Source organism: Mastacembelus armatus, chromosome 20, assembly GCF_900324485.2.
Source record: "Mastacembelus armatus chromosome 20, fMasArm1.2, whole genome shotgun sequence".
Lineage (NCBI taxonomy): Eukaryota > Metazoa > Chordata > Actinopteri > Synbranchiformes > Mastacembelidae > Mastacembelus > Mastacembelus armatus.
This window is the reverse complement of record NC_046652.1, coordinates 13,998,661-14,142,839: the sequence shown is the minus strand read 5'-3', so window position 1 is coordinate 14,142,839 and position 144,179 is coordinate 13,998,661. Positions and strand designations below refer to the sequence as shown.

Here is a 144,179-nt window from a genome sequence, read left to right as displayed (position 1 = left end):
ACAGCTTGCCAGTAATAAAAGCACTGGGACTACTTGTACTCTGTTTCATCAAAATAACCGTTTCTCATAACTGTAACTGTTTCATCATGGCCTCAGAATTACTCCACCCAATCGGATGCAGTATTGAGGATTTGTCCAACAGATGTCTTTATTTTTGAGTGTCAGATACTCCAAAGCAGTGAAAAAATGAAAAGATTCAGTGACTTTCAGTGCTGCAGAAAGTGTCTATTCACATTGATCATGTGAGTAAACAATCTTTGCTTTAAAATTATACCCCCTCCTATGACTGATAATTAGAGTTGCAGCTTGTAAAATTGGAAACTCAAAATTTACACTGCCACAAATCAGAATACCCACTCTAGTGATGATTACATTCATTATTTGTGATCCTTGTGTACCCATTTGAACATCTTAAACTACTAAGTGCATCTTTAAAAATGAAACCTGCTGAATGACAACAATCAATAGTATAGAGTATGCACACGGTGGGTGACTGGCGAAGGAGACATCACGTGGACTCATGAGAGAAAGGGTAGAAGCTGGAACAAAAGCATATTTATCTTCATAAAGAACTGTACTCATTCATTCTAATCAAAACCCTCTTGACTGTTGGAATCTCATACAGACAGACGTGTTGTCCATACAGACGTCGGACTGTGCTTCTAATGCTGTACGGCTACTGCTAACTCTAATCCCAGAATCTGAATTGAGAAGCTTGTATGCCTTTTTTAAAGTTTGATGCTTTGTGAATGAATTCATTCTAACTGCAACGATAACATTGTTTAAAACCTGCAATTCTTTTATGTGCTATGATGGCCTTGCTGATCCACTGAACAGCTGCACCTAAGCGCTTTTAGTTTTGACTAGATTTCAGCTATGGTGGAAACAAACTCTGCCCTTCTGAGTGTGGCCTTCAAATTAGAGTCTACGAGTTAACAAATGCATGAATGCAGTTCATAGGTATTTCTATTAGACAATAGCTTGCATTTAACTTTGTGAAGTTTATGGACAGAACTTTCATGCTTAAATATGACATGACCAACACAATAAGGAAACTGTTTCTCCTTTTTTGCTTTTGAAAAACTATAAATTGTGACCCAGACCCTACCTTCTTACAGTCCCAAGGTTTTGTGGAAATCCTACTCAGAGTCAAGTCACATCAGGTTGTGTCAAAATATTTCATCTTTCTTTGTGAGGCAATAGCAAAAGCATTTTGTTTGAAATAAACTGAGGGGGAACTGCAACAGATTATGAGCATTGTTATGCCACTCACAAAAGCAAAAGCAATTAAAAGAAAAAGACAAAAAAATAAAAAAATGTGTGTGTGTGTGTGTATATATATTCCTTTTACTCAATGTGATGTACCAATCAGAAATTGATAAACACCAAAGCCATTTTGCACCAGAGATGTCCCCAAAGTGCAAAACATATTCGATCTGAATAGAAAGCTTACTCTTTGTAATACCTCAAACTCAACAAGAGGCTGAACAAACAGCAATAAGTCAAATCCCTGTCAGGAACTTTCCTTCTAGCTTTCACCTTTTACTGTGATGGATTGTAGCAATTGAGTTATGATCTGTCAGAGCCAAGAAATTTAGATTTTTCCTAAGCTGCATCAGGCCATGCCCTGCTGTCACTGTCTGCGTGAAATATTGATGGCAATTATCTCAAATGCTGGTGGCCACAGTGAGATGGTAGATGTCTAAGTGATTTGGATGACAACTTATTACATAATGTACTGTAGTCTGTTTTAAAGTGGTAAGCTCCAGAACTGCAGCATGGTGGATGAGTGGTTAGCACTATTGCCTCACAGCAAGAAGGTCTTGGGTTCGCAACACGGCCTTTGCATGTTCTCCCTGTGCTTGTGTGGGTTTTCTCCAGGTACTCTGGTTTCCTCCCACAGTCCAAAAACATGTATGTCAGGTTGATTGGTGACTCTAAATTGCCCATAGGAGTGAGTGTGAGTGTGTGAGGTTGTTTGTCTCTATGTGGCCCTGTGATGGACTGGGGACCTGTCCAGGGTGGACCCCTGGTGTACACAGCTATTCTTTTACTGATAAGAAATGTTTACATAAGCTTATCCTAATTGGAAGCAAAATACTACTGCTATTATTACCTCTACTACTAATACAACTACTACTACTACTAATAATAATAATAATGATAATAATTTCAATAATAAATAATGTCTAAGGTTTTGAACATTACAATAGAAAGTGGTCTTAAATTGGGTGTTTATGAAACACTAACATGAACCAGGTAATTTTGCATTTTGTGAGCTCTTTCACTTGTATTGACTTGCACTTGTTTCACTTTGACATGTGTCCAGTTCATATTAAGACAAATTTGATTTTTATAGCTCAGTATCACTAATTTGTGTCAGGGGGTTTTACAATCCATGGAATATACAACATGCTCTTTCCTTAGACCTACCCACCAGTTATCTATACCTGCTTATTCCTGTTAAGGGTCACAGGGATCTGATGGAGTCTATCCCAGCTCTCTTCAGGTGAAAGGCAGGGGTACACTTTCCTTAGACCTTCGTAGATTATTTTATCTTGTGTTTGTAATTGAGTTGTCAGTCAAACAACTCTTGCACCTATAATTGTCCAAAATACACCTACAAGCAGAGATGTGTTACATTACAAAACACTAGGTCTCTGCCATAAATACACATGGCAGACGCATTTACCACCTACAAGTGGAAGCAATGTCTGGGCAGAATACTAACTTCACCAAGAAATTAAAATGTTCAAAATTATTAAAACATTATTAACTTATTTGTTGTGTTTTATTCTTTGCTGTATTTATAAGGTATGTTTCGATGAAACTTACTTTCAAAGAATGCTAATACTTTTCTATATTGTCCCATATTTGACTTGTCTTTACAAGTAGAAGCTGTAAATGGGCATGTCGATTCTGCTTTCTCCCTCATCCCCATGCCTTTAACTGAGAGTCATGAAACCATCAACAAATTACACTTACCAAACACACATGTGCTCATTCACATACAAAAATCTTTTTTTTAATTTCACACTTACATTATTTAAAACACAACTGCTTACCTAACTCTTATCCTAACTTTAAACTAACCTAAACTCAAACAAAGTCGTCACCTTAAAATTTTATTGTTTACAAGTCCCCACAATGTCAGTGTGTAAATATGTTGTTGGTGTGAGTTAAACTAAAGTACACACACAAACACGCCTGTGTGGCCACACACACAAACATGCCCACAGGCTGGAGGTCAAAACAAAGTAGCAACACCAGAGGAAAAGATTAGAATGACAAAGGCGAATGGCAGAGTTGGGAGAGCTGTGGAGAGGAGAAGATGAAGAAGCTAAATAATGGTTTTCTTGTGGATAAAATATAACCTCTACCGAAAGAGGTAAGAGCAGTGGAAAGAAGTAACCATAACATTTTAGAGGCAGGATGGTGAAAGAAATGGATTTCAGAAAGTAAAATACCTCTAAACTACCTTTATTTCATTGTTATTATTTGATTTGATTTTATATTTTATGGAGAAAAAGAAGGTATGTGTTGAAGGTATGAAGAGTGCTCTTTGAACAGGTTATATATATAATGTAATTTTCTGTCAACATATTTCATAATATTTTCTAAATGGTCACTATTTTGTGTAAACATTTCAAGATAACTGATCATTTGAATTTGAGTCATCATAGATGGATATCAGACTGTTGGATTTGTGATAGGTGAGGTTTATATTCATGCCAGCAATTATTTTGTCACAGTGATTTTCACATATTTTTAAGTGGGATTCGTCATTTCAAACAGAAGCTGTGAATATGCAGGTTTAATAGCAGACTGACACTCCATGCTAAGAGGATCTGGTGCCTTTCATCATCATAAGGCCCGTATTGCAGCGTGCATTTAGAGAACATTAATGAATTGGTGCCTGCACAAAAAGCAAGGCAATATTTATTACTAACTGGGGATCTCATAACATTTAAAGCAAAACCAAAATAAACACAGGAGTCTTCAGAACATTGAAGCTCCCTTATATTCAGAAAATGGACATCTTCCATCTATTGCAGAAAACAGGTTAAAAGAAGGTCAGTCCTCTATTTTATGCATGTCTCAATCAGTAATAAGGTTATTATCTCCCTCACATGATCTAGGAAGTAATGATCATTCAAATGCTCCACTGTCAATTGAGAAGGGTTGTTACTGGCTGCAAGTCTTCTGCCAGTGGAGGACAGGAGAATAGGACAAGTGAAGATAAGAAGGGGACAAAAGGCTGCAGTTTGAAAAATAAATAAATAAATGAAAGACACTGAGACTATGTCTTTACTTCAGTATACAGTAGATGAATCTGGAGCTTTTAAATAGGCTATAATACATTACCTATATGGATTGGGAAAAGGTATTGGCTTGGATAAAAAAATGACCCAATTACAGGGTGTTTTTGTTACAGTAACTAACATGCGGTTATGGTTGTGCAGTGGTCTTGGGCTGAACACCACTCTTTTGAGGGAAAGTCCTGAATTTGACCTGTCTGTCCAGTCTAACCTAACTAGAGCCAGTAGGTGAAATTTTGGTGGTATAATTATGGTGTCACAATATCCGATTTGACTGAAAAAGTCATTGCATGGTATTTATTTATCATATTTTCTTCCAAAGACAAACACTTCATATGCAGGGGTAAGAAAGTTCTTTAGGGCCCGACACATGTTGCATTTAAAAAAGTGTGGAAAATGCCAAACGTACTGCATCTCCTTCTTTCGCATAAACACTTGGGAGCTTGCACTCATTTCTAAGCAACCATGGGATGTGCACTGGATATATAAGGGATAAAGGATTAACATTCTAATCTTTTTTTTTTTCTTTTAAGCCTAGCAATGAAATGTTACAACCAAAAGTTAAATAGTTACCTTAAGCTGCAACAAATAGTTAGCTGCAATTCGTACTTACCAGATTCTCCCTCTACAGACACAGTTGTGACCAAACATATGACCTCAAGTAACTGTCAGACATGACATGTTTTAGGTGGGAGAGGGACACATTTAAGCCACTAAAAAATTGTCAACAAACAGAGCCAAAGTTAAGGATTTAACATTATTGTAATCAAGCATCAAATCTATGACACTATGCATGCGCAGTGGGAATACATGCCATACAATATGTCAGCTCCTCCCTTACTGGGGCAGGGTGATTGCATTGGGAGCCACTGTCTGTCAGGATACAAAAATAAGGTCAACTGCTATTTAGCAACGCAGCGTTCCTCGAGTGCCAGTAAAACAGATCCTTCTGCCCTTGCTGCTGACCTTGTCTTTTTTAATGAAATGTAGTGACCATGTGGCACTCTGCAGCCTTTTAAACAGCCCTGAACCTGCCTCCATGAGAGCAGTGCTGACTGTGATTCCTGCCCACTGGTCTGTGATACTAAACTGTATCATGGAGTGGCCCACACAATGAGCTTTCATGACTAATGCTCATTAACAACCAGGTCAAGCTGATTGGGAAGATGCCATTGATTGTAAAATATTACCTAAATAAGAGTGATTCTGTTAGGAAGGAAAGGGTGCTGATGAACACACATATTTCTATTCTTCTCCTGCAGTAACCAGTCTAATCAGACAGTGTTAAAGGTTACCAAAACATTGCTGCCTGCACTTGCATAATAACACTGATGAGAGATTGATAATAACATAATAACACACTGAATTCTCCCTCCCCCTGCCCTCATGTTCTTCTTCCTCTCTCTCACAATGTGGCATATAAACACACACCTTTTTCACTCAGATCAAGGCAAACGTTGCTGCTGCAAATATGAGCATCCTTTCAGAGAATAAGCACTAGGAAAAGGAAATCATACTGAGTCACCTGTGATGAATCAATGCAGGTGCAGATTAGAGGAAGCAGTCTGATGCTACCATCTAAATAGGGTTCAAGAGAATTCTTTGGTCTACAGAACCTTTTTTTTTTCTTTTAGTTAGAACAGATTCTGAATCTGGCCCCAACTTAACACTGCATTCCTAGGGGTGTTTTGTTTCCAGTACGATAAATACACAGAAATACAGTCCAGTAAGTCAATTTGAAGGAATGGATTTGTAAGTTTCAAGCTTCTTACACATCAAAACACAGCCCAGTGGTTCCTAATACTCACAGACAGGGTTTTACAACTCTGTACAGTTATCATGGCAGCAGCTGAACTTCTCCCACTGTGGTGACGTTCCCTACTGTGTAACATACTCTACCCATTCAAATGAACCAAATGAAACGTGTGTTTTAATGTGTTTATTGGTGAGCTTTAAAGAGCTAAGTGCTTAGTTTAAGTTAATTACGTTTTTTTTTTTTTTTTGTTGTTTGTTGTTTTTTGTCCTATGCATCCCTGAATCTACTCTTGATCTACTAATGGATCTCCTGAAATGCCAAATATTTCTTTAAGCTGGCATGATCTTGTGAACAGCACTGGAGAAACTATGAACCTGTGTTTGCTGAATGAAAATGAAAATATAAAAAAATCAATAAATAAAAATAAAAAAATCAGGCCAAATTGGCCAGCTCTGGCATTGAATCACAAGTCAAGCACAAGGAAAGTATTTTAAAGCAATACCTGCAATAACACCAATAACTGTGCTTATTCACATTATTTATTCAAGAAGTTCTTTAACTTATGGTACTTCTAACTTAGGCTTTAGACCTATTTTTTTATGTAGAATGACTAAGCCTGCCCATATTCTTAGGTCAATCCTAGTATCAATCCTGATATCATTTAAGAGTTAAACTGATATATTGAAGGTCTATGATAATGTCCTCAGTTTCAGGGTGAGGCCCCATGATCAGATATCCTTAAGCTCTGACCCCTTTGCCCTTTGAATGATGTAGTTACTTAGAACACACAATCAAATCCATTTTACTATACCAAGCTAAAAGAGTTTAATACCTTATGGGTTATGAATGGTTTCAGAATATAAGTTTTCATTACAAAATTCATTACACAACAAAGCAAATAATTATTATAGGAAAAGAATATTAAGAGTCAATTACTGAATAAATTAATTACCAGTGTCAAATGACAAACTGTTTTCTCCTGCTGTCACCTCTGCCTCTGAGATATGACTATTCCCACAACATGTGCCTCATTTCATTGCAGCATTAGCCTTGAGACAGACCAAAAATATTTGAATGTAATGTAATTTAGCTTACCGTGTCAGTCTACTTGACGGCTGTATCCATCACTGTCAACAAAGGCTACATCAGTGCAGGCCCCAAGGTTTTGCCAAAGGATACTTGAATTGTGAATGTCTCACTCAGGTGTCTGAAATCATTGTGGGAAGGAAGAGATGGGTCTAAGCGAAAGTGGCAGGGAACACCATGCCCTGCTTATTTTGAACATCTTTCTGACTGGGAACTGGAATAATATAGACACAAGTTATAAAATACCAACAGATGTAAAGAAAGAAATAACGTTAAAGTTTGGCCTTATTGTAGGTGCCAGGGGAAACTTTCAAATTTCGGTTTATGCACTGTTGGTGTCAAGGTAAGATAGTAAATTCACATATCATCCTTTCAGTGAACAGTCTCATAGAAGAAAAGGCCTGCTTCTGTTTTCTTTACTATTGATATTTAAGACTTCCTTGTATTCAGAAGGCCATTTTATCATATGTCATTAGCAGGGCTTCATTAGGGTCAGATTTCAGAGGAGATTTCTGAAAGCTGAGTGATGGTTATTCCCCTCACCCCCCAATTTAAGAAAAAAATAAGTAAAAGAGAAAAAAAAATGAGAGAACATCAAAGGCTCTATCGGCCTTTCATCATTTGGAGGTTGGCAATTTCACAAATCAGTCAGAGTTTATTAAAACCATCACACAATTGTGATTCCACATCCTGCCAGTAAACAGATTGTTGGAGGGGATTTTTATTTGAACTTTAAAACAATAATATTCCCTTTTTAATATTAAACAAACAGAGTTTTCTAATGTTCAAATGGAATTTAATTTAATTAATTTTATGAAGCCACCTCATGATTACTCAAATAACTCCCGTCAAAGGGAAGTAGAAAGGGCTCCAAACAATAGATGGATGAGATGATTAAGCATTTCATTTCCATGAGATTAGTATTATCAGGGGATAATACCCCCCATTCAACTTGCCTTGATTATTATAAATCCCTTCATAACCTCAGGGAACATTAGCTCACTGCATATACAGATCTTTTCCACTTCAGGAATTTGAAACAAGTGAGTATGATGCTTTCTGATGTTTTGAAAGTGCATTTGAGATTATTTATAACCCAAAACTGAAACAAATCTTTATAGAATAGTAATCACTCCTGTCACAGATTCCCCTGATTTCTAAGGGTTGAGTATGGCTTACTACATTACAATCAGCTATGAGTTATCGCCCAGAATGGATACACAGGATTTTCTCTTTCATTCTTGAATTTCACTGTAGTTGTCTTCTGACAGAGCTAATCTGAGTGATCCCTTTGAAGAATGTTAATGTGCTCTATGGTGGTTCTTCAGTTTCTGAGACCTTTATCTAATATCCGTGCCACCTTGAACTGGTTCCTTAGCCCACTGCGGGACAGGAGGCAGATTAATGCCACTCCTTTGAAATCTCAGTCACATTGCAGCAGCACCAGCTCAACCATGAAAATAAATCTTGAGTTTTCCATCTGTCACCAAGCTGACTAATGTCTAGATCCAAGATCTAACCTTGATGTTTACCCAAAATGAAAAGAGAAAGGAGAACAAGTGAGAGAAAGATCAATGATGGCAGATATGATCCCTGTGCAATTGTTAATGTTTTCGTTGCCTAAGCCAATGTCAATGTATTCGATAAGACATGTTTCTGAATTTCTGACAACTTTCACTGTTCATTTGGATGCTGCTGTTCCTAGAAAAAAAAAGTGTGATTCTTGGAAATGAAAGGATATTATTAGATTTCCCATTGCCATATTTATGTCTGTTCATTGATGTTGGAAATAAATGTGGTTTGACCATTGGGCTTCTTGACTCAGATTATATTATATTATATTATATTATATTATATTTGTCCTAAAAGATGTATAAAAGACTGATTTTCAGGTGAGAAAAAAGATGTTAGCTTCTACCAGTGATCTGTTTAATGAGAATAATGAGATCAGAATTGGTGTTAGAAATAACTGAATGTAGCAGGAGACATCAAAGTGTAAAAGGCTGAGTAAGAAATGTGATTTTGCCTCCATATGTTTAAGCTCTAAATGTGTCTATATGATTTTTAAATTTATCTCCTTGTTCTGCAGGTGTAGTTTACTTCCAAGCTTACTTCCAAGATGCATGACAATGTCTTACTGCAGAGGGAAAGACAGTTCTTACTTTACTGCTATGGGTGCACATTACAGACCACTAGCAAGCCAGTAGTTGACAGGTTTTATGGATCCATGAGAAGGTTCCCTGCAAACCATGGTAAACTAAAGTTTATTTGTCAATAGAAGAGAATGGCTGTGATGCCAAATAGAGATTTTAAAAGAGCACATTAATGGTCGGCAGATCCTGGAAGGGGTCTACATTGCTTTTAGAGTAGAATGCAAGCATCTACAAACAGTATGATGATGATGACAATAATAATAATAATACATAAAACAAATATAAAAATATAGAGAGATATTTTCATTTATGATATATGATAATTAATGTGTTGCAAGCACATTTATCTGTGAACATGAAAAAGCATTCACAATGTACAGTTGTGCTGTGGAGTATTATGTGGCAAAGGATGTGGCCATTCACACATCCACACATATTTCCCCTGCAAGTAGCACTGCTCTTAATTATTAAAGATGGAGAGCATTGATTTCATGAATTAGCAAACAAAGGCAAGGTTTTAAAAGTAACAGCATTGTAGTGCATGTTTGTTGAGGGATATAACTATTGTAGCGGGTCACATCAAGGTCCTACAATAAATATTCATAACACTATAGCCCCCCGTATAATTATGCAGGGGATCAGTTTTAAATAAATTAAAAAGTCATTCCAAAACCGTTAGCATTGGTTGCATTTTAAGCAAAATTGAGCAATTGGAATCATACATCTGAATCCTCCACTATTTATAGTAACCCTGACTGGTCCTTAATAATTCAAATTTTGCATGTAACACTGTAATAATCACTGTTGTGTGTAAATTCTAATTAGCAGAGACAAAGAAATATCTCTCTCTACTGAATCTCCCCCAGAAAACATCTTGACCTTTATGGCAGGATATTTAGTAACAACGTAACAACAAAAACATGTCAGCACAGACTTGAGTGATGGTACTTCAAGTCTAATTGATTTACAAGACATCAGCAAGCACACTATGACGGCATCAGGAATTCAATGGGTGGTTAAAGCAAGTTTAATAATCCAAATTTCACACATATGACTTTCAGAAGGGATCTCTCAAACTAGCCTGAGGGGCCAGATGGTGAATACTATTTTAGTTTATGAAGAGGGAGAAAAATAAGCTATCCCTAGTTTGCTTTAATTTAATTTGCATATCATCTGAATTGCCTTTAGTTCCATTGTGGAATTTGTTAATGGAGTAGAGCACATTTTGGCCGGTGTTTGCTTCACATCAAATGTATGAAATTACAAGTGCCATTGCAATCATTTTGGAAAATAAAGCAATTTCAAAAATACAGATGAGACCCCTGAGTGTAACATGGATATCATTGTAATAAAATGGGAACAATATTTCTGTTTAACACCATGTGTATAAAGAACTAAAAGAAAAGTTATAATTTATTTTATGTTAATTTTGTGTTTACAGGTTAGATTAAATTATTTCCCATAAAGTTGGCAGAGGTTCTGAGATAAGACAAATAGGAAAACCTTGCTGTTAAAAAATGAAGATACAGTAACCATGAAGAAATGTATATTTTAACACAGATTACTATCTTCTTTCAAAACTTAACCCAGTAGATTTTATTTGTAAACCTAAATTAATCATGTGTTTAGGGTCGTTTCCATGGCAACAAATGTCTGGTATGCTTGGCAGTAGAATACTTAATTGGAGTGTGTGATTGCTGCTATGACAACAAAGGTCTGGTACACATCTTGCTAGAAGGTTGGCTGCATTGGTCTCTATAAGGTAGAGACGAGCAGTGTGTATTGTCATTAACGTCAGAGGACTTTGCTGCATGATGCCACAGGTACACGGAAATTCTACTGTTTGGTACCTGAGACATCGAATAAAAGGAGTTTTGACATTGACATTGACAAATGGCAACTTTAATCATTTACTCTGTTTACTGGCAAAGACAGAGAAGTCACTCTGCCAGCTAAATGAATCCACTTCAAACTGCAAATGGATAGTTGTAAATGTTTGCAATTAATTGTATGTCTGTGTTTCAAGCAATGGTGAAATTTACCTCCCTGCTTAATCTGACAAAATAAACATCTTATTCTTTTAATCTATCCTTATTCTTTAACCCTGCACCTTTGATGGCTTGCTCAGCTGTAGCCTTTTGTTGTGACGCAGCATCATCTTCTACCAGTGTGAAGGTTAAGAACCTGCTCACCTGACCACCGCATATCACTGATTGCAGTGCAATGTGGTATGACTGTGTGAGAATGCATGTCACACTTTGGCTGCACACCAATGGATCAGTTGCCAGAGTGTGAAAACATTTAGAGTTTAAGGGCCTGTTGGGAGACTTAGTGTGCTGGCTTCATTTACTTCTTATTTTGAATGGAAATGAAAGACGGTTTCTAGAGAAAGTGATGACCAGATAGCAAATGCAATTTGATTTGTTGAGTGTGAAATTTATGGATGACTGTCTACATTGTGCTTTTACAACTGACCAGATTGGGTTTGTGGGATTCAACAATATTTTTCTCTCACTTTTCTCTCACAATAATAGAAATGTGAATATCCATATATAATGAGTCTGGTGAAATAAGCCACTAACAAGAAATTATACTGTTAACTGTTTATTCTGTTCTAATGACACAACATCCTTGTTCAAAACTGGGAAAAAGCCATGAGATCACACCATTATTTTCATACTGATAGCTTGTCACTTGGATCTTTTCTTTTTTTTTTATCTCCATCAAATGGTATGACCAAGAAAAAAAGGAAAGGGGGCAAAGTTAATCTGATTGTGACCTGTCCAGGGAGTACCCCTGCCTTTCACCCAAAGAGAGCTGGGATAGGCTCCAGCAGATCCCTGGGACCCTAAATAGGAATAAGCAGGAGCATAATTGATGCATGTAAAATAATCTGATTGTAATGATGTTGTGTGACTAAACTGTACAGTCAACATAATATATTTAGTTCATTCTGCTTATTTTCTCAAACCTAAAATAAGTAAGTCAGTTGACATTTTCAAAGCAACAGAGGGACTTCAGGTTGTTTCGGTTGAACCAATTGAAAATGATTTACAATATATCAAATATGAGGACTTACCACAGTAAAAAAAATTTAACTTTATAATAAAAAGTGTGCCATGCTTTAAATGGGTTTTCTATAGTTGCTTAGCAACAACAAGAGTCATAACCATCACTTCCCATGTTCAACCTATTAGCACTGCCAGCTTAAAAGTGGCACCCTGCAGGCACACCTGTACTGGTAGTGTCTGTTATAGGTCAAAGCTAGATTTAGCAAGGCAATTAATGCAGACTGTGTAAATTCTATTGAAGTAAGAAGATGAAGGGTAAAAGAAAGGTGGGAAGCAGATAGTTGGATGGATACATGGATAGAGATCCTCATTTTCAGCGTGCTCTGTATTACCCTCTTCATAATCATGATGTTCATTCAGGGCCACATTACCAGGGCACACACCCTACAGGCTGTCTGATTTCTCAAAGGGCCTTTGCATATTGAATCAAATCAATTGAAACAGAGCCACCACTATTTAATGGGAAACGTTTCTCCTCCCAACAGGCACAAAGGCTTTGTCATCATTTTAGCGCATCACAGAGTCTTCTATATGACCACAAAACTCATTCAATCACTCAGTCTGAATTGACTAAATATGCAGACAAATGTTATTGCTGATGTGAATATAAAAGCAGATGAAACTGATTATAAAATGGCATTCACAGCAATGGTTTTTAAAAAAGACCCATTTGAGTTAATGGTGTTCTAATGATGCTTTGTGCTTTTAGATGTTTCTGCACTACGCAATTAATAGCAAGGAGAAGTGCATATGAAGCCCTTACTGCAAACAGTCTTTGTTCAACTTTTATTATCTAACTATGGAATATTTGAATAACAGTCCATCATAGTTGGAGTCTATGGAAATAATTTATCGTAGTATACCTTTAGACATCACATCATTTGCTAGTATCCCAATTTTCCCTAAACCTGGGATTTTACATTTCTCAGAATGTGACTCAATCTACACAGTAGCAGCCCCTAAACTAATAGCATGTTTGTAGATTTTCCTCTCCTATTTGCTTTTGACAGTGGTAAAAAATCAACAAATACTACAACATAATAATAAATGCAATATGTCCTCAGTAAATATCATGTAACTGTCCCATATTGTGACTTCTTGTTTTCGTTTTCTTCACAACAGAACAACATAAATCCTGACATATTTATACTCATAGAAATAGAACATTTGCTTATACTTATGCTTTACATATTGTTTATTGCACTGTGCAGTATACGCATACATGTTCACCATTTTGTACAAGTGCCTGAATGCTGAGTATGAAAATCTATGCATTATAGAGTGCACTTAAAATTTCCATAATTTAACAGAAAAACTAGTGCCTGTGTAAGTTCTTGTAACAATCCCACAATGCAATGCTCTATGTTTTATGAATGAGCAGCTCTACAACTGTTTGGGATGATTTGGTGCAAATTAAGGCAGGGTCTGACCAACTTTCCCAAAGGAGTATACATAATAGTTTGGGGGAATCAAAATATTTGAATTCTTTGTAACTTCAATTACAAATGAAAATATATTTTCATATTCATGGCACAAAGAAACATAAAACAAAAATCGCACACCCCTAAAGTGGATTGTGTCATTTCAACTCTCTAACATGAGCTGCTTCAACGTTTATAGTGAGTGACAGCTGCGCACTGAGACATTGTGACTGACATTCCCTGCAAAAATAATGACTGTAACTTGTACAGGGCATTTCTTTTGGTTTGATGCAATATTTTCTCTGCTTGTCTAGAGTCACTGTATGTAGATTTAGTCTCAGATCAGCTAGGACTGGGTGGAGCACACCTCCTCAGTTCAGCAATCTCGTACATCAGCTCCCTCACATAGCAATTTTCCATCCAATGACCAAATTAATTATAAAACGAACCTAAATTTCTTAGTGAGTTGTAATTCAAACATTTGATGCTCATTCTAAAGCAGTTTAATATGTCTGCATTTCTATTGGTATATGAATACAGCATGAATATATATGAATATATTGACACCAAAGACATCACACAAGAACAGTACTGCACACTGTAAAATCACTCATTATAGCATGGCTTTCCACTGGTTGCCTTTTTCACTGAAAATCAGAATAGAACATATTCTAATTCAGTATTGGTTATTTTGGCATTTTGTCAAATACATCCTTTCACAGACCCTGCATCAGGTTGGTCATAGGTAGTATGTAAGGAATCATCCGTAATTCAACAAAAATTAGTTTTCATGATGCAGTTATTTTCTGTATTATTATTATTATTATTATTATTATCAAACTGTGTTAAAAACTAGGCAGCCAGCTGGTGAAAGGTTACCATGGTTACCTTATAGGTAATATAGGTTCTGTGTTCAAATTCCATTCGAACCAGGGGCCTTTCTATGTGGAGTTTGAATGTTCTCTTCTTGTCTGCATTGGTTTTCTCTGTGTAGTTCCTCCTATAGTCTAAATCCATGCAGTTTGGCATTAGGGTGATTGGTGACTAAAATGATTTAAATGTGCGTCTTTGTCTCTGTCAGTGTGAATCTGTGACATGTTTAGACCTGCATTCTCCAATGGTACGTAGCAGCGAATAACAACAATCTGCAGCGTTAACTTTGTTCATGACATGCCTTGTTAATAAGAACAGACATAAACAAAGACGGCATGTGTGGAGCAAGTCATAGCTGGGAAAAGAGGATGTTATGGGCTTCCAATTCTACAGAGCAAACTTGACGTAATTTTGTTTCCAGTTGAAACATCCATCCATCCATCATCTATACCCGCTTATTCCTTAACCAGGGTCACAGGGATCTGCTGGAGCCTATCCCAGCTCTCTCTGGGTGAAAGTCAGGGGTCCACCCTGGACAGGTCACCAGTCCATCACAGTTGAAACATCCTTCACTTGCTCTCCTTCCCACATTTCCTGTTCTCTACTGTACTGGCAAAATGTCAAATAAAAATTATCTTCACAAATAATGACATCATGTTTGGTGTTCCTATAACGTCATCGTAGGAGAAGTCACGCTGTAGGAAAGTGTCTGAAAGTCTCCTGACACTGCCACAATTTCATTGGAGGAAAAAATTTTTATCGCAACAGCCATTAATTGGCTGCAGGTGAACATGCCAAACCAGCGATCAGAGACCACAGAGTTTAGCCTAGGATCATAACAATCTTTTAGGATTTTCAAAATTTGACAACAAAATTGGGGCCTGAATCACACAGTGTATGCCTGGCTTTAGATGGGGTAAAAAAAAAAAAAAAAAAAAAAGAGCATTTCATCTTTTTCAAACAATAGCAATCCAAAAATGTTCTCTGCCTTTGGCCTATAAAGACTAGATTCCATATGACATATGTTACTTGAATCCTATATATGGTAAAAGACATGTTTTCTATCTGAAGTGGTTTCTGTCAGAGTTACACACATGCAAGCAGTCATGTGGTCTCACACACACAGCACACTTCTTCTTCTTGTATTTTTATCACGTTTTGCTATACACCCCGCCAACAAATCTAACACTCTCCTTTAACTGCAGCCTGCCATTTTTCACATCTACTGCTCCCACCCCTTAAACTTACTCTCTTACTCCCAGCACAGAATGAATTACATTTGTTTTGTTTTTGTGTTATTTATTTCTTTATTTGATTTTCACACAGCAGCAAAGGGTGATAAAGAAAATCAAAAGCAAAGAAGTGGCTCTTTCACTGTCTGCCACGAGTTTCTTTCCCCGTCTCCACTGTTGCTTGCTGTGCTCTTAAACACTGGCATCTGTGTCTCTGCAGCAGGGTCATTGGACCAGCTCGGCTGCCACAGTGGCGGTCACAGCAAAACTGTGTGCTCCATGTCAATAATGCCCAAGCTCTGCTTTGAGGCCTCAGGCTGTGGGAGTGAAAGTCTCATCAGACCACACTAGAACCAAAGAAAATCTCAGCAGCTCATGCAAATGCGTTCTGGTTTGGACTCCCTCAGCAGCCATGTGGTTTGTGTTCACAAACAGATTATAATGATTCTGTGTGCTGTCTATACCCAGGTGGTCCCAAAGAATTGAATTACCTGCTGACAAAGTGACAACCGTGGTCACTCAGATGATTTAAGGGGTGGGAGATTGTTGTTTCGATACACCAGTCAGAGGGACAGAGGGGCTGTTTGCCTTCCAGACCTGCTTATGATGCAGAAACATCTCAGAAAAGAGCAAATTGATACAGAGCTACAGTACTCACTGACTACTATTACCCAAACAGGAGAATGATGATGGTGATTATCTGCTGTGCCACATAAACCCAGTGAGGGTCATGCCTGCAGGCCACATCAGTTATTCATTTTCTCATTTTCACTCCGTATCCCTTGGGTGCCAAACTGCGATAGATGCATAACCAAGCTTCACAAGTATGATAGAAGCTGTGGTTAGTCTTGATTTGTACACACTTTGTTTCATGTTGGGCTGTTAGACTGTGTTTTTTTTTTTTTCTAGTTTGCATGATCATTTGCACGGGTGTAGAAAAACAAAGAAAACCAAAACTGCTGCAGTAAATAATATATTTTGCTTTAAACACTGCTTTGTTTCATCTCACTCATAAATAAGTAAAACAAAACAGACATTATGCACTGCTAAAATCACTGTTATTTATTTTTTTAAAATTTGTTGTTCAATTGGTTATATGTATTTTGGAAGGTGTCGACAAATGGTGTTGTTGCAGTGTTAGGAATACAAGATCATAAAATGCCATTTTGAAAATCACTTAATGACAGGCTTGGCATGTAGGTTGGAGAACCTGTTGCTCTTATTGATCAAATAATTACATCACTTCTTCTCAGTCATAAATTAGTTCAAACAGAATTAACAGATGGACAAGTTTACACATGTGATTATAAGCTCTATGATAGTACAGCCGCCTCACCCATGACGAGACTGAGTTAAGCAATCTCTTGGGTGCAGTGGGTGTGCTCAATAATGACATTAGAAATTAGATTTGTTTGTATGTTATCAGTTTAGGTAGGTTTGTCTATTGTTGTAACTTCCATGAAGATTAGATAATATTTTATTACAAACTCATGCAGAAAACCAGTGAATAAAAAAGAGGTTCACATTTATCCATGGCAACAGTCATGGCTGATATACATCTCAAACATAAATAGACCTATATCATATCTCAAGGTAAAGTGTACCAGCAGCTTGCTAAATAATCATTCACACTGGTCTTGACCACCTCTTTGTTTTATTTACATTTTTTAAAATTTAAATTAAAATGTATTAATGTCATTTGTGGCTGTTTTGTGAGAGAAAAAAGATTTTAAAACATGCATTAATGTGCAGGATTGGAGACAAGAGCCAGAACTTGTGTGGAGCAAACCAAGAGGAGACCTCTTGGTTTAACAAATTGTATACACAGCAACTTGTGGCTCCTGTGTTGTGGCATGAGATGACATCTGTCAGTAGGAGATGAATTAATAGAACAGTCCCACAGCACTATTCTCAATTAGAGCCATCCTACTGAGTTCATAGCATCCTTTGCTGCAGTGAAAAGCAATTCCTCATTCTCTCTCTCTCTCTGTCTCTTTTTCTCTCTCTCTGTCTCTCTCTTTCTTTCTCTCTCTCACACACACACACAGGTACAAACAAGTGAACAAAAACTTTCAGAGTGTAAGCACTATCATAGGTCCTCGGGCTAAGAAGCTTTCTGATTTACTTGGGTAATCCCGGCTGTAAGTCCCCTTATGAGTGTCAGTGTGCACTAATACGAGAACAGAGTAAAAATAAAAATAATTATTCTAAATTTCTATTTCATTTGGAGGTAATTAGCAACATATTATATATAAAACATAATACATTTCAACCTCGAAAAGATTCATTTTTATGCCACCAATTGGAAATGAAGTAATATTTAGACTAGATTTATGGGCTTAAACCTAAACAATACCTGATTAACAATTTTGTGCTTACAATATAAATGTCACTGTTAATGCAACAGACAAACTTTTGTAAATGTATTATGTTGCATTTTTTTTTACTTACTTAGAAATTTGAAATTGATATTAAATGAAATAAGTATGCGAGCAAAGTGTGCATGCAAGATCTGAAAGAAACAGTTGTCTTTGCACAGACATGTCCACTCTTTGATGAAATGGGAGCAACGTACTGAACATAAACCTGAAAGTGAAGTATGGATCCCATCACACTAGTCACCCCTAGTCAGGATCGATGTAGGAAAGTGTAGTTCTGAGATTGAACTGAACATAATGTACTACAGCTATGAGCTGCACAACAGGGTGGAAAATGACTTTTTATTAAATTACACAGTTTACAGATTTTTAGAATTTTATAAATTAGTGATGCTGAGCTCACCAAGGGGCAACGATCTCACCCACAAGACTGAAGTATCCTATCTCTCTCAGTAAGAGGTGATAAAATCTCTTCTATTTTATACATTTCCTGGAGATGCATATGTAAATGTAAGACAGGGATTTATCATGTGCGTCATGAACAGTTCACGGTATACTTAAAGAACACAAGCAATGGAGATGGTGGAACAGTCTGCTCATCATTATGCAGTGTAGCTTAATAATGAGTATTATTACAAAGACCAGATGTTCAGCTAGTAATCACTCCTCTAATTTGATTAGAAAATTGTCAATAGAAAGTCCGGTCCTTTAGGGAAGGTAGTTGCAAGTTCTAATTTAGCTGTCTTGTAACCACAGCAGCTTGTAGCATTGAGAAAAATGGCTCATGTAAGCCTGACACATTTTAAAGCAAATTCTGAGCATATGTATTACAGTAGTGTTCTTGTCATCTAAATGGTGTAAAAGTGGTGTCATTTCATCTGTATTCAACATGCAAACCCCTGCTGAAAATAAACATCCGTCACTGTAGATGGTTTGTGACAGTGACTGTCCCACGATCAATTCAAGTGTGTGGCATTTACTGAGTAAAAGACATGCACAATTAAAGCTGGGGCTCCTTGAGATGCTGATCCAACAGTTAATTTTTAACCAATTAAATTAAATTGACTTTGCTCCAGGTTGATTGTCAGTTACACAGCTTACATTGGATCCCCATCAACAGTAAAGACGGTAAAAGACGGAAGGATGTGCTGTAACAGCTAAGGACATGGGTAGTAGGCATGGATCCAAAATGCAGTAGTGAAAAAAAAAAACAGTATGGACACAAAATGAGGTTAAAAAGTCTGGCTCCACACTCACTCATCATCCGTTTATCAAGAGAGAAAGAAAGAGGCATATCTGACAAGCTCTTAGTGGTTAAAGCAATCTTAACAAGCCAGTCTTCAGAAGAATTACAAAACTTGGCTAACATTTCAACATGATGACTTAGAAGCATCTCAATTACATTCCCAAGCTCTGCAAAACAGAATGGCTTTGCAAAGCTTTGCAACTCAGTTTTGCAGCTTGAAGGGATACCAGCAGGGTCTGTTCTGCGTCAGTAAAAAACTGTTCCATGTCCAAGTTTGCTGCTCCCATAGCAGTATCACATAAACTATGTCCGGCTGGAGATGGCTGAGTAGAATTGATAGAGCCAAGGGTATTTATCAGTCAAGATTTATGACCTGCCATCTGTGGATCACATTTCCAAATGAAGATGCTATCATTTGGACAGGAAAGGCTACCTCAAGTCACACTGCAATACAGACTGAGTTAGAGAAGAGAAATGCTACCAATAATCCAAAAAAGGTTTAACATTTTATTGACAGATTATAAATAAGAAAAAAGAAAAGTATAATGTTTGCATTTGTTGCATCACCTGATGAGGGAGGCAGGAAAAACAACCGAATGTGTTTGTGTTTGAGTCATTTAACAGCCAATTAGTCATAAAGCTTAAGCTTTAAACACAGCTCAATGGTAAAAAAAAGTGTTTGCAGCCCTCTCTGCCAGGCTGCATTAAAAGAACTCTCAAACTTCTGAGACTCTTATTTTCATGCCAAAATTGCATTACATCAGGTATAAAAAGACTTATACCCTCCCATAGGAGCAATGTGGTCATTATCAGTGGTGTAATTATCATAACCAGCATGGTTGTCAGTTTTCAGTGGAAATGGTTGTTCTTCTGCATGCAAGAATCTCATTGGGGAGCTTCTGATTCAGTTTCTATTTCAGAGACAGTGTGACATGATTTATACTCCCTCGTCATCTCCATGTGAGGATTACATGTTATGGCTGTCAGACCACATTGCAACTTTGTGGAGAGAAAAGGAGCATGAACAACTCTTAGGTGATGGAGAGAAATAAATCATTTCAACTTGCTCTTTGGTGCAAAAGCAGCTTTGTATAACTGTGAGAAAATGTTGCTGAAACAGCTGGATATATTTAACCAAGCTGTCAAGTTAAGCATAGGCAGACCCCCGAAAAAAATATAATAAAAAAAAAATATTAAAATTTAAAAATAATTCCTTAAAAATGCCAATATGTGTCAAGAAATGCATTTTAAGCCTCAACTCAATTTTCAATTGTTTTTTGTTTCCTTACAGCATATGTCATTTGTTTCCATAGCCATAGCAGAACACATCATGCAATCTACTTTGTCTCTGTCATTTCTTCACAGCACCTGATAGTTGTTTGTCTGTGCCTGGGTAAAGAAACAGCAGTAGTGAAAGAGTCTTAGTAAGACTTGCTGATGTAAGGCATGTAACAGCAGCCACAGGAAAAATAAAAAATCAGAACTACTAGACAGATAGAGGTGATGACAATAATGGTGATTGATCTTATTGCTGCTTGCATTTTTCACCACACAACAGTTTCAAAAGGTTCAATAGAAGCAGGATGCTGACTTTCATTCTGTGTTTGGTTTAAAGCTGTTTGAGAGGGTACAGGTTGTGGTTTGCAGGAAGGCAGTTCTGTTGAACCCTGCCATCGTGTGGCCCTCAGCCAGTTTAATTTGAGTAAACATTGGTGTAATCTGTTGTAATAGCACAACTTCCTCTGTATGAGATCTTTGTACAGAATATTTGCTTTCATTAAAATAGCTGCCATTTTCATCACAGCAGATGCCCCTGCGCTCAGCATACGTGCAAGGTCATAAATCCAGATTACCTACTTCTTGTGTCACTTCTCAGGCCATCTGGTGTGATTAAGTGGGCCATAGAAAAGGATGGCAGTGGCACTGAAAAAAATGTCAGTAAATGTTTTTTTCAAGAATTATTTATTAATTTTTCAGTCTTTGTGTGTACATGTGTGTGTGTCTATTTCTGTCTTTGTGAGTACCATTTTGAACCCTGTCGAACATCTTAGGAGAGACCTGAAAATGGCTGTCAATGGTTTGTACAATAAACTGAGCCCAGAGCTTTTTACCAAACACCATCCTTTTCTCTTTTTCCCTCTGGATCACAGCAGTAAGGGGAAGATTTTAGTGTCACTGTAAGTTTCATTGAAGGGATTATGTCATCTGTCCTGGTTACTGTATTCCTAGTGGGATATTGTAAGTCCATGGGTGTAGTGCTGGTAGGAAATTATTAAGTGGAGATCTGTGGGGGTCTAAGTATTGTGATAACCCATACAACACCCTCCAAAAAGAATCTAATTTAGTGAGTCCAAATTTCTATGGATAGAGCATGATCTGGAGATTTAGAGCCATTTACATTTTCCTCTTTCTTTGTTTTGATCTGCTTCTGACATCAAAATTACATTAAACTTCATGTAGCTGTAGTTTCCTATGACATATATACAACTGCAAATCCAAAATGGTGTTGCTGTTCCCTTTACAGCCAGTAAGTAGTGGAGGTTCCATAATGGCTTATATCATGACAGTATATCCTTTTTACATAACATTCTTGCTTAGTGCAGTTTTAATTTTGGACTCTCAGTTTAGTATAAAGACAGAGGTTAGTATCAGTCAGTCTAGTCAGCTGCATTTGCTATGCCAGGAGATCTTCTGTATCTGCCAGGTTCCACTGAGGTTATGGCACTTTTTCAATGTAGCAAACTGGGAAAGCTACTGAAACCTTAGTAATGCTGGGCCCTGTGATGGAGCATCTCACCTTGCCAGGTGGACATTCTCATTGTCTAGCTGCCTTATCTCTTCAGGGCCATTCCTCCTGAAGATCACTGGGACTGACAGAGTGAGGAGCAGAAGCATTTCCTACAGAAATTTCTAGAGCAAGCAATGGCCTGGGGAGACTGTTGGCAATGCAAATGAGGAAAACAGGAGGCGTCTGGACTAAAGGTTGTTTGGAGTATCCTAAACAGTTTGTCTGAGATTCCAAACCTAGCTTGATAATTAGCATCACTGAGATATATAAAAGATATTTCCATGATAAGCACAGTGAAGGTAGGCGGGTGGACACATTTTCTGTCCATGTTATTGCTACAGTATAATGTGCAGTGATAATGGGAGTGGATCAATGAGACAGACCATTTGTGTGCTATAGCTTTATATTTGACAAGTGGCAAGTCAGGATGGTTATTGTGTGATTGTGACTGATGCAAGACTGCAGTTTGATATGACACAATATCATTTCATAACAGAAGGAAAGAATGTGTCTTAAATAGGTTCTGACAATATGCCCATCTCTGCAATGCATTTTAATATTTCATTTGATGTGGTGATGATGAACTTCCATTGTTGGATTCAGCACAAAACAACCATCCAAAAAAAAAAAAACTAGATTAACATGCCACTCTCTAATTATACCTGCCTTAGGTAAACTAAGTAATGTACCTGCAATAGACTCAGGATCTTCTTTTGAGCTAGATGTGTACAAAGGTCCCCGATATCAAAGCATTTGCATCTTTGATGGTGAATGACGAGCACATGTCAAATATTTGGTAAAAGAGCACTCGTGAATACATGTGTGCTGTGTCTTCTTTTTGGCAGGATTAAAATATTGCTTAACATATTGTATTTCCCACATGTGTCAATGTTGACTTCACTGATTAGTCTAGATCGTTATTGTCCTTCAAGAGCAAAATCATTTCTGCAGCAAAGAAAATAAACTGCATTTAGAGAGGCAGAGGACAGTAAGATACAAATAAAAAAAATTGATAGCACACATTATCTAGCAATGAAATTCAATGTTTTGTATAAAATAAAAATGTAGCTACAATTTTATATGGTTATATTGATATAAAACCCCAGTGAGATTGACCTACCCTAATGTTACCCAGATACTGTTTTTTTGTTTTGTTTTTAATGTGATTTATGTTTCTTTATTTATTAAATTATGTTTCTGAGATGATTGCACAGATTAGTTCTTGTTTATTACCCTCAATACTAAGTAAATCCTACATATTTAAGATTAAGACTAATATATCACCCTCATGTTGCAAAGGCTGTATCAATACAATAGATTCAAAATGATTGTGTTCAGTGGCTAGATTTAATGGCACTGTTTGTGGTAAGACTGATGGAATGGTTAGTGATTACTTCTCAAATTTCTAATTTGTGTGTAATTTGTAGTTGTGAGAGTTAGTAGACAGGGATTTATTTTGGCCAGAGAGGTAAAGGTTATTGCATGATATAATTGTACTATGATAACTTGCTGGCATATTAAAAGAATCTGTATTTAACCATCAATTTAGACTGCACTGCCATTTTCATTAATCGTATTTGCGTCACTAGTTAAAGCAATAATACTTTCAAACTCTGATCACAAATCAGATATTATTTTATCTATATTTTTAGACCAAACATAATCATCAAATTAGTCATATTATTGATTCAGTTTTCATTGGAAATGATTGAAAATATGCACAAACATATGTTTGCTTAGAACTGTGGATGTAGAATGAAGAAAGTAATTTATTTCAGCTTCGCTATTAGCTTGGGAGTTAAAGGCCTCTGCCTCCTGAGGTCAAGATGCTACCCAGTGCCTGTGTTGCATCACAACAGTGCAGGGCTGCTATGGGTAGGCAGTATTGATCAGGCTGAGTGTAAAGGCTCACAACCATGATACAATCATTTTACAGTCTGGATGCTCTCTGAACTGTTTAAAACATGATGTCCAGAGGTCTACATTTCTTATAGATGGGGTTCGGGGTGTTTGATCTGATAACCCTTCTAATGGATTATTGTTATGAAATACTGAAACATTCACTCTTAACATGGCAGTGCACAGTGGCTGCTTCTTCGTATCCAAATATGAGTTCTACTGTCTTATTTGCTACTCTGTTACTATCTGTTGGTCTCAGCTTGTCTGGTAACGTTTTCCAGTAAATACAAGCCTAAAAGCTAATAACTGTGCTCATGACTATCGACAGAATTATTGGATTAGTGTCTCCAGCTTACCTGACATTGAAGTTACCTCTTGAACTAGCTACTGAGAGATCCCCAGGACTGACCCATTGTGTCCCTTTGTTATCCAGACTGCTATAACTACCACTACATCGGGCTCACTTTCACATGCCAACCAGTAAGTAGAACAAGTGAGCTGGTAGCCCATCACTGGCAACATGATGCCGTTATGCTGTGGATTATCCAATGGTTTCACCTCTGCTGCACAAATCAACTTATTTTCTGCACACTGGGCACCTGGTTACATGCTGAGGCTTCTCATGGTCTTTCAATACATTAACTTCCTCACTATGTCGTCATAAAAAACAGCATGTGAATCTGTCCAACTGCCGCCAACTTCCTTAGTCTTTAACACCACAAAGGAATATAATTTGAAACGGGCCTTTAAACATATAAAGCTTCACCCTGAATCAATTCACCTACCTGAAATCAGGTATTATTTAACACAGTCACTTGATTCTTGTGAGATTTGTGAGTTCACAACCTACTGAGTATCCATCTTGTGAGACTTTGTAATTTAGCGAGCTCGCCAGTGGTGCTGACAGATCAGCATCCTGTGAGGAGGCAGTGTCAGTTAAGGCTGTGACCACGGCCTAGGCTGACAAAAGTGAGAAGTGATAGTTTCGAACAACAGTGGCAGCAACAGAAATGTGTTATGTTTGATAACATGCCTTTATGCACATATTTCCCATTAAAAAATGACAAGTCGTAAACTGACGTTCACTGATACCATTGCAACTGTAGCTCGTTAGCGTCCGCAGCTCCTCATTGATTTGTCGTGTTTAATCTTCGCCACACCATGCCACACGTTGCTCTGATTGGTTGAAATTGTTTAGTTTAAGCTGTTTGACTGGCAGATGGCTTATCCAATCACCTGCCAAGTAATTGCTTAAAAGTGCCTGCCCTTTTTAAATGGTGTCTTAGGTGCCCTTCCAGATGGTTCTGTATTACAAACAATGAGGTTCTGTGTAAACAATCTGGTGTGTCAGGTTATGTGTTAATTTCCCACCCAAGTAGACCACACCTACAGGATACAGATAAGCATTCACATCTCATGGGGAAGGGAGGTGGTGCTGCTGCCACTTATAGAAAGGACATCTGTTGTTATTTACTACCCTCACAGGACAAATCTGTTGTCTGATTTTCCTCTCTAGTCTCAACCTCAGTGCTTCTGACCACCTGACTATCACTATGGACACTGATATCCAAATCCCCATCCACAAAGATAAATGCAATATATCCTTCCAAAATCTCAAATACTGTATCTTCCTTCTTCAGCTTTTTCAGCCTGTTTTGCCATTTGTCTCTTCTCCTCTGCCTGATTATCCTATCAATATTGTCAGGTAGTATGAAACACACTTTACATGCCTGAATCAACCTCCCCTGTCAAAAACAAAACAGTTTGATTCACTGACTGAGCTCACCAAATGAAATCTCAACAGGGCCAGAGAAGTGGTTTAATAGTGCATCTCCAAGCCTCTAATGGCTATCCTCAGCAATACAAAGATGCAGTACACCGCCCGTCCCGCCTAGTACTTACATCTCATAGAGTCTGGATCTAGTAACCCCAGGGTTCTCTTTTGCCACATAAGTAAACTACTTAAACCCAGGGATAATACCTCTAATTCCCTCACAGTAAACAAATGCAACACCTTCTTCGCAACACCTTCTTCACTTTACAAGCAAAAATAGACACAATTTAGGGGAGCCCCACCTTCCCTCCCTACTCTCTTCACTACCCCATTCATTCTGTAAAGGACAATTTATTCTCCATAATAGGTAACGCATAACCATGAACACTATACTGTAGCCTGATTTGCACCTCCCTAGAAACAACATCACACACACATATATATATAATTTTTAAAAAAAAACAAAAAACGTTTTTGACAGCCCTGTATTGGACTGGTGACCTGTCCAGGGTGTACCCCTGCCTTTCACCCAAAGAGAGCTGATATAGGCTCCAGCAGATCCCTGGGACCCTAAATAGGAATAAGCAGTTATTGATAATAAATGAATGAATGAATGAATGTTTTTGACACTGCCATGGTCAAAAAATCATTTTAGAGGTTTTGAACCTACCTGACATTACCATTGACAAATGCTTACAGCCCTATAAGTAAAGCACTTGTTCATTCATTCATCTATGGAATTTTGAACTGGAGGTGTAGAGGTTTGGAATTTTCAGAATATTCATAAATCTACTGTTTGGCCAACCAACAACAGTGACTTAACAAACACCACTTAGGGTCAGTGAGAAGCTTATCTCACCAGATTGTCGCTGCCATCCTGCGGCATGTCGTCTGGAGGCCATATTTAGGAGCAGACGTCTACATGCTTGACCTGAGCCAACGAGACACACAAGATGGATTACCTGGTGATACACTCCTGATTCTCTAATCCCAGATCTGTCTCAAAGATTAGCACTGAGGAAATCAACCGCATGCAAGGCTGAGCAGTGACACACCTTAAATGGTGCTCCCACCAACAACATCCTCCCACCCTAATGTTTCTTAATATTTTTTTTTCTTCTTGAACCACACTGAAAGTAGCTCTTAGTAAATAGCTACTGAAGCCATTGGCTTTAAAATATTTATTGAGCTATTTCCAGCTTTCCCAAACACTGCAATCATTAGATAATGATTTTTCCCACAAGCAGGAAAAGAGGAAGTTGTTTGTTGGGCTTTACCAGAACAAAAACACCACTGATATGCTACTCTTAAATATTTGCTTGAGCTGGTCTAACAGTTTGATGTACTCATGGACTAACTTTAATTATAGACTAACTTTATGAAACTTAAAAAATAATATTACTAAGAATTGCTGTTAATTGCCAAATTACATTTTTAAAAGGCACTGATGCAGTAAGTTGTAAAATTTATAACAAACTTGTGTATTTTGACAAGATCATATTACATTCATATGAACTGCCATTAGATCTCTCCTGGCATGAATATGATATTTGGAAACACTGCCTTTCATGTTTTGCAGTATACTGAAAAGGATTTGCAGAGGACTGACTTGCCTATTCTGTCTCATAGTTTTGGCAATGGATATTTATGTATGGTGTGTAATCACAGTTTTATGAATCAACCACAAATCATTTTTATCACTTGTGAAGTTTTGAACAGAAATTGTATAACACATCGGTCTTCATTTTCAGTTGTCAGAGGAAAAAGCTCAGATATATAGATCTAGCTATGGAGGCAGAGCAGTGAGGTTGGAAAGTTAAGGTCCGCCCAGTGAAAGTTGTAGAGCTGTAGAGGGTTTGTTGGAGGGGCAGTCTGTTCTCTCTTGAGTGAACTGGTTACAAATGGGCAGAACCTAAAATACACACTAAGAAATATGGCTGACACTGCAACAAGATCCATTGAATGGACCTGGAAGAGAAGGAAAGTGTGTCAGTGAGGTAAGGTCTGGTTGTTGGCATGTCGTCTTTCTTGACTGTAGAGAGGGCTGTCTCCATCCAGCAGCAGCCCTTGTTCTACCTGCGTTTGGTGAATTTTAGTTCTAGCAATTGTGTGCTGTTGATCAGCAATGTTTGGGGCTAGCAATGTTTGGTGCATAATGCAGGCCTGAGCCTTGTTAGTCTAGTTTCTGCTTCTAGATTAGTTTGTTCTGCTCCTGAGATGAGGTGGACATGCATTTTCACCTAAATTGCCCATAGGAGTGAGTGTGAGTGTGTGAGGTTGTTTGTCTCTATGTGGCCCTATGATGGACTGGTGACCTGTCCAGGGTGGACCCCTGCCTTTCACCCAGAGAGAGCTGGGATAGGCTCCAGCTGATCCCTGGGACCCTAGATAGTTATAAGCAGGTATAGATAATGGATGGATAATGGATGTTATTTACCCTTTCATCCTCACTTCCTTCCAGTGTGGGTGTTGTCGCTGTACACCCAATGTTACTTGCATGCTTTGACTTTTCATTCTGTCATAAATACTTCGACTGCTATAGGAAGGGCACTATCAGTCAAGAAACTTTTGGTCTACTGGTAGGTGCAAATGCATAAGTATTGAAATGATAACAATTAATACCTGCCACTGAATAAAGATACAGTATTTGAAGTGGATGAACTTGCAGAGTACTTGTAAAACATTTCAGTACTTTCAGTGCATTTAATCATTTTGTATTGTTATATATAGACACTACTCTTTGTCACTTCTTGTTTCTGCGTATCCCTTTTGGTAATGGGAATGGGTATCCTGATTAGGAGGCCTGACCGAGCAGGCACTGGGCACACCATAGAGAGAGGCCAATGTGCACTCCACATGAGGCAGGTTAGATTAATATAACCATTTTATAGAGGCAGAGCTAGCCTAGCAATAGTATTCTAATTAGCTGAGTTTGTTATTCATAAAATGTGAACATAGCCACCTATGAGCATATTAATTAGAATATAAAAGCATATGATTATTTTTTTTATTACATTCATGGCAATGGGTCAAACAGCATTCTTCATTATTTATTTATTTGTTTTCTCGTTTGTCTTCAGTCTAACTCTGCTTAATAACATTGTGAGTTTTTGTTTGTATTGGGGTAGCTGATACCACAAAATTTGGTTTTGTTCTAGTTCCAAGCAATTCCAGGTCATATTGATAAGAATGAGGAAAATCAGGATATGAAAATGGATTAACAGGGTTCCGACTGCCCATTTTGAATCTGCAAATGTTTAACTACATCCTTTAACAAGCATACGAAGACAATATATCAATATGGTTCTACTAATACAGTCATTCACAGCAGATTGGAATTAGATTAAAAAAAAAAAAAGTGAAAGTGAAGTGACTTGTGGCCAAGTATGGTGACTCATACTCTGAATTTTAGATAAGATAAGATAAGATAATTCTTTATTGATCCCACAGTGGGGAAATTCAATTGTTAACACAGCTATAGGACAACAGTAAGGTGCAAGAATGAAAAATAAAAAGTGTGCAAAATGTGTGCAGAGATTAAACATTTTACAAATTTACAAATATTTACAAATAAGAATACTGTACATAATATGTCTTAAATAAAAATAAAAATAAACTACACAAGATAAGCTAATAAAAACCTGTTTGTGCACAGCTGAGTTAGTTAGATTGATTGGTTGGATAATCTAACAGCGGTGGCAATGAAACCCCTGTGGTTCCGCTCCTTCCTACACGAAGGGTGTAACAGTCTTCCACTGAAGGAGCTGCTCAGCGCCTCCACTGTCTGATGCAGTGGATGAGAGGTATTATCCATGATGGATGTCAGCTTGGCCAACATCCTCCTCTCACCCACCACCTCCACAGAGTCCAGTGGACAGCCCAGGACAGAAGCGGCCCTCCTGACAAGCTTATTGAGTCTTTTTCTGTCCCGGTCTGTGCTGCCTGCTCCCCAGCAGACCACAGCATAGTGGATAGCATTTGTGCTCTGCATTTAATCCACCCAAAGTGCACACATACATATTGTGAATATACACCCGGAGCAGTGGGCAGCCAATGCTGCGGCATCCGGGGAGCAGTTGGGGATTCAGTGCCTTGCTCAAGGGTATCACCTCAGTTGCGGTATTGAGGGTGGAGACAGCTCTGGCTATTCACTGCCCACCCCACAAATAACTAAAACTCAATAAAACTGGTGATCTATCCATGGTCAGCTGGGAGTGGCTCTAGCCCCCTTCCGACCCTTGATAGGGATATGGTCTATGTATGGGAGATAGACATAAAGGGTTTTCTCTCTTTCAAAGTGTCTAGTCAACATGTCAACAAGTCCTTTATCAGCTGATTTCTGAATGAATCTGTGTCTGTGTCTCTGTTCCTCCTTCATATCTCACGTTTTCTTTAAATCATGATTCATTTGCACTTTCTTTACTCTCTGCATGTTTCACTATCCACTTTTGCCTTTTTTCTCCCTCCCTGCTGCCTCCTCTCACCTCATCACTTCATTATGTCTGAAATACTTACTAATGTGTTAAAAACCTGACAGCGGCACGCAAACCAGCACAATCTTATTTACAGTAGTTGTGACTTAACAAATAAAGGTGGTGTGAACACAGGTTACACAGGCTTTCAAGATGACTTAACTATAAAGTCACAAAGCTGATAAAAATCAATACTTAAAACTGCATTGTGTAATGTAACTTGTCTAAATAGTACTAAGACAAGTCACTATTTGCAATTAAGATTAAGGCTATATCTTATTGAACTCTGATTCACTCTACGATCTATGAAAGCATGTGGGGGTGGTGTATGGATTGTCTTTCCAGTCGTTGTATTGTGCTCGTAGAAGTAAAACTCCAGTCTGATGAAAGGACCTTTGCTTCTCTTGTCATCTGAGATTGTTCTGTCACTTTCTGTCACCATTTCTTTTCTTGCAACCTTCTAGTCTTAGTGTCTAATATAGTTTGAGTGATACAGGATGTGGTGTCTCCACATTATCTTTACTTCAAATGAATGACATCTGACAATATCAGTTTCCACTGAACAGTTTGGTTCAGGCTTCAGGTACCGTTCGGCTTGTCTCCTCTGTAACAAATCCCTTTCAGATATTTAGGTTGCATTGCCGTAGAAAACATTCCTGTCACTTCATATTTCATCAAATGCTCTTGAATCAGCATAATGAGATGCTAGTTCTTAAAGTGTTGTTTTACCATGTGAACTAAATGTGTTTAAGCATCAGAAAGGATGTGAAAAAGTTTGAAAACAATTCTCAGACCTATTAGTCTTAATTTTGTTAATGTGTGTTTTGGAAAAAAGTTTGGGTAGAGCATAACTGGGACTCCTGTGAATGTTACGATAGCTTATGTATTTTGTATTTTTGTAATTCTAAAAAGAGAATTACATATGTGTATCTGTGTGTGTGCATGTGTGTGTGTGAAATCTAACCACAGATGGGACTGTTGATGTGAGCGCTGGTCTTTCATGTGGCAGTTGTATATCTGCCATCCAGCTCTTGGTGATTCGGCTGTTATTAACAAATGTAAAGCCAAATTCATAAAAAAAAAAAAACGACATTTCCTACAAAACGTAAATTTCTAGGTAGAAAATATTGGGACTGCAGTTAGTGCCTGTGGTGACAGTGAAAATCTTTTGTTCCATAAATTTCCTCAAAATCCATCCATAAATATTTCTGGGCCTTTTTTCCCTCCACAGGTCCCTGAAGATCTTTTTTCTCCCTGCTGAAAATTTAAAAAATGTAGGATATCATGTTTAAGGTCTTGGGCAATGCCAGTGCCGAAAACGTTTGGTATTAAGATCAAGATTATGGAATATGATGTACCAAACTGACACTTGTACTACTAAATATTGTTGACTCTTTAATTGTGTTGCTTTGCTTCAATAGAGTATAATTGTAAAGCAAATAGGAAATCAGAAGTGAGAGAAATAAGGGGTGATACACTGGATGTTTTTTTTAAAGTGCCATATAAATAAATTTGACTTGATTTGATAATAAGTGATTTGATAATAACATAATTGTGATTCTTTAACCATAACTTCCTCGAATTCTATTGTAAATCAAAGTTTTATTCTTGCAGGCCCTAATCAGCATGACTGTTTTTAAAGTTGTCTTAACAGATTTTATTTCAATTTATGCTACTGTGTAACTCAAACCTCAAAATACCAATAATTAAGAGAAACAAACATCCAAACAAAAACAAAAGGAACTTCCACAGGAAAACATCTTTCTCTCTGCAACCTAGACGTCTATAAAAGTAATTCTCAACCTGTAAATTAGTCAGTAGTCAACCCTTCAACTAGGTGTAAGTTCATGACATGATCCTGATTTCTGCCTTCAGCCTTTATGTACATTCATCTCAAGCTGGCCATTATCTCACAGTAACCACAGTTCTCCAGGTTGTTAATGATTTGCAGCAATAAATAAAAGAGCTGTTCATATACAGGAGTACAGGGCAGTATATGTTTTGTATGGAGTCACCTTTCCTCTATGTTCATTTCAACAATGTAGAGTCATGTAGTCATAGATATGCACTATTACTGGCTGCCCCATGAGACTGTTGATACAAAAGTTGAAATGAATCCATGTTTCCAGCCCTAACGTCTACTGCAGCATCCTTCTTAATGCATCTGCTGTTAACCATGATCCACCATGCAGTCTCTCATCTTGCTATTATTACAGATGATTCTGTGCCTTGTGGTTGCTGTGCCTGCCTCATATTAAAGTTCTGACTTGGATTTCCTCCACGGATGCAGTGCTCAGAACAAGTATTGATCACATCAATATTTCAAAGGGCAAAATGAGTCACAAGCAACCATAAAATGACAATCGTAAACAAACACATACTATTATTAATAGTATTTAAATTTTCTGAAGTCATTTTATGTTTACTTGGATCTGTCATGACAAAATACCTATACGTTGGAAAAAGATGAATTAATTAGAATGAAGTTGGATCATTTGAGAAGATAAATGGGGTTTAGTGCTATTTGCTGTAGCTGTCACGTATAAGGAAAGTGACTCTCTCTTTGTGCAGATCTTCTAGTAACTTCAACACCATGCCAACAGTTCTCCAGTAGCCCAGATAAATGTAACTATTTTTGAGGTAATGGAGGTATAGATTTATTTATCCTTCCTAATTAACTCTACCTTCTTAATGTTTATGAGCACAAAGCAGTCAGTTTTCATAGTTTTTTTTTCATGTTAACATATATTGAGTAGATCTACTGAAACAAATGTTTTTGTTACAGGTGGGCTAATTTCTAACATATGGGAGCATCATGGGGAAGCACTCTTGGCACAATAGGAGGCTTATGTTGTGCAAAACTGTCTCATAATGTGTGGGTGTCACACTGCGACAGTGTAGCCGGGTACTATATGTGTTATATACTGAATATTCATTGCTTGGATACAATGGATCCCATAAGAATGTGGTTCATAAGCATATCAGTACAAATCCACAACCATCCGTATAACCACGTTAGCAACAACAGACAGTGTGAATTTGAGTTTTTTGGTTTTCTCTGAATTGGATTCAGTGAATGTTTGCATGAAATTGAGTTAGTTGAGGGGAAATTTATCAACTGTTGATGTGTAGTATTTTTCTATTAGCAGTCTATGACATGTATATCCTTATAGTACACAAGGGGTTGCAGCATCCATATTAATGACAAATGTCAGCCCTGCTTTTTGCCAGGTTAAGTTAACTCTGCTCACTATAACATTGCATGTTGTTAACATTTTTGGTAAATTTTTGAAAGCACAGTTTTTATTGACATCACAGTTTTTATTGACATTAACTTTTTTATGTTGGTCTTTTCATGTGTGAATACAGATTTCAGAGCAATCACACAGATAATATGCAGTTAGCGTATATACACACAGATTAAATGGATAAAATGCTATGCCACAGAGGTTAAATCATTTGTTTGGTGTGTGTATTTGACAATATAGAATCAATAATGCATAGAAAAGCAACAAAAAGAAAAGACACTAAAAATGTGACATAACTGGCAAGCAATTTGATTTAGCATGCTCAAAAAGGAGTGGGTTGAAGTATAACCTTATTAAATCCCACCCCTCCCATACAAACAGATATTAACTTTCAACACAGCTTCCTGGTGTCATTATAAAGTATGACAAAATGCTAGAATACAATGCAATACACAATACCAGTGTAATATATAATACAAGATAATATAATTTGATATAATATTTATAATATAACATATCATCATATCATACAATATAACACAGTTTAATATAATACACTAGAATGTTTGTTGCATTAATTCATTACACTAATTATATATAGCTAACAATAAACAAATGCACACCTCGTGCCCTTCCTCTGCCCTGCACCTTGTAAACACATGCTCTTTAGGAAGTGCTTTAAAAAGATGAATGTCTGGACATTTGCTTTAGGTGCCCCTTTAAACCATTTCACAGTTTAACACCACACACAGATATACAGAGACTCTTTTTGCTATTCAGATTTTGTGTTGATTAAAATTCATATGCCCTTTGAGATTATAATCCCCCTGCCTGTAACTGAACATTTTTTGAATATTGGCAGGTAGTAGGTTATTATGTGCCTTGTTTATGCTGCATGAAAATTGACTGAATCCTGAAATTTTAGTAATTTTGATGGTGTGTTAGTGTGATCCCTGTACCCTTTTTTGTAAAATATAAACTGGATTCAGTGAGGTTTTGTGATCGTTTCCCCATATTTCAATACAGTAAATGAAATACGGGAGAACCAATGAATAATAGAGAATGTGGAGAGTTCTTTGATCTAATACCTGTTTAGCTTTATTTTAAGCAGAGTGCTTCTTGACAGTTTATTTTGAACATGTTTGATACGTGATTTTCAGTTGAGTTTATTGTCTATTTTCACCCCTAGTTGTTTTTATTGACATTTTCAATTTGTACCCTGTCTATGTGCTTTATGGTCAAATATCATTATTTCATTTTTATTTAAGTTTTGTGACTTATTGCTATAAAACCAGGATTTCAGTTTAGAAATTTCTTTGTACCAATAGCCATCCGTCCATCTATTATCTATACCTGTGTATTCCTAACCGGGGTCACAGGGATCAGCTGGAGCCTGTCCCAGCTCTCTTTGGGTGAAAGGCAGGGGTCCACCCTGGACAGGTCACCAGTCCATCACAGGGCCACATAGAGACAAACAACCTCACACACTCACACTCACTCCTATGGGCAATTTAGAGTCACCAATCAACCTGACATACAGTGGGTACGGAAAGTATTCAGACCCCTTTAAATTTTTCACTCTTTGTGTCATTGCAGCCATTTGCCAAAATCAAAAAAGTTCATTTTATTTCTCATTAATGTACACTCAGCACCCCATCTTGACAGAAAAAAACAGAAATGTAGAAATTTTTGCAAATTTATTAAAAAAGAAAAACTGAAATATCACATGGTCATAAGTATTCAGACCCTTTGCAGTGACACTCATATTTAACTCACATGCTGTCCATTTCTTCTGATCCTCCTTGAGATGGTTCTGCTCCTTCATTGGAGTCCAGCTGTGTTTAATTAAACTGATTGGACTTGATTAGGAAAGGCACACACCTGTCTATATAAGACCTTACAGCTCACAGTGCATGTCAGAGCAAATGAGAATCATGAGGTCGAAGGAACTGCCCAAGGAGCTCAGAGACAGAATTGTGGCAAGGCACAGATCTGGCCAAGGTTACAAAAGAATTTCTGCAGCACTCAAGGTTCCTAAGAGCACAGTGGCCTCCATAATCCTCAAATGGACAAAGTATGGGACGACCAGAACTCTTCCTAGACCTGGCCGTCCAGCCAAACTGAGCAATCGTGGGAGAAGAGTCTTGGTGAGAGAGGTAAAGAAGAACCCAAAGATCACTGTGGCTGAGCTCCAGAGATGCAGTAGGGAGATGGGAGAAAGTTCCACAAAGTCAACTATCACTGCAGCCCTCCACCAGTCGGGGCTTTATGGCAGAGTGGCCCGACAGAAGCCTCTCCTCAGTGCAAGACACATGAAAGCCCACATAGAGTTTGCCAAAAAACACATGAAGGACTCCCAGACTATGAGAAATAAGATTCTTTGGTCTGATGAGGCCAAGATTTAACCTTTTGGCGTTAATTCTAAGCGGTATGTGTGGAGAAAACCAGGCACTGCTCATCACCTGCCCAATACAATCCCTACAGTGAAACATGGTGGTGGGAGCATCATGTTGTGGGGGTGTTTTTCAGCTGCAGGGACAGGACGACTGGTTGCAATTGAAGGAAAGATGAATGTGGCCAAGTACAGAAATATCCTGGAAGAAAACCTCTTCCAGAGTGCTCAGGACCTCAGACTGGGCCGAAGGTTCACCTTTGAACAGGACAATGACCCTAAGCACACAGCTAAAATAACAAAGGCAGTGGCTTCGGAACAACTCTGTGACCGTTCTTGACTGGCCCAGCCAGAGCCCTGACCTAAACCCAATTGAGCATCTCTGGAGAGACCTGAAAATGGCTGTCCACCAACGTTCACCATCCAACCTGACAGAACTGGAGAGGATCTGCAAGAAAGAATGGCAGAGGATCCCCAAATCCAGGTGTGAAAAACTTGTTGCATCATTCCCAAGAAGACTCATGGCTGTACTAGCTCAAAAGGGTGCTTCTACTCAATACTGAGCACAGGGTCTGAATACTTATGACCATGTGATATTTAAGGTTTTCTTTTTTAATAAATTTGCAAAAATTTCTACATTTCTGTTTTTTTCTGTCAAGATGGGGTGCTGAGTGTACATTAATGAGAAATAAAATGAACTTTTTTGATTTTGGCAAATGGCTGCAATGACACAAAGAGTGAAAAATTTAAAGGGGTCTGAATACTTTCCGTACCCACTGTACATGTTTTTGGACTGTGGGAGGAAACCAGAGTACCTGGAGAAAACCCACACAAGCACAGTGAGAACATGTAACATGTTATCAATGTAACTGGAGGATACAGGAGGCCGCCTCCTGAAGAGGATTTATGTATGGGTTGATAACGCCCATTAAATGACATGAGAACACTCAAACTGCCTCTGGGTCTATATGAGATCTCTATGTATGAACACACACTGTCTATGAAGATGGACAATGTGACAGCGCTGTAGAAGTAAAGCTAAAATCAATCATTAGCTGGTTGGATCATATTATAGGTCTCTTTATTGCAATGAATGGATTTCAAGCCAAACTACAAATCCAAAGTAAGATATTATTAGCTACATATCATAACACTGTTCAGTGTACAAGTACATCTGATCTGTGACTTTAGCTGGTGGCCTATTACTGTAGCTCCACCTTCCATCTTTACTACACGGAATATTGTTGCAAAAAAACACCAAAAAAAGCAAGATGGGAGCCTGCATATTTGCAATATTCTGGCTTCATTTTGCATTGTGACAAACATCCTGGGAGTGCTGCCAGGGGCAGTTACACACATTTGTGGCATGTTTCCAGCATTATCTTGCATCTATACTAACAAGTATACTTTGTGACAAACTGTTATAATTTTGTCATCCGTCAGCAACTGTACCAATACTCATTTAAGCATGACTGCTAGAAAGCTTGTTTTCCACCCACAGTGTCACACAAACATGCTTCATACAGCAGTGCATATCTAATGGTGGAAATGTTAAATTATTCATTCACAGCTACACTCTAGTCTTGGCAGACAGAAAATATAACAGGAGAAAAGGACCTTTTGCCATAAATCAGTGGGAAAGAATGTGGGATGCCATAACAATATGACCTTTAAATCTGTGTAAGTCTCTTAAAATCAACACTGTGGCCCTATTTTAACCACCAAAACTGAGTTACAAGTGCACAGTGGTAGGTCTTGGGCAGACTGACTGTGTGAACCCAGTCACACCTAGAATTACTAGTGATGCTGGTGTAGTAACGTAAAGTGAAAAAGTGCTGGCTGAGGTGGAATATAAGTCTGTGGATATATTGATTAACAAATATGACCCATAACATACCTGATCCCGTCCATATGAAACAGCTATGCCAACAGTGACACATGATGACAACAGCTCATCAAACGGAAAGAAGCTCATCAGGAAATTCTATTATCAGAATCAGATTTAGGCATTGCTGATTTTTTTTTTTTTTTTCTGCAGCCTGAACTGTCCGTTGGAGTCTGTTCCTGTCTTGGTTGGCTGCTGAGCCAAAACACACTCTGATGGATGTACAGAGAACAGACTGAAAGATTCCCCAGTAGACCAGTACAAGCAGCTCTTGGGGCAGGTTGAATTTCCTGAGCTAATGCAGGAAGAGCATCCTCTGCTGTGCCTTCTTGATGATGGTGCTGATGCTGGATGTCCACTTCAGGTCCTGGGAGATTGTGGATCCCAGGAACTTGAGGGTCTCCAGTGCTTATACAGTGCTGGTGAGTAAAGTTAAGGGGGTAGGGTAGGGAGACTCCCACTGAAATCCACTGTCATCTCCACTGCTTTAAGTGTCTTCAGCTCCAGGTTATTGTCACTGCACCACAGGGCCAGCTGTTCAGACTCCCGTTTGTACGAAGACTCATCACTGTTGTCATCTGCAAACTAGAAGGGGGAGTCCTCAGCCTCATTTGCAGTCAGTGATTCAGCCCAAAGAAAGGATTTTTAAATGTTATTTAGTACAGTACCTGAGAGAAGGTTAATACAATTATATATATACAGTTTTTAAAGAAAATCTACAGTGCCCACAATGGTTAGAATCAACAGCTGCAACCAACCTTTTGTTTAACTATTTATTTTCTTCTGACTGGCATAATAAATATAAATCAAACTATGTAACCATGTCTAATTTCTGATTATTGTAATTTGGGCATGATTTTCACTTCCCAGCCCTGACCTGTAAATGAAAATTACTTCCAGTGGATAAGGTGGACAGGGGAACATAAGAAAAAACAGATGATATTTCAAGAATATTACAGCATTATCTCTTATCACAGCTCAAGGACACTTATCAAGGTTGCCATAATATTTAAAAGTAGAATAAGAGCAACCTACAGAGAAATCTTTGACCCTTCAGTTAAGCTGCAGGTTAGGATGGATGTGTATATCCTCAAGCCTTACTTGTCATTGTGCAAGAGGTCCCCAAGGTGATTGTAAGATTGTAAACCAGTAATGGTCTACTTTTCATCTCTACATTGTTTATATCTCACTCTTGACAGCTAAGCAGAAGCAACACTGACTTATGTTTTATTTAATATCACTGGGAATAGTAGGCTAGGACTGCAGTATATCCACAATTTATCATTTTCAATTATTAATTAAAGCAATTCAAGATCATAAATAGAAATAATTTCTAGTTCCAGTTTCTTAAATGTGATGATTTCCTGATTTCTCAAGTGTATGGATTTGCAAAGTAATGAATTTGATTTTTAGACTGTAGGCACTTTTGATTTTCTCTCTCTCTCTCGCTCTCTCTTTAATCCACAAAATACTGTATACAGGCATTGTTTCTGCTAGTAAATGGTTATTCATTCATTGGGTGGTTATTCATTGTAATGGACTAAATACATTTTTTGAAAAACAAACAAAAACCAATCACGAATGGAAGTTTCCATACTTTGGATGGATATAAATGCCCAGACCCACTTCTATAATTGTACCTCTTTATTGCATTAGCAGCTGTTTAATAATTTAGTCTAGGTGGACCAGTTTACCCATTGGTAGTTATAACTCTTGACAATGTGTCTGTATTTGTACAATTTCCCGTTTTTAGTCATCACTCAGAGCACTGAAGCTGGACTACATGGTGCCACTTGATACGAAAGTGAAAAGAAATGTGTCAGTGACTTTTCTTCATTAATTTTATTTTGATAATTGCTCCAGTTTTTACATTCCTAATTATACATGTAGTGTTACCTCTCAATTGTGATTTGCAGTTATTTTCACTTACTCAGTTTAATGTTTTCTACTGTGTATCTGTGCTGAATGTAAATAAGTTGCATGTAAATTTGCTTGTGCAAAACAGATTGGCTCTTCCCTCCCTCCCGCCTACAGTCTTCCTGTTTGTATTGTAAATCAGATACTGTGAATTCATAATCAGTGAGACTATAATGTTTGGTTGGTGAACGCGAAACTTGTGTTTTCCATTACATTAAAGACAACAAAAAACAGTCAGCTGCAGCTTTCATTCACACAAAAGTTAGAAACGGCAAAATAGGTAAGTGTAAGGGTAAGTGTTAAATGGACTGCCAGTTCGTTTTTTTTTTTCTCTTGGTGCAGTTTGTTTCATCTGGTGTTAACAATAATTACATTTGGGTGTGGAACACCGCACCGACACCCACAGAAAAGAGGCGGTCTTGATCCAAATCATCTGACAAAGTTTGGTGCCATGATGAAAGCACCCAATGTTTATTATTCATTACCAATATCCTTAAAAAAGTTTCTTTCTCTACCTACTAGAACCATAAGTCCTAAAATGTAAACTGTACAAATACTAACTCTTCACAAATGTATCAACTACATAAAACTTGCATGAGACAGACTACCCACCTTGAGAGGCTGTATTGTAATGCATTATAATGAGAAAATATTTTTTGAGTAAAGAGCAAAAACAACTGAGAGGCAATTTGTTTTGGTTCAGTAACAATGCTCACAGTAATCTCAACAGAGGGAAGAGAACTATATGGATTGTTAAAGGTGGTGTGTAGCATAACCTTGGTGCTTGTCAACCACACACTGTATAAATTATACGTGTTACAGGAGGCAAGCAAAATCCTGGTGCTATCCTGCTGATATGTGTCTCCCAGTTCCAGCAGAGTCCGCTGCCTCCACCATTTGTCTGTGTCTACAGTAGTTCCTGTGCACACACCCACACGAACCAGCAGCTTGAAATGAGATTCAGTCAAGTGCATAATCCTACAGTTCTGCTTAGCTGTGATTAATTGACCAAATGTCTCTTAGATATGGAGGGTCTACAGAACTGGTTTGCACCACTTAAAACGCACACACACACACACACATTGAATATTTGGTACACCGCAAAAGTGTCCCACCACTTGTCCACAGAGCACATTATAATATCAGTGTATCCTTAAAGGCTCTTCAGCAATTAGCCCACAGGGCAAAATGATTTAGTGATATGTCATTAAATAATCTGGTCAGGGAAATAGACATCATGCAGAGAAATGGACCTTTGAATCGATGCTCAAATAACCTTTAAAGCACTTGGCAGCTTCTTCTTACCTAGAAGCATTTGTGTTTACAGCATTTCACACATAGCAAGGAAGTTATATGGGCTCTCATAAACAAACCATGAGCGAAATTCATGCACTTTCTACAAACATTGTATTGGTTTAAAGATGATGTGGGTGAGTTGGTCTCTTTGGGTCAGCCCTGCAATTGAATGGCAATCAGGGTGTACCCTGCCTCTCGCCCAGTGCTGGCTCCAGACCCCAGACCTGTGACCCTGAATAGCAGTGATTAGCTGTAGATGATGTAAGGAGAGAAATATGTTTTAAGTATGACTGTCAAAGTTACACACACACACACACACACACACACACACACACATGGCTGGTAAACAAGCTCGGACAATTTGCATGAGATGCACACTGTATCTTACAGTTGTACAGTTTTGGCCTGTAATACTGCACAAAGCAAGCTCCCATGTTGTCCACTCCTATTTTGATACAAACTTGAAAAATATCCCTTATATATAAGTAGTGGTTTTCACAGTCATCTGAATAGGGGCACACAAGATAATGGGCATAATGAAGAAATAGCAACAGTGTAATTTATAGCACTTACCTATGCTACAAAAATTTCAGAGGCAGTAAAAAATCCAACCATAACATAATGTAAAATCAGAGTGACATGAAGTGTGATGCTTGTCTCTCTCTCTCTCTCTCTCTATTTGTGCTAACAACACTTCTTTAGAGTTTCAAGGAGAATCTTTTTTAAATACACTAAGCATATCCACTTTAGAGTTTTTGAAACTGTATGCCAATTCTGGATGTAGACCAGGGACACAGTTGTGTTGGCAGGAAGAACTAGGCCTGGATGATAGATGAAACTAGAGGCAGTGTGCTAAGGAGTCTCTGATGTCGTTGAGGCCCCTGCCTCTCCACGTCCACTTCCTTCTGACTCCCATCTCATTTCCCACCTCCTCGTCTCTGATGCTTAATCTGTCTCCTCAGCAAGCAGTCCATCGTTTACAGATCCCCACTTCCCTCTGCTCTTCCCCTCATCTATGACACATCACCCTTTCATTTTTTTATTATTATTATTATTATGATTTTTTGCCTCCTCTTCCACCTAATTGATGGGTGAACACTAACAGGTTGCCCTCCTTCCATCTTTCCATCATGTCCTGGTCCTGAAGGGCCACTTTCCCACCCTCCCATGTTGCCCATCTCCTCATCTCCACTCTCACCCAGCCCTTTCACTGCTCTGTTCATTATTCATTAAGTTTCCTTTGGATCCACAGAGAGAAAAAGCATGACTGAATTTAGAGACAGAAACGGCAGCTGGCTCAAGGGTACCTGAGTGATGTGAATGTGTTTGTGGAAAAGACAGGGAGGGAGAAAGGTAAAAGAGAGTGAGTGGCTGACTAATTGATTGACAGAAACAAAAAGGGAGAGAGAAAGCTCTGCCAAAAATGTGTGTTCAATACAGTGTAATTGTGCTTTAAAACCAGAAAATACAAGGCAGCCAAAATGAGCTAAAATGAACTGACTGAAAAATGTGAAACCCAATCACATCAAATGTATTAATATATCAAACTATCTCTACTTTGTCTCAAGGGTCTTTACAATCAGAACCTGTGCCCTTAGACCCTCCAATAACATAAGGTAACCCTGCCCCCCAAATAAATAAATAAATCAATGGAGGGATCCCTCTTCAAGGACAGGCAGCCATATAAGTAGCCTATGTCTGTACAGAATTCACTGCAGATATGGATTGAGATATATAGAGAACATGATCCAGGATGACGTTGAGCAAATTCCAGATGCTGCCAACACAGCCTACGCATGTGATCCCCTCCACATGAAGACCTGGAAAGGGGAGTTTAGTGCAAACACACAAGGCAAAAACACATAGATCAGAAAAGAACAAAAAATCATACACAAGACAGACCGAAAAAAAAAAATATGAACAAGGACATTGTGAGAGACAAATAAAAGGGACTCTGGACTCCTAAACGATAAAGATCCAGATCAAAAAAACATCTGGGATAAGGGACTGACAGCCAGTGCAGAGTGATAGGACAGTGATAGGATAAAGCCTGAGTTAAAAGTGGGAAGAAGGAGAAGAAGAGACAGAGAAGCACAGAGCTTGGATGCTCATGAGCTCGAGGGAACAAAAGAACAGCGCAGAGAAGTGCAGCAGTTTTCAAAAAGTTCCCAGTAATCTCACTGGCAGTACAGCCTGAATTTATACTGTACATAATGGCTTGGTAATTTAACTGACACTGAGGCCATTCTGCTGGACAGAGAATGACAACACATACAGCACAATCAGGACTATACCACTAACTCTACATTATGGTGTGCAGATGAGTTTTACACTTGAATTTATACTGATGCTATGTTATAATTTAGACAAGTAATCTAGGTAAGAGCCAAATGAGAGCTAGACCAGAAATGCCAAATTTGTTTTCCAATTGGTATATGAGTATAAGACAAACGAATTTCGCACACAAAGGCAATTTAAACTACTTTACATAATGCAAGAAAGAAAACAACATAGAAAAAAAAGATTTAAGAATAAAAATAACACCACTATGGAATTTAAATCCATATAATTTACTATTTATGTTAAAGCTGTTTAATTGAAATTACATTTACAGGGCCTGAGACCCCTTTCAGAGAATCTGGATCAAGGTGTGGTGTCAAAAGGAAATAGCATCTAATGTCATTGATTAGTCAGATAAAATATGCTGTTCTAGCAGCAGAGTGAGGATACTTTGAATTAAGTACATACTTACGCCATTAAGGCTTGAAAGCTTGCAGTTTTTGCCATTTGCTCTAATTTCCTACAGGCCTGCTCAACAGTATGAAACCAAGAACAGTTATAGCTGATTGACCAATTGGCTTAGTACTAAATACATTTGCGCAAATCTTAAAGAGAACAAGCTGGTGTCACTTTGAATTTGATAAAAAAAAATGCTAAAATATGAATTTAAAAGTAAATTCTCAGTAAGGATTTAGTAGACAGTGATATTTATTAAACCAGGTCCGTCTATGCAGCTGATGTTGTATTAATGGAACAAGACAGGATCTAGTAGATAAATTTATTGGGCTGCAGCATGGAAATACCTTTGTGATTACCTGAGTAAATCTGTTTTGAGGGATTTTATCAAATGTTTTGTGGTGCACTTCACCAGGAGTAGTGGGGGTGTTACATACTTATTTGAGAAATACATATTTATTATTTTATTTATGTAATTCAGTTAACTCAGTGAAGGTTTCAATGTCTAATAATCCCTTTGCTGTATATATTAAATAAGCTATCAGAATCAAAAACCGCACTACAAACCTAGCGGGCTCTATAATCACCTGTGACCTGCCAAGTGCTAAGCCCTTAATGTTAAACCTGATCAAAAAAAGTCAAGCGTCGCCAAGTGTCACAGGGGAAAACCTTTAAAACACCACTAATCTTTTGTAAAAGACTGGAAAAGTGTGCAAATGTAAGTTTTGGTGGTTATTTTTCTTTTAAAAATAAATTGGGCAATAAAAGGATAGGTTGATGGTATGTACACCTTTCTCCCACCTTTCACCTATGCAAGCAACAATATATAACAATGGTTCCTCATATGATAGTCGGACCACTTGCTGTGTGTCGTCATTAATACTGATATTGTGCATAAACTAATCATTTATTCCTCAAAGTTCATTGTTATCAGTTTAAGAAACAAATATTTTCTATTTCTATGATATTATTGCAAAGTAATAAGTATTTTGTACATCCACATTCATTCTTATACAGAAGAATGAGACCGACAGATTGACAGTATATTCAAATACTGTCTGTATGTTAGCTTCTGTCAGTAGAAGTCCTCGAGGTCCAGTGTCCTGCTTGTTTTCCAACTATCCCTGCCCTACCCACTGCTGATTACCTGGATCTGGTGTGTTCAGCCAATCAGAAGCTGAAAGGGCAGGAATAGTTGGAAAAGAAGCAGGACCTCGAGGACTGGAGTTAGAGACCCTTGTTCTATGCGATTGCTAAGTAGAGTAGGGTGGAACTGCAGTCCCTGCAGAAAGTAAACAAGCTGGCTGAAATGTCTTTGGATGTTAAAAAAAAAAAAAGCATTGGAATTGTGTCCATTTCAAAGGATAAGACAGACTGTAATTGATGTCTTAGCACAAAAATTGGTGTAGATAAAGATAAATTTAGTTTTATGACACTGCCTAATAACTTGAGACTTTTTTAAAAACATTAAATATCCGATGTCTGTAATTTTTTTTTTTTTATGTCCCAGCATCTAGAAAATAATATAAGATTGTAATCAGATGTAGTGTTTGAACTATAGTGTGTAGTAGCCTATGTCTGCCTTCTCTTTATGCTGTTGTAATTTATTTATTTGAGCAAATCCAAGATTAGCATGATGATTTTTGGTTTAGAAAACAAAGTCAAATTTTAGAAGCTAAGTGATTAGTTGCAATTATATCCATACACTGAACTTCATTGAAATGAGTCAGGGGATCAGACACAGTGACGCCACTTGAGTAAGAAAGTGTTTATATAGATGTATATATGGCTGCAGATACAGCTTTTCATTTCAAAGAGTGCTGCAAAGTGATTTGAAACACGGATCAAAACAAAACGTCATCCTTTATTGAATGCCTCAGTGCATCACTTATGCAACTCTAGGCAACAGCCATCTACTGATGCACCCTGTTGTCTGTAAACAGAACCTATGAGGTGTGCATTTAGTGGGGTGAGTGGTAGCAAGGATCCATGACAACTGGAGAGTTGAGGTCATTTTTATTATCCCCTTGTACTTATCCTGGTTTCTGTGTTTCATATTTTCAAAGATAACGTTTACATAGGAAGGAATATTATTCACACGAAAGAGACAAAATAATAATCTTTCAATTACATGAATATTGATTATTTATTAGAAATGTCTATGTGGAAAACTATTGAAACATTCAAGTCAAACAGACTAAGCAATTTAAATGTTCTACTACTATCTGTTAGTAGCATCCCTATATCCCAAGGCTTTATATGTGCAAGCTTGCAATATAGGTTTGACCTGAAAACATTTTCTAATCCACCCTAATGACCAAAATGGGTATGCAGAATTTTCAGCTAATTAATTCCTCTAAAGATACACATTTCTTTTCTTCTTAGGCAATGCCAGACAAGCAAATAAAATGGGAGAATCTTCAGACTCATGCTAATCTAATGCTCAGATGGTGACCTCACACTTCGAACTCTTCTGAACTCACTCGAGTAATTGGTAGCTGTGCTTTGCTGATAGCACTATTAAAGACTGTGGGATGAAAGTCATACACAGCTCTTCATGACTCAAAAATCTCAACCAGAGAACCTCAAAGACACACTTTTCAATGTCTGATTGTTAGACTATTTACATCTGCATGTTTTTTTTTTTTTTTAACTTCAGAACCAGAATCCAATTTGACATCTTTGTCAGCAAAATAAAAAAGATGTGCAGACATGTTAGGGCTTCATATGTGCTAATTAGGTATAGATCAGCATTGAAATAACCAAGATCAACTGTTTGGGTCCAATTATTTTGTTAAGTCTCTTGTTATTTTTTTAAAGCATAGTTACTGCACAAACACAAATATCCTTTCACCTTAGAAATTAAACTATTTCCCACTAGTCATATAGACAACAAAGTTTACTGTTATATTTCATGTTTTAGTAAGTCATCCCTTATTGTTTCACTCCAGGTGCATACACCCTCATGGCTGCTGTGCACCTGCACTGTTTGCTGCTGTCACAGCACTCCCTCACATTGTTTAAAGATAAAGTTCATCAAGTTTTTTTAGATTTCTTGAACTTCTCTATTCATACTGGTGGCAATGGCTAAATTAAAGACACTAACAAAGTATCTGTTTGTGAAGCAGAGAAGACTGGGAAGTCAAGAAACTGTGGCTTCAGACAGAAAAGCTTCAAACACATACTGTATCTTCAGTTTGCTGCCCGAAAACGTACAAAAAAAAAAAATCTGTGCAGCATTTAGTCTGCAGTTCTTACAGTTCTGAATGTCAATGTGATTTGCTGCCCAAATATTGAGCGGCAGCAACAGTCTCATGCTTTTAAAATGAAACTACATCTTCAAATGAAATAGCTACAAAATATCTTGCTCACTACTTCTAGAGTTTTGTCAGAGGCAAATGAAAGTTGTAGCCTGTACCATCTCCAGAAGGAAATGAACTCTCGCTAACTTTTTAAGGCTGTTAAATTGTAAATTCCCTTTTCCGTGTTACCTTTATATGCAGTTTGCTTCACTGTCATTGATACTGCTCTGTGTCCTACTGGGACAGATTGTAGAAGGTAGACTGTGTGTAAGAAAATTAGATAGAGGTAATGTATCGCTTCCTGATCACTATCTTATATAATCACGTGTTAACAGATAAAGAGAGGGGCTGAGGAGGAGAGGGGGAATAAATGGAGAGAGAGATAAGGGGAAGCACAGGGAGGGCGGTAGGAGCCGAATAACCGAGGACTGATTTGAAAACCGACCAATCGGGCGCCTTCTGCAGCCTGAGCCGCCGCAGTAGCCGGAGAGGATTGGAGGATGCTTCAACCAAGCGATACGCACACACGCACTGGCTTTGCTCGCTCGTCCCGTTGCCCGCACACACGCGCGCGCACACACACACACACATACACAAGAGGGGAGAGGTAGAGTATCGGCTCTCTGCAAGTCGTGCAGTCGAGCTCTGCCCTGGAAAGGATGACAGCGGTAGGGGAGAAAACTGAAAGAGAGACGGAGGTAAAGAGAATATGAGGGGAATATTCAAAGTCCTGCATCTTTCTCGCCTTTAATCAGCTCACATGTTTGTTCAGGAGAGTGCACGCAGACAGGTAAGGCTAAATGAAGTTTGTCTGGCTTTGCGTTGTTATCTGTATAACCTATTAGTCTGTAACTTTTCATTCCCACCCGTCCACATGACTGACTGGCACGGGCGTGTGCCCCGTCTGTGCCGACTTGTGTTTGGTAAAAAAAAAAAAAAAAAAAAAATATATATATATATATATATATCTATACATGTATAGGTGTAAATGTTGAGCTCCTGAGCAAGTGTGCGCACTCGTAGGCAGTGAGTTTCACCGTGTGCGCATTTACAATTGCGCCCAGTGAAATTGGCACCAAGAAAGAAACACACCACACAAGGGGAAGTACAAGAGTGCGCGCACTCTCTCAGACATTTCTCGACTACACTGAGTGTGTTTGGCACTGATGCGCCTCCGTGTTTTTCTCTTTGGGTGTTGCACTCAGCTCCTCGACTGAGTTATGAATGATAGACAGGCTGCTGTAACAGAGTGGGTGTTGGAGGCTGTCCACTTCCTCTGATGGCTGTGCCGCACCAGTGTAGCCAGACTGAAATTTACGCGCACTGCAGGAAGCAGGAGTCCACTCATTGACTGCAGCTTTTAAGTCGAGCATTCTGTCCGCATCGGATCTCATCTGTCTGTAGAGAGAGAAAAACACAGACGCGTTTTGAGTAGATGCCTCATTTTGAAGCGCAATTCTGTGAAATGCTTTGACAGTCGTGTGTGTAGAAACATGCGTGAGCCAAGTGCCAGATGCTTAACTGTCCCCCATTAATGTTGTATTGATTGGCTTATGGTGAGTGCTGGCAGAATAGCATGGATGACAATCTTAAGTACACCTTTTTTTTCTTTTTTTTTGCAAGGTGCTCAATGCTCAGTTTGGAAATGTTTAAGAGAAAGTGCCATGTGGTTCAGAAGCATATTTTTGGGCTACGGTGTGTGGAATAAAAACTGTATCTGTCTTTCCCTAGATAGCTGTATAGTTCACAGCAATTCCTGTTCTGTATTCATCTGCATTTTATGCACTGATGGACACATAAAATGTAAATATTTTCATGTTTGCTCAGAAAAACTTTCCTTATTTTATTTTGTTATTATTTCCCTTAATTGGGTCCTGGGGACCTTTGCATTGGCTCATATTCCATTGAGTTAGAGCTGTATCTGTGTAGTGAGCTGGAGTAGAGCATCCAAGGCATCAGTGTCAAAGGGCCCTCGACTGAACATACATCTATCATGTCAAGCTTCTCTTACTGTGGTAATGTATTTCCATTTAAGCCCACGTTTCAAGTGTGCAGAATGGAAATATGTAGCAGCAGTACTATATGATTACTGACCTAAACTTTGAATTTTCCATCACACCTATTAAAGGAATTGAAAAGTGGAAGCCACAGCACAGAATGTGTTAGCTCTAAAAGCCATCTGACTATCACTTCCATGGCTGTTGTTAACACAAAATGAGGCAGCTGATTGAGTTTCAAAGAAGGCTTGTTGTTGGTGCTTAAATGTGAGATGTAGTGGTCATAAAATTGCTAATTTAATCTGGTAAGTGGAACGGCCTGGAATAGCATGACAACATATGCAAAATACAGCCCACCAGCTGCACTGGTAAAACCTATATTTAAGCTTAAGAAGAGCAGAAATATATGATTACCCAAATAAGGCTGCAGCATTTTATAAATATGTTAATTAATCTGTGTTTAATAAGAATGACAAAGGCCTTGAAATTGCTTAGTCACTCTAACCATGAAAGAGAAGGAAAAATGTATTTACAGTGACGCGAGCCCCCTCACATAGTTGGTGATTTTCACTTGATTAATGGCCTATATGTGAAATTACAGAAATTATGATTGATTAATTTTCTGGATGGTTAATCAAATGATTGTTTCAGCCCTACAGTGAATTGGAGTTGAAAAACACACACAAATACATGCGTACACACTCAGGTAAAAAAAAAAATGAGCACAGCAATCATGATCATTTAACCTGTGGGAAGTCTCTAGTTTCTTCTGGATTCATTGACTTGTAGATTTTAGATGGGGAATACTCTATATAATTCAGCTCCAGCTGAGCAGTGATCCAAGGCAAACTGCATGACCCTACCCTTTAGACAGTATGTATTTACATATTGCTGTATGTGTTTGTGGGTGTTTGACATGAAGCTAATTACACCATTATTAACATCACTGAAGACTGTAAGTGAAGGAAATGTCTTTATCAAACAGACTCCAGTGGTTGATTATCACAGTATGTGTGAAGAAGTCATCATGGTAACTGCAGGTAGGTGTTATTAACTGGAATCAAAAGTGAAAAAAAACCCCTACATTGACTTTTTGTGGCAATTCCAGTGTGAACACCTGTGCAATTATCACTAAATCCAGTGTCTTTTCAGCAGAGCAGAAATATTAAACTGTGTATATTGCTAAGTTCCAATACCATAAAATAATAATTTGTCCAACAAGGCTCAATTTTAATCAATGTCTCAAGTCAACCTTCAGTGTATTGGTTGTTTACCACACTGCTTGCTTAGACTGGAAATGGATGATTTGGGTTTTCTAGGCTTTAACTGGATACCTACTGTAGGTCAGTATCAACTTTACACGACCTGATCATTCAACAAAACCAGTCTATACAATGAAAGTACAGTTGTAAAAACACTGGATGCCTTCTGTGGCTCTGGAAGAGCTTTGTAAAGATTGATAAAATAACCTAGATGGGGTCATCTGGGTTATGTTGCCTTAAAGGCATAAAACATGATCCATATACAGTAGTAATAAAGTGTCAAGGACTCTCTACATATACCTCATGCAAAAATCATCAGAGGTGGCTACAATGAAATGGTCACCAAAAGGTTTTCAATCATATCACTAGCAGACTAGACTTGAAAAAGAACAGTGGATTATAATTCATGCAGCACAGTCAAAAGGCCATTCAAAAGACAAATCACACTTTCCTTTTAGCATTAACAGTTCTGCAAAGCAAATAATAAATGGCCACTCAGTGGGTCTGTCTGCCAAGCAAGAGTGATAATGTAGGGGCAAGAATTAGCATTGTAAAAGCAAGTGTTGATAGGTCTTGTCAGTGATGCCATCTTCTAAATCCATGATGCAAGGTAAAAATAATCCCCCCACTTCTAGTGCAGCACTGTGATGTTGTTGTGCAGCTTAGAGAGATAAATGATGCATGGAATTTTGTCATTAACTTTCTTATTAGACCTGGTACCCTGATGGGAATGTATACAGACTCACAAATAAATTCTCACAATGAGCATTAAACATGCAGGATGTATTGTATTGTATTTGAAATTTATGACAGCAGCAATGGTTGTTCATGTGAAGAAAACAAATGACTCTATCATGAATATACCAAATATCTAGTAGGTTGATTGAGTTAAAAAAACAAAACACCACCGTGTGAAAGTTAATTACTAAAAATCCAAGGGACACCCACATTGTTTTGACATATTTGTTTCTGAAAAATATTTCTATCCACAACCTTTGCAACAAAATTCAAAAAGAAGACAGACTATATCACATAGAAATCTCCTAAATTGCAACTTTAATCTACTCTTGTTGCTGCTTTGTCACTGCATCTCTTCCAGTGAACCAACTTTGATACTGCTGCCTGTGACAGACACTGAATTAGACACCACCAACTGTATCCAGAAAGAAAGAAAAAAAAATCTCTTAGTACAGCTCTGAGAAAATGTCAGAAATTTCTGTCTTGCTGTTTAAAATGTAATCCAATAGTACAAGTTTTCTGCAATCATTTCTGATGTTATTGTAGATGCACTCTTTATGTGTTCAATACGACCTGGTGTCCATTTAAAATGATTCATTTAAGTTTCACGTGGGACTGATTAGAATTTAGAATATCTATGTTGATTGTGTGGCAGGTATTGTCTGCTGCTGTTCATGTCTGCAGTGGTAATGGTATTCAGATATCCTGGTTGTTTCTTGCACTAAATTTCAAAAGCACATGAAACTCTGCAGAAATATATTGTAAATTTTGAGAACTAAAAATGAAAACTCTGGTTGTTGGATGGACCACTATCAAGACAATAAACAGACTGTGTACTTCTAGTGACTGAAATAAGCTGTCACACAAACAGCAATGGCCAGTGATTTTGGAGAAAATCTGCTTCTCCATCTGTTAGGGGAATAGTCAATCAACAACAAAACTTCCTTGATTAAAATCAGTAACACCTGTCTCATCAGTAACATTAGGAGGAGAAAGTAATTCACCTTTTCTTGCCTGTTGTCACCTAGCATTTCCATTTTAAGATTTAAATTTTCAGTGCTTACAGTGGGACACAGAGCAGCCTGCATTACACTGACATTATTGCACTCTGGGTTTTTTCAGCGTGGGTGAGAGCAACATTAGAATGATTTATCTCCTGTTCTCTGTGGCAGTGACAAATGGGCAGCAAAGCATTTCCTTAAAGAACACTCAGCACTATGAAAGAAGTTTAGGGTTGATCATGCCAAAGCATTTTTATGTGGCCATAGAAAGAGAGCCCTGTACTTCTGACCACAGGCAAGGACAATGAATGAGATCATCCTTTACTGTCAAATATAAATTAATTGGCTGGATCATGAAAACCCAGACATCTCGAAGCATTTATTTATTACCTTTTTTTTAAGCTAATTGTATGCACACTAATTTTGAGGTGTAATATAATACTGCTATGGCACACATGCACTGTGGCATTGTTTATGCAATGTCAAAACACCTTGTGAAGACGTCTCTTGCACATCCCAAAGACTTTCAGTGTGGTTAGGCTCAGCAGTCTGTGCTTAATGTGTGAAAACAAGTCCTTGTGTCTCACTGTGTCACATTTTGAGACTGACATGAATCTTCGTCCCAGAATGTGCCCATGCCATCAAGGAAGGAAAATCCATTGATGGTCATTCAGTGCATTCAGGTGGTCAGCTGACTTTATTTTATGGTCACATAACATTGCTGAATCTGGACCCGACCAACTGAAGAAACTCAATAACAATCACTCTAGAGGCTTGTACTAGGGACACTAGGCATGATGGCTGCATCGGTTCATGCTCTTCCCTTCCTGACCAGGTGCACCCATTGCTCTTTAATAGGATCAGTCTGGACTCCTCAGACCACATGACCTTTTTCCATTGCTACAAAGTCCAATCTTTTTGCTTTCAGAAACAAGTAGTTTTCTTATGGCCAGACATGGCTTTAGTTCTTATCCTGTGAGTTCTCATCACATTGCACATTTGGAAATTAAATTAAATTAATTTCACTAACACACACAGCTGTGACTTCTACAGTCATTCAAGATTTTTTGCAACCACAATTTTTTCTGCAAAGTTGAAGGTTCATCAGTATCCTTCAAGGTTTTTTTTTTTTGTTTTTTTTGTATGCTTATTGCAGGTTAATAATGGGGCCTTTCTGAAACACAGCAATATATTTTCCAAAACCCCGAGATACAACATATTAGTTAGGGTAGTTATTCAGCAACAAAAAAGCATTTTTAAATTGGAAATGTCATTCATTTATTAATTAATTGTTTCTTTAAAACTAAAATACATTATATATATATATATACACACTTTAATACCTGCTGCTTAAAGTGTACAGCATAGCTCTTTCTTTTCGTTGGCATTTTCACTTGTGTTAAACTAGGAGTTGTAATTTAGCATGAACATAAAGGTTTTTACTTTTTCAGAGGTACAGTATTATCTTCTTTTGAAGAGTGCCATCCAGCGCTTGTGACTACTTGACAAAATGACAGTAAATTAACACATATAAGTCACTTCACTATATAAGTAGCAGGAAAAGCCAGAGTCAAAAAAAAAAAAAAAAAAAAAAAAAAAAAGAGCAACTTATAGTCTGGAAAATACAGGGGAAAAATCTGTATTATTTACATACTGTATATGGTAGAATAGCTTTTGGTTAAGCCACATTTAACATAATGCAATATATGTGACTTGTGTAACAATATGAAACAAAATCAATAATAAAGGATAACACTAGTGATTTTCTATGTTTTTGTTATTTTCCACACATCCCATGCAAAGACAAAGACCAACATTGAATTGTGTTTTCTTTTTTGGAGGTCAGTGGAGGTCTACACTACAGACAAATCAGCTAAAGTTCTGGGAAAAAATGAAGTCACCAGCATGATCCCTTAGAATGAGCTTAGTAGAAAGTTTGATACTAATTTAGAGAACAAAAACATGCAGGCTTCAAAATGTGACAGCAAAAAAAAAAAGGAAAAACATCTCTGTGAGGTACTGTAAAAGAGAAAGAAACGCTGCTGTTATGGGATATATATGAGAATATTCTCTGTGTGCATATTTGTTCACAGTGTTATGGGAAGAATGTCTTTGAAAACACTAAAATCAGAGCCATTTGATTGCCAATATGCTACATAAATAGTTAATGTACTGTTGGTTTCCATGTCGCATTTGTGAATGTTTACTCATATACTTTCTGTTTTTAAATAGCTCCTAAGGATGTACTGCCATATGTAATCACTGCATGTTTGTAGGATCCTGGGGAGACCAAGTAGTTTATTTTGTTCTGTCCTTAATAGCGTCCGGAAGCAGCCATGTTTTTTTCATCACAGCTGGGAGGTTTTAACTTTCAAATTGCAAGTTTGTGTTTTATTCACCTGGGCACATTTTTTATTATACTTAATCATTAACACTTTTCTATACTCAAACATAAATATTAAACTTAAAAAGATGTGATTTATAAAACAATCTGAAAAATTCACCAACTTACATGGTGTGTAACATATTTCATAGCACAAATTACTCTGATTCACAGTTTTTCTTGTCAAAAATATTGACAAATTTGAATGAAATTAATGGTTTGTGTAAAATAGATGTGAGCATCTGACAATGTTAATCATTTTATTCTTGAAAATGGGAGACTAATTTATACTATATAACATAGCAACAGGCAATATATAGGCAACTTCTAGTGACCATAGTAATTATGAAACAAGCAAAGGAGACAGTGAAGTGGCATGGTATATAAAGAGACAAAGTCCATGTTAGGAGGAAGTTAGAGTGGATGGATGGGTGAGAAATCATTGAAATTTTACACAAGAAACAAGTGTGATTCATGTGATTCAACTATACCTACTTATTCCTTAACCAGGGTCCCAGGGATCAGCTGGAGCCTGTCCCAGCTCTCTTTGGGTGAAAGGCAGGGGTCCACCCTGGACAGGTCCCCAGTCCATCACAGGGCCACATAGAGACAAACAACCTCACACACTCACACTCACTCCTATGGGCAATTTAGAGTCACCAATCAACCTGACATACATGTTTTTGGACTGTGGGAGGAAACCAGAGTACCTGGAGAAAACCCACACAAGCACAGGGAGAACATGCAAACTCCACACAGAAAGGCTGGGTTGTCTTGGGGTTTTTTTTCCCATGAGGGTTCAACAGCCTTGCCCATGTCTCTTTGTAAAAATTATGACAAATATTATTATATCCCGACCCTCCATCTGTTTCTAAACCCAACCATTTTTTTCTCCCTTTAAAAATATGATGGTTCTATAAACCTACAGCTTTTTATGTTTCCATGATGATGACGGTTCACTAGGCTTGTTTTGTCAGGCTTGTTATACTGTTCATTTAGGTCATATGACTGTTCCCATGATGAGTGTGGTAAACATACATATTCTAAGGTACTATATAAACAACAAGTGTTGAGGTTTGCCGACTTGGAAATTAAAACAAAATCTGTTTTAGCAGAATGTGGACAAACTCAATATCCCTCTAATATAATGACTGAGAGAAAAGGGAAGTCAGTGTGTCACACTGCAAAGAGGAACCCTGATGTGTGGCACTAATAAAACATTAGTGTGCTGTGTGCCTGTCAGACCTGCTTACCCTTCACGTACAATGCTGGGATTTGAAAATGTGAGAGAGATGCTAATTGGACCATGGCAACAGTTTATGAGTGCAAGAGTGAGAGACGGGGGAAATGGACAGGACATCCCTACTGATACACATATGAGGTAGATAAAAAAACAGCCAAGAGGCTGCCTACTAGAAGTAAAATGACAACTGGAATTTTAGTGCCACTTGAACACCTCTGTAAAACGTTGACTTCAACATTGAGTTTAACAGATCTTTGACCTAACAATGTAATTATATTACACTATCCCAGCTGGAGGGTGAATGTAAAAATGAATCTTTATGTTTTTTCCAGCTGAAGACTATAACCCAGTGCTTTTACTGTTTCTGTGCTCTGATGTATTTATCCTGGATTTCTGAAATAACACACATATGACTTAATAAATAGGCTACAGCTGTATACTGGCTATACTTCAGTCACTCCACTGTTACTGTTAGTGTTGCGGCTGAGTTTCATAGTGTATAAGCAGACTTTCTCAGATCTGCTTCCTTTCCCTTCCTGTCACTATGAAGTGGACAGTGTTTGGGAGCTAGTCCAGTGCCATGTCACCAAACTGTCAAACCATGATCCAAAGTGTCAAACAGCTCTGCATGTATTGAAATTAATGTCAGTGCACCTAAGCAAATTGGCAACAGTGTGCCAAGAGCCTAATTTTAAGTTTGCCACTTGATACCTAAATCAGTGTGTATTTAATTTTATGCATATTTTATTTTATTTCCAATAGGAAAAAAAATCTATTGTGTTATACCATGTACTCCTTTTTTTCTTAAATGTAATATTTCAAATCAATAGATCCCACCCATTTTATACTTTGATGATATGGTGGGTGTTGCCAGGCAACAGATGTTTCTGCATCAAAAAGTTCTTAATTCATTAACAGAAATCTAATTTGCAACAATTTATGAATAAGATTTTTGGGTTTTCCTAGACTTTTATGATAAGACATTAAATAGCTTTGGGTCTTGAATAGCTGATCAGGCATTAAAAGATATTTTAAAGCTCTGGGAACTTGTTATGAACTTCACCTCAACATTACAAAATCACATAACTAATCATTTCTGAAATAAAACCAAGCCCCCATACCATTTGTTTTACTTGCAGGAAATATAGAATTAAATTCTTATGGCAGTAGTTCAAAGTAATCATCTAGATGAAAAATTTTCAAAGTTTTAAAGTTAATTGTAGCAGACCTACTAGGCAGTATTACTCTAGAGAAAATCTAAAAATGAATTTACATGCTCAGAATAAGTGGATTTATTGCACTGTAGAGATGATTTTTCTTCATTACATAGTTTTAGCTTTTGATACATAACGAATTAAACGATACAATCCCACTTAACAATTTAGCCTTATTATTGTTACTTTAGGTGTGTAAGTCAAAAAAAAAAAAAAAATCAACATAAAAACACGTCTTTCCCCCAGTGCACACTACATACTTCGTACACCTCCTCCTAACTATTCAGCTGTCTCTCCATCTCTATCTACATCACCAGCTTATTTTTTATTTGAATGATGAGGTGGCATGTTTCTATGTGGCGCCTCCCAGGACAAGTCTCTGTAGGCACTTGAAAAGCAGTGCAGTGAGCATCTGTGAAACCTCCAAATCTCTTGCACTACATCCTCTTCATCCTGGCAGCGAGAAAGCAAGCTTATCTGTGTATGAAATGCTAATGTGAATAGCCTCAGCCCTACTTTGTGGATGAGAGCAGAGGCCTTCTCCTTGTAAAACCCACTCGCTCTGTGTTTTAGCATGTGCGAAATGGTGAAGCCTGCCAAACTCTAGTAGTCTCAACCTGAATTTAGACTTCTCAGACATGAAGAGAACCATCAAGTGAATGTATTTCACCCCTGAGCCCACCTTGTATCTTTGCCTCTTGTTCTGTTTGGCAGAGGATGACTAAAATCCATTACAAGCTCATTCAAGGGATCCTAGAGTGATTTGTCAAGTGACTGATTAGCTGATAAATATTTTTTTTTACAACTAATTTTAGAATTGAAAGACATTTAATTTATCATGCCAATGTGGCAGTATTTTCTCACTTCAAAAAACAGGATTTCCTGTGCTTTTTGTTTCTTTTATATCATTGCAAAATAGAATTATGAATTAGTTTTTGTTTTCTAACAAAACTCAGGTTTAATCTGTTTCTCCAAAACATTTTATGTACCCTTGACTATCAAATCTGCTGAAAGCATTTTCTGCCTCACTAATAATTTGCAGAGTCAATTTTTGGAAGATTTTGAAACATACATTTTACAACTTGATTTGGTTGCTAGCTGTTTTTCTTGATGTATTACTGCTACTAACTCTTCATCAGTGAAATTGTGTGAAACCATCAGCAGGAAGAAATATGACGAAAACAAAAACACAGAAACATTTTGCTATAGCATTAACAAGAAACTGAACTGCTGAATGGACTAAGCAAGCATTTTTTTTTCAGCAATGTGAATAATAGTTTGAAAGTTTATATTCATTGATTAATCAGGCCAAACAAGAGATTAATCTAAACATAATGAAATAACAAGTTTGAGCCCTATGCCCATGCATTTTGGCACTCACCTATTTCATGTGTATTATTCTGATGGAATATCATCTAGATGTTGTGCGGGAGTGCTGCAGGTACAGTGGAGAGAGATGATCGAGATGGTTAAAAAACTTTTTCTTTTTTTTTTCCTGCATGGGCCAGCAGATGGGTGTTGTCTGCTTTGTCTTGGCAGCCCTGCTACATGATGAGAACTCAAGAATCCAGCCATTAAACACACAACAGATGGGACATTTTCCATCTTCCACCCAGAACCCATTAATCAGCCAAACAGCATATAGTAGGGTTGATGAGTGCAAGTATGTTTTCTAAAAAAAAAGAACAAACTCCTCTTTTACAGATATAATTAACGTTGTTTAACTTGGCATGTAAACATGAGGAAATGAAACCCTCAGAGCCTTCCTGTGCTCATCTTGTAAACCTTTGCCACTGCGAGCTGTGTCAGAAGTGGTGTGTTTTGGGTTTGAGGTAATCAAAGCTGATTAAGACAGATGGTGTTTGGAGGGTAGTGTACTTGAAGGACAAGTTGCTGTTGACTTTGGAAGATGTGGTGGGAGGGGGGTGACTGAAACATCATCCTGCCCACATGACTCAGTGGGAGTCACTACTGCGATGGGCCTAATTACCTTTAGGGCTAATATGTGTTTAAAACCTGCTACTTATTGCTTTAAAGTCCTCACAAGTGTTGGAAAATGATAGGGATACAGTTTTGGAGCATGTTTCTACTGGGTTTCCACATTTGTATGTGCATGAGAAAAACAAAATAGATGAAAGAATACGTCATATTACGTAGCTTTAGATGGAAATTGTAGCTTCAGTGAAGCCATATATTTCTTGGACTGTTTGCACAGAGGACTTTTCTCATACTCTACAGCACAACCGTGTTTGACAGCCAAGTATTTTCTTTCTGTATTTTTTCTTGCTTAAAGCATCATTTAAAATGGTACTGAGACCCAGTCATACTGTCTGTAGCCTGAAAACTAAACTACTTTCAGAAGAAAGAGAATTGATTCTCACATCTTCAGATCTTGACTTGACAAAAGACAAGTGGAGGGAAGTGTAATCTACAGAGCCGGGTCATGATTATTAGATGATCTGGAGGTTGTTTATGTCGAACATCTTTGAGTTACGTAATGTGATCAAAGTTATATTCTGGTGATGGCATTGGTGCTCAGCCTAACTTGGGGAAGAAAATATCAATCACTCACTTCAGGAAAAGTACTGAAATTGATAGAGTGTTTTTGAATTTCCATTTAAAGCAATGGACTTGTGGTGTATAGTAGCCAGTAAATGAGGTTCTTGAAGATGAGAGCAATTCATTTTAGGTTTGAGGAAGCTTGAAGGTTAGAGAATGTGACTTTTTTGATTTAGCTGTCTGAATCTCTTGCTTAAAAACAACTCTCAGTGTGAGCAAGGCATTTAACATCTGCTCCAGCTGAGAAACCGTGACACATAAGGACAGCTTTCAACTGTGAAAACTATTTTTATGTGAACTGAATGTTCATACCATCAGGAGTGTGTGCTAAAATGATCATTTGCCCTCAAGACAGTGATATAAAAAAATATATGTACACCAAGATGCAGATCTCACAAGCCTTAAGCTAAACCCGAGTACAAAACAAGTGCCAAAATCTTTTTTTTTTTTTTTTTTGTAGAACAACTAACCAATAAAACCATTCACTCAACCATGATTCCCTGTGTTTTCGAGTAAGATGGAATTTGTGGAAATACTACAGTCTGCTTGGATAAACCCTTGAATCGCTGGCACCTTTGTCCAACCTATTTGTCTCCTCGAATTTCGTGGAACCTCCTGAGTGTGCCACACATTCAGAGGATTGCCTGCTTGCGAAGCTGATCAGACTAATCTGCTTCCTTTCACACACAATAAGCCAGGTCAAATCACCCAACAGACTCCAGGCAAAAAAAAAAAAACAAAAGGCATGCAACCATAAACTTGTTTTTTAGAACAGTACTGATCTACTAATTGTATTTTTCTCTTCTGACAAAATTGGCATTAAAAACTGTTAGTGAATCAGAAAAAAAACAACAAAAAACTTGTATATTCTGGATTATGTTCCAAAGTAAATAGTATAATTGGAGAAGACCATGGGTTTTCATAATCACAGTGTAATAACTGTACTTGAGGTAGGCCTATAGCAAGTATAATTTCACGGCTGAGCTGGGTTTTCATACATATTTTGTGTGGGGAGGCCTGGCGACTGTTCTTAAAAGTATAGTGTCTGCATCTCTCAGTGGAAACTTATTCCAGTTGTGAGCCGCTGTAAAAAGTCGTATTGAGACCTTAACTACCCACTGCTACGAGCAGTGGTTTATTATCCTCTTAAATTTTACCTTGCCAAAATTTGATAAATTATATTATTATTATTATTATTATAAATTATTGATAAATTGTTGTTGGTGATTTTAATATTCGCATCTGTTGCCCAGTCGATCCACTGTCCAAAGACGTTTTAAATATTATTGACTCACTCAGTTCGTGCATGGCCCTAAACACGAGCATGGGCATACATCGGATCTTGTGATCTCTCATGGACTGCCTGTTTCTATGACTGACATGATTCTCAGCTCTCAGATCACTGGCCTATTTTATTTAATGTTGCTGTTTCCTTAGTGGTAGATAAACCTCCTATTACTGTTGGTTTCAGATGTACAATCAGTTCTTCAAAAGCGGGGGAGTTTTCTACCTGCTTTAAGTATACAGTTCTGCATCTGGTGGATGGCGTCTCTTCCTTCATTTGTCTTAAGGATTTGTTCATCTTAATAATGTCTACTTACCAGGATATATTGGATTCCATTGCTCCTTTTCGATGCAGATTAGCCAAGTCCCAAACAGAACCCTGGCTAAATGAGTCAACTCAGGCACTTAGACAGAGATGAATGGAAATGGAAGAAACAATTTTGTTTTACATCCTGAAGCGTCTGTAGCAAGGTGTGAGCATTTCCTGCATTACTTCACTGACAAGATAACCAACATTAGGCAGTGGTTTAGTTTTAGATTCAGTTTGTCTGCGCTATCAGAGGTGGTACAGCAAATGAAAAATTATTATTGTTCTCTAGATGTAATCCCAACACAACTATTTAATAATGTTTTTGGATCTGTCAGGGATTGCTTTCTACCATTGATTCATTTATCTTTAAGTACATGGTTAGTCCAAGTGGCTTGTACAGCCTTTGCTCAAAAAGACAAATTTAGGTTCTTTTGTGCTCTCTACTTACAGAAAAGTGTCAAAGTTGCCCTTTATGTGAAAGGTTGAGGAAAAATTTCAATCTGGATTTAAATCGAAACATAGTACTGCATTGGCCAAGGACAGAGGGGATTTGTTTTATTGGTGCTTTTAGACCTCACTGCTGCTTCTGATAAAGTCCATCATGGAATTCTTTTAGCTCGTCTGGAACAGTGTGTGGGTATGTATGGTATTGTTCTTAATTGGTTTAAGTCATATCTCAACATTAAAAACTTCACTGTTAATATTGGTAACTACTCATCCTCTCCAGCCCCTCTCTTGTGGTGTCCCTCAAGGGTGATGCTTCCACTGGGATCTGTCTTTAGGAAACATGGCTTCCCTTTTCATTGCTATGTCAATGATTCAGATTTATTTTCCTTTAAAAGCCACGTCCTACCAGTCATTTCTTGACTGTCTCTCAGACCTAGGAACATGGCTGACATGTCATCTCAGTGAAAGAAAAGTGAGGTGTTTGGTGATCAGCAGCGCTTTACTACTATTAATAATGGTTATGGCCCTTTAACTTCTCACCTAAAGACGATTAATAAAAACAAAACAAAACAAAAAAAAAAACCTGGGGTTGATATTCAATAGTGACTTGAAATTTGATTAGCAGATTAATTCAGTTGTGAATTTGACCTTTTTCCACTTTAGGTTGCTAAGCAAGGTCAAGTTAGTTCTCTCTTTTGAAAGAGCGATTCATGCATTTATTATATAGAGTCGATTATTGCCGTGACCTATAATTTGGTGTCATTCAGTTGTCCCTGAACAAATTAACGTAGAAGCATAAACCAGCCTAACAGTCCTGATGTCTGTATTATGCACAAACTTTGCTTGCCCCATTGTTAGCCAAACGTCACACATTTGCTAGAACTAAATTTCACCAAACAATAGTAGAACTAAGAGTGCTGCTGGATAGAGACATAGTGCAGTTAGAGTAGGTTAGGTTAGGATCTTTATTGTCAACCGTGTGGAAAACTGTCTTCAGCTTCATCTGATAATATTGTTTTGAAACCAGAAACTAGAGTTTTGAAACCACTAGTCAGTTGTTTGTCCAGGCAATATACATGAATATTAAAATCATCACACAGTAAACAACACCAGATAAAAATTCAGAGACTTTGGATCTAAAATCTTATCAGATTTTGGAGGACAGTAAACTGAGGTGCACAGCACAGACTGGAGCAGTTCTGAAAAAGTGCTGTTGTTTTGTTTTCAAAAAATATTGGTTTTGCCATGTCTCAGTAATTAATAAACAGTACAGTTTCCATGAGTTAAAAAGATCCTTCAATATAAGTCACAGATGGCATTAAACAAAGCAAGTTATAAAATTATCTTCAGCAGTCCCCAGAGGGTTTCAGGGTAAGGGCTGGAGATGTTCCTTTATACAGCCACTTCTATGGAACTTCGGCATCTGATGATCCAGGAAGGGCTGCCCCCAAGTCAGTGACAACTGGCTGAATCCATTGAGGACAGTAGTTCCACAGTCTGTTTGGCAGAGGTCCTGTCAATGAGATAAGGTGTGCCTTGAGTCTAATCAAGACCCCTCAGTGCTTCCCATGCCTTCAAATCCTTCAATATGGGTATTACCTCACGTGAAGTCAAATGTCATCCAGAGAGGGTAGAAAGGTCCACAACTGTCCCTCTAATCCAAAAACCTGAGCCATATTCATAGTACTACAAATGCAACAATTGCAGACCATAAGTCATGACACACTGTGGTCAGTAAAGGAAAAAAAAACTGACATTAAACAATGAAGTTATCATTACATCCTAGAGCAGAGAAAGAGGGCAGGCCATGCACACTGACACCATCATATGCCCATTGGTATTCTTACAAAGACATACCTAATTTCAGTTTTTCATAACTTTTAACTGGCATGCATTATACAATCAGTACGCTATAGATAAATATTCATATTTATGATGCATAATGATTGAATTGCACACTTCCCTCTAGTTTTCAGCTACATGGATTTCCTTAGTGTTTTCTTTCAAGCCAATATGAGTAAGTAAACAGTTGTAATTACATATTTTTCTGGACTGGACTAAAGTGCCCTGATGTAACATAAACATGAATAATTATCTGTTTCTTTGAAACGTCCTAGTAACATAAACTTAGATCAGCACAGTGAGAGGAACCAAAAAAAAAAAACAACAAAAAAACAAGCCCTAGAGTGGGTGAAATTTTTATTTATTTTTTAATTTTTTTTTTCCTTGGTGGAGGTGAGAAGTCAAATGCTTCTTCACTGTGGTCATCTTTCTCATGCTGGTCCTTCTTTGTTCTGCAGATAGAACAGTGGTTGAGTTATATGTGTTTTGACCTGCTTCGGTCTTCTGCTGTCTGGTGTTTGACATCGGCAGAAAGCTGATCCTGTGAAATCGAATGCAGTGGATGAGCTCTCAGCAGGAGACCAAACCATTAGCTATAAGTGTCAAATCGACAGGAGCCTGTCCTCTCTCTCTCTACCAGACTGAATTGAGGTGCCTTTCTTTTGCTTTCTCAACATTCCCTACTTTTTTGTTTATTTGTACTTTTAGTGGCAGTGGTTACATGCAAGAAATTTTTTATGTGCGTATATATATTGCAGCATGCCAGACCTTTCCACAACACTACTGGGAAAATGTCTTGTGGACAAATGAAACGAAGGTAGAATTTTTCTGGGAAGAGCACACAACACTACATATGGTGTATAAAGGGAACATGCAAACTCCACACAGAAAGGCCCCTGATGGGTTTCAAACCAGGAACCTTCTTGTTGTGAGGCAACAATAAGAAAAGGCTTTATCCATTTCAACATTTGGGTACATTAGTCTTTTTGTTTTAGGAAATGTGTAAATACTGCATATATTGGAGACTTTCATTTTGTTATGTATTTGGTGTAGGATCAAATTGTTGACAATTCAATGGGTTTGTTTGCAATAAGATAAATGCTGAATTTTACAAGCCTTATCATTTGAAATAGTACAACAGTCAGGTTTTTTTGTAATAAAAAAACAATGATATTGAACAAAAACAGCCTCACATGTACATGTAAATCTCTCGACTCTTGAGTGCATCTTTAATTCTTTGTGGCTGCTATGGTGCATAACCCATCCTGTCAAATGCTGCCCACATATAAACATGCCGATGGCAAAAGGGTTCTCAAAACAATATCATAAAAAAGGGAAATTATTTCCATTGACAGAGCCAGATGCTGTTGATTTCATGGCACCCTGAAATCCATTTTGCTTAGAATCAGCATGATAATCAGACAATTAGAAGACTGATTGAAGAGAGCCCCAGGTGGTGCAAGTGAAACTGCTGGAAAACGTTATTCCTATTCCTCACTCATTCAGGTACCACAATTGCTTCACCAATAATTCTTCTCTGTAGGAAAGTATGGTTGAATCATAGTAAATCACATCAAAAATGATTTAAAAGAAACACATTTGCAAAACTTTTATTTTTTATGTTGGGGTGGGGGGGAAATAACAGGAAGACAGCAGGAAAAGCAGGATTTATGTGTAGATACACCTATACAGATGAGAATATTTTCCCACATTACACATTTCATGTGTGGCTGAGTATTTATCCCCATCTGTTTTAATCCATGTCGATGCTGAACAGTCTTTGCCTTCCTTTTCTCTTCCTGGGATAGTAGTAGGTATTACCCAATCACAGCTATTGCATTTGCCAACAATTATAGTTGGGAGTAGTAATTTGTGTGAAGAGATATTTGACACATGGAGATTAGTCAGGAGCATTAGTCAAAGCATATCTCATATACTGTATATGTAAAAATATTTTTATTTATAAAAATAAAAAGAAAAACTGTTTATCCTTCAAAGTATGTAGCTGTCATAAGAATCATTGGTGCCTGATTTTAGCATTGCTGTCTAATGTCACATGCAGAGCGAGAGCTTTTGAGTCTGTCAGCTCCTATATCCTGTTAAATATCAAATGCATCCCACATGAAGCTATTTTTCTGCATCACTTGTTTTTCAGCACTGAATATTGGATTAGCTGTCTTGCTGGAAGTTAATATTTGGGACTGTATGCATTTATGAAGAAGTGCCTTTTTTACTTGTATGTTTGTTTTAAAGTGCTAATTCACATAGTGCATGTTGGTTTTCTTTAAAAAAGGGGCATTTCCCTGTATTTTATCTATAAATTACATTTATAGCATTTGTTTCTCCACCAATCTGGGATTTCCATAGAACACTGGAACAGTCCCATTTATTTATCAGACTAGAATTATACAGTACATAATCCAACACACTGACTGGGTGGCATTATTACTAGCTTGGCCCAGTCTAGTACTATGCAATACATCATTGGACTGTTTCAGTGTTTCAGGCATCCTAGTGTTTCCCAGTCTTCAAACTTGTCTGGGTTTGTACCCTGCCTGGGTTATGGATTTTGACTCTTGCCTGTTCCCCCTGAATTTATTGCTTTGTTTCAGATTTTGTCTCCTGTTTGGTTCCCTGAGTCCCTAAGACTTCTCTTTTATCTCCTACTTTCTGATATTGTCTGCCTAAACTCTTAGTAACCCCCTGTAACAGAACTATTACACTTTACCTAAAAGTAATGATGGGGAATGTCATTGAGCTGGCTAGGATGGACACTGAAGATCTCCATTCCATTTGGAGGAATGAAAATGAATGAAAATCTTCTGGCATGTATTCTCTTAGCCAGAACACCACAGACACCAAGAGGAAAATTGTGCATGGAATTATGTGGACATTTCTGGATGCCCCATCTATCCAGTCACTTCCTCTGGCAGCTACTATAGCGTCAACTTCACTAGCCTTCCCTCAGTCTCACATTAGGTGAAAGATAGGCCTATTAGCCATCCTCCAGTACTCAGGTAGGCAAAGATCAGGCTTAGTAGCTGTCCTGCTGTCTCTTGGTCCACCAAACAAGTGACCATCAGCTTAAAATTTTCCTCAGCTAACAGAGAGTCACGGAAAGGCCAATGCAAATGCTGCTTGCTACACTGAGCAAACTGAAAATATCAGTGCTGAGTGCAGATTTACAGATTTTACCACAGTAGAACTAGTAACTGCACACCTGAGCTTTCCATTTGCAGAGGACTTGGATGACAGTGATACCGCTTATAAAATGGCCTAACTCCTACAAATAGAGACATCAGTTCTGAAAAAATACATGATACATGTCCATTCATCTCAAAGCCAGGATAGGACATGACGGGTGGCTCTGAATTGTGCCGGACAACAAAATGTGCCCTTGAAATGCAACCAAATCAAAGCATATTTATTTATTTCATTTATTTATTTAGTCATGGCCTAATGGATAGAGAGTCAGACTTGTAACCTGAAAGTTGTGGGTTTGAGTCTCAAGACCAGCAGAAATTGTGAATAGCCAGCGCTCTCTCCACCTTCAATACCATGACTGAGGTGATTCCCCTGAGCAAGGCACCGAACCCCCAATTTCTCCCCGGGTGCCGCAGCAATGGCTGCCCACTGCCCCAGGTGTGTGTGCACTTGGGTGGGTTAAAATGCAGAGGGGATCCCAGTTTGGGATCAATAAAAAGTAGTTCTTCTTCTTACTAAGCTCTTAAACATAAAAATGATGAACTCTGACCAGGTTGTGAAGATTGTCAATTATTAGAAACATTAGAAACAGCAGAAAGAGCACAGTGTTTTTCTTTGTAACTTTAAGTATGTTAGATAATAGACATTTGCACTATTAAGAGTTTTACAGATAATTATGTATTGTAGCTTGTTTCACTGACTAAGCAAAAAAAAAAAAAAAAAAACTCCACAAACTCTATTTAGCCACTTTCCCAGCTGGCTGGGCACTAGACAGCTAGTTCTCATCCCTCTTCTCCTGTGACCACAGCCTGCATCTCCATCAGCCAATCTTAATCCTGGTCCTGATAACCTCCAACAATCTTCTCTCCTGAGTACTCACCTTGCCATTCCAGGAGATAGCTAGGAGTAGGAAGCCCTAAAAATCAGCATCACACACAGATTACCCAAGACCTGAGCTCCAATCCTCCAGTGTCTCTGAAACACAGCCTCTAAGCATACCAAGTCACAGCTTCCCATACACCCATAGCATCAGACTATTAGTGTCCTGGAAGCATTGGCCTCTCAATTTGTCCAGGTTTCTGGTCTCAAGTGTCTCTGAGCCACATTCAGCATGAGTCCAGTTCAACCTTCATAAAGATTCTACCTTTTTCACCAGCATCCAACCAAAGGGGTTCCAGTATCATGTCAGATGTCCAGACAGGCTTTGTCTTCAATGGTAGCCTTAATCCTCATCTCTAGAGGGTTTCTGCTCCAACATTGGCCTTCAATTTTAACTTTCTGGTCATTCTAGAGGGTGTGTCAAATCTTCAACTTGATCTATCTTATCCTTTTCCATTTTGGGGACACGTTATTCTCACTCTGTCGAAGGCCCACTCACCTGCATGTCAGTTAACGTTTAAATCCAGGCATAGTGTTTACTTTGTTAGATGATGTGCTGTTCGTGTGTTGGGCAGACGTGGCCTAATGGATAGGGATTCGGACTTGTAACCCAAAAACTGCTGGTGCACCACTGCTCCGGGTGTGTGTTCACTGCTGTGCATGTGCTGCTGTACACTTTGGAATGGGTTAAATGCAGAGCACAAAGTATGACTCACTTTCATTCCAGCATTGATAGTTTCAACTCTGCTTGAGTTTTGGACCTGTTCCATTTTATGTACCCCTGGACTTACTGCCCTGTTTTGACTTTTCACTTGGGTTTGAATTTTCCCTTTTGTCTTTTGTCAAATTACTTGACCTGAATTTAGACTGTTTGTTTTGACAACATGACTCATGGTTCATGTCCTGCTCTCCCTTTCTGATATTGTCTGCTTTGTTTCTTACTTTTCTGTTTTTGTGCATCATTAATGCCAGCAAGCCTGTCAGTGTTTGTTCCTCTGTCTCCATTTTTACCATTTCCCATGACAGAATGATCTAGCCCATCACATCTTGACCCAGCAGACAAAGCATTCTATTTAGAGCAGTGCACGGACATCCTCTGGGAATGTCTTAGTTGTTAAAGTGACAGCAACTGTGAGGCAGAGTCCAAATGTATTTTTGGTACTCTAAAAATGTAAATTAGAAATGTATGCAAGTATTACCTTTAAATTTTTAATTTTTTTCCAATATTTTTGAGATTTTTGGAATTGGGGCCAGTACACCACAACCTGCAAGGATGTAGCCTGGCCAGCTAGATCCACTCCTTTCTTAGTGAAAGAATGTTGAACGCTGAATTCTTTGTAATGTTTGTCAATGCCAGTCCCAAGTCCACAAACCTTCCTACAACTGGCTTGTGCTGTTTACTCCGTTTAAAAATATGTACAGAATTGGTGATAACACCGTCTATTCTCATGTTTTTCCAACAAAAATGACAACTAGTTTGCGGTAGCATCTCTATGCTATGGCACGCCATTCACTGGTCTCACTGTTGCTTTGCTTGCGTCATATTGTTCATTTCTCTGATTGGTTTATTCTGTGTTCATTGCTACAGCCCCTGGAAATTATCTCAACAGAAGCGATTCCAGACTAATTCTTTGTATAGAATAGGAAAACAGTTAGTCTGCCTGGCCAGGCTAGCAAGGATAAGCAAGTATAGTTAACCTTTTTAGGTACACTGGGCAGCCAGGCTTCGTCTTTGTTTTTATCACGCTAGACATGAGACATTTGTAGCAGTATACACATAACATAACCAGAAGAAAGTCAGCTAAATGCAAAACCAATTTTAGGAAAACAAAGCAATTCAGACAACGAGCAGTTAAACACACACTTATCAAAAACAAGCTGAAGGTGCAAGACCTAACATATGTTGCGCACAATTTCAGAAAACTTTTTTGATTTATAATTAAACCCATCCATCCATCCATTTTCTGCCACATTATCCAGGGCCAGGCCGGAAATAGGTTGTTTGTTCTCTCCGAGGTCAGAGGAGAGATCCTGCCTTAAGTGGAAGAGTTTAAGTATCTCGAGGTCTTGTTCACAAGTGAGGGAAGGATGGAATGGGAGATTGACAGATGGATTGGTCCAGTGGCAGCAGCAATTCCGGTCAGTGTACTAGTCTATCATGGTAAAGAAGGATCTGAGTCAAAAGGCGACACTGTCAATTTTCTGGTCAATGTACGATTTTTAATGAAATATAATATATAATTATTAAAATTTCATTAAAAAAACAAGCTGTCCATCGTTTGAAAGCTAACACTGAGCAGATTCCAACAGTAACTTTACAAGTCCGATTTCTCTACCACTAGAACTGAAAGACCAGCCAAAGGATTGCAGAAATAAATATCGTGTTATGAGGCAATTATTATGCATTTTGTCTTACTTTTGCTTTTGTCTGATCATTAGTTGTACAACAAAGCTTAAAAATGGCCCAGTTTTTAACAGGTTAAAATATGGAGTGTAATCGCCTGACTTTGGTGGAGCTGGCATTTTTACATTTGCAATTTAAGCCATTGTGTCCTTAGTTTCTTGTCTTGCTTTTTAGAAAAAAAAGTCTTGTGATATATATCAGATTCAAATGGCAAAATGACACACATTTTTTGTCATAAAAAGTCCAGCTGTGAGAAAAACAGATTGAACTTTTAAACCCAACCTAACAAAAAAAAAAAAAACTGTTGTTGCTAATGCGTCCTCTTTGAAAATTATATAATTGTAGGTTTGATGCACATTTTTTGCAAAGGGATTAAAGACTTGCAGTGCTCCATTTCAATGTTTACTATAATCAAACCTCTCAAGTGCTTGGTGTTATTTTTATTACTTTTGTGTGCTTCAGCATTGAATTTTGATTTTAAAAGAATATTTTAAAGTTTTTAAAATCCCACTGCTTTCTAAAAATCATCTACTGCCTCATGTCTGAGTGTCTTCATGTCCATCCTTATTGCATTAAAAACTCTTTTTTTATGACACACTTATTATTATTATTATCATTATTATTATTATTCAATACGATGAGGCATACACTAAGCCTTGCAGTATACCCTGGCTGTGACAAATCATCCAAATCAAGATTTTTTTAATCAAGTCAAACAGACTCATCCTTTGAGTCACAGGGCAAATGCTGCTCTGCCCTGATACATGACTGACATTACAGGGCAGTATAACTCACATCATGTGATCTCATAGGCATGGGCAAACTTTTAATAGCACTGTAACTCCCAAAGCCCAAACATGTTTTTGTCAGCATAATGGCAAAATGACCAGAAAACAAAAACACGATTGCTCTTTGCCTTTTTGCACTTTATACTTATACACAATCAACCAGTTTAAAATGCATCATTTGTAAGGATTTATAATTTGCAATTTATTTGGAGACAATTAGTTCTATTTTTCTTGTAATACCCATCAAATTAATCTATAACTCTGTTTCTCTCTTTCCTCTCTTCTCTCTCCTAGGAAATCCAGAATGGCTTCCGAAATTAACCTCTGCTCTTGGTAGAACTAGCCAGAAGTTCATGTCGCTTTTCACAGCATTTTACAGCCTGGGAAATTCATAATGTGAATGTATTTTCCTTTTTTATATATTTTTTGTTTTTCTTTTTTGTTTCTTTCATTCTTTTTTTAATACAAAACCTTTGGATTGGGGCCATGAATCCTAGAGGATCTAATAGGACCACTATTTGCTTTGTTTGGATTTGATTTTTCTTTGGCCTGGACTACTGCGTAGACCTAGTGTTGGTTAGTGGTGGTGCCTGCAACACCGGTGGTTGGAGGACTTCCACCTACCACAGGGATAACAATACAGAACACGTGCCACCATGAGAATATCCACCACTTCCTGTTTGTGTCCCTTTCTGGTTTGCCTATGCTTCATCCAGAAGTGCTGTGGAGTGAGTCACCATGTTTCTACTAAAGTGCCCTCCAAGAACCAGACCAAACTGGCCAATGGGGAGACAGAGGTGCACCACAGGCCCAAACGTGGCTGGATCTGGAATCAATTCTTTGTTTTAGAAGAACACATGGGACCAGAGGCACAATATGTAGGAAAGGTAGGATATTACTGAATTCCCTGCGATTTAGAAAAAAATATTTTGATCCCAGGGAACTTGCTTTAGTTGGTATTGTTCTCTTACCTCTTGTTTATTGAGGTGGGTTGCCTTGTTGGTGTTGTAAAGTGTCTGAATTACTGCCATGGTAATGTCCAAAAAATCTTTAATTCTCTGCACTAAAATGGTAATTCTACATGTATCTGCCACTCTCGGAATCTATGAAAGAATGGACTAAGTTTGATAGCCTTCCAAATCAAGCTGTCTTTGAACTGAAACAGTTGGTTTCTATGTAGGAAATGAACCACCACAGCTAGGAATTGGACAGTAACAAACATAGTCACGCAAGGTGCCTCGTAGTTCTGAATATAGTTTCAGTGGCATTTCAGACTTACAGTGAAAGATATAGTAGTGGGTGTTCTTGTTTGTGCTGAGGATATGGTGTAGCATTGGTTGTTGGCTATTGGTGGTGACTTTTCAGTTAGCTCCACAATAAGCCACAGGGAGCTGGTTAAGTCCTCTGCTTGCAGATTGCTTGTCCTTATCTTCTGAATTGTGAAAATGTGTTTCTCCGCTGCAGTGATCATTATTCTAGGCACTCAGGCACAGACTAATCCCCTCAACTGCACTGTGATAGAAAGAGAATGAGAAAGGCACAATGCTCCTCTGACTGCACATATGTCTGTATTTTGACAACAGTACCATTCGAAAGGAAAATGAAAGGGGGGAGGGCATGCTTGGAAAAAAGGGCAAGAGGAAAAAACACAACAGCAAATATCACTTTACACCTCACATGTTTGATTATTGAATAAACCTAGGGTTTTAATCACAAATGTCCTTGCAAGGCAAGGCTGCCAAAGCTGCAAAGATTTATTGGTGAAACGTGTTTTGCTAATATTATTTGATGCATGAATGAACCATTAAATCCCAAGGTACTAAAAAACAAAACCTCAGTATTTATGAGGCACTGTGTTCTGAATATTAGAAAATACAAACATATGAGCTCATATTCAGTGTTTGAGTTTGTCAATGCACCAGCTGCATGATGATGTGGTTACTCTTAACATTAAATTTATCCATTGCTTTGAAGTTCATGATTGTTTTGTTTGCTGGCTAGTTGGGATGATGTGCTAGTTCTGCTTGTACCTTAAGGGTGCTGTTATTCTGTGTGTGTGTGTGGTTTGTGTGTGTGTGTGTGTGTGTTTGTGTGAGACCGGTGCTGCTGATGAAGACAAAATAAATGCACACAGCTAATCCTGGATGATAATAAAGCGCTGAGAAAAACATAAACATTATTAAGGAATTATTTTGACATGCATGTTTAAAGAGATGAGGTCTCCAGATGGTTAGTACAAAAAAAACATTTAATTATGTGGGTTGGGACTGGTGTGCAGTGTCCTAATGTGGCCAGGAGACGGAATGACCCTTAATTAGACGAAGACAGGAGAGGAGGGGAGGGAGGAGGGGAGGGGTGGGGGGATGGATTAATGCACTCAGCACATACTGCGGTGTTGTATTTTTTCTCTTCCTTTGCTTGATTAAAACTGTGAACATTAGCAAACAGTAAATGAGTATTTCCACTACAGGGAATTGCCAGCACTTCCGTTGTTGATAATTGCTTTCATCAAAAATGTGAACTTTTTGAAATTGGCATTTCATGATAAGATACATGATTAAAAAAATCTGCAATGAGAAATGGAATTCTGAGTATTGAATTGTCAACATGAAAAACTAAAAGCATCTTTGTGCTATGAATTTGCAAGGTCAATCATTAACGTATACCACATCCTGGCTTTGGCAGTTGGGTATGTGAATCCTTACATAAAGGATTCTCTCACATAAAGGACAGTAAAGAGTGAGTAAGTGGGAGTAAGTGGAGCGGCCAGTCTGTCAATAACATTTTTAATCCTTTTAAGATATCCCATAATCCCCAGTGACACCTTTGTGGGGGGTTGATGTATTTGAGAATTGACAGCTCTGTGCATGCGTGAGAAGCAAATGCTTGGCAGGGGAAAGGACTTTCCCAGATAGGAGACAGGTGACACCCTACTCTCTGAATTGGACGTGTGAAAGTCTTCGTGTCAATCAACTCAGCGTGGTGCTTTGAAGTAGTGGGGCAGGTTACAGAATGGCTGGTAATTTTTAGAAGACGATGCAAATCCCTAAACTCTGGATGAATATGGACTTCTATAAGCTGTAACTTTGTTGGAGGACAATCTGTGAATCCTGGGGTAAGGCAAGACTACTTCCTTTTCAATCAGAAACTCCATTGGCCTTCCAGGACTCCCATCTTGAGGAACACAGATATTTTAACTGAAAAACAGTGATGTCCATATTATAAATGTGAGATGCATTAGACCATTAAAACATCAGATCTTTCTCACAAATACCTTTCTTACACAGCAGAACCTTTTTAGGTCTCACCCTCCAAACTGAGGGTGATGAAGGAATTCAATGAAGACATGCTGAAGGAAGAACTTGTTGAACCCACTTGTTGCACTTGTACTTCTGCTGTACCAATTCCTACAAAGACTGACAAAAGAACATTCTCAGAAAGGAGATATTAGATACTCTCTCAGGTGCAACAGTCTTCTCTTTGCTGTATCCAACTCGTAGATACTAGCAGGTGGTAATGGATCCATAAGTGCAAGTCATCACTGTTTTCATTTGCCTTTTGGATCTGTTCCAAATCAAAGTCAATGCCATTTGTTGTGAAGAATGCTCCTGCAGCATTTCAGAGACTAATGTAAAGAGCCTGGGAGAAGGGCAGGGTGCCATATGCTTCGTATACTGGAACAATAGCATTATCTTTCCCACCTACTCTGTGTCCAAGCTGTCCTCCATAAACTTTCTAGAGCTGTGAACACGAAGAAGAACTTTTCAGGAAGTGTGCAGATTTTGGGGGACGGGTCTTCAGCTGAAGACATTTAGTGCTTCACTATGTAGTGAATTCAGATAAGACTGAAGCTGTATGCGACTTCCGAATTCCTGCCAACTTTTGGACCATAGTAAAATGGTATCATTGGTTTGTTCCCAACTTCTGATAATTAGCTATACCCTCAAGGTCTTGAAGAAAAATGAAACAATCTATGCCTTTGTATGCCAAGATGCTTTTGATACCCTAAAAAGCATTTGGTAACATGAGTTGTACTGGAACACCCTAAGATCTGGTCCTTGGAACTAAGGAAGTTCTGATCTTTCCCAGTTACAGCCTGAATCCAGCTGATTTATTCTGCCACCCAGCTCGAACATTCAGCTGCGGTGTGGGAATGGTGGACCTATATAGTATGTCATCTGTTCTTCGTGAGACAGACCATGCTTTAATGCTTTAATGGTTTAAAACCATTAAATGCAGCACTTGATTTAGCATGTGGGCATGGACTTCTGGAATACACTTTCACCCTGAGGCCATAAGGAAAACGCAGAAGAAAGACTTGAAATGCCAGATCATGTGTCACAAGATAGCATCAAATAGGAAAATTGTCATTAATCTTATCTACACTTTTACAATGGCATAGAAAAAACATATACCAACAATATATCTGCTTTCTGGTTGCAACACCTGGCAGATTTGCAACAAGACTCCCTCAAATGACATCTTGGTAGAACCTACTGGAAAGAGTAAAACCTGGTTGACTAGGTAAACTTAAAATACCTAAGTCAAAGTTAAGAATGTCCCACAGCATTATTTTCGCTTATTTTGCAAACCTGGAAACCGAAAATAAACAGGAAAACGTCAACAAAAACCAATAATTTAGTTCATTCATTATTTTCACCATTTTTGAGATTCCAGATAAACATCTGGACTCAATTGGACTCAGTCTTTTCTACCCATGGATTACAATTTCTTTCCTCAATTTTTTAAAAACACTTTGTCAAACTTGGAACATGGGACCCAAATGAGCATGTTCTTATCATTCCAAGACCAGCCTCTGAAAAACATTTACATTTTCCAGAGGTTTGGTCTGATCTTAACCCAACTTTCCGGGAGTCCATGAGGGTTTCCTTAAGAGGCAACACTTGACACTGCTCTCTATGCCAAGATACCATAGCCACAGGCCCTTTTGCTTTGTTGTCTCAAAACTCATGTGATAAAAGCAAAACTATGACCAACCATTAAGACATGAAATATGTGAAAGAACACAGAGCTGGGTTGCCCACCCACCAAACAGAAAAGTCCTTTGCATCATCTATACCCGCTTATTACTATTTAGGGTCACAAAGATTTGCTAGAGCCTATCCCAGCTCTCTTTGGGTGAAAGGCAGGGGTCCACCCTAGACGGGTCACCAGTCCATCACAGGGCCACATTGAGACAAACAACCTCACACTCTCACACTCACTCCTATGGGCAATTTAGAGTCACCAATCAACCTGATATACATGTTTTTGGACTGTGGGAGGAAACCAGAGTACCTGGAGAAAACCCACACAAGCACAGGGAGAACATGCAAACTCCACACAAACTTTGTCTCTGTCCACATGTTAGAAGTCAAACAATCACAAAACCATGATTTTCCCTTGCAGACTGAATCTGGGTTCTGGGTACTGGGTACTAAGACAACAGAGCATCTAAAGTAGTGGGAGAGAAGTGTGCAGAAGAACGGCAATCTACCATGCTACTTGATCAAATCCACTTTATTCTGCAGAAGGTGATTCTAAGGAATGTTGACTCTGGAAATGACATTGGTGGTTGAACTGTCCATGTGTGGATTATGTATTCCCCTTATGGATTACACACAGGAGTGTCAGTTTTGGTAATGTTGTTGTTGTGGGATTGACTTGTGTTCTGTTTGGTATTTGCTGTGCTGAATGCCCTGCATTGATCTTGGTCTTGGAGTATTTTTCAGAAATATTCCTTGAACTGAATCATCACTGGGTGTCTGCTCAAATATACAGTATATAATGTGCGATTTTATAAAATAGAGTACAGCAGGACTGGGCCAATACATCAATAGGAGGAGTACCCTGTTATGTTTTTCTATGTTCATTTGCAGAGCAAAGAAGCAACTTCTAAAAAAGGTACCTTAATGCTTTATTCATACATTAAAATGAATTGTACTGTCACAGAATCAGGCAGCTTTCTTCTTGCATGTACAGTAAAAGGTCACGGAGAATGGAAAAGAAAAAAAAAAAGTGAACTTCTCACAGAATTTCTTTACACCTACCGTTTGAGACCCAGGAAAGATTGTGGATTAAAATGTAGCCATCATTACACCACTACAGATGGCAAAAATAACACATATTAATCAAAGTAAAAACAAAAAAAAAAATAATAATAAAAATAAAGCAGTGAGAAATATTTATAGCTATAGCTGAATCCTCTTTTAATTACTGTTTTGATTATCTGAAAAAAAGGTAAATAAACAAGTGAATATATAAGTTATAAGTGAACTTAACCACCATTCATTTATTGTTTTTAGTTTTTAGCCAAATGGAAATAGAAATAGTTGACTGTCACACCAAAAAAAGAGGAAAGTTATATAGCTATTAAGTTCACAAAGACATCATTAAGAAACGCGAAACAATCAAAATCAAATGACCTTGGCAGCAAGTGACATTAAAGGGAAAAACCTATTAATAGAATAAAAAACAAACAAACAAACAAAAAAAAATCTATGCATCAGAGAGAAAATTCAGTTAAAAGATACTAAGGATAACTAAAAGCCAATAAGAACATGTACGTCTTAAGATTTTTCTTAAAAATGTTGATAGAAGATATCAAAATGATTTTTAGAATCTCATACAGCAGAGCTGGGTGATATTTTCTGAAGTTACATACTAGACATTCTTCTAATCTATTGTTAATATAGAACTATAATATAACAATTTTGATTAGTGAAGGTTAACCAATTAATGATTGTCAAAATTACTCGTTTTAGCACCATTTTTATTGATTTCTTTTTTTTCATTCAGTGAGTGTTGTATATGCAAATATGTGATTTGTGATTCTAGGCTATCGATTTTTCTCATATGTTTTATTTTGATCTTTGGAAAGCCTTATGATTATCTGGTCAGGTATAGAATTGTGGTGCATCAGATAGTGTCCTCAATAAAGTCACATTTTCACCAAAGACAACATAAATGTTAACCCAAAACAAATACAGTCCAACTTCCACTAATGTGTAGAAAATAACATTTGAAGAACATGTCTTCTGTTAGTGCAGGCATGCGTAGTTTCCAAAGTGCACTCCCATATCCTCTGACTGAAACACTCAATGTATTAGCACAATTTAGCGCAAGTTTTCTGATGCTCATCTGGTGGTGGTTTATTTTCTCTCATTCAAATAAATTTTAGAGGCCATTAGAGGTACAGCCATTAAATGAGTGTCAGAGTTGCTTCCGGCACTCTAACATTCTCATTTCTGTATATCAAGAAGTCAACCATCCTGCTGGGAAGACAACCATTCATTCTGTTTCTTGCCACAAAATAGAGGACAAACTATTAGGGCGGATCTTTGTAATGTACATCAACTGCATGTCCTCAGCATGCCCCTCATCACAGTCTCTTGATGTATGGTCATTAGGTGGACACTTCATCATTGGGGTTTACTGTGACTGTTACAAATCAATCGAGGAGAACCAGACGCTCGGAGGAGTTGATTGGGAGGGAGCATGGCCATGGACAATCAAGCATGCCCACATAGAAAGTGATTAAGTCATCTTGAGCGAAGTATAAGAGCTGAGATTTAATCAAAAATGAACCCACCCCCCTCTACTAATTGCAAATATGAAGCCAAGGCTCTGATCATCAACAAGGGCATGAAGCTTGCTCACTTACACCCACCACCCTCCTTCCCACTCCCATAAGCTTTTACGCTGTTGATGGAATAAACACTCCCCACCCTTACTCCCAATTTCACCTGGCTTAATATACACCAATAAGGCCTTCTTTCAAAATCAAATAAATGAAGTTTTAATGACTAATTTGGGGAAAAAATGTAAACTACTCTTTGCCCAGTGTACGAATAAATAACATGAGTTGTGGTACCCTAACACACAATACACAGGTAAAAATGTTGACTTTGCATCTGTTAAATTCTGCTGGGCCTGGGGTAGCCCGTAGACCCATTTAGTAATGCTATAAAATTGTTGTCTCACTGAAAGTTGAACTCACCGGAAAAACAATTATATAGCAGCATGGGATCAATCAGCTGAAACGTAACCACCGTGGCTGTATTGTGACATACTTTATTCTCTCTGGCTGCCATAAAATTTTATTCTGGAATTCATATAATTGTCACATCCATAGTTTAATGTTGTACTTATTCATTATCTGCCAGCAACAGAGAGATGTTTGTTTTCACCTTTCTGACTCAGTCAACACAACTTATAATGATTGGATATTGCTGCAGTAAACATCCTTTATACAATCAGAGAGCAAACGAGGAGGGGTAGACCCATACATTATGCGGATATGTACTCTGAATGTGGCCAAGTCATTATAAAGGGCATTCACTGATAAAGCAATCCAACTAGGTACATACATTATCACAATCTGTACAATGAAAAGGACAAAACCTGGGAAGAAGGGAAAAAGGAGTAGAGGAGCAAAATAGATGGAGGTCAAGCTATATAGAACCTAATAATAAGGCTGCAGGGCACTCTATAAAGCACATCCCCCACTGGTGCTGTGCAATTGTGAAGAATCTATTATGTGTCATGTACTCGTTTTCCACAAAGTTGGTATTTTCCATGCTCCATTAAAGTTTGTCATGATAAGGAGATTAAGGAGTTTCATTTTCTTGACGCTACCTGAAATTGGACTCCAGCTATGCCTGTTTCAATTGCAGCCACCTCTAAGCATTTTGGCTGAGAATTGTAAGAACGTGTGGTTTTCAGCTTATTTGTCGAGCAGGGAATATTAGAGTAGAATAATTGACATGGTAGTTATGTCACGAAGAAGTTGTTCTGTTTGCCCATAAATACAGAATTTCCTCCGATGAGTGAAAATGTTTATTGGTGGTTACATATCACACCAGAGGTCATGTTCACCCATTGCAGCTGCAAGTTTTGTGATAATTAATCTATAAATGTTTGTAAGATATTCTGTAGTATATAGTTCATTTGTTGCTTGTTCTGTTGGTGGACTAGGTAACTGCTGGGTAATGATATGAGTTGCCAAAAATAAAATTGATTAGTAATCAATTAACATGAAGTAAACCAGCAACTTTAAAATGGATTGTTGTTTCAGTATTTTATTCAAGAATAAATGTCAAATGTTTGCCAGTTCCAGCTTATCAAATGTTAATTGTGATGGTTTTCATGAACACAATAATAATCTGCTGAAGATGTTTTCTTGGGCTCAGGAGAAATATAAAAGGCACTTCAGGTTATTTTCTTGCATTGTATAGGTAAAGCAGTTACTCAATAAATCAAAAGGATCAGCACATAGTGAAAAGAACAATTAGTTACATTCCTATCCTACATGTAACTAAATGTCCCTGTGATGAAATGCATTGAACAAGTGCAGTCATGAACAATGTTATTATATTATTGCATTATCTAGAAGGGCTAGACGATAAAGTGTGAGGTTGTTTGTCTCTATGTGGCCCTGTGATGGACTGGTGACCTGTCCAGGGTGTACCCCTGCCTTTCACCCAAAGAGAGATGGGACAGATCCCCATGACTCCGTGGAATAAGCACATATAGAAAATTGATGAATGAATGAATGAATGGATATATTTGTTAGATAATAATGACACTGATTTAGTTTTGTATTATTCTCTTATAAAGCTTATGGAAATTAAACTAGCACTAGCATGAGTCTTGAACTCAATCACCTCTGCTCCTCCAAAGTCCCTCCATCTGGCCCATGACGCTTGACCAAGGCCTTGAATTATATTTTTGCATGTGTGCTGTGTTGGCTAATACTAACTGGGAGCTCAATAGCTTTTGAGTCACAGCAGTGGTGTTGTTAGGCATAATCACTTGAGGCTTCAGTCCCGAATATATGAGCTCAGCCCCGAAAATATTCAGTGCTGTCAAAGATTAACACTGACTTAACACTAGGTTAACTCTAAGGCCGTGTGCTGATTTTGGAGAGAAGTGGAACTAATTTAGCGTTGCACAATGAAAGAGGGAGAAAGGTGTAAAATTAATTGAGTAACAGTCGTAAAAGTTCCAGTGGGAATATTTCAAGAAGAACAATGACGGTAAATGAGAAAGCAAGCACCCTAAACTGTGTAGGAAATTTAGTTGTCAAAATTTGAGACCAAGTGTGCATTCACACCAGCTCTGTTTGGTCAGTTTTAATCAAACTCGGGTTCATTCTCTCGGAAAGTCTGGTTCGTTTGGGGAGGTGTGAAGGTGCAATTGAACTCTGGTGTGGATCAAAGAAGTGAACTGTGGTCCGCCCAAAAACATAGGTCTCGACTTAATTCAAATGAACCAAAAGCAGGAAACGGAGCGAAGTTTTTTGTCCATTGTTAGAATTGTCTTCTTCAGTAATTCTTGGTGCAGCGCTACCACAGGCGGGGAGGGAATACGTTATTCAAAAGGTCCGGTTTGTTTGGCAAAGAGCAGTGTGAAAGCAAACTCAGACAAGGTGAAAATGAAACAAATGCTGCAGCTTGGTTCCCAGTCAACCTGAGTCTTCTGGACTATTAGGTGTGAAAACGACCAAAAACAGACTTAGCTTCTGGTGCTACCCCCCAAAGTCTCATCAGTGAAACCATTTGCCTCACTTTGCAATTTATTATGTGGCCACAGACTGATGGACAGGCAATTATTTCTTATACATACAAATATTAAAACTTTATAAAAGTAGTTTTCTTTGACAAAGGGAAGGTAATTGCTCATGTAAAGTACAATATGTTATCTTGATATTTCCATTTATGTAAACAACCATATGTAGATTGAGTGGACAGTAAGTTAAACTTAAAGAAATTTACAAAGACAAGCTAAACAAACCTAATTTAGATAGTAATTCAATATTTGACATGTGTGTCTGTGTAATTTATGTTTCATTGTTCATTATATGTGTAGGTGAAACCAGCCCAACCAACTGATGCCTGAAAATGTCACAGTGACATCTTTGAGCAGCTAATACTAGCCTGGGGCCTTGGTGCTGGGCGAGTTGTAAATCAGAAGGGTGTTCTGATATTGACTGACAATCAAGAGAATGAGTCTGGGTGGAAGAAGTATTCACCAACACCTTTCTTCAATAGAATATGTTTTGGAGCATACAGTATTTCAACTTATAACACTATAGGAAAAAAGTTTAATCTAATACTCTAATAACTAACTGAAAAGTTGTTTAAGTAAGTTTAAGACTTATGTCAATCTTATGTTACAGACATTATGATGTTATTAATTATGGGTTCATTTATTTTCTGCGGCAGCTTTTTACATTTTGCTTATAATTTCACACACTGTGGTAATAAAATGCTGGCTATGTTTGTGACATCTTCATTTTATTATAATGACCAGCATTGATACATTAATAAAAGTAGTATCTAATATTGCAGAAATAAAGTTGTAGTAGTGGATTTATGTCATATTAGTAGATTGCTTTTGTTCTCAAATTGCATATCCCTGTAATGAGCACCAATTAACTTGTGAACATTATTTAAAATGAGCATACACAATCCAAAACATGTAGAGAAAATATTGTATGTAGCTTGTTGACAGAAGTTAGTGAAGATGCACATATGATAAACTTATACTACTTGAGATGTTTTCCCCAGCAACTTTAGAGCCCCAGACTATGTTGATCTATTTAAACTCCTCAGAAATGCATTGCCAGCTACCAGCCTCCAGCCACATGCCAGTCTTCTATTCCACCAGTCTTTAATAAAGTCACCCATAGTACATAGAGATAAACACAATCCCTTGTTTTGATGCCCTGTAGAAGAAAAGGATTCCTGTAAGTCTGAAAAAAAGAAAAAGACTGCAGAGGTCATAATTTCACCCTTGTCACTGTCTCTCCCAGGACCACACTGATCAGCTTGCATAAGAGATTTCTCTGCGTTTTTATTCAATATATACTGCATGGATTGCAGCCATTTACATTCTTCCCTTTTTAGATTGCCAAAAAAACTCCTTAAGCTTGCTCTGCAGTTTAACAAAACTGACACTAATTACATTAAGGCGGATAGTCATGAAATTTTCTGTGTGATCAAATTTAATGACATATAAATAAAATATTCTAACACTTAAGCCAAAATGCACTAGAAGCACCCTCTGCAGAGGGATGGAGTAGTTTTAAAATCATGTGACAGAAACATGCCCCAATCCTATTTTGCAAAAAATCAGTTCTGAATAAGAAGAGAAATAAGTGATGTATAACCTGTCAAACTGATTTTTTTCTCTCATGTCCCAGATGCTTACTGAACATGAAAAGGCTGTGTGCATGAGAAACAAGCTCTATTAATATTGGTAGTAGAACCATATACACTCATAAGCTGCAATGTATTTAGTCTTACTTACATGACTATTCAGAGTAAAATGAACAGTGAGTAATTAAGTTGTATTTTATGTATTTATTTATATACATATTTATTTATATATATGGTATTTATTTTCAGAGATAATATCATACACTGTGAAAATGCTTAAAGGTTATTTCAGAAGACTGAAACTGAAGACTGAATATTATAAACATATTTAAAATAATATATAAAAAAAGACATGTACACTTTTTTAAAGTTTAAAGTAATTTTTCACCCTCAGCTGGCCAGACACTGATGCACTTTTAACCTGTGATGTTTGTGTAATAGCCCACAACCTGTTGACATTTTTATCACCCATAGATTTTGGAAGGCAGTAGTTGCCATATGCATCATTGCTTCACACTGTGCTGAGTATGATTTATTGGCTTCTGCAAGGAAAGTCAATGGCTAAATTAGTACTCTCACTACAGGCGAAATAACATTTATGATGGTGGAGTGCTTCTGGGCAGATCTGGATATCTTTGTAGTAATTGTGAAAGTGGGCTGTGCTTAAGTTATAACTATGGGCCTCTGCATATAAATGTTTATAGGGAAAAATTGATTATCAAGTTACGTACAGAATTGGAAAGTAATATGTCTTAATTTGTGTCACTTAATTAAAAGAGAGTGAACTGAAATGAGCAAAACTATGTCAATAAAGTAATTGGTCCAGTCCAGACTTGATGTGTGCACACGGTTCTTGTTTCGGAGGTTGTTTCATATTAGTACAGTCTAGCAACTGATTAAGTACTTGATTCAACAGGACCTTTGGCTCCTTATCTAATTACCGGCTTGATATTTACCACATAAAGGACAGTCAGCTCTCATCAACAGTCAGGCCTGCAATCAACAGCCACTTTCTAATTAGTAATTTAAATGCTAGTCCAGATTTTGATTAGAAGTGCCCTTAGGACCTCCGGTGTTCAACTTGTTAAATAACTTGTTTCTGTAAATGGTTGTGCACTTTCTACTAGTAGTACCTAATTGTTTTGCTTTTTAAATTAGAAAGCTGTGCAGCTATGGTTGTACTCATTAAGTGATTAGAAAATACACAAAAGTTAACCAGAACTGAGCACTAAGGAGGTCAGTTAGGTAACGAATTTAGTTTTTCCACTACACATGTATCCTAATGCATGTTTAATGTTTACAGGTCTCTCCAAGAAGAGATGTCTGAGGCAGGTCCAGTGCAGAATTTGTGCTGGTGATTAATTATGTAACAAAATACATAAATAACATGTATGTATGTATAACATGAATCTTTTTAAGTATAACCATTTCATACCAATAAAATCAGGACCTGACAAAGGAGAATTTGATGAGCTGCCAACAAACAAACGAAGATTCTTAAAAAAATACCTAAAAATCCTTTAGTCTATCACTGTGAAATGTTTACAGCCATTGAGTGTATGTCATGGGCCAGTTACATTCATTGGTAGAAATTTTTAATACTAGACAGACCAATGTTTTACCATTAAAATTCAACAGTAATCAAAGCACATAGTGATTTAAGTTTGTGGATGCTAAGTTTTGATAAGCTTAATTTTAGGTAAATACCGTCATTGACAAGTTTTTGATTTTTACACACACTTCGCAATCCTATCAGACTATACATAGCCAAGGCCAAAGTAGGAGTATCGTGGTCCAATTAAGGGAAAATTCAGTTACACGTATAGACACTCGATCTAAGAACCATCAAATAAGGCTTTCACCAAGTGTTCACACGTAGAAAACTTTGAAATAAATGTGAAATGTTCTACAATAATGGCAATTTCATTAGTATGTAAGAAGTTGTGCTAATGCATGGTGAAACGGTTTGTTCTGTTCTGACCAGTTGTGACATTTAACTAACAAAAAAATAAATGATCAAATAAATAAAAAATCTCTCTTTCTTAACAAGTTTTATTTATGGGTGAAAATAAAATTGTTTAAATAATGGTGTCACCATGGTGTCTTGGTTTGGAAGAGGTATTATAAAAAATTGTTTTATGACATTTAAAATTGCGATCTAGCTGAATAGTTGGCCCAAAAGTCTTAATCCTTTGGAATTATATTTGAGTGAGAAAAAGGGCAGCACTGTTTCATTTGATCAAGCTTTTAAGGATTTCACCCAGAACTCTCTCATCTCTAAAGGTGCATTTCTTCAGTAATGCTCGGATACAGACAAGCCTAAGAGTATTATTGAATAAAGTAATTTCAGAGTTAGATGTGGGGAGTTTTCTGAACATGGAATTTGTAATTTCCAGTAATTATGCAAAGCTATCTGCTATATAAAACACAAAAGTGTAATTATATCAGAATTCAGTACATACAGACTACATCAGTGTATTGTTATGCAACCTAGACCTAGGCTTTCACATGGTCTAGGGCTGCAACAATTCATTCTCATCCCAGGGCATCAAATACTGACACTTTGTTTAGTATAGTTAGCATCTCATATAGATGCCAGAGGGTAGCTTTAGTGTCTGTACAAGACACGCAGTGTTTTCAGTGGATAACAGTGTGAGTCTACTCAGGTCAGTATGAGACACCAAACATACCTGACCAGTGAAGTAATTGCTTAAATGTTTTATCAATGAAAGACAGATTAATCACATTTTACAGTGGAATTGAAAATCCCTCTCCAGTGGAAAGTGCAGTGCTGTACGACTCATCCACCCACCCAAACTTTCTCCTAATGTAGACTATCTCGCTTCCTGTTGGATGTCACAGTAAACACATAATTCAGCCTGGGGCTTTAGCAGGTGTTTGCTCTGAGTGCGTCAAAATGCAACTGCAGTATTTTAACGCAAGGGGCTACGTTGGTGGTGGGCGGGAGAGGTTCCAGGGGAAGGGTCACCTGTAACCTGTGATACGGCCACGTTGTAACAAATCTGTGTGGCCTCAATACAACATTTCCAGGCCATGAATGTAAACAATGGACACCAACCACAGGAAGCTACTTACTATTGTTTTTGTCCAAAGATGACTTGGAGCCTGACACAAATGCGAATTTGGGTTCATGAAGTCAACCAAAGATGATAGAGCTGGGAGAGTACCAACGTTTGGCTTCTGAACTTCTCCCGGATAGGGATGTGACTGGTCAGTGCGGCACCTTGCTCGATGATGTCATGATACACTGCAGAAAAAGTTTAACCAGAGGACCCTGTGATACTGGTGCCGGCTGCAGTGAATGTAACCCCCCATAAGAATGACTGCAAGGTCTGCGTTTTTTCAAACCTTAAGAAACAAAGTCTGAACGTGGCCTTCAGCATAAAAAAACTGATGGAAGTGTTAAACTTGCATAGTGTCATATGGATCTGAATGAGACACAAAATACACAGTACTGACACAGTGTCAGAAGGCCTGGGAATGAGATTGGGCTGACTGCAACTATTGATAATTTTCATCAATAGTGTCATTATTTTATTAATTAATCCAATATTTTCTCGATTAACCATCAAAAAAAGTCAAATTGGAGTAAAATCTGTTGGAGTACATGATATAAAACAAATCAGTCTTCAAACCAATCTTCATATTTGAGAAGCTGGAATATTTTTTTTACTCAGATGATAAAGCATTTAACAATATTTATCATTACCTATATCATTTCACTTCCTGCTACAAAACAGTGATGGAAATCCATCTTCTGCAGCTGTTCCACAACAGTGCACTGTGACCACTGTAAATTTTCCAACATTGAATTATGTTTTAAAGCGGTGACTCAAAAACAACCATAAGAAGTGATTTTGGCAACATTATTTTCTCTGTATGAACACAGCCTTTGTCTGGTTTCTCTTGCAGCTTCATTCAAACTCAGATAAAGGTGATGGATCCGTCAAGTACATTCTGAGCGGGGAAGGAGCTGGGACTATATTTATCATCGACGAAGTGACAGGAGATATTCATGCAACTAAGAGCCTGGATCGGGAAAGGAAAACGCATTATGTCCTGCATGCACAAGCCTTGGATCGCAACACAAAGGAGGCCCTGGAACCAAAGTCAGAATTCATCATAAAAGTGCAAGACATCAATGACAATGCACCCAAATTTCCAGACGGACCCTTTGTAGCTATGGTGCCTGAGATGTCTGAAGTGGGTGAGTAGTTCTACAAAATAAACTGGACCTTCAAATGATTGCTCATTACTGTCAGCAGCAGTAAACCTTGTTTGAAATATCAAAAAAGGGAAATTCAGTGTTTTTTGTTTCTTTTTTATATGTTTTTTGTGGTTATCTTCCCTCTTATCCCTGCTGTAAATAGAAAAATCTTTATCACAAAACCTTTGGATTTACAGTCTGTATAGCTAGATAGACTCTTGGCTAAGTGCTGGTCTAAGAGCCACTATTAAACGTTACTTCCCCTGTGCAGCATTCTGGTTTGTCCTCTCTGTGATAATGTTTCCAGAACATTTCATCTTCTTTAAGCCAGCCAAGTCCTCTTTTTCATCATTGTTTTCTGGTTGCTCTGATGGTTTCCCGGGTGGGCAGATCTTTATAAAGCACTCAATAGTGCCTTCAGAGCAATCCCCACCATCGAGACTGTGGAGTCCTCCACAACATGGTGAAAAGAAAAGCCTCTATCTATCTCCTCTGAGACAGCTGCTCTTCGTTTGCCCAGCATCATGTGGCAAACATCTATTTTTATTTCCTTATTCTACTGTTCTGTTTTTAGCTCGGGTGAACAAAAGCCACACTTTTCTCAGTCCAGTGGATTCTGCCACACAGCACAATAACTCAGAAGTGTGAGGCTCAAATATTTCACAGCACTCCTTCAGAACATATGTAGGATTTCCAAAAGGTGACCAAACTAGTATCAGTACAACTTTGCTTCAACTACGCTATAATAATATTTGCTTGTTTAAAATAAACCCCTCAGTTACTGAAAAGAAATAGAAACACATATTAGATCATATTTAACAGAGAAAACAATCAGTTCTTCCAGCTAGATATTAGACAAAACCAATTAAATATGCAAACCTCATTAGACTTCTAGGCAATCATTTATGGATATTCATGCACACACAAGTTCAACTGTGCCAGTCAGTAAATTTGTTTATAAGTTGGATATGTCAAGTATGCCTTAATCTCTTCTTAAAGTACTACACTATGTGTTCTAGTACTTTGATTAAGGAGCTGGCACATACTAAACATATATATATATTAACTCTGAGTGCTTAAAAGAGTAATGGAAATATACTCTAATTTGCATATTAACATATTTTGTTTAGTTCTAATGAGGCTTCTCATTTCAAAGTTTCAGTATTTTATACAAACGTCCTCATTGATTACACAAAAAGAATCGATCACCGACGATGACCCAGGGGAATAAATTGGGCATGGACAATGGACTTTGGAGGAGAATATAATAGGATTTTTCCCACTCCTCTTTCACTCATGTCTATTAAAACAATTTTTTTGTTTCTTTGGTTTTTTTTTTTTGTTTGGTTTTTTTTTGGCATCTGCTGCATCAAATTGGGTGTAGCGATCAACTGTGCTCACACTCCAGAGCACTAATCTCGTAGCATTTGTCAATACTGGTGCTCCCAAGTGCAGGAAGAGACGTCTGAGAGTGTGGCAGCTAATTGGATATGATGTTCTTTTCTCCTGTCAAAATTGTCTGGGCAGGTGCCAGGTAGTACAGTGATACTGTTTCATACCTCCCATTCAGTGTTACAGTCATAATTTTTGAGTGCTAGATGAAAGGAGTATCATTTTCCTGTTACTGTATCACACAGAATTGAGACGTTCTAAATGGACAAGGTGGAGAAAGTTGCTCTGCATTCCTGTCAACCATTTCACTTCTGGGAAAGTCATTATTTAATAGTAGTCTCAGTACCCTGAGGCAGAGGTGGTGGCTTGTTAAGATAAACCATTGTAATTAAATGAGAAATAATGTAACTAATATATAGGAATTTGGCTGAATTGCATAGATGGTTAAGTGTCAAGCCTTAATAAAACTAAACACAATAGAGGTTCAGGTTTGCAAAGGACAGAACAAATGTATGTGGTTTATTTTTTCCACTATCACTCCCAAATGTTTCCTTTAGAAGATGCTGTCCCTTACAAATCACTCCCTCATATGCAGCATGTTCTGTCTCCATATCTGATGGCAGGTCTCTTTGAACACTTTGCTATGTATTGACAACCTTTGTCCCATTGTGATATCTTATTTAAAGCCAACATCTTGTCAACTAAAGGTACACATGTCTAAAAGTTTGTATTTATGTATTTATTTTCATTACTAAATAAAGTGTGGATGAAAGAGACCACACAAGACCTGTGTCAAGAACTGAAGTAAGATAAAGACAACAGAGTGCTTGAAACTTAGCATCAGAGACCATCTTTGATTCAAAGCTATTTACTCTGGTACCAAACAGTGGGATTTAACTTCTAATACTATGGAAGTCTCAGAAATATGAACATGTAATATATGGATTGATAGATTAGACACAGATTAGACAGTTGTGTCTATTTTCAAAAAGAAAACCCCTGTTATACATTATAAGTTAATACTAATAGAGTTTAGACTCCTCCTTATAAAACAGAATATTCTTGTTATTTGCGACCCCTTAGGGAAAACCTTGAAGCACGATTTAGGCTTTAGGTTTTTGTGGTGAGATTTATATGGAGCCTGTTATAATCACAGAATGACATTTTCTTTTGCTTAAGCCATTTAACACATAACTAATATGTTATCCTAGACAGATGATTTGGAAGCAGTTTAAGAAAGTGATCCCACAATTGATTAAGTCCAGATAATTCTCAGTTCAGTTTGGAACAAGGTCCACCCTAACAGGTGGGATAGAGTGAAGTGAATTTCACGTTTAATTTAATGTGATAACCAAAACAATAGTGCAAGTGTCAGGAAGCTTTACAGGCTCTAACATGCCCTAACGCGTATAATATAGCTCATACTGGATGACAAATTCATACCATGATCCTTACCTAGCAATGCATTACATAAGCTTGTTGTGCTAATGCAATGCACCCATTCTGCAATTATAATAGGTTAATGAAGCCTACAATGCTGTTTAAGTAACACTCAAAGACAGTGGCTTTACATAATGAGCCATCCCTTTAGGTTTTAAAATGATTTGTCTTTGTTCTGTCATTTTTTTTTTACAAAGAACAAAAGTTTGAAAAAAAAAAAAAAGCTGTTTTTGGGTGTGAGATTAAATTGGGGTGATTTGTCTTAAAACTGGAAGTCTGTTTTTATTTTTTATTTATTTATATTTTTATTTATTTCATTTATTCATATTTGTTTTTATGAAGTATGTGTCCACCATCTGTTTTCGTACTTTGACATACTTACATTAACTTTTGTGGACATTTCAGGAAATAACTTTGTTGTGTTTATTTTTAGGCACATCAGTGTTGCAAGTCACCGCAACTGATGCTGATGACCCCACCTATGGAAACAGTGCCAGGATAGTCTACAGTATTCTACAAGGACAGCCATATTTCTCTGTTGACCCCAAAACAGGTGTAGTATTACTGCATGCTTCAGATAAACACTTACAAAAAACGTAAGGACACACATTCTTACAGACATGGTAACAGTAAATATAAATGGGTACAATACCTTTGTTACACTTTGTATTGTTGATGTCCTGAAGCAATGTGCATGTCATGCTGTAAAATCCATGTACCATATGTTTGTTTGAGTGAACATTCTGTTCTGTTATTGCAGCACGTCTGACACCATAAAAACTAAAGTGGCCACAGCAGAGTTATGGACTTCTTACACAACTACTATATTGTTGAGCACGCAATACACTATTTGAGGGCTATAACTAACTTCTTGAGGGTCAAAGGAGACAATTGTTGAAATGATTTTAGAAAGCCATTGTTTCCTACCTTCAGGAAGGGGAAAGAGGCAGCAATAGACAGTGCTCAGGGCTTTTCATCATCCATACGAGTAAGATTCATCTATCTTACATCAGACATGACTCTATATCTATTATTAAATCATCCAGTAGAAGACATATAACTTTTATATGACTAAAAATAATGTGTGCATTTCTGTTTATTTCTTGCCTGTTGGTGTTGCCTCAAAAACTATGTGCATGCACTTATGAATATTAAGTTTTTCATGTTTGACTCCATTGTTGTTGATGTTGGTTAACATAAACAAGAACCCAGTTGTATGAATTGATTCATTGCTGTCTGGAACAACTTTTGCCCCCTTGGAGACTATCACCCATGTAAAACATGAAGGGTATGCTGAATGAGCAGCACAAATGAATTGCTGAATATTTTGACTATACCTCGAGGGAAAATGCAGCAGGGATTGATGGAATAATTTCACAGTAGTGTGATGAGGGAAAGGCAATACCAATTCTTGAAAGCAAAGTGGACTTTCTCAGGCAATGCCACATATTTTATTCTATCAACTAGATGCTACTATAGTGGAAGTTTATTTTAAATCATGTCTAAATGATTGTTCTGCAGTGATCTTTTCTTTTTATGCAGCGTGCTTTGAGACACATCAGATGGCTTGTTTTGCTTGAGCTGACTCGGCATCTTGTCAGCATTGTAATTCAGTGTGGAGCATGTAGAGGAGTAGGGACACGATCGAAGGTCTAGCCAGCTGCATTCCCTGCAAAAGCACTACTCCACCAGCACATATTCATTTATACAAGTTGTCTGCTGTTCTCACCACTAGAACGTCAGTGGAAAATGTGCACATCGAAGGAGTTATACTTGCATGTGATCTTTAAATATGCTAAGCCCAAAGCTTAAGACAGTTGTGCTGGCATGCTGCCATACTTGAGCACCACACTAGGAAGCAGAAACTGTTTCTACATCTGTCTCACAGTGCATTACCTTGCTTACACCTCTTCATAGCCACATGTACCTGGCTACCACCATGTAAAATGCAGACACTGTTATACAGTGGGTACGGAAAGTATTCAGACCCCTTTAAATTTTTCACTCTTTGTGTCATTGCAGCCATTTGCCAAAATCAAAAAAGTTCATTTTATTTCTCATTAATGTACACTCAGCACCCCATCTTGACAGAAAAAAACAAATGTAGAAATTTTTGCAAAGTTATTAAAAAAGAAAAACTGAAATATCACATGGTCATAAGTATTCAGACCCTTTGCAGTGACACTCATATTTAACTCACATGCTGTCTTTTTTTCTTCTGATCCTCCTTGAGATGGTTCTGCTCCTTCATTGGAGTCCAGCTGTGTTTAATTGAACTGATTGGACTTGATTCGTGGCAAGGCACAGATCTGGCCAAGGTTACAAAAGAATTTCTGCAGCACTCAAGGTTCCTAAGAGCACAGTGGTCTCCATAATCCTCAAATGGAAAAAGTTTGAGATGACCAGAACTCTTCCTAGACCTGGCCGTCCAGCCAAACTGAGCAATCGTGGGAGAAGAGCCTTGGTGAGAGGTAAAGAAGAACCCAAAGATCACTGTGGCTGAGCTCCAGAGATGCAGTAGGGAGATGGGAGAAAGTTCCACAAAGACAACTATCACTGCAGCCCTCCACCAGTCGGGGCTCTATGGCAGAGTGGCCCGACGGAAGCCTCTCCTCAGTGCAAGACACATGAAAGCCCGCATAGAGTTTGCCAAAAAACACATGAAGGACTCCCAGACCATGAGAAATAAGATTCTCTGGTCTGATGAGACCAAGATTGAACTTTTTGGTGTTAATTCTAAGCGGTATGTGTGGAGAAAACCAGGCACTGCTCATCACCTGCCCAATACAATCCCTACAGTGAAACATGGTGGTGGGAGCATCATGTTGTGGGGGTGTTTTTCAACTGCAGGGACAGGACGACTGGTTGCAATTGAAGGAAAGATGAATGTGGCCAAGTACAGAGATATCCTGGAAGAAAACCTCTTCCAGAGTGCTCAGGACCTCAGACTGGGCCGAAGGTTCACCTTTCAACAGGACAATGACCCTAAGCACACAGCTAAAATAACAAAGGAGTGGCTTCGGAACAACTCTGTGACCGTTCTTGACTGGCCCAGCCAGAGCCCTGACCTAAACCCAATTGAGCATCTCTGGAGAGACCTGAAAATGGCTGTCCACCAACGTTCACCATCCAACCTGACAGAACTGGAGGAGGATCTGCAAGGAAGAATGGCAGAGGATCCCCAAATCCAGGTGTGAAAAACTTGTTGCATCATTCCCAAGAAGACTCATGGCTGTACTAGCTCCAAAGGGTGCTTCTACTCAATACTGAGCACAGGGTCTGAATACTTATGACCATGTGATATTTCAGTTTTTCTTTTTTAATAAATTTGCAAAAATTTCTACATTTCTGTTTTTTTCTGTCAAGATGGGGTGCTGAGTGTACATTAATGAGAAATAAAATGAACTTTTTTGATTTTGGCAAATGGCTGCAATGACACAAAGAGTGAAAAATGTAAAGGGGTCTGAATACTTTCCGTACCCACTGTATATTATCAGCCAAAATGAAACAAACATGCAAGTGTACAGACACATGGACAAATCTACCTCTCCCCATTTGACCTTGTTCTGGTGGCCTGATAGAGCACTGACAGACTTTACAAGACCCATGAGGTAAAAGGAAAGATAGCATAGCATTTGGCGTGGACATATGGCACTGAAGGAATCCCCAGAGGACTGTCTCAGGCTTAACCCAAATCCTCAGCAAGTGCCAAAAAGTACAGATTAGTTACTTCTTCCTGGCTTACTCATTTTGACATCACTCAAAACCAGCAATTGAAATGACATACCTGTCTGACTGTTTGAAAACTGATACTTTAAATGGTAAATTGACCACAAGTACAGCTTATAGCACTTGTCAACCTTAGAGAAGGACAGACAAGTACATAACAAGCACAATTTGCAAAGTGATCATGAAGCTCCTGAAATGTATCTTCGTACAAAACTATTGTATTGTAGAAGTATATACAGCATGATGCCTTGCAGCTGTTGAAGTTAAATACTGTATCTTAATTGCCCTACTCACAGTGTATATGGATATTGCTACAGTATGTTATGACTTAGCTTTCAGAAATGCAAAACATTTCATGGCTGTACTGCATAACTAACCTAAGCTCCATTATATGCATTGTGAAAATTTATGCAAAATGAGATATGATTTTCTGTCTGTTTCTGAACGGTCACATTAATAACTTAGGATATAACTGAAGGTTAATGAATATAATGCCCATTTGCAAAATGCCAGCCACTGAACCACCATTCACATATAAATAACCCGAGCCAAGTTCCATTGAACCCTCTGCATTTCAAAGTCAAATAACTAAGAGAGACATGTTAATAGCTCAACACAAAATGACACATAGTTTATACTTCTTAACTCTCTAATTAACTCAGAGTACAGCACCAAAGCAGCTGCTTGTCTCTGCTGGAAATAAGATTCAGTCATGGATGTAAAATCATAATTGATGCATCTATGATGGTGTTATGCAGCATGCAAAAAAGGAGAGAGGAATTTAGGATTAGATTTACTTCACCAAAGAAATAAATGAGCACAGCATATACTTTGTAAGAGTAGAAATATAACTGATAGAACTGATAGTGATGGAAGACCTGAAGGAAAAATTTTAGCAGCAGAAAACAAATGTGGCGGCTTTTGCACTAATATTCCCAAAATGTATAAATGTGCCTTATAGTTCTTTTTCAACACATACACATATTTCATCAACATTTGGACAACTAATAAGGTTAGCTGGTGCACAGACACATGGACAAATCACATATTGTGCTGGTGAGCACAATCTGTGTAATTCTGATGATACATTGTGTCAGTGCAGATTATACTGAGTTTTCAGATTTATTTTTATAACAATCATTCCAATTTATTAATGTGCTTAATATTTATCATTTCATTTCATTTGCATAATGCACCACAAATCATTGAGTGTTATGATCAGAGGTTAAGAGAACCAGTTTAAATGCTGAATGTGTGTCACTCCAATTGTTTTAGTTAATTTAGCCCATGAAAAAGCAATGAGGAAATACAGATGCTGACTAATGTAAAAACTGTTAGATTAAAATGAAACAGTGTACAAAGCTATGGATTTATGAAAGAAAAAGCTAAATAAAATAAAGAATAAATAAATAAATACTACATGCAAAGGTATTTGTGCTCATTCAAACTAACCCAATGTTCATAGTGTTATGGAAAACACAGTGAAATGTAATTTAAAGTGTGTCTAAATTATCCACTTGCTACTTAGGGAAGAGCAGTTACTCTGCAGGTTTTCATTTCAATGCACTACACTACAGCAACCAAGGCCACTTATCACACATTCAAAAAGTGTGGAGAGGCTAAATAAGTTAAATTGCCTGCTGTAGCATGAGATGGAGCAAACACCTATAGACTCTTAATTAAGTGCCAACTGCTGCACTCCCTTTCTACCTTGAGCTACGGCATATGGAGACAGCAGTCTAGTTTATGTAGAGTGTATTTATCTAATATTGATCACTGATAAACAGGAATTTATTTGTAAAATTATAGACATGGAGTTGAATGATTGTTCAGACATACATTTTTTTTTTTTTTTTAACTGAGTTTAAAAAGTCAAATGATACCACTCCTATGGCAGTCTGCCAAAACCAGTACAAGTAGCCCCTTAAAATCCCACTAATGAATCTGTTAAATTTGTACACAAGCACATAAAAACCAAGGATTTGTGGTTGAATATTATGTGTTAGAATTGCTTTTCCTGGATCAGGCAAACATAAAACATGTTAATTAGTAGTCTTTACATGTGCTGTTAGGTGGACTTTTGTTTACCCTGAACTTCTGACTGTAGTCTCATATTAAATGAATATGTGAGCATCTAACAGTACCTGGCTGTTGATCTTTTTTTATTATTATTATTTGTCAAAAGTTTTGCATTGATGGTGTATATACAATACTAAGAAATAACCATCTGACATGCTAACTTCATTCAGAATATTCCATGTAATGCAATAGATGCACTGAACTACATGGTTTGTAAATCTCAAAACTGCTAACCAGAATAAAAGTTTTTTTTTTTTTTTTTATCTAAGGAAAAGTACATCTTAAATGATGGCTGCATTCATTCCCATCACTACTGTGCAGCTGTCACTTACGCGTACAGACATCCAGGTTCTTCCTCTCAAGTCTGTTATTCCCCCCTAATCTACCCACTCATCCCTCCACCCAACACCACCTCACATTTGTACTTGCTCCTACACACAGGCAAAGACACATCATACTGCAGAAAACTCGTAATTCCCTTTTGCATCATAAATAGGCTAATTTCTCTGCTGATGTGGGATTTGGGGGTGTTTGAATTTATTAAAGGATCTGACATAGATCAAGATTTTTTGCAGTTCATGGATTTAGTCTGATCTCTTGCTAGAAAAAAAAAAACAAACAAGAAATATTAAAATGATCAAGTATATATACTAAATATAATCTTTGTAAAGTAAAAAGATGTGCACTATTATCATGTAGAGCCTTTTTAAAGTGTTTTTTATCATTTCTACACAAATGCTGTAAGAGTGCAGACACACATGGATAACATCATATTGGATGGGCCAAAAACTGTGATTCTTGAAGCTAGAGATTGAAGTGCGCTTTAGTAATCTCCTATAATCCTTTTTGTTCACCCAGGAGATTGTCCTCCTTTAGAAGTTTCCAGCCAGACAAAGAGGTGGATACTGTGATGGTATCAACTCTAATAGACTGGCGAGGTTGCGGAAAAGGCTAACCACCTCACTGTGTCAAATAGGCCCAAGGTTCAAGGAAGTCAGCTCTTTCTCAATTATTTTCTAAATTAACTGATGAGCCCCGCAGAGATTTAGCCAGGACTGTATGAGGTATTACGGCCCTGAAATGGTCAGGAAAGGCAGTCCAGGGGTGTGATCTTTGTGTCAAAATACTGACATACCCTTTGGGTGCTTCTGCTTTCCAAAGAACACCCTGTGGCATTTTCTTTTTGAATTTCAGGACTGAATGCAGCTCAGTGTTTGTAGATTTGTAATGTAGCTGCAGTGCATAAGCTATGAATGCATTACTCAACATTTCTAGGTGTTCACAAGTCACTCTTCCTGTTAAGGTTTCTTTGTTCTGACTATTCAGAAGCAACAGGGCCTCTCATTTGCTTGATGACAACTAATTTGAAGGTAGATTCTCTTCACTGTTGTGGAGGATCCTAAAACCAAAAATGGAAACTTCATACTTTTAGTGTGTGTGCATTGTTTCTAAAGACCTACCGCTGTGAAATATTGCTCAGGAGCGATGTGCCTTCAGGAGTAAAATGGTAATAAGAGACTTGAAAGGTCAGATCATCTGTCTTGGTGTTGTTTTAATGGAAATTGTGGCCACTCACCATGGTGTGTGTGTATGTGTCTCAAGGACCACACACTAAGACTCTAGTTAATAACATCTTCCAGTGGAGTTTTCAGACCTTGATTCATTTAAAAAGTGTTTGAAAGCACTCTGATTGAAACCAGGAAAATACAAAAAACTGATCAATGCTGAGACTTGGAATCTAATAATAATAATTTAGCACCATCATGTCTGAATCTTGGAAATGTTTTGTTAATTAAGAAAACCTTATGGATGGCCTCTGTGAGCAACAGGCAGACATTGGGCATTAAGTAATTTTATAGGATAAAATAAAAATTATTGTGTACATATATATATATATATATATATATATATAGTGGATATAAAAAGTCCACACACTCTTATGGAATTGCAGGTATAATAAAATATAAATACAGAAATAACACACATCTGAGACTTGTTACATCTTTAATGAAGTATTCAGATAAAAAAAAAAAGATATTTAAAAAAAAAAAAATCCTACTGATTGTATAAGTCTGCAAACCGTTCCCAACTAACGTGGAAGCACCTTTTTCCTTTATTATAGCATCAAGTCTTTGTGAATAAGTCTCTATTAATTTAACCCATCTGAACTTTGGAATTTTATCCCACTCGTCTTTGCAAAAAAAGTTTAAGTTCCTTAAAAATTGTGCGGGGGATCTCCTCTGCATGGCTCTTTTTAGGTCATTCCATAGATTTTAAAAGGGGCTGAGGACTGAGCTTTGACTGGGCTATTCCAGGACTTTGATCTTACTTTTCTGAAGCAATGCCTAGGCTGATTTTGATGTGTGCCTTGGGTCATTGTCATGTTGGAATGTGAAATTCCTCTTCATTTTCAGCATGTTGACAGTGCAGAAGGTTTTGTGCCAAAATATCTTGTTGTTTGGATCTATTCATTTTCCCATATATCTCGACAAGTGCCCCTGGTCTAGCTGAAGAGAAGGAGCACCAAAGCGTAATCCTACCCCCACCACCCTTCACTGCTATGTTGTTCCTTGGATGATGCTTTATATTGGCTTTGTATCATACCTTTTATAAATGAGGCCAAGAAATTCAAACACATTTTCCCACATGGTTTGGTGTGACTGAATCAATCTTTTGGCATAATGCGCTTTCATATTCTTTTTTGTAAGAAACGGCTTCTGTCTTGGCACCCTATTCCACAGCCCAGAAACAGGAGATGGTAGTTACATGCAAGAAGTGACCAATACTTGCCAGAAGTCCCTGTAGTTCCTTCAGTGTTGCTGTTGGCCTCTTGATAGCCTCTCTCATAAGTTTTCTCCTCATCCTCTCATCAACTTTGGAGGGTCGTCGAGGTCTTTTCACTGTCTCTGTGGTGCCACATTTTCTCCACTTATTGATGATTGTTTTGACAGTGTTTTATGGTACATTCAGTGCTTCTGATAGTCTTTTATATTCCTCTCCTGATTGGTACCTATCAACAATTAAGTCTTGCACTTTCTTTGGCAACTCTTTGTTCAAATACTACAGCACCAGCTGACTTTTACTTGGTTTCAATCAGAGTCACTTTAATTAATGGCATGTGTATGCCATTTACACACAGGCATAATTATGAATGTGACAGGCCCAGAGCTGGGGAAGCCTACAAAAAAAAAAAAAAAAATCTTCTGCACTGGAGGTTCCCAGGAGCACAGTGGCCTCCATAATGCTCAAATGAAAGAAGTTTGGCACAACCAGGACTACTCCAAGAGCTGGTCTCCTCGCCAAGCTGAGGAATCATGGGAATTGTAACTTAAAAGGACAGGTGACCAAGATGATGGTCACTCTGAATGACCTCCAGAGATCATCTGTGAAGATGGGACAAAGTTCTAGAAGGACAACCATCACTGCAGCCTTCCAGCAATCTGGGCTTTGTAGCAGGGTGACTAGATGGAAGGCTCTTCTCAGTGCAAAACACATGGAAGCTGCTCAGAGTTTTCATAAAAGCACCTGAAGGACTCTGAGACTGTGAGAAACATGATTCTCTCGTCTGATAAAATCCAAGATTGAACTGTTTGGACAGAATTTTAAACATTTCTAGAGGAAACCAGACACCACTCATCAGCTACCTATTATGCTGTGGGGGTAATTCTCCAGTAGCAGGGACTGGGCGGCTGGTCAGGGTTAAGGTAAAGCTGAATGGTGCAAAGTACAGAGATGTCCTCAATGAAAACTTCTTCCCCAGCTCTCAGGATCTCAGACTGGGCCGAATGGTCACCTTCCAACATGACAACGACCCTAAGCACACACACGCACACACACACACACACATATATTATATACATATATATATATATATATATAAGGAGAGAGAGAAATGAGAGATCAGATCTGCAAAACATTTGTGTCTGTCTAGCCTGCAAGGCCACTTAACAGTTGTACTTTTGGAAGCAGGCCTAATACACTCAAAATGATTGCATGGAAATAGACATTATCAGAGTTGGTTTATAAGCCAGACTGAGTCACAGTGATTATCCACGGTTTGCATTACATTACAATAAAATGTCTAAATTTAGTTTTGCTTTATTTCATACCATCTTACGAATATACCTTCTGTGCAGCTTTGGAGTGAGTTTGGACCCATGGTATACTGTGGCATTTTACATTGAATAACTCTTTCTTAATTTGTCAATCAACTGTATCCTTTTCCTGAAAAAAAAAAAGTCTAAAAGCATGAACCACTAGAGAAATATGAATGAACATTAGTAAGCTGGATTTTACCACTATGGATTCAATAATAGAAACGTACATTCACAGCTCATTCATAGAAACTTTATCACCTTGTCAACTTTATATATTTATTTATTTATTTTTTTGCAGATCACTAATTGCTAGAGCCTCCTGCTCATAACGGTCTTTTTTTAATTTCAGTTGTTTATTATTATTTTACATTACTGGTCTGCTCTAGTCTCTCATGCTATTTATAGTATATTAAATGTCTTAGCTGACTGACTGCTGAGCCAGGTTCAGTTAGCTCAGTGTGGCAGATGAAGTGTAACCTTAGATCCCCCAGATTTTAATACTGTTAGCTGCGTTAGTCATTGACCCACTTTTAATGATTATTCTGCCTGGGGCAAGTAGATTAGTTTCTGTCTATGGAGTCCTGAAGAAAGAAAGAAGGAAAATGGCCTGTTTTGTAACACAACCCCAGCTGTGCCTTTTGTGAAGATAGAGACTCATAAATTGCATTCATTTACTGCAAAAAGATTTTTTGTTAAATTCAAGCATTTAAGGTTTGAGCTGGGACCTGAGTACTTACAGAACATTTGAAACGAATATAATTTACTTACTATGAATATAATTATATGCAATACATATGTGATACATGGCTTAGATTCTTTTCCTAGTAATAGATTGTTTCAGTGTTTCATTCATCTTTCACCAATAACAATTTGAATAAATAGTCATATTTCAAATGAGACAATTACATATTACTAACCAAATGGACCTACCTGTAACATCAGTTTTAGTAAGAATGATCTTTTGCCTGCTGAGACAAAATGAACATACAATATGTGCATCAGCTATGTGAAAAGTGCTAATTGCAGATAGTTGTATTCATCTTGGTTCCTAGAGAAGAATGAAAACAAGCAGCTGATGTGAATAGTGTCTAAATATACCACAAAATGAAATTTGGTGTTCATGACTTCTTCACAACAACTGTATTAAAAATAGATAATCAAGAAAAATAATGTGACTTAGGAGTCATCATTTAATTAGACATGTGATTGCCATTTTTTTCTACAAATGCAAACAAATTTAGAAAATAATGCATTTTCACCAGGCCTCAAGGATACCTTTTTCACTCTATAAAACCATCTTGATGTCACTGGTCTTGATTCCACACACAACAGCAGTAAAGTCCATTTCACATTGTGATCAACACCATGTCATTTCCTACCAAGTCTCGCAGCTTCCATTCAACCATTGTGCATTATTGGAGGGTTCAGAAGTTCACAAGACCATAAGTTCAGTGGTTGCTAGAGGGCCTTGGCTCTGGGGAAAAGCAACATTTACAATGAACATTAATGTAACTGGTGGAACATATTAAATCAGGCTCCATGTGGTGATGTGGCTTTAGGAGCTAATATGACAAATTAACCTTTTAGCACAGATATAGACATACACACACACACACAACTAATATAAAATAACTGACATATTAACACTGCATGCAAATACTTACAGACATATTGTGGTGTGCAACTCTTACAGCTAATAAATTCCCCTGCCATCCAGCAATACATGAACCAAACACTGTAGTCACAATTCAGAGTTAGAATTGTGAAAGTTCATGGCTGCGCTGTGGTTGCTATGTTATGGTAGTAATAAATGCAATTGAGTGCTTGCCTTACAAAGATGCATTCCACCCTGGTCCAAGGTTGTATAATAATTTGAAATATAATGAAAACTCAAGAAAGTCTAACCTTGCCAATAGGAGAAGAGGATCTATTGTTTCTTGCAAAGATGAAACAAGCAACATTTTAAATGAATTCTTAAAGGTTGAATGTGTAATATTTAGTGCAATCTATTAGCAGAAATGGAATATAGCTCATAGTGCTCATAAATATGTTGTCATTAGTGTGTAGTCATTGGAAAATTTTCTTCATTTTCTTATTCTTAGAATGAGCCTTTTAAATCTACATAGGGAGTGGTGTTCTAAGAGTAGTCCATGACTGAAAGATGTTTTGGTGGGGAACATATCAGGGCAATGAAAGTAATATCTTGACAACATTATAGTTGCTGTAAACCAATAACTGATTAATATTTTTTAAGGAGATGTAGAAAAATGTCTAATTCAATGAGGTACCTTATCAATGTCTTCTTTCCTCCAACCATACAGGAATTATCAGGACTGCCTTAGCTAACATGGACCGAGAGGCCAGAGAGCACTACACAGTTGTTATCCAAGCCAAAGACATGGCAGGCCAGGTTGGAGGCCTCTCTGGTTCCACGACCATCAATATCACACTGACAGATGTCAACGACAACCCGCCCAAGTTTCCTCAAAGTATGTATAATCACGGGAATTTTGTTATACTACAAAACAATAAGATTGTGTGTGTGTGCGCGTTGGGACAAGGTGCATTTCTTTTAGGTAACTGGAAGACAATATACTGTCTTTTGGGTTTTTACTTTCCCACTGGTAATGTAGTCAAGTTAGTACTACTAACCTGAATGTATTAGCCTCTATTAAATCAAACTACTAAGTTGAAATATCATCCGTTCACAACCAATTGAGCAGAAGGCGTCAATTACAGTTCCTTCAGGCAGTTCCTGTGTGTTACCTGAGAAACATGTATAAGAAGAATTCTGTACTGCATTTTCATTGTGGGAGTGGAAAAATATTAAGCAATTGTAAGAAAAGCAAAGTTTAGATTTCATTGACACTGTGGAGCAGAAATCCTTACACATTTTCATATAAAAGATCTGTACAGCAGGCCTCTCATCTGGTTTTACTGTTTGAGTGAGAAGAGAAAACGTCAGTATATCAGTATTTTCAGGAAAAGAATATGGATTTTTTGTCATTCCTGTATTGATTGATCATGCTTCCAGGCTTCTCCTCATTAGACTTGGTAATCTAATATTTCTATAATTAGCAAAATTAGATGCACATTCCTCAAATCCCTCTGTTCTGCAGTCTGAAATTTCTGTATTAATGATAAACTTAAGTAATAATGAAGTTGTAACTCTTTGTCTTTGAAAGTGCTTCACAAAGCACCTGCTCCTTTAAACTGAGTTTTTCATAATGCACTACAGTGAAAAACTAGTTCAAAGCCATCAACATTTTCTGAATAACCATCTGCCTGAGAGTTCAATCTGCCCCAGTGCAGTGCTATCAACCTGGATTTAGCATTTAATGTTAACTGAAGCACTCCAGAGTATTTTTAATGACATTATAACAGGACCTAATGGTGACACAGTGAAGTTGCTTAGCTAAGCCCTTTTATGAGAACATTCAGACAGAGATGTGGGGGCAGATCAGCCTGTGTTAAACAGTTTTCTTTTGTCTCTAAATGGGTACACATCGATGTTCATCCACAGAAAATTACCAGCTCTATGTTCCTGAATCAGCTCAAGTAGGGAAGCCGGTAGGGAAGATCAAAGCCAATGATGAGGACCTTGGCATTAATGCAGACATCAAATACAGCATCATTAACTCAGAGGGGGCCAACATGTTCTCCATATCCACAGACAGGGACACAAGAGAGGGAATTCTCAGCCTAAAAAAGGTATGCACACCCTTGATTCAATATAGAAAAAAAACATATGAGAGAACAGTCATGTATATCAATGTTTTAATATAGACTTCAGTGAGAACTATGGAATTTTAACCCATAGCAGTACTTAGCAATTCATCAATAATGAATGCTTAGACTTTGTCTAACTGAGTATCATTTTGCTGCAAAATGCTTACAGTTGTATTTGTGGCATGTAGAACTGTAGCAAATACTGTGAAGTTAAACTCTAACTGCTTTGTATTGTGAGCATGCTAATCTTATGTCCCTGTGGTGCCTTTTTCCAACAGCCTCTGAACTATGAGAAAAAAAAGAGCTACACTCTCCACATTGAAGGCATGAATACACATGTGGATCCTCGTTTTTCATATCTTGGTTCTTTCAAAGACACGGCGACCCTTAAAATTACAGTTGGGGACGTGGATGAAGCCCCTGTCTTTTCTATGGATTACTATATTATGGAAGTATATGAAAATGCACCAATTGGCACAGAGGTGGGCACCGTAACAGCTCAAGATCCTGACATCAAGAACAGCCCTGTCAGGTAAGACACTCATATACGTACATACACTGTCTGCATGAATGACTTCAAATATTACAGCTGTTCTGTAAGGCATTCCTTCTTATTGTGTATTATTGGACAGAACTGAAGAGAACGTTTTTTTTAAATGTCTGTGCAAAAATAGTATGAGAGAGTAGACTGCTAACATTACAAGGCTTATTTTGAGGCACAGCACTCTTTCATCCGTGAATGACAGCCAGTGTGACTCTGTCACAATATTAGATGTCAAAATCAACTTTTTTTTTTAACATAACAGTCTTTCCCAGCTGGATTTCAAAAGGTTTGGATTGGATTAAAAAAAAAAGAACCAAGGAGTATCCCTTTTGCTTATTGAGGCATTTCTACATGAAAAATACTAAATCACCCATTTGCACGTCATATAGCTGCCTTACACCGATTTTCAGGTGACTTTAAAACATGTACTATTGTGGAAAATGGAGAACTAATTACAGAAACAGTATCAATTTACATGTATTTTAAAAGCCTTGTTATTGTCTGATTCTACATACTGTAGGTGCTATGGTTTTCACATCTCCTTAAAAGGTCAGCAGTATTTAGTGAATATTTTTTTGGCATCATTAGATGTTTTTTTTTTTCTTTCTGTGAAGTAACTCAAGGCAGTACAATGTTTGTATTCGCTATAAACATGTGTTTGTGTACTGTTGAAAAAAAGACTGATATGAGCCTTAGGCAGTGGACTAATCATAGGTTTTCACTTAGCAAAGGTACCTTGTTTCACCACATTACACTCAAACAACACTGCCCTGCTTGTTTTAATTTACATTTCCATTATAGTTTGAGTATAAATGATAGAGTAGCTATAAGCATGATACTCTTCATGACACGAAGTAATAATAATTACTCCTACGTTTTAAAGCCTTGCCATAGGCTGTCCATCCCTCCATATAATGTTCCCCAATTTCCAGCACATAAAGATGAAGACAGCAGGGATGGAATCATCTTAATCTCAGAAAGAACAAGTTAAATAACTGTGCCACTGCTCCCTGTGTTGGCATCAGAACGCAGCAGGCACCATTATTTGATCTTCAGCAGTATACCAATGTACAGTGGGTACGGAAAGTATTCAGACCCCTTTAAATTTTTCACTCTTTGTGTCATTGCAGCCATTTGCCAAAATCAAAAAAGTTCATTTTATTTCTCATTAATGTACACTCAGCACCCCCTCTTGACAGAAAAAAACAAATGTAGAAATTTTTGCAAATTTATTAAAAAAAAAACAACTGAAATATCACATGGTCATAAATATTCAGACCCTTTGCAGTGACACTCATATTTAACTCACATGCTGTCCATTTCTTCTGATCCTCCTTGAGATAGTTCTGCTCCTTCATTGGAGTCCACCTGTGTTTAATTAAACTGATTGGACTTGATTAGGAAAGGCACACACCTGTCTATATAAGACCTTACAGCTCACAGTGCATGTCAGAGCAAATGAGAATCATGAGGTCGAAGGAACTGCTCAAGGAGCTCAGAGACAGAATTGTGGCAAGGCACAGATCTGGCCAAGGTTACAAAAGAATTTCTGCAGCACTCAAGGTTCCTAAGAGCACAGTGGCCTCCATAATCCTCAAATGGAAAAAGTTTGGGACGACCAGAACTCTTCCTAGACCTGGCCGTCCAGCCAAACTGAGCAATCGTGGGAGAAGAGCCTTGGTGAGAGAGGTAAAGAAGAACTCAAAGATCACTGTGGCTGAGCTCCAGAGATGCAGTAGGGAGATGGGAGAAAGTTCCACAAAGTCAACTATCACTGCAGCCCTCCACCAGTCGGGGCTTTATGGCAGAGTGGCCCGACGGAAGCCTCTCCTCAGTGCAAGACACATGAAAGCCCGCATAGAGTTTGCCAAAAAACACATGAAGGACTCCCAGACTATGAGAAATAAGATTCTCTGGTCTGATGAGACCAAGATTGAACTTTTTGGCGTTAATTCTAAACGGTATGTGTGGAGAAAACCAGGCACTGCTCATCACCTGCCCAATACAATCCCTACAGTGAAACATGGTGGTGGGAGCATCATGTTGTGGGGGTGTTTTTCAGCTGCAGGGACAGGACGACTGGTTGCAATTGAAGGAAAGATGAATGCGGCCAAGTACAGAGATATCCTCGAAGAAAACCTCTTCCAAGAGTGCTCAGGACCTCAGACTGGGCCGAAGGTTCACCTTTCAACAGGACAATGACCCTAAGCACACAGCTAAAATAACAAAGGAGTGGCTTCGGAACAACTCTGTGACCGTTCTTGACTGGCCCAGCCAGAGCCCTGACCTAAACCCAATTGAGCATCTCTGGAGAGACCTGAAAATGGCTGTCCACCAACGTTCACCATCCAACCTGACAGAACTGGAGAGGATCTGCAAGAAAGAATGGCAGAGGATCCCCAAATCCAGGTGTGAAAAACTTGTTGCATCATTCCCAAGAAGACTCATGGCTGTACTAGCTCAAAAGGGTGCTTCTACTCAATACTGAGCACAGGGTCTGAATATTTATGACCATGTGATATTTCAGTTTTTCTTTTTTAATAAATTTGCAAAAATTTCTACATTTCTGTTTTTTTCTGTCCAAGATGGTGTGCTGAGTGTACATTAATGAGAAATTAAAATGAACTTTTTTGATTTTGGCAAATGGCTGCAATGACACAGAGTGAAAAATTTAAAGGGGTCTGAATACTTTCCGTACCCACTGTATGTAACTAAATAAACTATCTATCTGCATATCACCAAAAACAACAAAAAATGTATGTGGCCAGGACATAGGAGGTTATACCAGTTTTAATATCTTCAAATCATTAATCAAAAATTTGTACCATGAAAACAATAATCTATTGTTCAAAACAGTCCTTTGAGATAATCACTTTTGAAACAAATACCCATAGTCCCCTGCGTATGTTGTAGTACATAGTGACTTTGGATATTGGTAGTTGAACAAGTACTGGAACAGTTCTGTCCCATTGTTGCACAGCCCTCTTGGCTCCAGGACCTTCATGATGTGGGATGTGACAGCCACCAGTTGGTTTAGTTCAACTGGGTACTTTACTTCAGGCACCTGAACAAAGGTGTTTTCCACAGAGCTGGTACGTTCTCCAGCTGTACACTCAGGTTGAACATCCTCTGTAGAGGCTGACACAATTAGCCACAAAGCCTTACACCATTTAGGCTGATATCCTGTCCTTGTGCTAGCATGGTGCTGAGAAAATGTTCTCTGACGACCTAGTGTATTTTTCTCCTACAAAACGTAAAATAATAAACTTTTCCTTGTTTCTCAGTCAGTCAGTGCTATCTACATTTTCATTTTTACAGCTGAAAAGCCCTAATGCTCTTACAAAAGTGAGCAATCATTGTGTGTTTTCAGCAATCAGTGCTATGTATACTTGCAAGCTCCAACCCAAGCCAAATAATATTATTTTAAGTGCAATTGAGTGTTTTCAATTGTGGTATTAAATATATATATATATATATATATATATATATATATATATATATATACATAGTACATACATATATAAACATACAATTCCAGCCATAAATTTCAAGGTCACAAAGGAGCCGTAAGAAGATACAGATCCTGCCAACATTCAGCTAAATCACGAGTATGGGCTGTCAGTACATTTTACACTCAAAACAAGGTCAATTTAATAACAATATGCCGCCCATTTAATCAGTCATTCACTTTAAACATTCGTTTAAAGTGAAAAACACTTCACTTAACATCAACCACTGATATACACATTTGTTTAATGTTCTTGCAAAGGGATGTTTGAAGTTTGTCTTTTGCCATTTTCATCTTGATTTAAAGGCAAACAAGTTAGTTTTGTACAGTTTGTGGTCTCACTTTGAACATTATTATTGTGTAATTTTACAAGATCTTGAAATTTTAACAGTTCTTACTGAATGAAAAATTGTTTTGTGTGTTCCTTTGGATGGATGTGGATAATTCTTATTGGTCTTTTTTCTGTAATGTGATCAGTGGCTGGTTAGGAATAAGCAGGTATAAATAATAGATGGATGTTATGGTTAATAGTGTCAAATGCCTTTTAGAAAACTATAAAAATGCCTAGTGTGCTTTGTTTGTTTTTCATCACTGTGGTGATAGTTTCATTAAGGCTAATGCTGTGGATCGAACCCATACTGACATTCATTTAACAATTTATTTCTTTCAATAAAAGAATATAGTCTTGAAACAAAAACTTTTTCAAGAATTTTTGCAATTGAGAAATCAAGGCAATGGGTCTATAGCAGGGGTCTCCAAATCCAGTCCATGAGGGTCACTGTCCTTCTTCTTTACAAACTATCCCTGCCCTACCCACTGCTGCTTATCTGGATCAGGTGTGTTCAGCCAATCAGTAACTGGAAGGGCAGGGACAGTTGGAAAAGAAGCAGGACAGTGGACCTCCAGGACTGGAGTTGGAAATCCATATAAGACTATGATTGTGCCCTGTTTTAAATAGTGGTTAGGGTTACCTTTGTTAAGAACATAGATTCTATGATTTTACTTTCCTCACTCCAAACCATATCTGACTGATTGTCATGCATGCCAATATTTTTTGCAAGATTAGGACCAATGTTTACAAAATCTGTTGAATTCATATGCCATTCTTTAACATTAATCACCTTATTTTGTTAATTTAATAAATTACTTGATATGCTTGTAGTACTGACTTTATTCTCTGATACACTATGCAATATGTTCCATGTACCTTTAATATTATTATTTTCCAGTAGCATTTTAGTGTAATTGTCTTTCTTTGCTTGTCTCAATATAGTTATCACACTATTTTTTATAACTCTTGTATTTATGTTCTGTCACTTCTATTCTAAATTTGAAGAAATCCCTATAAAGTTTGTTTTTCTTTTTACATGCATGCTGCAATCCCTTTGTTATCCAAGGTTAATTATATTTTCTGTTTTGCTTCCTAAGTGTTGTAGGACAGTTCTTTTCATATCACGATTGATATCAATCTGAAAATGCATCCTATGCCAAATCATCTTGTACATGAACCCCATCCCATTTTTTACTATTTAATTCATTAATGTCAAAGGAAAATTGTCAACTTAGGATATATTTCACAGAAGAATGAACACTATAGTAAAAATATAGATGGTTAAGAGACAAATTAGGGGAATACACAGCCAATGCTTGTTTTGTACTTGAACTCATGAGAGGTGAGATGAGATGAGCTGAGATGAGACAAACTTTCTTCATCTCAAAAGGGAAATTCAGGTGGTCTTGTACTTGATTACTAAGCCAGTAGTGAGAGTAGTCAGTGGTGGGTAGTCATCTGCCATTGGCTAATGTGCTGTAGAGACTGATGGCAGTGGGGATGAAGTATCTCCAGTCCTGCAGCTCAGTGAGGTGAGTCGTCTACTGCAGCTGCTTCTCTGGTCCATCAGGATGTTGTGAAGGGGATGGTCAGTGTATTCAGTGATGGCATCTACCTTTGTCTGTGAGCATCTCTTCACCACAGCCTCCAGTGAGTCCAACCTCATTACAGTCACTGAACCAGCTTTTTGCATCAGTTTGTCATGCCACCTTGCATCCTTCTGCTTAATGCTGCCTCCCCAGCAGACTGCAACATAAAACAGTGCACTTACTGTCAAAGTGCACTGCATCTTCCTGCAGGAAGAAAAACCATCTCTGCTGCCCTTTTTTATATTGTACATCTGTGTTGTACATCATGACCAGTTCAACTTAGATATAAGCCTAGATATTTGTAGGCTGGGACCACTTCAATGTCCACAGATGTTGACTGGATAAGGAAGGGGTTTAGAACTTCAACAATCCACTGACATTTCCTTGGATTTAGAAGTGTTCAGTAGGAGGCATGTTTGTGATGCCAGTTACTGAAGGATTTTATTAGGCCTCTGGGCTCCTAGGTTAGGTGTAGTTTGGGCTTAAGCAGTCGTAGACATACACTGGGCCAGCTGCCTTCCCACATCATAATTTCTGTAACTCTAACCTCACCAAGAAAAAGTGGAGCATGCCCAGGTTTGGAAGGGGGTCTAGCTCCAGTGGTGATGATGGGCACAGGTGGAGGACAAGGAGCAGCAGATAAAGGAGGAGATATTAAGGATGGATGAGGAGGTATGGCTGTACAGGCTGGGGCAGAAAGTACATTTGCAACAGTGTCAAACCTGTTGAAGAACTTGTTGAGTTCATTGGCTCTGTCCACGTCAAGCACTGTGGTGTGGTTGTTCTTTCTTTTGTAGCCAGTCAAGTCAATTCCCCACCTCTGTGCTGGTGTTGTGTTTTTGTCATCCTCTTTTTTCCTTGTAGTCCTCTGTAACATGCTTTACTCTCCTCTTCAGCTCATGTTGGACACCTTTGAACCTTTCTTTGTTTCCGTCTTTAAATGTTTCCTTTTTCTGATTAAGGATTACCTTAATGTCACTGGTGGCCCAGGGTTTTTTATTAGGGAAAGAGAGCACAGGCTTTGTGAGCAATTTGATTTAAAGTACAGTACTAGTAGAATATAAAATTGCAATACATTTTTTTTCCTTATCATTAGTTAACCAACATTGGTCTTCAGTTTTTAATGTGTTTTTCACACAGTGTTCTTCAGTAAAGAAGAGGCAGTGGCTCTATAATGATCCTGAAGCACACTGTTCTTAGATATGAGGTTCATGAATAAATCGTTGTAGGTTTTCCATGATAGTCAAATATATGACTTTACAATTACAATATGCTTCCTGCTTTCTTACAGTGCAGATGTTTGTGTGCTGGTATCTTTGCAGCTATTCTTGTTTTGTTTTGGTTTTTCTCATAATATATACAGATAGTGACCACTGGATACTTGTTAGCTACCGGGATCTTCATTTCTGATAGACAGTGATGTGTATGGCCATATGTAGCACTTTTATTACTCATCAGTAATCAGTACTATACAAACAGGTTTACATCTTTACAGCACAACCCAAAGCTACTTAACAGCAAGATGCCCCCCTTACTTCACAAATTTCTCCAGAAGATTGCAGTACTTAAAAATAGGATCCATCGATTAGAAGTCAACATGAAAGTGCAAGGACTGTGTGGGAATGTTACCACTTTAGCAGAGACTTGAAACATGCTAGCTCACAGATTATTATCAGCAGCCAGACTACTAAAAACATGAGAGTTGTCTGTCTGGCAATAAATCTGAAAGTAGGAGCCCTGTCTGGAACTCCCATGGCACAAAGCCTAAGAATAAATCACCTCCCAAGGAAATGGGAGGTATGGGAAGTGATAGTCAGTGAGGTCTGCACCAACATTCAGGCAGAGGGCCTCATCAACCCTATGTCCTTAGTAGGGCATGGCAGTGGACAGCTGCAAAAGGAAGTACTAGTAGGAAACCTTCCCATTAACCAAGTGTATGACACAGCACATTTGCACCACTGCTCCAGGACCCTGGATTTCTATCAGATGACCTCAGTAACCTCTCATACTCACACAACAGGGTAAGGACTGAGCAAAAGGCTGCAGGGAAATCTAATGACTCAGCCTCAAACTGATTGTGGGTGACTTTGCTATTAAGAATGAAAATAGCATAAGGAGCAAAAATGCCAGAGTATACTGTTTTCAAAACAGATGCGGTGTCTGACATTATGGAAATAATAAATAATCCCAAAAATCCTGGCGATTGCTGTGTACACAGGGGTCAGAAACATTGGGTAACATTGATCTCTTACCAGCAAGCCCTTTTTAATTCATGATCTTATCCCTACTAATAATCTTAATTTATTTCTCATTGAAAACTGGTTAGATATTATTAGTAGTGCACCAGTTCTTCTTTAGTCAGCCACGCCAAACTATCAATTTACAAATGTCACTTGACCTGACAGAAAAGGTGGAGGTGGAAGACTCATTCAGGTTAAAGCAGTTATCATATGATGATCTTGACTGAATACATTTGCAAAAACCCTACTGTTAACAACATTCAGTCCTCCAAGGCTTTCTTCACATTTTGTTGACAGCTTCTCTGAGTTGCATTTGTGTCATCTTAACTTGTCAAACAGTAACTGGTGGAAATCTGTCTTCTTTCAAATGGTTGACAGTTGCAGGTTGTGCAAGCACTATAATGGATGCAGTTACTACCAAGGCTCTAGATATTTTGACATAGACTTTTATTTCTGTGTTTTTTTATATACTGTTTTTGTTGTTCCCCAAAACAATAAAAAAATATATATTATAAGTATCTAAATGAACATATGATTTACCTTTTTTGTAGGCGATGGCTATGTAAGTAAGGCTAACATCAGACTGTGGATTCACAGTTTTATCACTTTAACTCTAAAACCTTGGAACTTATTGAAACTATTGCACCAGAAGAGGTAAAAACCATCTCTGGCAAGTAGAAAGCACCCTGGCTGTCACAAGTCAAAAAAAGACAATGCCAGAAACTGAACACCAAAGGAGAAAAAGTAATCCTCAGATCCAATATGAGATCTTCAAAGAGGCTTTGCATTTACAACACTGAAAAAAATAAGGTTAGACAAGTCTTTTTTTCTCCCAAGAGTTATATAATTCTCATGTTTTGTTGAGAAGCGAAGTAATCTGAAAAAAGTCTCAGATTTCCAATCACATCTTCCCATCATGTTTGCATCTTTTTTTTCCAAAAACAAAAACGTATTTATACATTTCTTTATGTCAAACAATGCAATGAGTCCACTGATGCAGCTGCACATTAACAGTTTGGTCAGACTGTCAACATTCAGTGCTATCAATAGTAAAAACTACAAGATACAGTTAAAGCAACTTTTTGTAATTTTTGCTCACGGTTTCCCTCATCTGGTTGAAAAGCTGTTACCAGTGTAAATACTGTCGCTGTATAAGCTTCCCTGTGGATTCGTGTTTGAGCTTGTGTCTGATCACTCTCTCTCTTTCTTTTCTTTGCTTCGCTTCCTCTAACCAAACCCTCTTTGGTTTTTCTGCTGGCTCTGCCATGGTGATGGTTTTGATAATTCTATGTTTGATCATTTCATTTTACAGTTAGCTGTTGACTAACTCCACCCAGGCCACGAATAAAACATGTGATGTATGCCGTAAAGCAGGTTGCACTCTTTAGCTGGCAGCAGATGGACAGAGCTGAGTGATCCTACCCAAACATGAAAGTTGCATAGTGCCAATGCGAGCCCGGTCAGGCTGCAGCGGCAGTAGAATTTGTCAAAAACTACATAGTCTTGCTTTAACAATGTGAATTCAACCAACTGTTGTTTGGAGAACGTACAAACTCGCTTTTTCAAAAATATATTCAGTTGCATAAAGAGTGAATGTGTTTTAAATTGTCACTGCATTCACTACATTCAGACATGCTTCCAAAACAACTGAAAACTGCGGTTGTTAAGCCCCTTCCAAAGAAATTTGCCAGTCAGCCATTATTAAATAATTCAAAGTCAATCTCTAATCTTCCTTTTATTGGAAAAATGAATAAGGCATTCTGCTGAATGACTTTTTTTAAAAATTGCAGATTTCTTTCTGGCTTTATACAATATTACAGCAGTTGGGCTGCACTGACTGAAATGATATTTGTCTTGACACTGATTCAGGTAAAATATCAGGTTTGTCATTGCTTGTGAATGGGTTATCAGGTATTGTTGTCAGTTGCATCAGATCAAACCTCAAAGGCAGAGGCTATGCTGTTTCCATTGGTGATTATATATTTGAACACATCACAGTGATGTGTGGTGACCCCCAGGGTTTGATTCTTGGATCACTGTTATTCTACCTATACAAGCTCCTTCTGGGACAAATCGTATATGACAATGGCATTACTTAGACTTACTTAGCTCTTTCATTAAGTGACTATAAAAAGACTGTTAGACTTCAGCTCATTTAACAAGAACCAGGAGAGCAGAGCACATCACTCCTGTTCTTAGATTTTCACACTCGCTGCCAGATATCTACAGAATAGACTGTAAAGTGATGATTTTGGTTTACAAATCACTTAATGATTTGGGGCCAAAATACATCTCTGATCCTTGAAGAATACAAACCCAGCACAGCTCTTAGATCTTCAGGAGACAGTCAGCTAGAAGAACCTTGGGTCAGAATCCAAAGGGTTTGAAGCTGCTACTAAATATGATGCACACAGATGGAACCAGTTTACTGATGACCTTAAAAATGCCCCAACTCTAACCACTTTCAAATCTAAACTTAAAACGCTGCTGTTGTCCTTTGATTGTATCTTTGCTTTCTCTACTTTTGATTCATCTCTTTTATTCAGAGAAACTTACAACCTAGTGCTACAATGAAATGGCACTATGGATGTGTTTCTGGTCTTGTATTATAATGTGTCTATGTATTTATTCTTCTTTATATATTTAATTTCAGATCAACATTTTTTATCTAAGAGCAATTTGAATTAAATCTCTGTGCTTTAGAAATAGAGCTGCCTTGCCTGGTGCTGTGTGGTGTTTTGGCCATGTAGGCTTCTTTAGCAAAGAAAGAATAAATATAATATTAAATTCACATCTAACTGTGGTTATTTTTATGTGAAGAAACACCGCAACATAAGTGGACATGATGTCAATGAAATGCAGTCAGAACTGTGGTAAAATATAACCACTTTTAAACCATGTTACCACTTTTACCCAGAGACCCTTCACAATTTTTGACTTATAAAAAGCTCCATATATTTATTTATTTTAATGCATATGCAATGAATATATAAGATTGCCATTTACCTTGCTTATAGGTATTATTTGGACATTAAAGAGGAAGGAGAAAGGTACTTCAAAATTGATGAGAGCCATGGAATTATACGGACGATACAACCACTGGACAGAGAGGACATGCCTTGGCACAATATCACTGTGATGGCATCAGATGTTGGTAAGTGCCCAGGCTTTGATTCCATAAAACAACTGTTTACAAGTGAACTAGTAAATGTATCTGACCTGCGGTATCTGTCTGTTCGTGTTTTTACATAGGCTACACATACTGTACATACCACACTCTTCGCCTACTGACATAAATATTTTAATTACCATTGTATATTTCTCCCATGTTTCACACCTTCAGGGTCTGTAGTAAATATTGTAGTGTGCTTGTTGGAAAGAGGCAGTTAAAAGAGATTGCTCTTTCTTTCCACCCTCAGCTTTCTTTGCCCCAAGCTAATTGGAGAGATTATAAATTGTTATCGGAAATGCATTCAAATAGTGGGTGAGTTCTGGGCAACAACAGCATGATGAAATACGCGCAGATAGATGCTTTTTTTTGGTTTTGTTTTTTAAATAACACTCCTAAAAGATAATAGGATAACCCCAGTCTAGACTGAATGGATCCAAACTGCACTGCTATTAAGCATTATTAACAGTAATATTACAAATGGTATTCAAACACATCCTAACATCAGGTAAGTTAATAATGAAAGTAACATTTGAAGACTGGAGGACACAAGGATGGAGGAGATAATTTGCATATTGATTAGAATGTATTAAAACTATAATTAACTATAAAATCAAATTAATCCCAATTGTTTCAGTGTTTCATTTTTTTTACACTGAAAATTAATTAAATCAATAAAGGCCCCACTGACTTCAAAAACTGCTATCAGGTAACTTGGGTAATTTGTTATCACAATTAGGCAAATCTCTTGCCAGCTGACAGAGGTGATGTATGCTAATTTTCCTTTATCTCTTCACCTCCCCTTAGTGTTCAAGGTTACAGTTACATGCCAAGACATTGTCAAAAACAGAATGATAAATTTTTACCACTTTGAATGAGCAAGGACACACAGTGTCAAATGGCACAAAGCATCCTGTTCAGCTCACTGCAGATCATTCTGCAGAGATTTTACCCTGCCATCTATTGGTCACAAGAAGTAGAGAGACAAATTATAGTTGAATGAATGGATTAGAAAATTAATATATGATTGAATCTTAGTTGGCACAGCTGTGCAGTCGTCAGCATTCGCCTCATGGCGAGAAGGTTCCAAGTTTGAACCCTTTCGTTGCAGTCATAATTACTACATCTGGTAGGGCTTGCATAATAATGAAACATAACTATGAATGGTGATAAAAACTGTCTGCACAAACAACACAGAATATAATTTTTTTGGGGGAGAACAGTACAGTAGCTGCAATGACAAACCTTCTTTACCTAATGAAAAAATGTTTCACACAAGATAACATAAACATTAGCTTAGCTGAAAGACTTGTCCATTTAATGAAGATCTTGCTGAGAGATCATGCTATAATTTTTTTTCAACATTCTCCGTCAGCATACTCATACTGTAAATCACACTTGCACCTGAAGCTATCAATTAAACCAGTCCTCTTCTGTTGGGCAATGAGGTGCACCACAGGATCAGGATTAGCTGCCTTGCACTTCAACAAAATTTGTGGAACCAGGGGAAAATCATATAAAACCTGCGCCACAGATACTGAATGTTAATCTATGCCTTTTCGTTTTAAAATGCTTATACACATTTAAATACTGACAAACCTTTCAGTGTTGTTTTTGCTTAGTATTGTTGTTGCTTCAGGTAGGTCTCATAAGCACTGAAAACAAAACACAATACATATGAAAGCTTAATTGAGTAGAGAAAAAAATAACCCAAGTGTTAAATCAAGTTTTTGTTTTTGTTTTTTGTTTTTTTTTCATTAAAGACTTTACAATAACGTTCGGTGAACAAGGGCTTATGTTTTGCATGCTCCATGAATTACTCATGCAAATAATGCACTATAATCACACAGACAAACTGTGACAAGACATTTCTGCACGGGATGATCAGATGTGGTTTCATAGCCTAATACAAACCTCATAAAGTGCCTAACAAAAAGAGCAAACTGTGCTCCAGTTTAAAATTACAGTGTTGATGCTCTACTTTGTTATTAAGGCTTACATTTGACTTTTATCTTCTTTGTCACTTGTTCTCTCTCTCTGCTACAGACAACCCCAGCCTTCTTAGTCATGTTCCTGCTACTGTCCAGGTCCTTGATGTGAATGACAATCCCCCAGAAATAGCTACGCAGGAGGAGGGCATTGTGTGTGAGAGCTCAAGACCAGGACAGGTGAACATCTTGAACTTGCCTAGAAAAATCAGTGACACCTGTCTCTGCCTCTCTCTCTCTCTCTCCGTCTCTCTTTCTTTCTTTCTTCTCAGACATTTCAATCTTTCTACAGCTCAAACACGCCTCAGAAGAACTGGGCATTAACCTCAGTCATCTCCCTTGCACTGCATGCATTCTGCACTGTACCACTGTTTCCCTCTGCAGTTTGCTCACTGAAAGCTGAGCAGTAAGACACTGTAAAGGCATTGGAGAGAGCTGCTTAATCATCCCTTATTCAAAATGAGTATCTCAGCAGCAAACCATGACAGCTCTAAATCGAAGCTCATTGCAATTTGCTCTCAGTAGCTTCTGATTCATTCAAATTAAGAGGGTTTTTGAGATATAGAGCAATCAGCGCCTTGGAAATGGCTGAAGGCTGGCTCGGCAACGGTTGATGAAGTAAAGACTGTGGAGACACAACTAAATACATTTTTAATAGCTAGTGGTAGAAAAGTTAGAATTAAAGTTTGCATTACATTTAAATTATGGTTGCATTATAGCTCCAGGGTTCTTGGCCCAGGGGATTAAATGGGGAAGAATTCTAATGTGTTGAATCAAACAGTGACTTGCAATCATTCAAATGATGTGGAAAAATAGAGCTTCTCAATTAATGTTTACAGATCTGTTTGGAGTCCAGTCTTTTTTTAAATTATAGCGAGGTGACATTTTCTAATTAGATGGCAGGTGTCCAGAATTGGCACAGGAAATCTAGTTTTAGTAAAGAGTGAATTCACTGTTCTAAATTAATGCTCAAAGCAATGTAAACCAAAGGTAATCATCAACAGTACACCAGTGAACTGAACCATGATTAATTAAAAGGACCAACAACATTTTAAAGCACACATAACAATTTTAACACGGTGTCCTTTTTTTTTTTCTCCCTTGGTTAATGTTTGAACTGTACATGGCTTAGTGATTGCACCTTAAACTCCAAATAATTTATTTATTTTGTTATGTAAAACACTGAGTGCCCTTAAACAGAGCTTCCATATTAAAATGACCTACTGGGTTTCTATGGTGTTTGATAGCTCCTATTTTTTTGCCATAAATCAGAAATAAAGTTTCAAGATTTGTGAGTGAAGCTGAGAACAACAGGAACTAAATAAATAATGTTTTTAACTGATTTGGGGTTTTATTTTTATATGAAGACCTTTGCATGTAACAGCGTCACATCACATCACACATCATTGTACCGACAATTTGAATTTGTCATGGGTGCAAGTATTATATTAAGAACCGGTTATTGAAAGCTACAATGCAACATATTTTACACCTGTTAACTTTATATTAATATACCAGTATATTTTCTAGTATATAGACAAGCACGCAAATTGTTGGAGAGATTTAAGCATACAAATTGCTTATACAAGAGCCGAGACACATCAGACCATCACCTTCACCATGGAGAACAAATTTGTACCCACTCAGAAACCAACTAAAAGGGCAGACAATTTCAAGTTAGCAGACAATCGTCTGGTTTTCAAAACATATCACTGTGCTGATTTGTAAGAGTAATCAAGTGGCAGGTTTCTAATTGTTCATGATGTCAGAAATAAATGCTAAATATCATCTTTCTTATACTGGACAGTTACAGACAAAGGCTTGTGAAAGGATACCAAGAACACCAAAAAACTCTCATCAAAGATACGAACTCCCCATGGTTGTCGAGACTATCAGACTATCCTTCTCTACACTCACTGTGTATTTTACCAATTAAGGGTAACAACCTGACAAAAGTGCCCTGAGAGTACCCATGTCATTGTTAGATGCCAGCTCCCCCCGGGCACAAGCCAAATCCTCTGGCAACCACCCACTCTCTTTCAGACACCATACACAGTTCGAGTTTTCTAGAGGTCAGAAGAATTCTGATCAACAAATCATGACACATGCATCAGAAACTAAAACAACCCATTGTCCCACATGCAATTAGAGTGAAAGTGCTGCTAATTAAATATTACAAATGTCTCAAGTAATTTACCATGTCTTCTGAACAACAGGTGATCCAGACTGTGACAGCAATGGATAAGGATGACTTTGCCAATGGACAGCGGTTTTCCTTTGCTTTGCCAAGCCATTTACCAGTTAATCCCAATTTCACCCTGAAGGACAATGAAGGTAATTAAAGTGATCAATATGTTTGTTTGCATTTCTTATGAGTTTTGCACTCTGCCTTCGGGGCAGGGCTCCATTGTCATTGCTCACATTCAAGAATCCAATAACCTGCACTAATTTCCTCATACCGTAGAGGAGCGATAAAAATATACATTCTGTCAGCTGGGTACGGTACATATCTGGAGACTCAAATACCACTGGGATCAACTCTGATTTGGGTCTCCATGAAATGCTAAGAGTCATAGGGGTTTAGTGTGTTTGTGCATTTGTTGTTAAATGGATTATCCATTCTGGCACTCTCTTTTTTCCCCTCCTGTGTGCATTATTTTGTGGTGGCGCAGGGCCAACAGTTACCATGGCAACCATCTCATTCTCAGGTGCATACCTAGCCCCAAGTTGGTCTGCAGTGACAGTGCCTTTAAAGCTCTCAGCCAGAAGATCTCACAGATGCTCACAGAGAAGACAAGTTCACAGCACTCCATATAGACCTTTGAACCAGAGAGAAGCAGGAAAGAAGAGTGGAAGGGAGCATGAGAGAGATCAGAAAAATCGACTTAATAATAGGATAGCATAGGATAAGTCTGTTTAGCCTTTAGTACAGTTACCAGCACAAGATTCTCCTAGTCAACTTCAACTACACTGAGGTGCAGGCGAAAGTTTTGCTGCATTCACGTTGAGTGGCACTTGAAGACATTCCTGACCTCCAATCCTTAGAGGCAGATGAATCAAACAAAGCAAGGATAGGCTGCAACAGTGCTCCAAAGAGCCACATCTCTCCTGAAAGACTATGAATTATCATTTTTTTAAAAACTCAAATTTGATTTACATTGTTGATTGAACAGTTTGTTGCACTTTTACATATATTCAGCCAGTACAGTAGCTCTGTAGTCAAATGTTAAACACTCCTAGGTGGGAAACAGGGATGTGGTTGTATTTGTGAGAGGACAACCCCCCCCCCCCCCCCCCCCCCCCCCCCCCAAAGAAAAAAATTTCAGTGGAAAGATCACTTGGTATAAATCCAATAACACTTTTTTTTAATCCCTGCTAATTGAGGACTGGTATTTTATCACATTGTTGGTGTGAAGACATTGTATTAGTAGTGAAAAACACTTGTTAAATTTATTCTTATATCTTTGACACTTTCTTACTCTAGGGTACTGAGAAATACACTGAGGTGCATCTCCAACATGGCATTCAAAATATCTCTTGCTGATTTGCCATATGCTCTTTTGGGGAATCACAGTGTGTACTTGAAGGGAAGCTAATAAAAGCTAATACTGAAAAATCACTTATTAACTAACAAGCTGGCCACAGTGATGCATACTGTGATGCTTCTCCATTTTGATTTGCTTTCTGTATAGTACAATGTCTACCAGACAAAATGAGGCAGTAAAATTTAAATGATCTATTCTATTGCGATTAACAATAGTAGGTAAATGCATAGTAAGGTAAAGGTCTAGCCAATAATTCCTTTGATCACTTAATCTAAATATTCTGACCAAATAAACTGCAGAGCCTATGAGCCTGTCAGATTTTTCTTGTAGGGGTTTATAGCTCCAAGGCAGGTCTTCCAGGGCAAATTGGTATTAGATGAGAGGCCAAGTCAAAGTCCTATAAGAATCAGTGTCTTTGTAAAGGTCTGCTTGGATCAGAGAGACTGTAGCACCCTCGTGTAGCCAGGCCTTAAAGACATGTGCCTGGTGGGTAGGACGGACCCTTCTACTTTGAATGCACAGTGAACATTACATTCTTAAAACACTAGATTTGATGTTGAAATGCAGGGATTTTGAAAGTGTTCTCTGTTATTTCACTCTATTTACTACAACAGAGCCATCCGCAGCAAAACATAACATTAGCAAAGCATTCAGGAAGGTTATTTATTTATTTATTTTTGATGGTGTAGATAAACAGGCCTTGAGGGACATTTGTTTTCACAGCCTGTAATGTGTCTTTCGATTAGGGTTTTAGCACCTGCTACAAACCGCCCCACAGGCTCATTTTTCTCTGACTATGTCAGTGATGGTCCAATTATGTGTCATGACATGGAAATAGAAAATGATTTCCACTTTAATGATTTGTTAAGGAGCACCTAATAAAACAAAGAGAATTGTATGCAAGACATAGTGTACAAGGTAGATTTAAGGGAAACCTCCAGGAATAATTTATTCAATCCAACAAACAGATTCTACAATGCTCACATGATGTCTTTTCTCACCCTCAACACATTAAATGAAATCAGGCTTTTTTAGCTGTAACATACAGAGATCTTTGGATTTTCTTCCATCCATCCATTTTCTATACCCGCTTTTCCTGAATCAGGGTCACGGGGATCTGCTGGAGCCTATCCCAGCTCTCTCTCGGGTGGAAGGCAGGGGTACACCCTGGACAGGTCACCAGTCCATCACAGGGCCCCATAGAGACAAACAACCTCACACACTCACACTCACTCCTATGGGCAATTTAGAGTCACCAATCAACCTGACATACATGTTTTTGGACTGTGGGAGGAAACCAGAGTACCTGGAGAAAACCCACACAAGCACAGGGAGAACATGCAGACTCCACACAGAAAGGCTGGGTTGCAAACCCACGACCTTCTTGCTGTGAGGCAACAGTGCTAACCACTCAGCCACCATGCTGCCAAATAAATGAAAAGCAGCTGCTAAACAGCCAAATCCAACTTGTTCTTTAGACCAAACAGTACCTCCATGTTAAGATGAATTGATCAAGGGCATACTGTATCTAGCCTACTCTAAAGTTTTTGACAAGGACAGTGGGGTTCTTATTTTAAGGGCTACCTACTATGTTACACACTATCAGAGACACACTGACAACTTAAGAAAAGGACCATTCTAAGGAATAGAACGGGGCAGTCGAGGATAGGGATATGGAGTCGGACTTGTAACCTGAAATTTGCAGATTCGAGTCTCAGGTCTGGCAGGAATTTTTGGTGGCACAGAGTGAATAGCCAGCGCCCTGTCCACCTTCAATACCACGACCGAGGTGAGACCCTTGAGCAAGGCACCGGACCCCCAACTGCTCCCCGGGCACCACAGCTCTGGCTGCCCACTGCTCCAGGTGTGTGTTCACGGTGTGTGTGTGCTCACTGCTGTGTGTGTGCACTTTGGAATTGGGTTAAAATGCAGAGCACAAATTCTGAGTATGGGTCACCATACTTGGCCATATAAGTCACTTTCACTTTTTTTGTCACTTTCACTGAATGATGAAAACGACATGTTGTCAACTGTTTTTCAACTGCTTTGTAATTTGCTTGTGCTTTATATTGTAATTCCACATATACTTAGATGATGCATGTAACTTCTGTTGTCCTCTACATTACTCTGAGCTCATCTGAAGTTTTAAAACCAACCTCTACTTACTGTTAAGCTGCAGCACCTGAGTCCAAGCTGCTCCAATTATCTCCAGTCACTTGGAGCCTGCATTTTCGGTTGCACTCAAAAGAGGCATTGGAGTTATATAGAAGTCTCCTGCCATTATGTATTCTAAATTATTTGCTATGTTCAGTATATCTGGGTTAGAGAGCAGCAGACACAATGTGCCAGATTTTTGACTTCAGTTTCTGATAATTAAAGTAAGCTCTTCTCACTTGAAGCAGCTTCTTTCATTGCTGTTGTCACAGACCAGAACAGTTAAGAGCTGCTCTGTGCCAGGTTCTAATGCTGCCTTCTGTTGGTGTGCAACTGACGAAAATCCCTCTCAGTCACTGGCACGACTAACTCTCTCATGACCCCTTTTCCTTCTCAGTTACAGCTTGCTCACAGTAGATCCTCATTAAACTTGGATTTCTGTGGCTCTTTTCACAGTTTTTATACAAAGAAAATTGGTTCAATTTGAGACATGATATCTTCTAATTGATTCCTAACTCATTACAGGTAATTTCACTTTTAAAATAATGAATTAAGTACTACTTACAACAACATACTGAGGCAGCAGACAGATATGTTGATGCAGTTGAAGTGCTTGACATGCTACAGTAAATGCAGGTCAAACTCCTGCAGCGTATTAGACACCATTAAGACTGAAAAACAAACAGATGTTTTTGCTCATCTACTCCAGGAAAACACTTTGTGGTAAATCTGTTCTGTCGAAAGGCTTTTAAATATTCAACTTCACTATGACTTCTTTACAATGACTGAAACGTGAATGCTTCTTTGATGTCTTTATGTGTCACGCTGCGATGACGTTTGTTTCTCTAAATCGAAATTAAAGGAGGAGTATGATCTCTAAATAACCCGAAGACTTAAATAGATCAATTGATTTCTAAAGATATCTTCAAGTATGTATACAGAAGACCTTAAAATATTATAGTTAATCAGCTTTGTTGAGAGAAGCCCTGTTAAGCCATTGATATGTGGGATGTTTAATTAGCTTTTATATAATTCTCACTTCACTTGCAATGAGTGTAATACTTCTAGAGTCCCAAACAACCATTATCAAATGGCCCATTTCATCACAATTTGTGCTAAGAGGGCAAAGGGTTTCTCTCATGCTGGTTTTGTAAAAACTTGTGGAAACACCAAACCACCGTGCTGAAAAAGGAATAATGATTTTTTTTTTGTTTTTAAATTAACAAACCAATATTGTTGTGCATGAATGTGTATAGTAAGGCCTCAGCTGGTGTTGGTGCCACATTGGATCTATGAACCAATTTGTCTCTGCATAATGAAGGAACATAATAATAGTACTCTCCAGTCCACTTTGACTGTTACTGCAAATAACAATTTGTTTTGTTTGCAGTGGTGGTGCATGCACACATAACAGCCTTAAGCAGAACAAATACATGTATTTAGTGCTTCGTCCTTTCACGTGTTAACTTTTTTGGAAAAGAGAACATTTCATGTGTGAAAACTGCCGGATTCTTCTACCGATTGTCAATGTGCATATGGAAACATCCTAAACTGTTTCAAGTACTTTTATTACCTAACCACATGGTGTTGCATAGAAATACTGTTCTCTATTGAAAATCCATCTTCTATAGAAGTGAAAGGTATGCTTTAGCATCTGTATGACGCACAAAAAGGTACTTAAGAGAGTGTCAGTATTTCATGCCCTGGGTGAAGAACGTGTTGATAGTAGAAGAAATCAGTGTGGTCCAATTAGACCCCAACAAGCAATGGTCAACATATAATGTGGTTGTGTTCAAAGGCTGTTCTCTGTTTGTGGTGCACTGAAATTTCCAAATGCCAGTGTGGCAGTTTAGCAGCAACAGCTGTTAAGTAGCATCAGCGGTCAACAAACTTCACACTAATATAGTATTTTTTTTTAATTATTATTTTTTTATCATCAATGGCAACTTAAATCAATCACTTAAAGCTTTTTTTTGGCCAAATTCCTCCACCATGTCAAGTTTGTTAAAGAGAAGAAACCTTGTTTACATCCATACACATTGTTGCTGACTCCATGATGTTTGTATGTCTTTTCTATGCTGCACAGAGGTCCATGCAAAGTTACATGTTCTTCTCTGCATGTACTGTATCTCAAACAAATGCACACATGACAAAAATACATAATAACAATAATAATAATAATAATAATTCATTTTTTTACAAGCAACCTAATCACTAACTCCTCTCTGTTGTCATTCCCAGGCATTTTTGTTAATTAAAATAAGCCTTAGCGATTCAGACTAATCCATATTCAATGCTGGATCTCCACTTAAAGAAGACTGTTACATTTGTCTTTCAGTGTGGTGTTTATTATTCTGTATGAAATGCCTATTATTTCTACATAAAGTGACATTAGTGGTTGAGTAACACTGAGCCAATATTTATTAATATAGCCACTTTATAATACCTGGAGGTGTAACAGCATATATATGTGCCATTTTCTGTTTGGTTCAGAAGGTTTGGATTGTATGTGACTTGTTCTGCTTCAGTAAACCCCAAATAATTACTGTATAATTAGTGTAATTCACACTAATAACAGTCTACATAGGGGCACATATGTACCGAATAGTCATTTCAAAATTGCAGGTTCTAACCAGAAAGTCTGAAGAGTAATTAGAGACACCAGAAGATTTACCAAAATATATATTGCTACTTCTCTAAGCAGAAAGGGTGTGGATTTATATATATATATACCCAGCTTCAGAATGTGGCCCAATGAATATTAAGTCCCACTATACTCTGTGGGTTATGTTCCAAGTGGCAACTTGTGAGAAGGTTTGTGCTGAATGCTACACCTACTCACACCCACCAAAGTTCACAAGATATCCAGCTAAGTGCATGTGTAGGCAAGTGTGAAGTCTGTAGAGATGTGTGTGCATTGTATGTGTCTATTGTTGTTTTATTTTTGGTTTGCTTGTTTTTATTTATCACGCTTCACATGCTCTACAGAGAGTCAGCTTTATGGCAAAAATATTTGCATCGACAAAATACTTTAATAATTTACATTTTATTAAAATGTAACTTTTAAATGTATCCAAGAGTATAATTCACTCATGAAAACAAACTATAAGAGACACAAACTTTTGGAAATGACCCCAGAGATGATAAGTAAGTCCTAAAGCCTAACTGTTTTCATGAGCCCTATCTCTGCATCTCTATGAATATTGTGTTTCTTTCCTGATGCTGTATACAAAAGAAATTGTAAGTGATGCATTCTTTTTAATATCTGCTTTTTTATGTGATGGAAAAACATAAACCAGAAAAAAGCAACGGTTGCAGTGTTCTGCAAAATAACATAGATCAAAAAATGCAGGTTTATTTTCAGTTAACTGTGAAATGCTCTCAAAAGCATATTTTCCCTAATTCCCTGGGTGGTCACCTGCCTCGCACTACAGGTACCATCACAGAACAGAAGCTGTCACAACATGGCCAAGGTGTGACTGGTAACTCGTGCTATCTCTCCTCATGTCTGGATACCACGTGGCTACAGATGGCCCATTTCATCGCCGTGTTAATCAACAAGCACACAGCTCTCCACCCATCTGTGATGAGTGAAATTAGCATGATATAATTGATGTGCACTTCCTTGTTGTGGTCTGTTCAGGAACCTGTGCTGCTGTGGTTGTGTGCTTCAAAGTGTAAATGCTGTGATGGCAAACACCACACACAGCTTGTTTGTCTGTATCTGCCTTAGCCTCCATCTTCATCTTCTCTGCTGTCTCTCTCTTTTCCTTTGGCTCACGCAGACGCACACACAACTCCTCCAATCAACCCGTCTCCTCCCCCTGTACTCATGTCGTCTTCCAACTCCCCATCTCTCTTGTTATTTGCATCTCTCATACACCACTCTCGCAAAGCCCCCACCCATCTGCTTGCTGATACGGTGATACTGCAAGTCTGACTTAATAAAGCTTGAAGTACGTGTTGTCATTCCAACTGTCGATCATTATAATTATTCACGGATGGAGCAGAGATTGGAGTGGGAGGCGAGGTCTCAGAGCAGCAGCACGATAGTATAGCACAGCGGAGGTGTTTTTGCTGGGTGGAAAGGGAAAGGTTGCCCTGTACGCGATTGACTGTTTTCAGAAATTAAAATATTTTGTAAGATATATTAGTATGCTATGTGTCATCCTCAAGTTTGTAGTCAGTCATGTGAGAGCCAAGATAGCCATCCAGCTGTCTGGTTCACACAGCGCTATATTTAAATGAACAGGTATGGAAGGTCATGTATTGTAACCACAGATGTTATGCTTATCTCTGCTCCATATCTATATATTTATGTATCTCTCTATTTAAAAAATCGATTTCTTTAATTTTGCATATTAGTGTCTACTCGACGCTATGTTATAACATATATAAAGTTATTTGGAAGCCCATCACATAATACAATGGATAAAATGATGATCTGTTGGGATACCCTCTCTCACAGAGCCTGTAAGCTTGATAGGTCTCAAAATGAACAAATTATCCTGTTAAGCTGCCTATGAATGTGCACATCCACTGCACATTACATTACATTATAGATATAGTACATTATCAACATTTCCAGATTATTGGAAAAGTAAACAAGTACATAAATCTAAAGTTCAACATGCACAACTCCAAAGAGATCAAGTAGCTTTCCTAACCGACCACATTGCTCCACAGCAATCATTCACAGCTATAGTGTAAAGCACGTAATCAAATGAAAATCCAAAATATGTACTTTCAAAGTACAAGAATATGAAATTACAAAATGACACTCTATAATATCTTATTTATTCAGTGATGAAAGTCAGCACACCAGTGGTTTGGTTTTGGTAGGAACTGGCGAAATACTGGAGTATAAATGCCACCACATGGCTAACAGCACCTGTGCCCATGGTGTTGTTGATGATCAAATGTCCAGTGAGTCTCTATGGATCATTTGGGTCCTGGCTCAGACAAATCCATATGACAAAATGTTTAATTATATGTCAAAATACACTAGGCTGCTTCAGTTGGCTATAGCAATCAAGGAGACAGTAGCAAATAGCTGGCTGTGCATGTTATACATATTGCAGTGTTATGATAGGCAGTATTGCAGAATTCACAATATATTTCATCAAAAACATTGGTGAGGGTTGGAATACCTGTGAGTACAGAGCTTGTTCTCAATCCACTTTTATTAAACACATGTTGGATCTGTTTATTTGTTCTCCAATGTTTGCTGAGTCTTGCCATAAAACCTTCCATTAGGACTCACCCTTATTTGCTTTTTCTTCTCTACAAGTTCAGCTTTTTTTTCTTTTTCTTTAGAAATTTTTGTTCATTTACATGACATGTTCCACTACCTGAAGTGCTTCTGCAGAGGCGAAGGTTAGCTGCTCTTTTGCAGCACATTACGATAGTAAACAAACACCTTTGAAATTCGTGCAACAGACAGTGAGAATTTTACGTGTTCCTTTTACGTGTTTTTTTTCCAGTTTAATTGACATGTCTTACCCCTGGTCTAAATGTCTGCCTGTATAAATATGTAATTGCAGGCTCTGCTGAAAGATGACACAACTGAGAAGAAAGCAAAACCATCAATTACTCTTAGCCAAGGGGTCTAATTTTTCTTAACCTTTTTTTTTTCATTATAGATGGCACTGCCAGCATTATCGCAAGAAGGCGTCGATTCAGCCACCTGACCCAGGAGCTGTATGAACTGCCCATTGTGGTGTGGGACAATGGGGAGCCATCGCTGAGTGGCACCAGTACCTTGACCTTGCGGGTGTGTCCATGCCAACGCCACGGCAGGGTCCGAATGTGCCAAGGCGAGGCATTTCTCTCCTCAGCAGGTCTAAGCACGGGGGCTCTGATTGCCATCCTGCTGTGCATCGTCATCCTGCTGGGTACGTTTGGGACAGCCATTCTGGACACTGCAGCAGTGGGGAGCTGCCCAGGGGCAGTTATCCTGAGGGTATGGATAGAGGAAATGGACCTTAGACGAGAAGGGCTTGAAAAGGGTTGACAAGGGCGGAGGAGAAGAGAGGCATGAATAGATGTGAGGACACAAGCCGAATTTAGATTGAGGGTAAAAAGAGCTGGAGAGGGCATGGGTGGATGAAAAAAAGATGATATGAAGGGCAGAAGAGAAAGACAGAGACTGGAGGCTGGAGGAGAGGTGACTAGAAAAGAAATGTTGAGGACAAAGACAGAAAAGAAGAGGGAAAAGGAAACTGCAAGGTCAGTGTGATTCAGTGAGGAGGTGCATACAACAAAATACTGTGAATAACTACAGTGGTTGGAGAGGGGAACTTGAATCTGAGAGTCGTAAGGATCAAGGTTTAGATAGGCAGCTCAAACACATAGACATCGGTCACATTTGCTGTTGATTTGAAATTCAGTTTGAATCTGCTTATGCAACCAAATCTTCTTTTTTTCTCCATCACTGCCTGGTCTGCACATGTTTAAAATTGCATATTGTGATTATAAAAGCAGAGTATAAGTATAGAGGAGTGTGGTGGCTGCCAATATCTACGCCACTCTTGTTCATTTTATGTGTGATGGATGTGTGCTGCACCATGAATACAAAACACCATCAGAAATACACTGATAATAAACAGGGACACTTCACGTTACATGGTTGTCGCAGTGCAAGAAAACAGTCAGTGAGCCTATGTGACTTATTAGTAGGACTACCAGTCGTTGCAGTGACATCAAATGATATATATATATATATATATATACACATATTTGCAAATAATATAATTTTACATATGGATTGTAGGCAGTATTTACAGGTGACATTAAAATAGAATAAATAAACAAATAACCTGAAAATGTTTCTCTTCTAAAAATACCTGAGATTTGGAACAAATTTTAAGTTAAACAGCTAAACAGACCAATTTCTTCCTTTGCAAAGCAAATTGCAACAGAACATGAGTAGAATAACTGTCAAATAACAAGGCGTCACAGTTTTGTGTCTCACCTTGTCTCTTGTCTGTGAACATTAGTGTGTGAAGGTTATGCATATTCATACTGGCAGTCTCCTCCATCCCAAAGCCTCTGACAGAGGGAACCAAAAGGCCATCACCATTGTTTGGAGTAAATGCTTGAGTGAGAGACACATGCTGAATCACTATATATAGTGGGTCAGAGTTAGTAAATCACACTTCAGGTAGTCTGCCTCACCATTTTTCATAATTCACCATCTCTGATGTTCATACCAGGTACAAAAAATAGCTCCATGTGGGCGCCCTGGTGGAGTAGTGCTACTAAAATAGGTGTACTGCAATATCCCCACCTCTAGAAATTTTGCTGCATGCTATGCCCCCTCTCTTGCTATTTGTCTCTTTATCATAAGGTTTTGTATGAAATTTCAGAACTCACTGGCCCCATTTACACCTGGTATTAACATGTGATCTATGTTTCTGCTGTGCTCTCACTGTGATCAGATCTCAGTATGCAAAATAGTTTGTATGGCTGTAAAACTTACAAAATGTGCATCTTAGGTCAAGAAAAGGAATGCAATAGACTGTTAATATTTAAATATGGCTTTATTACTAGCTATGGCTATTACTTGTACCGTTAAGCTGGATATACTCTGTTTTTGTGATCTTCCACAAAAATCCAATAGAGACTAAAACCAACAATGAATTCTCTGCCCTTCCTGTAATTACTGTGGACCCAGTTTAGTTTACTCATATGTTCCATAGACCTCCACTGTTTTCCTAAAAAAAATAAAAAAAATAAAAAACACACCCCTTGACATGTTTCTCAAAAAATACATGGTGTACTTGCACTACAAAGAACTTGCAGAGTAATGCAAACATTGCACGGCGGCTGATTTTTTCTTACTTCAGAGACTGTACAAAACTGTTTTTAGATTTTGAGGTTCCTCTTTTAGTCAGTGCAGCGCTTTGAGTCACTGGTGTATTTTTAACAGTGTTTGGGCAACAAAGGAGGTCTATAGAACACACAAATAAACTAAACCATGATCTGCTATAAATTCTTAGATATCACCAGTCAAATTTCCATTTCTATTCATTTGATTATTTTTTTGAGATTCCTCAGGAGCTCTGATCTAACTTGTTCTTCTAGGGCCAATGTGGCATAACAAACTCAATTTCTGTATAACATTGCTGTAAAAATGTCCTTCTTTTCAAAATGCAATTTTATTAAGTAGATGTTAGTGCATTGAGGTCATCACTTACCCAGAGAAGTACAGCTTATTAGTTGTAGGAACTAGTTCCAAGCTGTGACATGACATCAAATATTACATGGTCTCTTGACCTTATTAACAGTTGAAAAGATTTCCATGCTTTAGTTTACTTATATAGCAGAGGCATTTGGCAACATCATGCAACATTTTATTTTGCTGTGATACAACTGTTTTATTATATTCGTTATATTACTGCCCTTAACCAAAAGATGATTACGTTAAACATACCTCCATGTGCTTTCCCTTTACTTGATGTCTTTGTCTTGATACATTCGTGCTGGATGTGAGGTTGAATTTGCTGCACACATGATGGTTTTGTGTATATTATTATCAAAGAATCATCACAACCTCAATGGTAGTGTCAACTAATAGAGATTATTGCTTTTCAGTTCCTCAACACTTGAGAGTTTTTGGTATCATGATAGATAATCTGGACTTATAATTGGCATGTGTGCATTTTGTTTGCTGTTTACCACAGCATGCCTTTCACAAGCTATGAATTACCAAGCAATATAGGCACATCCAGAGATTCATATTGGAAAACATGGTTGAGTAATGTAATCACATTCAGCTTTTATATTATGTGATGCTAAGAAATGTGTTAATTTAATTGTTGAGAAAAGCTATTTTCTTTCAGTGCTGCTTTTGTCTTGATCAAACATCAAACATTCAGTTTAGAGTATGAAGTTATTTTCCAGAACTATATTTGCTATTTATTACTACATTAGGCTTCATTTGTCATTTTTCAGTGATATTATCCTAAATAATACTCAGTATTTGTTTTTAGGAATGCAAGCACTGATAGCAAACACATTTTTGCTTGTCTTGCAGCCATCGTGGTTCTCTTCATTACACTGAGGCGGAGCAAGAAAGAGCCCCTCATCATCTCTGAGGAGGACGTCAGAGAGAACGTGGTCACATACGATGACGAGGGTGGAGGCGAGGAGGACACAGAGGCTTTCGACATCATTGCCCTTCGTAACCCAGCTGCAGCTGAGGAGCTCAAGTTTCGTCGGGATGTACGCCCAGAGGCTAGGCAACACTGCGGCCCACCCCGCACCTGCCAGAGCCCAGCACTGGAGCTGGATGAGGTGGATGTACATGAGTTTATCAAACAGAGACTGGTGGAGGCTGATACGGACACCAGCGTGCCACCCTATGACTCCCTCCAGACCTACGCTTATGAGGGTCAGGGCTCACCCACAGGAACCATCAGTCCTCTAGACTCTCCCGGCACACAATCAGAGCAGGATTATAACTACCTGGATGACTGGGGGCCTGAGTTCCAGAAACTGGCTGAACTCTATGAAGAGGCAGAGTCAGAAATAATGACCTAGTCTGTGATTTCACTCCTGTTGAAACCAAATCTGTTTGAAAACCATTTTTTCAAATTTTCAGTAAACAGTATAAACAAACAGAGATGCTTTCAAATTGTTCTGGTGGTTTTGAACTTCCATTGTTGAACTAAAAACACAGCTATATATTTTTTTCTTTTCTTTTTCCATTTTGTCGCTTTGGCTCATCGGTCGTTTATCTGGAAATATTAAATCAGATTTTGAGATGGAGGAACAACAATTTGGGGAAAAAGGAAAATGATATTTTCTTTGGTGTATATTTTTTATTGCTCAATAAAGTCCTTAAATCCATGTGAGTGGATATGTGAAAAGAAAATGTTCATGAGTCTTCTTCCTCCAAGAATGGATAAAGAGTAGCGTATACTATGCAGCTAAGATATATTATAGTGCATTATAGTGCGGGGCATTGCCAAAGGTGATCATTAATCACCATGCAGAGGATAATGCCAAGCAAACAACATGCACAATAATGACAGATCCAGTCAAATGCACTACATTACATTTCTGTAATGTCAAGTGAGGGGAGGCAAGACAACACTGAATGACATTTATCAAATATAACTTTAGGAGATTAAATGCATCATAAATACATGCCACATTATAGTTCTCAGTGAATGTAAAGGAATAGAATCCAAAGTGAAAAAGTAATGAGATTGATTTAAATTGATGAGAGCCAAAATTAAGTTATTGCTTAAACTTATGAACCCTTAAACATATAGAATATGTGCCTTCTTCAGAAATGTTGCAGATTCGTTTTCTGAATACACTGAACCAAAAAGGTAACCCTATTTTCCCAACCTTTCCCCAGTCTCACTCTATTAGGTGTTTGAGACCCCCCTTTAAAGAGGACACGGTCTTTGTGCTGATTAATTTGTTTATACATGATGGGTTTAGCTTGGGAAAAAAAAGAGATGTGCTCTGCAGAGGAATGTTGATGCTCAGATCCAAATTTAATAATACATACTTATTCTAACATTTTTCAATATAGAGTGCTGACACTGGAGAAGTGACAAGTCTAAGTATACTCAAAGATGTCAGTGAAAATACGTTAGTAAATCTGGCTGAATCTTGAGTGTGCTGTTGATGGTAACTATTGTCTGGCAATGCAATCCAATAACATAGCTCTATAAAATCAAGAAGAAAAAGGGTACTGTGAGAAAGCTCTAAAGCCATCACAGAGAACAAAGCAAACAAGAACAAATGAAATTGTCACATTATGTACAATACTCCTAGTTTGTTGACTGATGTCCTTTAACACACATCTTGTATCAACTGACATTTATTTAGTCACGTATTTATTTCTATAATATCTGACAGTTACTACAAAATGAACATAGAGTTGAAAAAGATTACAGTGTTGTCTTGATTTGGTAAACAGCTCTAGTTGTTCATAAAGGCAATAGGCATTCAAATATACCTCTAGCTGTGGGTTGGTACATCGTGCTTTATTTCTTAATTACCCAATTATACGCAATCTGCTAATGTAAGAGCATTCACTGTGATATTGACATTTACATAGTTTCTTGTCCGACAAAGTCTTTCTTGCTCTATAGAAATCTTGACTGAGCAGTCCCTTTTAAAGTGCAATGCAGTGACATCTTTATGATCTGTAACACTAAATGGAAGGAATTTAACACCCCTTGCATCCATTAGGAAACAAAGAATCGCTTTACATTTATCACGTAATATGTCGAATAGACAAGAAAACTAAACTTCACGGTGGTGTCATTTTGTCATTCCAGGGGGTTAAAGGAGTCAGGTTACCTCCAAAAAGTATGATTTGCTTTCATTTTGTGCTATCTAGCATTTTGTAAAACACAGTCATGTCTGGAAAGTTCAATAGCTGACATAAGTTGTGAATGTCTCATTTTACCAAAAAAAACAAAAAACAAACTCATAAGTATTCTGAGTAACAATGACAGAAAACAAAGTGCGTAGGTGAAAGCATCAGCGCTTACAGAAACGGTATCACTGGTACAGACTGATTAGTTATCTCCATCCACCCTGACTCCTGTGTCCTGTTGTGCTCTCTCATTGTTTGTCATTTCAGAAATGCTGACAATGATCTTAAGGAAGACAAAGAGAGGATGATTAATATTTGAGATCTTCCACTTGTACCTCCTGTCACCACTATCTGCCTCTTTCCATAACAATCCCCCATTTAACTTTTCTTCCGTTGCTTTCTTGCACAATATTTCACTCTGCTCACAGAATGGCTGTCTTTTTCACAACTGGATTGAAACGAGCAGGCAAACATAGAAATGTTTTCAACATTAGTGAAGGGCCTGAGGTGTAGCCCCTGTAAAGGTCATACAAAAGAGCTAAAGGAAAAAATTAAGGTCCCAAAAAGCCAGTGAGAATTTTATTTTTAAAGTCAATGAATTGTTTGAAATGCATCTAAATTGTTTTATTATCAGATGAATGCAATATCAAACCAGTCACAATAGATCATCCATCTCTGAATCCTCCATTATTTTTCCCCGTTATTCATAAGTTATTTTTCCCTTAGTGTGGTTGCCAAAAGGAACACAGCTCACAAAACACAGCTTTCTGATAACGTCTAAATGTCTAAATATCTTTCCTCAGGCAACAACTATAACAGTATCTGCCCTGGAGGGCTGTGTTTGTAAAAAAGTAAAAAAAAAAAAAAAATTAAGGTAGTTTTAGAAAAAGGGAGCCTTACTCCAGAAGATGGATAGTTACTTTCATACAGCAGGAGAGTGCTCAAAATTGTGAAATTGTATGTAAGCTCGCAAACACAGACCTACAGTCTTTCTGTTTCTGCAACCTGAATAAAAGTACTGTCACTTTTTGTTATGCAGTCGACAAGGGACCCTTTCAGATGGCTTGGAGACAAAATAACAGCTCATTTGTACACTGGCTTCAATGGCATAGTAAGGATTAAAGGAAGAGTTCTCTAATTTTACACATTTTAATATGTTTGCATGTAAGATGTATTGCAAAATGCATTATGGGCTATGCATATTTAACGTCTGTCCTTAAAGAAATATTATTATGGCCCCTGCCACACAGATTGTGACCATTCGTTTTTAGTCAGTGCTAAAACATTGGAGTAACCTATTGATTGCCTGATGGTCAATAATTTAACCCAGAGCAGGAAATAATTTGTTACCTCTAAATGATTTATTTGTATGATTAACCAGTGTTACTATGTTAAATATTAAGAAGTCTACTTAATTCGAAGGCACTGAATTTCACCCGTGATGGACACTGTAATGTCTCAGCACCAGACGAATGACACAAAATCAACACAGTTTCCACAGCTGAAGCAGTGTCATTCTATTGTACACAGCATGTTCTGATCACATCCATAGGCATACAACCTGTGCAGAAAATAAATCTTTATACGGGGGATTTTTCATCCATGATTGGAAAAACTAATCTCAAGGCAATTAGTTACTTGTTATGTAATTAAAAATACATGACACGTTTTAACTAAAAAATGAGTTCAAATCTTAATTAATTAAAAAGTGGTATAAAGTTTTTACACTTTTGTCAAAAAAAGAAAAATAAATAAACAAAAGGAGACCTTTACAGCGATTAAACATAACTCCCTGAATGAAGATTTTGTTTTTATTTAGTGACAATCAACCAAAGCTCTTCCAGTATGATTCCAAGGTAAGACGATGGTAATATCTCACAGGACATATGAATATAGGTGATGGGAAAACAGCTCCTGAGGTCAAAGGAACCACTCCGGGTTATCTAAGAAAATAGCAGTTGATTTGCAAGCAAAGATAGTTCTCATGCTGTTTTAATGCATCCTTCACCTTTAACACTCTCATATCTTCATATCTTTTAGATGAGCCTACCAAATCAGCTTTAATTGCACTTTGCATATCAGGTCAAGGATGGATGTGCATTTACATTTATGTCGACATCTGCCTGAGAGGTAAGGTGTTTGTTTTTTTTGTTTGTTTGTTTTCAGTGGATTGTGTAAGCTAAGACCTCAGGGCAAGCAGAACCAGCCAGTGCTACTTTTCATTCACACTGTTTGAGGTCAGAGGCTTCTAAGCAGGTTTGAAGCTTTCACATGGAGTATGATTTAATGGAGGGGGGCTTTGCATATTATAAATGTTCATGACTCTGGAGTATGCGAAGGTGAATTGGAAATAAAAGATCAAAGAGACTAAAAATCCTTTCAAATTCAAGCCCACGATCATTAAAGTTGTTTTACCCCAAAAGTTTGAGAATCTGTGGAGGTTTGTTTGGTGTTAAAAAGTTCCAAAGAAAGTTGGACTTTCAGCTTTAAGATGCAAAATGACTTATCTGTGTCACATCTTCTTCCACTGATGTTTATGACCATTATGGGAAATTATTTGCCTGTGAATTCAGGCTTTGAAAATTAGCCTATTTAGAAAACAATTACATAATACAGATTTTTTGGAGCATTTTTGTTCCTCCACTGCTTCAGTGAAAAGGCAAATAAGCCTGTAAATTTGTTGATTAGCATTTGTCTTCCTAACACTTCACTTCTGCAGTAATACGTGTCTTCCAATGACTTGAGAGCATAAACAATGAGGAATTTAAAACTTGCGGATCAAAACAACACCATCAGACTGGTGACCTATATAGACCTGAAAAATTATTCAGGAGAGGGATGAGGACAGGCTGCCGCCGACATCCTTCATCAACTTGTGACTAATATAAAGCTTAGTTATGAAACTGAAACATCTTCATGAATATGAGATGGACTCATGTGCCACTTACTACACAGACAGGGAAGCGCAAATTCTCACTCTTAAAAATCAAATTCAGCTTGTTATCCAGATTAAGATCATTGCATTTGCTTCCAGACTTGTAGAGATTCTTTTTTGTCTGAGTAATGAAACTTATTTACTCTTTTTTTTTATTTGACAACAGACACTTGACATAGTTAATATTCCACCATAACTATAATAATAAATGATATTTGACAATCATTGTTTGCACATGCATAAGTGTGGGGTAGAGAATTCCTAAGTGGCCTTCAGACAAATATTTTTTTAAAGTTTATTTTAATTCTTTTTTAAAAATTTTTATTTTTTTGTTGTTTTTTTACTTTGTGAACTTTGTGCTCTCTCCCTCTCTCTCTCTCTCCCCTAGTTTGTGCTGCTCTCTCCCTCTCTCTCTGTTCTCTCTCTCTGTACCTTCTGCAGGTGTCCCTGGTCCTGGAGCTGTATATTGCTGATGTGCAGTTACTGGTCCCACCAACCTGCAGTGTCTATTTGTTGTTTATTGTTGCTGTTCTTTTCTCTCTCCTCTATCCACTCACCCCAACCGGACGAGGCAGATGGCCGCCCAAACTGATCCCGGTTCTGCTGGAGGTTTTTTCTTCTGTTAAAGGGAGTTTTTCCTCTCCACTGTTGCCAAGTGCTGCTCATAAGCACTTTTCTTTCTTTTTGTAAATCTGCAAACAAAATCTCATAAAAAGAAGTTTTTGAAAACAAACAAGATTTATCATTGGGATTTTTGCTATGCTCGCTAATTTCCTTTGCTACAGCTTAAACAGCTTGTTTCGGTTTCACAAGTCTGATGTCTCTTTACTTTGAGATGTTGGACACTTCCAGTGCCTCTTTGTAACACACTTAATCTGATATTACATTCCCAGTCTTTATTACTGTACTAAAAGATTCAGATTCATCTTTATTGGCCAAGACTTAAATAAAGTTAAACTTTTAAGAAAGGAAGATGGTAGGTTTAAAATAAAGAAGAAAAAGAAATAAAAACAAAAAGGATAGAAAAATCATATTTTTCTATACGCAATATATACAATGTGTGAACTATTGCAGTAGGAGTGCAAGGGTTTATCTATGAAGGTAAAGATGTGCAAATATGCATACAGAGTTATTGTGCAGTGGTTCTGCCACTCTATGACATTAAGAGTTCATAAGAGTCTGAACAGAGGAGGAGTCTGAACAGTTAGTGTCCAGGGTGTGAAGGGTCTGCACAGATGCTCCTATCCCATTTACTGATCATGGACTAATACAGGTCTTGGATGGAGGGAAAATTGGTGCCAATGATCCTCTCTGCAGACCTGATTTTCCCCTTGCACTCTGTTCCTGTCTAGTTTGGTGGCCAATCCAAACCAGACCAGTGATTGAACTGCAAAGTACAGACAGCAGCTCCTGTGGCAGGTTAAATGTCCTGAACTGTTGCAGGAAGTACAGTCTCTACTGGGCCTTCTTCCAGATGCAGTCTATGTGGGAGGTGCACTTCAGATCCAGGGAAATTGTGGATCCCAGAAACCTGAAGGTTTCCACAGTAGACACTGTGGAAGGGGAAGGGAACCAGTGGGCTTCTCCTGAAATCCACTATCAGTCCACAGTCTTGTGCAGGCTCAGCTCCAGGTGGTTCTGACTGCTCTAGTGTGCCAGCTGTTCCACTTCCCGCTTGTATGTGGACTCATCACTGTCCTGAATCAGACCAATGACTGTGGTGTTGCCCTGTGATGGACTGTGACCTGTCCAGGGTGTATCTCTGCCTTTCACCCAAAGCTGGTGATTTACTAACAGGTGGGGGCAAACACTGGGAGCTGGGTGAGGTGGTGGAGGATTTCAGGGATGATAGTGGTGTGTAATATGCATAGAGTCATGTTATGCAATGTCCTGACACAGTAGTTTACACTAGTTTACGGTCTAGGGCATATTCTCTGAAAATAACATAAGTTTGTGCTCTAGACTTCATGCTCATGTCACCACATCAGCCTGAATAGATGTTTGTGTTTTCCAGCTATAAATGTCTCAATCACTTCGATTGTACATTTTCAGTCCATACCACCATGATAAGATGATAGAGACGTTCAAATCATTTTGGGCCACATTTATGACTGTTTGGATTATTGATGTGAAGGTCCAAAGTCTGCAGCTGCTCTTGCTCTGATCCTAAAAGAATCTAAATTAATTTAAAATATCAGACAGAAAATCATTGATTGTATAAGTATTCACGCTCTTTAAAGTGAATCACCCAGATCACCCCTGGTGTAGCCAATTGGTTTTTGAAGTTCACACACAAATAGTTAAATGGAGATCAATGTTAATTAATGCTAATGTTCTGGAGTGACAGAGTCAGAGTCTGGTCAGAGCTCAAAGCTCAATCCAACTGAGAATTCACCCAAGATCCCCATGCAACCTGACAGAGGTTGAGCAGTATTCAAAGAAGAATAGGGGCAAATTGCAGTGTTCAGCTGTGCAGGGCTGTGTGAGACCTATTCACATAGACTCAGTAGAGTAATTGCTGCCAAAGGTGCATCTGCTAAATACTAACTTGAAAGGGCTGAATATTTATGTAATCAGTTATTTTTTTGTCTTTTTGTTTTAAATTTTACTTACTAGCTTTGTAGAGATATGCCACGTTTTATAGGCAGTGTATAGTACACTCTAAATTTGTGGTGGAAAGTTACTTCAAAGACAGCTGCATCATCATTTTAACCAACACCAACTTGATGGACTTCAATCTCCCCTTGAAGTTTACCTGGACAACTTTATTAGTTTCAGTGGGAGCAGATCAAGGGAGAAGGGTCTGCATTTATGTTGACAACATATGGTATAGTATCAAAATCCACACCTGTATTTGCACTACAAACCTTAAGAACGTGTCATTTATTCACCATTTCTGTTGCCAAGGGGAGTTTCCCACTGTTGTCATCATCTGTGTGCAAGACCATGCTATGGTAATGCCATATTTGTGCTTAAGCATTATAATCAGGAACTGAAATATTACAAACAACAGTCCCATAGTTGGAAGGCTACACAGAGCACATACTGTGATTGTTGCATGTATTAGGAATGGACATGAATAGTGCTACAGATTACAGAGGCCTGATAAAATCCTTCAGTGACTGGACTCACAAAAACTGCCTTCTACTGAACACCTCTAAAACCAAGGAGATGGTAGTGGATTTTTGAAGGTCTAAACCCCCTCCTCATCCAGTCAACATCTGTTGTGCGGACAATGAAGTGGTCCCAGCCTACAAATATCTAGGCATGCACCTGGAAAATAAGTTGGACTGGTCACAAAATACAGATGTACACTATAAAAAAGGACAGAGATACCTTTTCTTCATAAGACGGCTTAGACGTCTGCAGGAAGATGCTGTTTTACCAAACTATGGTAGCCAGTGTGCTGTTTTATGCTGGAGAGGCAGCATAAGGCAGAAGGATGCAAGAGGGCTGGACAAACTGGAGGCTGTGGTGGAGAGATGCAAACAGAAAAAGATAGAGGCCATCTTAGAATACACTGACCATTCCCTTCACAACGACTCATCTCACTGAGCTGCAGGACTGATACAGGAGATCCTTTATCCCCACTGCCATCAGGCTCTACAACACCTTAGCCAATGGAACATGACTACTCACTACTGACTTACTTCACTACAAGAGTACTTGAATTTCCCTTCAGTGATGTATAAAGTTTATATTATCTTAGCTAATCTTATACGTATTCCATGACCTGGACAGCTCCACACATAAAGCACAGTTTAAGTCATTGAAAGGCCAATTATCGCTAATAGCACAGAAACTAAGTTGTAACATTACATGTAGGCTTGACCTGGTTCCTTTTCAACAATAGATAGATGTTCAGCAAGAAGGCAATCCATGTCAGGTTGCAGAGACTGTCCTACTGAAGAGTTAATATTCTTTCACACAGCTGTATGCCACTGGGGATGATGGAGCACTGCAGGCTGAAGTGGCAGTCCTCTTTGGTGTCAGGATTGTGCAACGACTGAACATTCAAAACATTCGAACCCTGCTTGAATCTTCTCACCAACATATGGTTTTTATGTACTAGTTATGGATGTCTTCTTGCATAAGCTCTGCAATTGAAACTGTAAAGTTAAATCATTGATTCATCTACAAAAAGAGACTAGTTTTCAGTCCTCAGTCAAACTGTGCTGTTTTTTTTTGTGTGTTTTAAAAAAAGTAGTTTGGAAAGTGATACTCTCCTGTTGAGGTTGCAGTTTGCCATTTGTTTTATTGAATGTCTTTTTACTACCCACAGTATGATGTGTTGTGTTCATTTGGCTTGTTTTTGGATTAAATTGCTCTTGTGGAATCATTTGGTCTCCACTCTGTATGTTATTGCATTTCTCTTGTGCAGTATTAATTTCTACTCATTATATTAAAGTATTAAATATTTAGTCAAACAAAAAAAAAAAAGACGAATTTTCTCCCATTAATTAGGAACTAGGCTTGAGATGCTCCAAAAGCTAATCAGATCACTTTGTCTATAGTGGGTACCTGTGGTTAAAGTACAAATATTACTGAGTTACTAGTTGAGTTTATCATCTTCTGGAACAGCATGTTCGATTCAAAAACTGTTCATACATGAGGGATGGCAGCTGCAAGCAATTTTCACAGCTCTTGACTAATAAGGGTGTGCTAATACCTCCCCTACTCTCAGCCCCTACAGCCTCATAAACAAAACAAATGATTACCGCAGATGCATTAAGAACATTTACAATTCGTGCTAGATGCTCTTCGCCTCCCCACTGTTGTGTTGTGATCTGTTGGAAATCAAAACAGATGAAATGATTGTGTGAAAAACTGCACACGGATTTGCTGATATGTTACACGGCATATGTGCTGTATTCCACTGATTTAATCTGAAAAACTTTGGCTTCTTGTGGACTTTAATGTAGGTTTTTGTGCTCTCAGTTCAGTATGAGTGAACTGAGAGCACAATGACCAATTAAACAGCAGTAACACCTCACATCCATAAGTACACATCAGCTCTCAAACAATCCTTACAACTTCTAAAAAGCTACATCAGGTAAAATTTTAACAGGAAATGTGAAATGAATTAGATTTTCTGTTAATCCTGTTAAATATTAATACTAACTCATAACCGATGACATCACTCTCTAATTTTTTAGATATTTTGAAGCCTGAGGTTGAGAGAGAAATTTTTAATTGATGAGATTTTATTGCATCAGACTTGCATAAGCATCAATATGCAAGCACAATGTAACAATAGCTAATGAATTATATTATTAAGTGGATTCAAAGTCAGTTATTTTAGTGTAAATATTAATGTCAAACAGTATCAATATAATATTTACCTGCTAATTTATGTATTTTAACATTATTATAACTTACTCTTTCACCCAAATGTACTGGCTAAGCACAATTTCTACTGCTTCTCTGCACTCTTTAGGCTCTGGCCTCTCCAAGGCCCACACTGTACAGAGCTGTAATGGTTGAATCCATACTAAATTCTTTAAAGTGTTTGCTATATGCATGGACTAATTTCAGGTCAAAGCAAAGCACAGTATGATAGCCACAAACAGCCATGGCACATGCATAGCTGTACTGCGTATTTTAGGAAACAGTGGGGAAATCCTCTTTCTTTGTCAACCACATAGAAGCTTCACCAAAACAACTTGGCACTTAAAGGCAGATAACAGAATGAACCTTGCCCATGTACATAAATGAAAGGAAAATAGCTGCTATGAGAAGTGAATCCTGCTTGAATTTGAGTTGGAATATGAAAAAAGAAATATTATGATGAAGGAAAAAAAAACAACAACAAAAAAAAACAAAGGTTTGATCATCAGCCCATTTATCTCCTATGAGAGGCGAGGATGGCACAATATTCAACACTGACAGGTTTGCTTCGGATCCCAGGTGTACTCATTTATCTTTGAAATAATTGGAAATTAAGAGGATAATGAGGTCTTTGGGGAGACTCCAATGAGTGTTCCTGACATTCTGCTGAATGAGGGACAGAATATATAAACTACTTTGATTTCCTTTCATAAGATATAAAACCATTGAGCTTTCTCAAACTGATGCTCATAAAAGGAAGCAATACAACATTTCACTTTTGATAACAGATACTAATGCTCAAGTAATACCCTGCATTGCCTTTTCATTTAGCTGCATTGAGTGTTCTGGTTGAAATAATATGAACTTAAACATTAATCTAATTCCTATTTTCAGTTTACAAATCATGTAGCCAAAATGCATATTATTATTGTTGTTGTTGTTGTTGTTTGTTTTCACAAATATAAAAAATATGAGGCTTCTCAAATCAAACCAATTAGAAAGGCTACACTCAGGTTTAATTAAAATGTGACTCATATATGAGAATGATCAAAATTATAGTTGTGCAACAATCAAATCACAAACTCACTTTCTTATGAGGAGTTTCTTGTGGATCAGTTTGAACAGATGTGTCTCCAATCATCCACACATTATCTATGTGCACATGGATCTGCTGGAGCCTATCACAGCCTTCTTCGGGTGAAAGGCAGGAGAACACCCTGGACAGGTCACCAGTAGAGGTGTCTCCATAAATGTCTAATTTGTCTAAACACCCCTTGTGTCTCCACTAACCCATGTTGCTACTGTTGTTCTCCTCTGTTCTTCTCTATTTTAGCCAGTATTAAACTGAATGATAATGACAGGTGAGATGTACAAATGAGAAATTAAAAAAAAGAACAAATAAAATAATATTCATAAAAAAATAATAATCAGAAAACAATTACAAAGTCACTTGGAAGGCCAAAAATTGGACTATCAATGTAGCTAACAACCAGTTTTCTGTACGTTTCCTTGTACTACTTTATGTTCTACCAGCTAATTGCGTTCACCTAGTGTCCCATGTGCAAACTAGTGAGTAATAAAATAGCTCCAAAACAAAGCAGCAGGCCCATGTGCCCCAGAGACTGTCATTGATGGTAGAAACACAATGAATTCTTTGAGTTGAAAGGAGCCAAAGGCTCCAATTCATTTTATAAGAGGAACCACAAATCACTTGGCTGCAAGATGACCAAATGTCTGCTGAGAAAAAGCAATATTAAGCTTTCAAGCGTTCGCTGAAGCTTTCATAAAGATGCCAGATAGTCCCAGCAAATAATTTTAGTTTTGTGTATGATTTAATCAAAAAGTGTTTT

The 144,179-nt window shown here is 37.9% G+C and overlaps 1 protein-coding gene across 2 annotated transcripts; it reads left to right on the top strand.

The window, feature by feature from the left end:
* Positions 1-47,830: 47,830 nt before the first annotated feature.
* On the top strand, positions 47,831-132,330 carry LOC113121506 (cadherin-18). Of its 2 annotated transcripts, XM_026292064.1 has the most exons (12): positions 47,831-48,034; positions 71,094-71,686; positions 86,894-87,188; positions 90,454-90,573; positions 102,247-102,414; positions 103,449-103,636; positions 103,933-104,186; positions 114,884-115,020; positions 117,082-117,203; positions 119,240-119,357; positions 128,365-128,616; positions 131,760-132,330. In XM_026292064.1, the coding sequence occupies exons 2-12, from the start codon at positions 71,456-71,458 to the stop codon at positions 132,263-132,265; spliced, it is 2,391 nt and encodes a 796-aa protein (XP_026147849.1). In that variant the 5' UTR covers positions 47,831-48,034; positions 71,094-71,455; the 3' UTR covers positions 132,266-132,330. The 2 variants fall into 2 exon arrangements, with proteins under 2 accessions (XP_026147849.1, XP_026147850.1); XM_026292065.1 differs by lacking the exon at positions 71,094-71,686.
* Positions 132,331-144,179: the final 11,849 nt, after the last annotated feature.

What these genes read in the sequence shown, in the direction of transcription:
- LOC113121506 (XM_026292064.1), top strand. Translation starts at nt 71,456, where the DNA reads ATGAGAATATCCACCACTTCCTGTTTGTGTCCCTTTCTGGTTTGCCTA. An exon ending in AGGCACAATATGTAGGAAAG is followed by an intron (nt 71,687 to 86,893) that starts GTAGGATATTAC and finishes TTTCTCTTGCAG; the next exon opens with CTTCATTCAAACTCAGATAA. An exon ending in AGAGCTCAAGACCAGGACAG is followed by an intron (nt 117,204 to 119,239) that starts GTGAACATCTTG and finishes TCTGAACAACAG; the next exon opens with GTGATCCAGACTGTGACAGC.